We start from the raw sequence: 144,179 nt of genomic DNA on the forward strand, positions 1-144,179 counted from the left end.
ATACATACATACATACATACATACATACATACATACATACATACATACATACATACATACATACATACATAGATACATACATACATACATACATAGACAGCGGCGCGGTGTGGAGCGAGTCCAGGCGGAACCGTTTCAATGGATTGAACAACAAACATAACGCGATGCGGAAATGTTCATATTTGACAATACGACGCAGTCAAAGGTAACTCGTATAGTTTTCCTGTGTGAAATTAATATTTAAAATGGAAAACTTGAAACGGGCAGGGAAGTTGTACTCATAAAAGTCTCATATCTCCACTGTCATAGTGAAGTAGAAAATCTTTAAGACCTCAAAAGACTTATTCATAGACAATCTTAGCGCGGGCTTCCGGTGGATGATCAGCGAACTAACGTTTTTCGTATTCATAAACCAGTGTTAGCGATATGATATGATATGAATCCTGTACAAGTAATCAGTCGATAGCCGGGGCTAGTTCAGCACGCTTGTAGCGCAGGCTAGCAAAATGTCTATGAATAGCACCCTAAATGCTTTACATTGCCCTCAAAATGAGGAAAGCTGAGTTTTCTTCCATATGCAATATTATACCAATATCTACATAGGCTCTTGAACATAACATAATTACCAAAATGGGCAGCTAAAATTAGTACCATAAACATTGATTACAGCTGGACTTTCCATCGTATTTTATTTTATGCCATTATGAGTCAGGAATTTTGACGAATGTAATTTGTGAGATAAATTTGTATACAATACTCTATCTTAATTTTTAGTTTCTATTTAGCTTAACGTAGAATTTTAATAGTACAGTACAGTACAATACAGTACACTACAGTACATAAATATAGGCAATACCTATGTGTAATTAGCTAGTTTTTTTTAAATAGGGTTTTACTTTGTCAGACATCGTTTTTTTCTTAATTATTCCTGAGGTATATTCAATCATCTGGATTTCTGCCTGATCCCCAATCAGTCCGGATAATTGAAGTTCTAATCTACTTTATAATCGACGGCGTAAGTTTAGAGAATGCGATATAGCAGCATGCACTCGTAACCTCTTTAGGCTATTCTAGACGGTATTAGCCCAAAGAATTCTAAGCAGCACGCATTCGTAAACTGCTTAAGAAGTGAAAACCAATGTCAACTTGCTAAGTCTACAGGAGGAATGAACACGAAAACAGATCGCACCGTACCCTCGGAGCTGTTGGGACTTCGCTAGCCGCATATTGAAGACAGCCCAGCGCAGTGCAGCAGTGGACAACCTAGCTGAGAAATCTGTAAACGGTAGGATAGAATGAAGTACCGCAGGTTGAACAGAGGGGAGGCTGACAGAGGCCTGGGTCTAGTTGTGCGAGACTCACAGGTTCCTCTGCAGAGTTGGTGTAAGAGCAATCAAATATGGAGCGAATAGTAGACGTTGTAAGAGTATAGCCAACGTAAAAATAATATATGAAAATGAAGCTAGCAGAAGAGATCAAAAGCAAAATATTCAATGAGCTTAATTTTCCTAATGGTAAGTTTTAGAGAAGTTTATAAAATTAATTTTCTACTTATTTTATGTATTTTTATTTATTATTTATTTGTATTTCTTTGTTTGCTTATTATTATTCATTAATTTAAGTAAAAAAGAAACTTATCTGCAAATATTATATATTCGAAATTTATTTTTTTTAATACTTTAATTAAATAATTAAATTAATTATAACGAAGAAAGAATGTAAACATTGAATGTAACTTATTCATAACTTAGTCTTCTTTATTTATGTGAGACAATGAAGAAACAATGCGGAAACTTAGGAATAATTTATTGTGGTAGAAACGCATTATGAAGATAGAAAAAAGAGGAATGACAATGTGGGTACAAGTAGGTCTGTAGTTTGTAAACTTTGAACGTACAGAAATAAATAGAGTTCGTCTTGTCCTATATGAACAACTAGCGAATCTCAAATACTTTTGCTGAACGTCTGGTCTTCTACAATGTTGTGGAGATGGAAGAATATTTAGCCTACGCTGGCGGGAGGAAACTGAGGAAGTGGAGAACAAGGATGCTGATTATCAACATGGGACGAATGGAAGTCCTGTAGTAAAGAAAAAGCAAAAGCTACCTTCCGTATCGAATGTCATCAGAGAGGCTATAGATCATAATATTGGAAAACGATCTCTAGAAAGAGGTGCACTTAGAAAAAAATTTTTCTTCCCAAAATGATGATCCGTTATTTCAATTTTTATTTCGATGTACATTACTATGGAAAGGTCCCTTCTTGCGTCACAACTGAAGATTAGAAAGAAAATGTTCCTTGCAATTTAGAGGAGTTACAACGGAAGTTCCTAAATAATTGGTTCACGTGACCAATCTCTCTCTCTTTCTCTCTCTCTCACTTTTTTCCCTCTTTTTATTTTGTTATTTTACAATCCTTCAGAGATTACGCACTGTCTTTTCGACCTTGCGTGATAAACTTTTAACTCCTGTTTCAAGGTTATTTGAGTTCTGTCGTTCACTCCTTCGGTACTCCTCATTCGACTCGCCCAAATTAAGTGGTGATTTTTGTCATGCGTTTTGCTATTGGCAGTTTCATTTTTAACGGTTTCCATACAGGCCTGGTCGCTTCGACCGTGCGCGACTCATAACCAGTGTTGCCAAGTCAGCGGTTTTGTAGCTAAATCTGGTGTTTTCAGGACTATGGTCAGCTACAGAATTTTACCGACAGCGGCTAGCTATTTAGTTGGCGTTTTTGGATAATTCCGGCAGAGGGAGACGATATTTTTAACCTTTTTTTTATCTGTAAAGTTGTTATAATTGTTTTTGTATGTACTTGCGGACAACAATGTTAGTTAATCATAAACCAGAGTTTAGTATGATATTAATCACACTTTTTCATTGTCCGAGTATAAAATATCAACGTTTTATGTTAACTCGATTTGGTGCAACCACGTCCATTTCCTGCTTCATCCATTGTTGTTGTACATGTATGCCGCATTCGTTGAACTCGTAATCTAATGTAAGCATTGTTTTTGTAAATGAATTATTGTATTTAATCATAAAGAATAGATAGTGAACTGAATTATTATTTTAATTTATGATATATTATGTAATTTATCATTCCACATTATAGTTTATGTAACACAAACATAGGCTTAAAACTTAAAACCAGACTCTTTGTTGGCAGGCACGTCTCCAGCTCAGTATGAAATCAGATTTCGAACCCACTGGTGTGATTGTGAATGTGATTATTTCCGAAGTGTCCACTATATTCTTGATCTACTTTATTGAGATTTGAAGAAATATAGCGTGTAAAACTTCGTACGTACAAAAGTTTGGACATGTGTTGAAAAACCATTATACCTTATGTTGTAAGGTTGGGTGAAAGAAGTTGCCGGTGATAGTTCGAAAGCTCCGTGTAAATGGTGTAAGGTGATATTGAATGCAAGATATTCAGATTTAATTTGCCATGCTGATAGGGATAAACACAAAAAGAGTAGCGGGTGTTTTTTTCTGTTGGTCGGCAACAGTTGCTGAGATACATTGACGGAAAATTAACTTTGTGGAGTGGAAAATAGTTATTTATGGTACTTGTGGGTAAGTGCATCTTTATTGCGCGAGTGGAAAGATTTAAGCACGAGGCGTCAGCTGAGTGCTTAAATTACACGAGCGCAATAAAGATCACGCTCACAAGTGCCGTACGTAATTTTATCCATGACCATAACGAAAAATTACGTTTTATAAAAGAAAATATGTTAAAAATAATTCCTCATATGATCACATATCATGGCATGGATACGTGTCCTAGGTAGGTCATTATGTAGGAGGCCATGATTAGTGAAGAATGGTATATAAGGCGTTGGATAAAAAATAAATTATATAAATTTTAATATATTTTTTTTTTCCTTTTAAACGTGTACTTTCATCATTTTAAAGTTTCAGGGATTATTTAGAAGTGTTCAAGGAACTAATGTGATTAAAATAATTTCACATTTTACTTCTGTATGTGTAAACTTAAGAGGAATATTAAAACGTAATTCATCATCGTGTATATTTAGCTCAGTTGATTAATGCGTGTTGTTATAAAATCCTATAAACCCAATAAACCCAAATAAACCCAACATCGTAGGTTCAAGGGTTCAAGTCTCCTCGCCTCAAAAAGGTAAATTATTACAAGTTTTTTTTAATACATATTAGATATGGATACAATGCACAAATTACGACGTAGTATATAGAGAAAAGAGAAGGAGATTGAGTGCATGTATATTTAAGAAATGGTAAGAAAGAAGTAGAGGTAGTGACATTTAGTAACAAATATATTAACTTCTTGAGTAATAGTTCAATAGAAAAGTTTACGTGTGTGCCCGGGAACTAGGAAAATATTAATGAACTGTGAGATAAAGTTCAAACTGTGAGGTAAAGTCTTTATCTCACTAGTGAAATAAAGTAATGTTGAATGAAAGCCTACTTTACAAACGCAAAAGTATTTAGTAAAGGCATGTTTTTCGTTATGGTCACGGATAAGTGTATCTAACACTACAAGCTTTTGGGCAGAGGTGAGTGTTATTTCAGTTTCCAGAGGATTAGAAATATTATTTTTTTTTTATTTTAAATCTCATTGTGGTTCATTCGATATTTCAGGTTGCAATTTTCAATTATGCATATGTGGTGACCATCTCTTCAAAGAGCTAGCGAAATTGGCATTTCGTTTCCTTATCCTACCATTGTCAGATGCAGAGTTTGAGAAGCTACTCGTATTTAGTCAAATGAAACTTGTGAAAGAAAAGCACAGGAACAGGATGGAAAATCCCATGGTAAATGAAATTTTGATCATTCGAGCAGGAATGAGAAGAATTGAAAAATGTTGTTGCACTTATGTATTGCCCCAAGATGTACTGTACTTAAGGAAATAGATAGCTTAAATTAATAATAATAATAATAATAATAATAATAATAATAATAATAATACTAATAATTTAAAATCATATCTTATCACAAAAATATTTTCATAATAAACACGACACGAGTATGATTTGTTTTGTTTAGGTACAATGGGTGCATATAAGTCGGAAAATGAAAGAGAATCATCTCGTGAGTTGCAAGGCTATACGGTACATCATCCCTACTGTACGAGGATGAAGACGATTTTGCATAGAATGTAGAGGCCCAAAGTAATACACATTTTTCATAATTTAGTGTATATTTATATAAAATTCTCCAATTCCTAAAACTACAGTATATAGTTTGTATTTCAAATTTGACAGTGATGATGTATTAAGAAAAATCTGGAGTTTTTTAATTATAATTTAGCGGTGTTTTTAAGCTTGTGCAGCGGTAAATGGAATTCCGAGTTGGCAACACTACTGACAACGTAAGCCTGTTTAGTTATGACCTTGTGTATAAATTTTGTATAGCTTCTGATATTTGTAATTTTCGTTTATAGAGTACATACATTTATTTCAGTGTACTATTTTATTCGCACTACATGTCTTCTAATATAAATGTGTATGTAGGAAAAGATAGAATAACAAGCTTGAACATGCACTGCTCACCACGTAATAAATGAGTTGCTGAATATAATTTAGTAAGGTTTTTGCCTGCTGTAAAACCAGTAGCTGGAAAGTACCTTTTACTGACGCTATCACTCATTAAATCGTTAACTTCACTAATCAAAGAATTTAAAAAATGCGACCAAATTACAGTTGTCCTAGAGATGCGCACAATACTGCGAGAATTGAAATAAAAATGAAGCTTTCACAGATCTTCTCTATATCCTGCAGTACTGAGAGCAGCTCATCTGAACCTGTTTGTGCTTTGATCTAGTGACCATGGATAGGCATGCCTAATTTCAGAAACTGTATGAATGTGTCAAGACTTAAATTTCTGATCACAGACCTAAAATTTAACGATTCAAATATTCGGCAAGAGCGCAGAATAGTTGACAAGCTGCTCCAATTCGATCCCTTTTCGCACAAATTGTACAGATGTTCTCTCATAATTTTACGTTAGTGAGTATGTCACGATCGACGAGTTGTTGCATTTCTTTAGAGGAAAGTGCACTTTGAGACAATAAAGACAAACCCGGCAAGATACGGGATAAACGTATTCTCTCTTGGATATGGGAACACCTTTTATACTCTGAAGATGGAAGTCTACGCTTGTAAGCAGCCAGCTGAGCCGTATCAAGTTGATACCTCTCCCAAAATTATAGTGAACAGGCTGGTGCAGCCAATCAGTGGATCCAGGAGAAACGTCACCACAGACAAATGGTTCAATTTGGTGCCCCTTGCATACGGTCATCTATCAACTGAGGACCGTTTTTGCAAAACTTGCTAACTGCAAGATTTGCAAAATTGATATTTTTATGGATTCCTTAACATAAGGCAGGTCTCTACATGATGTTCAAAGCGTCTTAGTAAAATTGGGTTATTTCTCTTCATTGTAATGTGTCAAAGTGTGATCGTTTTTTTCAAAACTTGCTTTCTGCTATATGTGAGATATACAGAAAAAATTGCTTACTGTAGTGTTTTGTCTGTCATGTAAAATTTAGTTTTTTTTTTCAGCAAGTTTTGCAAAAACGATCCTCAATTCGGTAAGTTAACGTTGGTTTGAATTATGCGAAAAAATAAAAAGGAGGTGCCTCCTTCACTTTGATAAAGCTACTATGTGGTAAACAGCAAAATGTTTGGTTTCAAAAAAGAAAAATCCCTACTGCTCTACTATCCGAAAAAGAAGGTGGTATTGCTCCTGTCCACAATGTACCACACCGATGACATTAATCCAGACTCTGGAGAGTCTAAAAAGGCTTACATGCTGATGTTTCGTAACTCAACAAAAGGAGGAATGGACAGGGTGAATGAGTAGGTGCTCAGTAGTAAAGACCAGTAACCGCCGGCCTCTATGTTCTTCACGCTACTGAACAGTAGCGATCAATAGTTTCATTAAACTGAAACACAATCTTGGTCAGTTTGATATGATTCCATGGAAATTCCTACAAACCCTCAGCAAAGATTTGTGCAGAAAGTATCTACTTGAAAGACATCAACTTGCGAATCTGCCATGTCAACTGAAGAGAAATACTAGACAAATTACTGAAACTGTAGAAGAAAGAAAATCACAAGAAAAGGAGGGTCCAGGAAGGTGTCAGCTCTGCGACTGGAAAAGAAATTGTAAGTCCAAGAACAGATATAGTGTGTGTCGCCGCTATATATGTAAAGAACATACGCAGTCAACATGCACTGCTTGTGCTAATTCTGAAGAAAGTTCCGGTAGTGATGAGGTCGTGTAACATGTGTAAGATTTGTGAGATATACCCTCTTTTTCATATACACAATCTAAAGATTACGATACACGATTTGACCATTTTATTTATTTTTCTTTTTATTTAGTTATTTGAATTTTTTCACATTAATAATTATTGTAATGAAGGGCCGTATTCATAGACATTTTTAGCGCTGGCTTTCGGTGGATTATCAGCGTTTTTCGCATTCATAAACCAATGTTAGCGATAGGATATGATTTGAAATCTGTACAATTAACCAGTGTATAGCCGGGGCTAGCTTAGTACGCTCGTAGCGCGTGCTGCGAAATGTCTATGATTAGCACCCGAACAGATTAAAGTATATGTACTCATTTAAATAAAAAAAATTGTTTTGCATAATTTTCTCTGTAAAATTTTTATAAAATTGATTATGGTACCAGAAAGAGATTGAAGTGGACAGATTCCTTGAAATCGTGTCTAAATTCATTATAAAATTATTATGTTTATAATGTTGACATACAAATTGAAACATGATAGCTCGTGCAGTTTTGAGATAGAGCTACACGTTTTTACTGATTTATAGCTAAAACTATTCTTTTGTGCCTCGCGTAGAGCTATTTTTTATATCTTTATTTGCATCAATTTAATATTACCATATATATAAATTATACAAATTTTTATATTTCATGAATCATGTAAAAAATGCACAGACAATTATCAACAATATTAATGTTAATTTACTCATTGTCAGGCACTAGGGGATATTTCAAGCTTCAAAATGACACCAATATCTTCTTGGTATCACCATACTTGGCTGAGATATCGTGTTTAAAAGAATTAAATATTCTAAAATTACTATATACAGGAAATGAACCACAAACTTTCAGGGCCTAGTAGCCTCCATCATCATATGTCATCCCTTAAGCAACTTCATATCGTTCCTGCCTCTCAAATACCTCCTCCTTGTTTTAACTTCAGGTGATGTTTGTTTCTTTTTTTACGTTTTTTCCTTATTTTCCATTGATGCAACAATTTCTGGTGTTTCTCCCAGGGTTTACGCTCATTCTCCTCAGAATTTCAATTTCTACTTGTGGACTCTTATTGAAATGACGTACAACATTACTGACACACAAATTTGCAGTTTTATAACTAACTGTAAAATACTATAAATTACTTCAATACGTAAAAACGTGTTTTGAATCTAGTGATCATGCCCTGATATCTATGCATCTATTTTGAGACTAGAAAGAAGTTTATTTTACAAGCAATGCTGGATGAGGGGATTGACAACTACCAGAATCACTGCAAAAGTAATCCATAACATTTACAGTATTTAAAAATAATTATATTTTTATCCTACAGTTTTGCTATTTTCGCAGAATGTAGATACATCCTTCAGGAAAAATATGTCACTTTTCCGTATAATCACCGTCCGTTTCAACTGCCTTACGCCACCTTGGAACGAGGGCCTGTATACTTGCACGATAAACGTCTGGACCAACACGTCTGTGCCACTCTGCAGTAGCGTGCACGAGGGAGTCGTCATCTTCAAACTTCGTTCCTTCAGTTTAGCAAAGAGATGGTAATCGCGTGGTGCCATATCAGGACTGTAAGGCGGAGGAAATTGCATGGTTCCAGATCATGTTTCAGTGTTGTCAATCCAAGTTTTCTGATCTGGTCTGTGGATATGTGACTGACATGTGGCCATGCGTTGTCGTCCATTAGCAGAGAATTCTGCTTCTCCCGATGTGGTCGAGCATGACTCAGTCGAGCTTGAAGTTCCTTGAGAGTTGCCACATACACATCAGAATTAAAGGTGGTTCCGTGTGGCATACTGTCCACAAGAAAGAGTCCTTTTGAATCGAAAAACCTAGTAGCCATATCATTTCCTGTGAAAGGCGCAGATTTGAATTTTTTTCTTTGATGAATTTGCATGATGCCACTCCATTGTCTGCCTCTTTATCTCCGATCAAAATCGTGGAGCCATGTTTCATCTCCTGTCACAATTCTTGCAAGAAATTCATCTCCACCATTCTCATACTGGTCCAAAAGTTCGTTGCTTCTTTGAACATCATTGGAATCCACCTGGCACAAATCTTTTTTAACACCAAATGATTCAATATTCTGCACGCATTTGCTTCTTCTATTCTAACTTGGGGTGACAATTCTTTCACTGTTACGCGTTTGTCAGACACAACCATGTTGTTAAAGCGCTGTACTTTGTCAGATCTTCGTGCAGTTCAGTGTCTTCAGTTGCGAGGAGTATCCCGAATATTGACGTGGCCTGTTTCACATAATAATCTGCTTGCCCACCGAATAACCGTACGACGATCGACAGCTGCATCTCCATACACGCTTTTCAACCTCTTGTGAATATTCCCACTGCCTCGTTCTCACAGCACAGGAACTCGATAACAGCACGTTGCTTCTGACGAATGTCAAGTACAGCAGCCAACTTGAAGGAGTGCCATCATGGCGCTACTCATGGGAACGACTCAAATTAGATTTGAATGCAAGGAGGAAGTATGTATCTATGACTTCTGTAACTGCAAACATTTAGATTGAAAAATAAATTTAAAAAAATTGTTGTGCATTCCTTTTGGGGTGACCTTCGTAGAAGTGACCATGGCTGATGACGCAGAATTTTGGAAAATGGGACTTATCTGAAAAACCATAAGCCTTAAATCGAAAATTCTTATATCAATTTAAAGGGGAGAAAATTCTCTATTAACATAGTTATAGTTTGAATTTTTTTTTTGCGTACATATACCTTAACACTGAAATAATGTTTTTATAGGCCTAAGTTTTGACGAATAAACGTTTTTGAAAAATGCCAATCTCATTACATTTCTGGCGCACGGTAGATTAGATCGTGTGCTATCCATTACATAACTTTTACGCGCGCGACCTCTCAAGGGTCGTTTGCTTCTTTGTGCTATAATTTATACTACGTTTTGGCTATTCAACTTTTTAAGTCTTGTAACCCGCATGTTTTTTTTTACTAGTTTATAACTGTATATTCTATCTCAAGTTAATTCGTTATCATCTATTCTTCTGTGCTCATTAAGTATTCCATGTGTCTCTTATTGGTATAATACATATAATCGCTGAGTTTATGTGGAGAAGTTTATGACTTACAAATTATATATATTCCTCTTATATAATGTAACTGATCTCGATTATTTGTAATTTTCTACTTTATTTGATACATTCTCTAAGATATCTTCTTTTGTTTGTATTGTATTCTATTTAAGTATTTCATGTAGGCCTATAAGTTTCTTATTATTCAAACCTGGCTGAGTGCAAGAGAAGGGCTTATGGCCTTAGCTCTGCAAAACAAACTACTACCACCACCACCACCACCACCACCACCTCCACCATCACCACCACCACCACCACTACTACTACTAAAGAGGAGAGGAAATCGTTCCTGAGGGAAGTTCTTGTAGAAGAGAGACAGATTCTCGGAAAGAAATTTTTTTTCAGCATGCATGAAACTCGATAAGCTCGAGTTGATATTTACCCGACACTTTGTTCATCTTTCTAAGGGAGACAGAAATAATATCCTTCTCCAGGCAACCAGGGTCCGTCGGGCCCTGGCGCTAATAATTTTGTGAATAAAATTAAAGGTATAATTTCTACCTACTTGAAATTTCATGACTTTGTTAATTTCTGTGTTTTTTATATTTAGGGAGAAGGAAAATATTGTAGTATTTTGCACAAATGTTCTAGAACACTTTTACTTCTTTACAGTCTTAACCGGGCAAGCAGGTTCTATTGGACGATAGTACATTTTATTGGTTTTTCTCACTTCGTAACGAGGTTTCACTCTTTCAAACCATTCAGTGGTAATATGAAGGCAATGGAATGTTGGAAAAATTATTTCCGAAGCTTAACAACAATGACATTAAAAAATGGACCAATTATGCATTAGAGTAAATATAAATAAGTTAGTGTGAGGTAATGCTAGCCATAATACGGTATAGTTTATAATAGAAAGAGTGACTGAATCTCTCACCTTTACTTTATTTTTATATGGGAATAATTATTATGGAAAAGCTGAATAAAGTCAAAGAAACAAATTTACGGTCTTTAGATGTTACAGTATATTTGAATGCATCTTAGTTATGATTATTATGGAAAAGCTGAATAAAGTCAAAGAAACAAATTTACGGTCTTTAGATGTTACAGTATATTTGAATGCATCTTAGTTATGAAGTTCTATTGAAGAGTAGTAATTAGGTCAAATATTCTGACAGACTCAGCGTAAGTATTTGTGTGAAGAATTCATTCACGATTTGCTTGGAGAACCTGATCTAAGAAAAGACGATTCTAGCTACGAGCCAGACGATAACGCCGATAACAGCATATCTGATCATCAGAGTGAAGCATCAGAAGTTACTAATCATCATTTTGAGCCACAATATGACCCTGAAACCCCTGATGATGAGGATCTATCAATGAGAAAAGCAGTTATCACCAATCTGATCCACAAGAGGTTAGTGTGGAGCATCTAGAACTAGGATATGGGTAAAGCATTCATTCAAACTGCTAATTTCTTTGGTGAAGACGGCACCACGTGGAACTATCAGCCTTTTCCGACAGGCCGAGCTAGGGCTCACAATAATATCAAAGGGTCAATAAATAAAGTCACTCTTTCACCAGGGAAATCTATTGATGCCCTCAATCTTTATACTGATTCAGTTATAAGTGACATAGACACATAATCAAGAGGCTAAACGGTTGTATTTAGAAAGAAATGTTGCACACCCATGAAAGTGTTGTAAGGACACTGAATTGCGTCCATTTGTCGGTCTACTAGTTACTTCAGGACACCTCAAACCAAATTACACTAATTATGACATTCCATGGAGCAGCTTGAATGGTGTTCCAGTATTTAGAGCGACCATGGGTCTCAAGAGATTCAAATCTTTGCTAGCGTTTACTTGCTTTGATGACAAAACAACAAGATTCATTTGCCGTGAGAAGGATAATTTTGCCCTGGTTATAGACAGATGTCTGGGAAAATGTGAATTCGAATTTTATAAAAATATTAGGCCTATATTCCTTGTAACGGTTGATGTGCAACTTACTCCATTTCGTGGTAGATGTCTTTTTAAGGAATACATGCTATCAAAACCTGACAAATATGGCATGAAAGTATGGTGGGCTTGTGACTCCAAAACGTTTTATCCCCTAAATGGTCTGCCATACACCGGACGAGAAAACTGTGTAAATGCTCATTCAAAATGAAAATTAAACGTAACGTAAGCGTTAACTTTAGAATGTAAACGTTACGGTAAAATCAAGAAGTCATTCACAATGGGGACATAAACATAACCGCAAACATACTTGGTAATAACCATGGAAACATAACAACGTCGCCATTTCCTCGTATTCTGTCGTATAATTCAGCGCTCCACGATTATGTTCTGTTTGCAAATCACGTAAGTATAAGCATGAAAGTTTGGAGTTTGCAAACTTCCATGTTAACGTCTTACGGTTATTTTTATGTCAGTGTTTATGTAAATCATTGTGAATGATCCCATTTGGTAGCCTGGCTGCAAACATCATTGTTTATGTTAGGGTTATGTTTAATTTGCATTGAGAATGGGCCTTAAGGTTACACTCTGGAGTAGGTCGAAGGGTTGTAGAAACACTGTCTTATCAAAGAACAAAGAAAAATGTAACTTGCAATAACTACTTTACTGACAAAGAACTCGCTGAGGATCTCCTCAGTATAGGTCTCACCTTAGTTGGAACAGTACACAAAACATATTTATATTCATCTCTCCTGAGTTTCAGCCAAATAAAAGACGGCCAGAGTGTTCATCTATCTTCGGATTTACAAAATATGTAACATTGCTTTCAATGTACCAAAACCAAATAAGGCAGTTGTTCTTTCTGCAATGCACCACACAAACCATTTCGGAAGAAGAAAACAAACCACAAATTATTCTTCACTGTAATAGAAAAAAAGCAGATTTTCACACACTCGATCATTAGTGAATGCATATGTGTGCAAGAGACGTACAAATCGCTAGCCATTTGCATTTTTATGAATCTTTTAGATGCATGTGGAATTGCTGCATTTGTTGTGTGGATGAGCCTTCATCCTTCGTGGAATCTTGGAAAACAGAACAATAGGAGGTTGTTCCTCGTAGATGTTGCTGAAAGTCTCATGCAACCTCAAATTGAAAGAAGACATAGAGTAGGACTTCAGAAAAAAACTGTAATGACTATTAATCCTTTCATGCCAAGAGCTAGTAGGCCACTCCATCAACTGCGCCCCAAACACAGGAGAGCACGAAAAGGTGTCATATGTACCAGTACGAAAAAATTCGCAAACAAAAGCAAAGCTGTGACAATTGTGGCCAATCTGTGTGTAATGAGCACTGTGAAGTGACCCGTGTGTGTAAAAACTGTAAGAATGATGATGAGTGATGACGTAAGTGTGAGATTGATGACATGTGAGTGTGTGAGAGTAATGTCGTGTGAGAGTGATGACGTGTGAGTGTGACAGTGTTGATGCGAGAGTGTCGGCGATAACGTGTGAGCGTGTGAGAGTGATGACGTGTGAGTGTGTGAGAGTAATGACGTGTAGGAGTGTGTGTGTGTGTGCTGGAAATGAGAAAATCTAAAAATTTGTGTAAATGTGTGTGAGTCTTACGACGAAAGAAAAAACTGTAGATTATACACTAAATATGTTTCTTTCATCGCATGAAGAAACTACTAAAATGATATCATTTATGTATATTATAATGGATACTTTGGTCACTATAATAATATCATTATTAAAGAAGAGTAATAGTGTGTACAATAAATTGATTTTCTTCTGTCAATGTATTAAAATTGCATGTGGTTCCGACGGACCCTCCTTGCCCAACAGCGTTACAAAAGTAGGTTGCTCGGAGAAAGGTTAAAATCGATCTCGAAAAGAGCCAGATCACTAAACGTCCGCTGAAACACGTATTTTATTTTAGACAGCAGCACAATGTAGTCATCCAACGTCAATATAATGTTATGTTCCCCATTTTCATCCCTTAACAAGGAATGGAGATTCGGAAAGTGGATTAAGTTTCTTTTTTGCGGTTATTTAACCCAGAGATAAAATTTTCGCTGACAAAATCAAGAACTTGGTCGTAGATGTCGACTATTAGTTTGTTTTTACTCTACAGAACTGTGTTCAAAGCAAATAAATGGGCAGTTAGGTTTTCGAGAAAGGCGAGATTTTGAACCCATGCTACATTGTCCAGTTCGCTTACGTGCTTTCGTTTAGAGTCTATCAAAGATTGTATTTCAGTTCGAAGGCTGAAAAATCGCTTTAATACAGTAAAATTCCTGGCAACCGGTACCCAAATAACTGGAAATACCGGAACAACGGCACTTTTGGCTGGGCCAAGAAAAATGTTTAAATCTGTCACACTGACACAGTCTGGGCCGTCAGTTTTGACACGTTAGAAAGTTCGCACGAACTTACATTTTCAGTGATTATTCGAACCTAAAATTATTGTAATATTTGTGTTGTATGATGTATTTTAATATGGGAAATCCACATCGCTTTTATGTTTATTTAATAATGTTCGGCCATTCAGTGTTGCAATATTAGGAAGTTCGCACGAACTTTTGTTTTCAGTGAATATTCGAACTTGAAATTAGTGTAGTATTTTTTATGTGATGTGTTTTAATAAAGAAAATCCACACAGCTTTCATGTTTATTTAATTATGTTCAGACCGTCAGTGTTACCACATTAAGAAGTTAGCACGAAATTACGTTTTCAGTGAATATTTGAACCTGAAATTAGTGCAGTATTTGTGTTATGTGATGTGTTTGAATAAAGAAAATCCACACAGCTTTCATGTTTATTTAATTATGTTCAGACCGTCAGTGTTACCACATTAGGAAGTTCGCACGAAATTACGTTTTCAGTGAATATTCAAACATAAAATTACCGTAGGCTATTATTTTTGTTGTGTGATGTGTTCTCATCCACACAGTTTTTGTTTATTTAATTATGTTTGGGCTGTCAGTGTTGCCAAATTAGGAAGATCGCACGAACTTAAATTTTCAGTGAATATTCAAACCTAAAATTAATGTATTGATTGTGTTGTGTGGTGTGTTTTTGTAAGGAAACTCCACACAGTTTTTATGATTACTCAGTTATCAGCAAGCGATAGAGAATAAGCTTCACATGGCTGCAGTTTCAACATTTGGCACCGTGAAATACGAACTTTTTTTAGGCCTATACGCCGATAATTTTTTCAATTATCAGGCAAAATCTCGTATCCGGAATTATCCTGGTCCCTTTAGTGTCGAATAAGAAAGTTTCTACTATATTTTTCCACGGCTAAACCACCCAACTTCACAATGACGAGGAATGACAGAATAATCACAATCCAAATTCTACAACAAAGCTTTGAATTTCCGGTGCGTCGTGGCTTGAGAATGCACAAACTTGATCGTCTTCTCAACTACGTCGATAACATTTACCAGTTATTTATAATTACGAGTGAGGGGAATGGAGGAGAAATTGCTGCAACTTAGAACTGCGCTCTGCACTCTGGTCTGCAGCATGCGACATAGTGGCATGCACTCAGATGTATAAAAGTTTGCAAGTGCGAAAGGCTACAAGAAAGGTAGGAATCATTCATATGTGAATTTAAGGTAAACGAGTGTCACAATGTTAAAAGTGAAGTGTGATATGAAAGACGTGGTATGACACATGTTATGCTTTAACACAAATCATACTAGTATGTGAGATAATACGATATAGGATGTGAAAAATGTGCCATCTTATGTAATGTACTAAGTATTACAAGGAAGTCATTTCATTTTTTCCTTGAGGTTGGAGCAAGTGTTTTAGGAGAGACTTTATAGGGTATTCGCATGAGGTACTCTGTCATTATTTACTCTAAAATAAACTATTTTCAATGCCGTTAAGATATGCATCGACTCTAGAAATGTCAGATTTCTTCCAAATTTTACTACATAATGTTTTGTCTCATGTGGAGGCTCGTTTCTACTAATTTAAAAAATATACAATTTGTACAAATTATATCAATAATTTCATAATTATTTGGACATTCATAAAATAATCGCACTACAGGGGAGACTCTGCTAATTCCGCAATATTAAGAAGAAAATCTATCATATTTTTATCAAATGTTTATTGAAAAATATAATCTAGGTATGTATACATGGAAGAAACCCTTCATTACCAAATGAGATAAATAGACCTATTAAAATGCAAATATATTTGGTTGTACCTAAATTAAAATTTAAAAAGAACAACTCGAATAATTCCGCAACAGTGCAAATAAATGCGCATTAGGACTTGGCTAATTTCGCAGTCGTACATAATTATGAAATACATTGTGAAAGTAACATAAAAGGAACAATTTATATGTAACAATGCTCACTTTCTTCACAGCTGTGTAGCAAAATACGAAAACAGCAAAATTTCGATGTCTCACTGTATTGCCGACAGAGATGTAGACCAATATCCTTGATTTTTTCTATAGCACTGCAGAGGATATGCCTCCTGTTGACAGTCTCTCAAAACTTACGTTCACGCTAATGTAAAGTCGCAGTAAAATCATATATGCACTACTGCGGAATTACCCGTACTGCGGAATTAACTGAGTTTCCCCTACATTCTACACCTTTCGCCATCTACAGTGTCTGTTTCTATTTCACATTTTACGACATTTATTATCCTTCCCACGGACCAAAAGTAGACTGCCAGTTGGGCAAAGGACTTCATTTAGTAACAAATCAAATCTTAAACTTGTTGCTATGTTATAAACCAGGGACGTCACGGCGGCTGGCTTGCGTGCTCTCTTGAATCCGTTCATGAAATCTACTTTTTGTCCGTGGGAAAAATGAAATTCTATTAATATTCATACACATCAATTTTTTTTATCGAATTAACCTCAGACTACAATTCAATAATGAAAGTAATTGGGTAGATAAGCTGTAAAAAAATGCATGAATGTTGCTATCTTAGCTTCTGAGGAAAAAGTGAATTTCTAACTTCCCAAAAAATGAACAAAAGAGTAAACATTAGAAAATCTTACACTAAAAAAAAAAATAAAATATCAAACTTGTTTGGGAAAGTTACAAGAAAGTAAATGAATAGTCTTCAACAATGCGGCCATCTTAAGAACCAAATATTCAGCTACAAAACACGCCAAACCTCAATCTTTTCTACCAAATACGTGTTTTTTTTTTAAACATAGCTGTATTTTTATGCAACAGTGCAAGAGGAGAGAAAAAAATAGTTCGACTTATAAGACATATTTATGCAATTAAAAATACTTACAATTAGGATTTTTAATAAATAGCGTATCAAATTACGTAGAAAAATTTTTAATATCTATTGGGACAAAAAAAATAATTTTGATATTTTTGTCAAAATTTGACCTCTTTTTTCACCTGAAACCCAGGAGGGTCAATTGTCCTCTCACTCCGTCTAAATGACGTCTATGAATAGGTGTACTCGTAAGAAACATTCATTAGTATTGCCGTCAAGTCGAAAATATCGTGTCTTATAAGGTAAAGTACCCAAATAAGAGACACTTTTTAACTGCTTGTAAATGACGATGGGAATAGAAATTTTTAATCTGAACCATTGAAATACATACAACATTTCGTCTATTTTTAGAATTAACAATACAAATTTAAGTCAGTTTTTATTATTATTTTAAATTATCAAGAGAAGTTACACTGGGAAATAATGAAGTTTTGGAAAGATGTTCCAAATAAGAGATACGTGTGTTATTGAAGTTTATTTTTGAACATGGACAAAAATTATTATCATTGGGTGAAAATTGAAGCAATATATAACATTGTTAAATCATGTAAATACTTTAATAAATTCAGGAACATTTTAAAATTGAAGGGGATAATGCAACAGTGGTCTAACTCCTCTCGACAGAAATTCCGTTCTTTATTTGTAATTTTTCCAAGTCAAATAAGATGGATTACGAAAATAACACAAAGTCGGTCAAATCGGACATGAATGTACTAATCTAACTTAGGCTACTATTGCTAATGTTAATATTTTTCAAGAGAAAGAAAAAAAGATAGAATATTAAACTTCTGTCTCCATGTTTTAATTTTAAGTTGATTGCATTTATTTTGTGACCCATCTGTTTGACACAATTCTTATTTCGCTGTATTGACCAAGTTGGACAAATAAAAAGGTCTTCACCAGTCCTGCAGTCTTCGTGTGCCCAACGACGATATTTTGAACACTGAGTCTATTTCTCCTCCCTGGGCTCTGGTGTCCTCTGAAAAAAATCCAGCACAAAACAAGCACTCTCCAACATCATAATTTTCTCCATATTCCGAGTCACTAGAGTTAATTAATTGCATTTCCACATCGGATTCTTCATCACTGGACGAACTCAAGCAGTGCTCCTTTGACTGAGTATTTCTGTGGTTTTTGTTGTTTTTCGAACAACATCTTGCGAGCTCCATCTTTTCTTCGTTTTTCCTTATCTTACTCTCTCTCATTTGTTTCTGATAAAGAGTTGATATTATGACAGCTCCTTTTCCTGCACTGGATACTTTACATGCGACTCCCACTGGTTGGAGCTTGCGGCTCTTGAAGTGGTCGTTGCTGCTGCTGCTACTTCTGTAACTGTAATATAACTAAAGTCACCATTTCTGGCGCGTGAAATAAGTTATCTTTGCTACAGTCTGTGGGCATGAAAGCTGACAACTGTGATTGGCAGATTGTTGACGTCACATCTCTTTAGGAGATGGTACCACTCTCAGCCGAAGTGGTAACAGATGCCACTGACTAGACAGTGTACTCAAGGACACATCCCAGAAACGCAAATTGCGAGTGTCTTGCCTTTGACGCAGTCAGTGGGCAATAAGACTGACAACTGTGATTGGAAGATTGCTTAAGTGACGTGTTGGGTGTTACCGTTCTCAGCTATACTGGCAACAAGTGCTCACTGACTGGCTTTTTACTCAAGGACAAGCGCCACAAACACTGGCACTGGCTATAGTGGTGATATTTACACAGGTCCAACGAAATTTTCGAAACCAAGAATCAAAATTAAAAATAATAATTTTAATAATTACACAAGATTTTTATTTGAAATATATAGAGAATATTTCGCGAATTACGCACTAATGTTATGATCTTTAAGTATGGTAAATATTGTCGGACTGTCCAATTTTAATTGATTTCAGCTATTGATATTTTTGTCATGTCAATGAATAATTAATTTTAGACATTAATAATGAAAACTTAATAATTTGAATTAGTAAATTTTGCAATGAATAATTGAGGATAATGGATAATTAATGATTGACCTAATTCGTAATTAATTTTAATTAATAGTTCAGTTAATCTTTCATTGGTTCTTATTTTGTTAATGGTAGACAACCTGGCACGATTAGAACCATTAACGCCTTTCGTAAACTCTCAAAGGTGAGCATCATATTAGCACCAAATAAGGGTTCAAATAAGAGATACTATCCCTTAATGGGGCCCTAGGTATCTCTTTTAGGGAACGGAATAAATAAAAATGAAATAGCTACCTGAGGTCATAAATTCTTATCTTCCTTATTACTAATCTACCTTATTATACGCAACATTTTGCCAGCAATTTTATAAAATTAATAATAAATTTGTTGTAGCTTAAATTAACTACTGTTCACTTCCTCAACAAAAACCACCAAAAAGGTCAAAATGTGAAAAATTACTTTGCTTGATCTCAGCTTCGTTCCTTACTTTCAACTGGGGTTAGACAAAGGACACAATGATTTAGAAGCACAAATATTGATTTCACAAAATTGCCGAGAGATAGCAATTTATACCAGAGAAATTAACAATGTATCTCTTATTAGGGCCCTGTCTCTTATTTGGGTACTTTACCTTATCGTAGACCTCAGAATTTATATTTTATGCCTATTTTTTCCCGAAGGAATAAATAAATACCAATGACGTAGTTGTACGTTTCATGAAAGTTATACAACCTGGCAGAGTTTAATTTTGCCTAAAATGTCTATTTTACCCATTTGTACCTGTTTGTGTTTTTTGACCCTAAAATTGCCTAAATTAAATATTTACGGAGACCTTCAGGTTTCTTTAATTTCCCGAAAAAATACGAAGTGAATGGTGTCAGAGGTGAAAAATTTTGGTATTATGGTCAAAAATTCCGACTTCGTGATGTTTTTTCCTTAATATATACTTTGCACTTCGAAAAATATCTCCAGAAAATATCATTTGTCTATGACACCTGGAACAATTATTGTTTTTCGTCGTTATTTTTAAAATCCTGTATCACGCAAACATGACAGCCCAGCTACGCCCAGGAATTTAAATCTGTAATCAGTTTCTGAAACATGTCTATCTCCTCTATTTGGAATACACAATGTTGGTGTTACCTCTGCTGTGAACTTACCGTTGCCAACTTTTAATAGTTCGTCATACTTTCCAAATAGATATCACCTATTTTCTATAGTCGCTTGTTGGTTGTGTTTAGAAATTTATTTTCCTTGGAGTGTGTCCAGAGTTTTATATAAATACACTAGGTATCATTTTGTTATTCATGCGATGTGTTGTTTACAAATTGAATTGGTTTATGTTGTGTGTTTACGATCATTTTTGCATAGTGTTTTATTTACACCGAAACATTTTATGTAGCCCTAAATATAGTGATAAGTATGATAATGTGACGAAGATATAAGCTGGAAATGCTGACAAAAAAGAGATAGACTATCATATAAAGCTGGGCACTTCTAATAGGACACGTTCAGTGAAAATGGGGTATTTGTTATAGAATTATCATACAAAATTTTAAACGTGCTTTTCCTTGGTTATAATAGTTAGATAATTTTGTCACATCCAAAGTGTACCTTCTCCCACAACGTGAGAGCTAGGACTTTGAAATTTTTACAAAATGTTCTCTAAAATGTATTTCTTAAAATGACCGATGAAATTTTTTGTTAGGTTGAACTTCATAAAAAAATATACAAAGTAAAATGCTGACCATTTTTTTTAATGTTTACCATTTTGTGTTTCAAATTATTTTTCTCGAGTACTGAAAAAAAAACAATCAAAATTCCATCAGAAATTTGATTCACGGCATATTAAAGAATAAAAATAAAAGCACTAGAGCATAAGTTAATATTAATTTCTGTGCGAGAAGACAAATTTCACTTCTGTTGCATTTTTTTTAACATAGCAAAAAATTATATCTCAAAAGTTATTTGAGATATTGTGATCAAACTTATCACAGATAATTTTAGTGTAACATAGACTGCCTGTGCAAAAAATTGGGTTTCTAGCATGTATAGTTTGGAAAATCACAATTTTCACTTCTTCCCCCCTTAAATTGAAGCTCAGATTTTTTAAATAAAATATTAATTTTTTAAAAAAGAAAGCCAATCTTTGACATAAGGGGTGTGTTAAAAAATATCGAGCTTTTGGTCTACAAAAATACAGTTATTCATCCACAATACATTTCTTCACTCATAAGTCCACTGGCAGGGACTGACCATTACTTCGGGCGGTATAAAATTCACGCATGCGTATGTATGTCCCCTACACAACTCCACCGAAGGACGTCTACCGTACTTCATTTGTTTACACGGGAAAAATTAAAGTTGAATATTTTTTCAACACACCTCGTATATTAAATTTGGTAGATGTAAATACTTGATATATTTAAAGTTATGTTAATATTTTTTTATAACTGTTGACTTTAATGTTTCCCTAAATACAAAATATGTAACACTTATTGTTAGAAATGAACACATCTGGCCTAGATGAACCTTTACGTTCCGAATCATTCATTGTATTATTGCCATTGACGGGCTGTCGGGCAGCGGAAATTACTGACCTTTCCTTTGTTATTTTTTCGAACCGTCCAAGAGGTGCAGCTGTACACAAAGGAGCTAAGTTAATACATATTTATAAGGCAAATTGTATTGTTAAATATTACGCGTTAGAACACCATAAAGATGAATATGAAGGTATTCGTATTATTAATTTTATTCTGAATTTTCCATCATTGAATGGCCAACAATCCTAGGTTGAATATTAGAAAAATTTATACATAAACAGAAATTTAAATTTAAGTATAATTCGAGAACGGAATGCAGATTTTGTCATATTCAAATGAGAAAATAGCATTTTACACGTATATGTAGAACCAAAAACAGCTACAAACTTAGCTCCTAATGAATCTAATTTACGCTATTGTGAGTTTATATGTTTGTAAAGTTCTTTCCTTCTGAGGGATGAACACTGATCATGCAATTGAGAATCACATTTCAGGTCTATCACTTCCATTTGAAAGTCTGAGTCAGAAAGTTTAACATTCCTATTGACACTGCGTCTTGACAAGGAAATGCGTTCAAACATTTACGTTTATCAGGACACACACTATCTGAAGCCTTAATTAACCATTTTTTAAACAAACGTGCTATCTCATATGCAATGTCATAGCTTGCGTCCAATACAGGATTGAAAGTAGATTTTTCTTCCGACTCCATATTAAAATCTTCCACCAGATTCATATTTTTTTTTTTCCTGTCGTCAACTGAAATATAAAATAAGCCTGTGTATAAAATGTACATATTATCTTTCAAAACCAATAATTATGCATGGCTTTGTAGTGCTTTCGTGCGCTGTACGCTTTTATATTTTGTAACTGTTTTTTTTATAATACGCACAATGCATTTTATCATCTTTAAATATCATGCAATAAGCATTCTCCCATTCCTTTCGAAACATTCGAAGCATTCTTTTACCAGAAACGTCCATTTCGAACCCATACATTAACCACAGACTGTATTACAGATATTCAGGAGAGATAAACAAACTGCGTTCAGCGCTCTGTAAGAGAGGAGTGGGGATACCTGTCATGCTGCTCTTGGCCCTGAGTGGAACGAATGCCCTTGGCTGCTCTGGCATGCTCTGCAATTGTTTCCTTTGGGTGCCTCTTGCCTCACTAGCACATTTAAAATTCTTGACCTACAAACTATTGAAATTTCGTTGATATTCCCTAAAATACCTTTGTATCACTTTCTCTGCCTCATTCCACATGGCTGTTACAATATACTACATCTTAATATATTCATCGTCATTTGATATTCTCGTGCTTAAACTTCTAAAATGTCTGTAATTTATGGACTTGGTGTTATTCTTTTTAATTCACAACCAAGTATTCCAGAGAACTGTTGAAACTGATTCCACACATAATTTATAAATTTGTCTCTGCTTTATGGCTATGCATTCCGAATTATTCAATTAATTTCCTCATTTGACGCTTGGCAAAAACGATTTGTAACGCCCATCAGTATCGCCATGTTGCAGTGCATATTGCATTGAATCTCAGTTACGCATGTTGAATGAACATGGAAAGATAGAGCTGATAACATCCAAAATGGTAAAAGTGAACCAGAAGTTGTGATAATTTTCCAAAAAAATCACGGTAGTGCTTTGTAATTTGTTTACATCTGAAGCATTATTCGCTCATTGGTTGAAAGTAGGATGGCGTAATGTAAGTGAAAAAAAAAATGAACGAAAATAGTCGCTTGACGACCTTCATCCTCGCCGGTGAAGGTATTATGCTCTCATTAAAAGAAATTAGGATGACGTCAAGTGGAAAAAAAAAAGACTGAACATACTCACTAGAGGACCTTCACCATATCCAATTAAAATGAGGGAATGCAATTCTGACGCAAATGTCTGAGCGAAAAGAATAGGCTTATATTATGCAAAAGAGTCTCGTAGTCAAGAAGGGAAGCAGCAATAATGAATATATAGTTATGAGCCAAGATCCTTAGGTTTTGGCCAATGCTATTTATTAGTACAAAACTTGGATAATATTCCAAAACATTTACACGCTGGAACAAATTACAATAATATCTAAAACCCAAAAGGCATTACTTCTATCCCAATCTTTAAGTTATTTAAACTTTATCAGCTATCGGAGCAATCCGTTTGCAATCATACGTTTTTAGCAATAATTTCAAATACCACATATTTATACATTGAGTTTCGAGTTTGCTTCGTCTTTCATGGATTTCGACGCAGGAAGCATTAATTGTATCCCAACCCCTGAGATATTTAAATTTTATCATCTTTCGGACCCAATCTGTTTGAAATCATACGCTTCAGTATTAATTTCAATCACCACATTTTTATACAGAGAAATTATTTTATTTTTATTTCATTTTTCATTGTACCTCAGTTCTTTAATGTACTTCACTCCCGCCCCTCTACTAGTAAACTACCAACCTTCCTCCACACAGAACAAAGGACGCTTATGCAGTCAAAGTCGCCTTACGGTCATAGTAAACAGTACTGAGTTAGTGAGCATAGTACGTTCCAGAAATACGTTCCCATTTTCCAGTTACGAAATAGCTTTCAATATTGAATCATATTTTCCCACAGGTACTGTCTTCCGTTTCCCTACGTCGCATCCCGGTTTCTCCCACCCACTTATGCTCGCCCCTCTGTAAAGGCTAGTGGCTGGGTTGTCTTAGCTCTTTTCAGAAAACATTAATTTCTGTTAGGAATTGCACGTCTACGTAATATTATACAATTGTTTAAAATGAATTAAATAAAAGGGCCTCGTTAAGTAATAAACTGTCACATGATTTCCCCCCTTTCTATGACCCTGCGACGTAACCACTTGGACGGACAGTAGATAGCATGTCTGAGTAATTTTATTTTTTCGGGTCGAGCAGAATTGAAGATTAAATTTGCAGTACGTAAGGTACTCTTTTATAGAATAGGTACAGAATTATTTCAACATGAGTTACTAGTACGAAAGACGAAACTGGTAAACCTAATTGGAATTAGGTACAACAGTCTATAGTGCGATAATATCCACAAAATAATTGAAGCCTGTATTGAAATGAACGGCCACCATTTTCAAATATTTGTTTAAATATCCATATTATGATTATTTCTGAATTTTACTTCATTCTCCATACGGTATGCTAATGTAACATAGACAGTATAATATACACTGCATAGGTTAATGAATACGCCCAAATGGATAGCTCAGTTCGTGATCATTTATTTTAATACAGTACTGTAATTAGATTAAACAAAAACCTAATGAAAATTATCAAACTCAAAATCTCGATATATACTAGTTTACGTAAATGGATGAACTAATTTTCTTCTCTCCTATACCTAGTAAAGTGATTTTTTTTTTTTTTTTTTTTTTTGTATTTTACGCAGTATCATTGAATTGCAGTCGTGGAAGAGGGTAGCAAACGGTGTTTCCAGTTCTCAACCGTTAATCCAAAGGTATAGCCAGGTTAATATTAGAAGTTGTAGTAAAAATAATATGATGTCCCTGTACATTGAGTTCCGAGTTTGCTTCATCTTTCATGGATTTAGTACTCCTTGGATCTCTAGGGAGAACTATACTATTATGTAAAGGTTATTGTAGGTTAGGGTGAGCAAGTGCTTCGTTGGGCAATTACGTGAACTGGAAAACACACATTGAATATATTATTCATAGATTGAGCTCTGCCTGTTATGGAATAAAATATTTATCTTCTATTGACGACATAAGTACACTTTGAATATAATACTTTGCACACTTTTATTCTTTAATGAAATATGGATTAGTATTATTTGACGAGTCTTCTGATGTTGAGAGTATGTTTATTTTGCAAAATAATGCCGCTAGGATTATTGCAGGTGTGCATAAAACGATGTCATGTAAAAGTATTTTCCAAGATTTGGAAATACACTGCTCTGTCGAATTAGTAGATTGAGTTTGAGTGTAAAGAAAGCAAAGAACAATACAACGCGGTCTGTTGTAACGAGAATCTAAGCCCCCGAATAGGCCTACCGAGAAGGAATCATGTCGCAAAACGTTCACGTCTGAGTATTTGTGACAATGTAAATATTATTTAACACCTAGAAAATGATGCAAATATTTTAAGGATATTGCTGTAGAATTTAAGGTAATATTTATTTATTTATTTATTCACACATTTACTCACTCATTTATTTATTTATTTATTTATTCTCTCATTCACTCACTGACTCACATACTCATCACTCATTTATTTATTTATCTATTTATTTATTTATTTTTATTTATTTATTTATTTATTTATTATTGCATTTATGGTTACATACAGGCCTATTCTATGAAACCAAACTAATTAGTATTAACGTTATATCAGATTCGCTTTTTATAGTGAATTAACAACTTTTAGCCACCGGCATAGCTCAGGCGGCTATGCTACTTTCCTACTGATCTTGAGTTGCGCTCGGTCGCGGGTTCGATTCCCGTTTGGGATAATTACTTGGTTGTGTTTTTTCCAAGATTTTTCCCAACAGTAAAGCAAATGTCAAGTAATCTATGGGGAATCCTCGGCCTCACTCGTTATCACCAATACAATCGACGCTAATTAACCTCGTGGTTGATACAGCATTGTTAAATAACCAAGTAAAAAAAGAACTCTTAAATACCCATTCCCGTATGATCGATATTTCCCTATACATAATATTCCTCGACTTTCATGCTCTACCGATTTCCGATTGCAGCGGACTTGCGCCACGTGTTATATTTGATTTTGTGGACATTGAATTTCTCCTATATCGATGGAGCAGTGTACAGAATTTACCTTATGTGACTCTTCTTTTCCGGTTTATTTTTATGTTAAAACAATATAGCACTCATCATTTTAATACAAAACACATATTCATATACCTTCTGTTAATCTCAGCTGTTATGAAAACGGAGTACATTATTGATGTTTTACAGTCATCACTGCACTGTATGCTGTCTTAAAGCTTTGAGTAGGCAAGAGAAAACTTCAAAAAAAAAAAAAAAAAAAAAAAAAAATTAACGACATTTCTACATTCACATCTCTTATACTCTAATTCTTAAATTATAATTTGTCTGACCTTGTAAATTGAATTAATCTGTTTATATTTTATATAACTTTCGATTTCTTCCACAACTTCAAATTACATTGCTAATCTTGGATCTATGGAATACAATAAATGAAATTAAAAAGTGAAATGAAAATTCAAAGCCTTAGGAAGTCTTATATTTCCGGCAAAATAATATATCTATGTCTTACATGATATCATTAACCTAATGAAGTTAATATTTATATTTCACCTGTAAATTGAATGACCAGCCATCCAATTTTCAATTTTCACTTCACCATCTCTTCTGATATACCAATGATGGGCTCTCACAAGCAAACATTCCCATGGGGGCAGATAAAATATTTATTTTTTTTTCTTAAAAATGTTAATAATGTCAAAACGAGTCATTATACAAATGTTGTCCTGTCGACCGCAACTACGAGGCTGTCCAGAATGTAATTTTCCTTCGAACAGTAGTAAGGAGGTGATGGTCACGTGACAGGCTCCACAGGCTCCCGTGCGTTTGGGCAAAGGAGGGTTGAGGGGAAAGAGGCGTGGTTGGAGGGATGAGGGGAAGAGGCAGGGCTGGCCTGAGATTGGTTGAAACAAGAGAGAGGAATTCAATTTTGATTGGTGTGTAATAGGGACGCGTCTCAAATGTGATTGGTTAAAGTGTGGGTGGAAGTGGATTTGCGAATGACGAATGGAGACGGAGGATGAAGGAATGTTGAATTGGAGTGGGGTTTGCAAAATTCGACTGCTAGTTAGAGGAGAGGCTTTGGTTTCCCCTAGTAACCAGCTTTGAAACAATTGTGTCAAAGTGAAAGCGTGTTACGTAAGTGCCAAGGTAAATCTCTCGACACATGCGAAACATGACAACGTATACAACACCTCGACACGTGTCGTGTGCGACCTTGTCCATTGTATTCTGAGAACGTTTCCCCGGCCAGTTGAAAATAAAGTTCTGTTGTGAAATATGTAAGTTTAAAGTGAAAACTTCCTACATAAGTACCAAGGTAAATCCCTCGACATGTGTGACACATGACAAGGTAAACAATACCTCGACACGTGTTGTGTGCGACCTTGTCCATTGTATTGTGAGAACGTTTCCCCGGCAGTTGAAAATAATGTTCTATAAGAGTTTTTAATACGCGGTCGATGTAGCCCTCTGCGTGAGAAGTGGGTCATACATGTCGGAAGTGCAAACTATGTCTCGAATACTTACGCAGTCGGTTTAGCCATTTGTGTGATCGACAATATGATATTGAGTGCACGTGGCTGTCTGGAGCAAGCAACCCGTTCACCGTAATTGAAAGAGAAAGTTGGAAGTAAAACAATGCATAAAATGGAATTGAAGAGGCTGGAAAGGTGAGTAGAAATGAATAAAATTACTCAAATATATGGAGAACACTCAATTCTCACTTCAACAAGTACCTATGATTATTACAGTAGAAGTGAATAACATGTACAACATAATAATAATGGAGAATACACTAAGGAAGTAAAATCTTTTGCTTTACTTCTTTCACAAAATTTAATAATAATTGTTAGTGTGTTAGAAATATATGTACTTTTTTAATTTAGATAATGAGGTGTGGATGATGATTTGACATAATGACACAAGTCTCAGAAATATAAGTGTAATAACTAACGCTTGCCTGCGAGAGAGAGCAGCGGTTATTCCTGACGTGGATAGACACATGAGGAAATATGTAATAAGTTTAAGGTCAGAAAAGACGCAAGCCTCTTTGCCACAGGCGTTTGTTCGAGACACGCGGCACACAATATGTTAACGCACATAATTATAATCAATTGCACGAATTCATGTGCAACAGAGCCGGCATTGTGTATTTATCAATGTGCTCAGTCTTGTTACATCTATCTCTTCAATCTCCACAATTAATAATAATAATAATAATAATAATAATAATAATAATAATAATAATAATAATAATATGTACAAATATGTGCACTATTTTAATTTAGTTAATGAGGTGTGGATGAATGGTTTAACATAATGCCACATGTCTCGGTTAATGAATAATATTCCCTGTTTGTTGTGCAAGGACGCCTTAAATAGATGGAGTCACTTTCGTAATACGCTGTTTTTTACAGTGATGAGTAGAAACAGACATACCCCATTTCTTTCAATTACTTCCGTCTTCGGACTACGAAGAGTAATACAACCGTCAATCATGAAACATGTCCCTTTTCAGATTTACAGCATTTGTTTAAATCTTTGAAAATTCCTTCTGTAATTTTTTCAGAGTGACGTAAGCCCATTTGCCACCAATCAGAGAATTAGATTTGGGAAGGTTGTGGGTCGATGACCCTTTTCTGAAACTGAAAAATCATGAAATAGCCTAAACATGGCACTTTTCGGATTTATAGCAATGTCAGTCAGAGTGACATAAGCCCTTTTACCCCGCCCACCAGAGAATTAGAATTGGAAAGGATGTGGGTGGATGAACCTTTTCTGAAACTGATACTATCCAAGTAATTAAGTATTCTGAAGAAACTAGTTCGATTAATTAACATGTGTGTCAGTGAAACGTACAGCAGGTTGAAGATTACCTCTTCTTAAACGAAATCCTAGAACCAGTGATTTCAACAATAAAGAAAATAATGAAATGACAAGTTCTTTCATTAAATCAATTTCCTAAAATCAGTGATGCCAAGAACATGAAATAGCGATCTCCTCCATTAAATCCGTTTCCTAAAAGACTATTCAACTGGAAGAGCTTAATCATTTCTGGTAAACAGTCTGGACCTGATGCACTATCTTCCAGACGAATGTATTCATTGTAATGCTTTGGGGGAATAACACCATTTTACACAGGATCATCAATTTCTTGTACAACTGAGTAGTAAATGACAAGAAGTGCTGATAAGTATGACTAGATTGCAGGTTGTGTCTAATGTACCTTTTCATACTCAACGCTATGGAATCCTCACCTGCAAAAGTATGAGACAGGTTGACTTTTATGACAACAATTCCAGATTCAAAGAATACCAATATGTCGAAAATCGTATCCATGCAACAGTATGTTGAAAATGGTATACTTGTGACATTGGCATAAATGTCTAAAATCGTATTCCTGTGACATATATGCAACAACATGTCGAAAATCGTATTCTTGTGACATATATATGACATATATGCAACAAGTTGTCGACTGGCCGGGGAAACGTTCTCACAATACAATGGACAAGGTTGCACACAACACGTGTCGAGGTGTTGTTTACCTTGTCATTTGCCCTGCCGAGGTCAATGTGTTACGCCACGATTTCACTTTCACATTTGTAACTAGATAGATTACTAACAATTGAACTCGACGCGTGTCCAGGAATTTACCTTGGCGCTTACATAATCAGCTTTCACTTTCACACACTTGTTTCAAGGCTGATTACTAGGGGAAACCTAAACTCCTCCCGCTCCCTAGCGGTCGGATTTTGCAAGCCCCACTCCAATTCAATATCCCCCCGTGCTCATTCACCAATCGCTTCCCCATACAACTTGCAAAATCCCTTCCACATTCATTCACCAATCGAATTTGAGACACGCCCCTATCATGCACCAATGACAATTGAGATTCCCTCTCTTGCTTCAACGACTCACAGGCCAGACCCGCCCTTTCCCCTCAACCCTTCTTTGGCCACGCCCATGGGAGCCTGGAAGCCTATGACGTAAGCTTCATTTCTTTAATACTTATATTCTTATTGTGATGTGATTCTTGTAATGTACTCCAATAGCTAATTGTAATTAGCTCTTATCTATTGCAATATCTTGTGTTCATCGCATCTATTGCTATATAGCCCTGCTTTCAAAGTATAATAAGTAAGGTGTTTACAATATTTAAAATGCGTACTGCCGAGCAATTAAGCCGATTAAGGTGATTGTCGATTAATGCTGATAACGAGAAATTGCATCATAGCTTCTGTCTCCGTTTATGATTGTCTCAGATGAGGAATTGCTATTTTAGTATAGGTCACGGATTGCAGTGTTTCAAAATTATAGTGGTAGTCGGTGTAACTTTAGATGACAATACAATTCTCGTAAATAGTGATATCTGTCCGCTACTTTCGCCAGTGACAACGATCGGTACTGAGATGTGCATATTCACTGTACCACAGCAATAGCTGAACTTACTACTGTCACAACCATGCATTGTACTGATGTCATGAACCAGTGTGTGACATCCGTCTGAACCTCTCTGTTGATCCCACGATATGACAAATGTGTCGAATCTGGTGATGAATATGTAGAAAAATAGCGCGACAATTGCTGTATCTGATCCAATAAATCTTCCCATGTAATTTTCTTTCTGTAAACGGTCCGAAGGAAAATTACTTTTTGGACAGCCTCGTAATTGCGGTCGAGTGGCCGAAATTTGTATAATCACTTGTTTCGACATTATTAACACGGTGAAAGATAAATAATTTAACTTTTTTATCTGCCCCCATGAGAATATTTGCTTGTGAGAGCCCATCATTGGTATATTAAAAGAGAAGGTAAAGTGAGAATTGAACAATGGATGGCTGGTCATTCAATTTACTGGTAAAATTTAAATAGAAAGCTTCATTAGATCTAAGAGAGCGATAATCAGAACACTGCACCCTCGGGCTAGCCTCTCTTACCCGCGTTCAAGACACTGCACTAGCGCCCATTCGCCGCTCCTGGCGGGTATGCTGTCTCTATATCTCTTGTGTACGACGGAGCATATTACCTTACCCTCCATGCACGCTACCCATTTCAGCGAGTACTGACGATCACCGGTCTAATATGTCATGTAGGACGTAGACACATTTCTGGGCCTGAAATATAAGACTACCTAAAGCTTTGAACTTTCATTTCATTTTTTAATTTAATTTATTGTTTTCCATAAATACAACTTCAGAAATGTAATTTTAAGTTATGGAAAATATCGAAAGTTGTAAAAAAAATATATAAATAGCTCACCACTGTATTTTTTTATATTTGTCTACAGGATTCAACGAAAATTGACTTGTTACAATTGAAACAAGTGATAATATAATAAATAGAAGCATAGTGACTTAGTCACGTACCCTCAGTGCGTATAGCATAATAAAGTCATATTTTGTAAAAGCTCAGAGTATTCTATTAGGAAACTATATTAAGTTGCACAATCTTAATTTTTAAGTTATAATTTCTCAGTTTCTCACTCTAAAAAACGAATCGCGTGTTATGCAAAAGGAAATTTTGAGAAATTGATGAAACTTATAACTAGACCGCGGGAGTGCGAGCCCTAATACGGCGATTGCAGTTGAATATGCAGACGGGTATAGAGTATGACGTGAGTCTCTCTCGCCTTTCGCCGTACTGTTCTGTGCATCGAACCCGAAACATTCAGATAGTGTTTAGCTGTCATACTGAAGAGTTGCGTGTGTGAAATGACGCATATTACAATGCCTAAAACAACTCGTTCACGAAGTGCAATACTAAATAATTTAGTGGAACAATTAGGACGCGATACATTTAGGCTATTATAGAAGGAGAAAGTGTTGTATGTGCCGTGTGTAATATCAGATTATTACGAACTAAGAAGTACTATTTTGAAAGACACTGTAATACTAAAACAACCAAGGAAAATGTTGAACGCAATTCAAACAAAAACCAATTGAGTTCAAATAGTGGGTCACAATTAAATATAGTTGTATGTAACCTGATATACACAAACATTTCATTCAGAACTTTGGACAATCCCCACTTTAGATCATTTCTAGTAAAATACACAAAACAGTATAATCTAGAAGCAACAATACGTAAAGAATATTTACCAATTTCGTACCAGAATACGATTGCCAAAATTCGAGAAAGCTTGAACGATCAGAAAATATATGGGTTTCAGTTGATGAGTCTACAGACGTCAGTGGTAGATATGTGGCAAATGTGGTGGTCGGTATACTTTCCGAGATCTGTATAGGGAAGAAATTTGTGCTAACTTCAGAGAAACTGGAAAAGGTAAACCATGCATCTATTATCCAAGTTTTTTATAAGGCTGTGCGCCTTTTGTGGCCAGAAAGGATTAAATATAATAATGTACTTCTTTTTGTCACTGATGCAGCTCCATATATTATTAAGGCAGCAAAACAACTTAAAGATCAGTATTCCAGCATGGTGCATTTAACTTGTCTGGCGCACGGACTGCAAAATTCCGTCGACATAGCATCAATTAGATAAGTACGAAACGTATGATTATTGTATGTATGCAATTCATAGTACGCAAGACTGTACTTCTGAAGCCTGCTCAGTGAGTTGCTTACCTGAGAGTTCAGTACACTCGCCACGGAACGCTGCAGTCATACTTAACGTGACGGTAATGGGCCCGCACTCCCGCGGTTTACTTATAACATTTCACAAATACAGGCATGACTCTAAGTTCTTGGTAATTAATTTATGTAATTAATAGGTGAAAAGATTACAGGATAAAGTGAAGTTCTAAAGTTAACCTGTCTCATGACGTGTTAATTGATAAAAGATCATACTGAAAAAAGGTCTATAGAAATGAAAAGTCGACCTCGGAGATGTAATTAAAAATTATATGTCTAACATTATTTTGTAAAAGAGCATTTCACAGAAATGATGTCTCTGTATTACAGATAATTTTAAAGAAATCTTCTGCTGCATTAGATGATGGAGCCTACAACACTGCTTCTGGCCGTTGCTGTGTGCTTGGTAGTCTTGCTTCTATTTCGACGAGACCCAGAAAAGATGCGCATAAAAGAAATGATGGATAAACTTCCTGGTCCACCAAGTTACCCTATCCTAGGAACTATGCTACCATATATATTTCTGCCACCAGAAGGTGCGTGTGAATATTATTAAATAATGATTATTGTAGTGATGATAGCAACACTGACAATAATAGTAACTTGCAATGACACCAACGGAAATAATTTGTGCAGGGTTGCCAGATTGAGTGATATTTCGCCGTTTGGACTATATAAATAGAATTTTGCGGCCTATTTTTAAAGAATTGCGACTATTGCCTTTGGACGACTTTTTCCTGGAGTTTTTCGAAATTTGGGTGACATAGAAAAACTATTTAAATTTACTTTATTCTTAGTAATTAAAAAAAACCTACTCTGTATAATTCAAATTATTATTGTTGTTATTAGTAATATTATTATTTTATTTATGTTTATTTTTCTCGTTTTATTTTCCTCAAAAATGTTAAATGCTGCTGTATTTAGAATAATTTTATTCTTCTCTTCAAAGCCAGGTCAGTTGGATAATCGCAGTATTACCACAGTCTAGTATATACAGTCACGAAGCTTGAGTTATTGAAGGTACTAGGAACAATAAACTGTGCCGGTACTATTTCGCATTGTCTGTGATGAAGCGATAATAATAATAATAGTGGTTAGCAATTCTCTATGGATGCATAATCCCTACGTATTGAGCTTCGTGACTGTATATACGTGGTACAGTCATTAAGTTCTGACACTGACGCCTGAAGGTTAGGCACCCACAAGAATCTCGATGTCTCAGAAGATGCCGCGTGATACGGCGTACACTTAAACAGATCGACATCCTCCCTCAATATAGTCGCCGTTGGCCGCTATGTACGTCTGCCAACGTTGGTGTAGCTACTGTAATCACCGTTGAAAGATGTTGGCAGGAAGATGCCGTACGACTTCTCTTGTGGCAGTCATGACCTTTTCGGCCGCATAAAAATTACGCCCACGTAGGATTGATTTCATGAGGGGAAAGAGAAAAAAATCGCATGGTGCGAGATCAGGTGAGTACGGAGGGTGTGGCAAAACAGCGACCTGTTGCCTTGGACAAGGATGGAGCGATGTGAAGGTGCGTTGTCGTGTAGCAACAGCCAATTCTTCCTATGCCAAAGCTCAAGACGCTTACGACGAATTGAATTGCGTAAACGGCCAAGAATCTCTTTGTAGAGGAACTTGTCTAGAGTTGCACCTTGTGGGATGAATTCTATGTGAACAATTCCATTTGAGTAAAAAAAAACTGTTAAAGCATCATCTTGCCTTTTGACCTGTCTTGTTGCGGATTTTTCTGTTGTGGAAATAAAGGCGTTTTCCAGGTGGCTGGTTGTCGCTTCAGTTGCGGATCGTAAAGGAAACACCATGTTTCGTCTCCAGTTATGATCGGTTATAGCAGTTTCGCCTAATTTCTGACAGAACGTGACGTTTGCCCGTTGCTCAAACTGCAACATACTCGAGTTCGCCACCGGCGTGGCTCAGTCGGTTAAGGCGCTTGCCTGCCGGTCTGAAGTTGCGTTCGGGCGCGGGTTCGATTCCCGCTTGGGCTGATTACCTGGTTGGATTTTTTCCGAGGTTTTCCCCAATCGTAATGAGAATGCAAGGTAATCTATGGCGAATCCTCGGCCTCATCCCGCCAAATATCATCTCATTATCACCAATCTCATCGACGCTAAATAACCTCGTAGTTGATACAGCGTCGTTAAATAACCAAATAAAATAAAAAAAAATACTCGAGTTCCGACGCGCGCATTCAAATCACCGTCACAATAAAGACCGTAGTTCTGCTTACACGATATGCACGTAACTGTATGATGCTGGGATGAGAGACTAACTCACAAGGTACCATATCACGGCGCCACCTATCCGTTCTAGTGCACCACACCGCCATTATGCCCTCAGTCTCAGAACTTAATGAATGTACCACGTACTACACTGTGGTAGCATTTCATTTTTGGCGTTGCAGGACGTTTATAATTTTCATTAAATTCCATGGCAGTAACTAATTAATATACTTAAGCCTAATAAACTGTGAGCAACTGACACTTGTATGCACAATGTTATGATTCAATTACTACAACTGGAATAATAAATCTTGATGTTATGTTTAATTCAATAACGAAAAATAGTTGAAAACGGGCGTTTCTTAAAATCACTGCCTGCTGGATCATATGCTGTGGTTCTTACACTGCCTGCTTAATCGGCGCTTATGTGCGAGTAATGAAAAAAGTTATTTTACCGCTAAATGGCAGGTTATGCCCAACGCTATTAACATTATTAGTATATGCAAAGTACCCTAAAATAACTTTTGTTAGGACATCCTTCAGTACCGGTACCAAAAGAGACAAGTGCGTAGGGAAACGAAGGCCCAGGGTGTCCGGATCCTTCTGCAGTACTTAATATGTAATAATATCAATACTGAACTTAAAATTTAATTTTTTTCTAAGCGATACTGCATGTAAGCGCAAGTTTTAATTAACGGTTTGCATCATATATATATATAATTTAAACAAGTATGCTTGCTTTAGGCGTTTACTAAAATAATTTTTGCAATAAATTAACGTAATAAAAATAAAGTCTGAAACTGGTATAAAAAATTTCAACAAGTTTAAACATATTTCCGAAGAAATACATATATGCTTCCAGTAACCCATCTAAGAGAATATTGCTAATCACGACTTGAATTAACGACAGTACGGTGGTAACTTCCTGCTTGTAAAATAGACATTTCTTCAAATCCATAGAAATGTTATACGGACAACAGGCCTACTGTTTTATTAAGTTCAGTATTGCCACAAAGTAATCACCATAATTATAAATAAAAAGGCTCATTCGAAGTGTGATAAATTATGCGCTCATTTAAAAATAAATCCAACCCCCCCTGAGAAGAAATACTGCGAAAAATAATGCAAACAGATAATTTACCTAGTAATTTTGGAAATTTTAAGTTATAATTCAATGTGTTTTACGAGATATTGTATTGTGACCCTTTCCCCTTCTTGTTGCTTAAGGTTATGGATGACAGATAAGTTACACTTAAAATGAGAAGAAATTACCTTAATTAAGATCTTAACAGGACAAACTCACACCATTGTAAATATGTTATAGTTAACATTGTTATGTTTATGAAACCTAGTTTTATACCTCCTACAGAAAACAACATTAAATGAAAATTACTTTAACACGAGTATTTCTTACATATAATATATTTTAAATAAAAAAGTAATATAATTAATAAACAAATCACTTGCAGACACTGTAATTACTTCTAAGACTTTAAATAAAAATTATGATTCACTCTGCACACTTAGCAGAGCCAAACTGACGGCAGTTACTTGCTGCGCTCTAGCGTCGAAACTGGACAACAATGCTCCAGGTGAAACTCAATGCTAAGAAGGAGGAATGAGCAGGCATGTACGCAGCCATAAGATGCGATCCAGCAGGCAGTACTTAAAATGAACTGAAAACTCAGTCATTGTTGAAGAGCGAGTTCTCCGCTTTGTTTCAGGCAACTTTACAAACAAAAATACACTATAACAATATTAATGAACCTGCTGAGAACCTTCTGGCAAGTGTTATATTACATTAAGTTAACCTGAAAAGTATAATGCAACATTTTCATATTACATTTAATATTAATAAGCAAATTATGTTATTTTTGTACCATAAATGAAGTATTATATTATAGTTCATGCTACAATGAGTTAAATTATGGTGTGCGTACCGTGGTTATGGTACGGTTAACATCACTGTCACCAAAGGCCAGCCCCACTTATTTGCAACGTGTAAAAAGAATATCGGCTGATAACAAGTGTCTGGCAGAGGCAGTTCTCTACTGCTTATAAAATTCAGAATTTGTTCATTTCCTTGCGACAGTTCTTAGTGGCAAGTTGTGTAGTTAATAGTGCCAGATGTAATTCTTGTAACAATGAGAAAGCGGGGGAAATTTGAGAAGATATACAGGAAACAATAGGAAAGCCTTCCAATATTTAAACGTAACAATACAATTAGTTTATTTAAATTTCCACCGTGAGAAACGTATAACTAAGCTCCGGAGATGACACTGGAAGAAGCAGAAGAAGGTTTTCATGTAATTTCATTGGAGGATGAGCAGTTCTGAAAGAGGTATGCATAATAATAAAATTATAATCACACTTTGAATTATAGTTTATAGATGTACAGGCTTATTCTGTTATAGACCTACAGTATGTAGCCTACTGCGTATTTAATAAATGTATTTCAATAATGTTTAATTATGCATGTATAATAGGACTATATATGTATGCGTGTACTTGTGCGTGTATGCGTGTCCTATATAGACCTCTATGCCACATATCTAGAATATTTTAAAAAATATATGAGGCGTATATTATTGTGTCTTTAGAGCCGGTCATATGAAAGTTCAGAAATTAGCGACATTGGACTACAGCAAAGCTTCAATACGGTGACTTGATATGACAACAATCTGGGTGTAACAATATTAGTGACGTTAGCAATACTAAAGTCTAGTATATAGTCACGAAGCTTGAGGTGATGACAGTACTCAATAAGTAGGGAATATGCAGCCATAGATAGTAGCTAACCACTAGGTTCGCTACTATCGCCTCGTCACATACAATGCAAAATAGTACCGGCACAGTCTATTGTTCCTAGTACCCTTACAACACAATCTTCGTGACTGTATATACTACACTGTGATAATACCTTGTCTTATTGTTGTGATAGACTAACATAAATTATACAATGACAAAGAGTACATTTCATCCATGAATGAACTGATAGGTGACAGTACTGTTCTTGCAATACATAGGTACATTTTCGGCAAAATCTAAAACAACTCGCATTTAAAATGTGCGTGAATAATTATTTAATTGGTGTAACGCATTAAACAGATAAAAGTAACAAAATTTTCACTATAAAATTCATTCCACATATCAGAAGTGAAGAGAAAATGATATCATAATAGACCTATTTTAGGAAGGAATATTTAATACTAACACACATTAATTTATTAGCAGTAAATAGACGACCGAATATCAGAAAATTCTTGAAAATACAAATTGTACCGAGTCTTTGGATTTTGGCCACACGTTATTGACTACAGTAACTTAATTTTTAAAATTAAAAAAACATACCAATAATATTATTTACTTGAGTTAAGAATATGAGCAGATATAAATATTATATACTTATTTGAAGTTCCTTTCCAGGCAGATGGGATATTTTTTTAAAATTAATGATGAAATACAAGCCTTTCTTCAAGTGGTGGTTGGGTCCATTCCCGGGAATCTGTACAAGTCATCCCGATTATATAGAGGTATGTATTTAGTACAGACTGTGAAAATGATTTGAATCTTAACAAAGACCACATTTTTTTGTATTTTACTTGTATAAAGTGTATAATATCCCGAGGGACAAAAAAAAAACCGGACACTTCTATATTTGCTTGTATTTTGTTGCCAATTATTTCGAAATGAAACAAAACCCATTTAAACAAAGTAATGTTTTATTTAGCACCTTATACGACAACATTTGAAAAAAATCTCTGATGAGATAATTTACAAAAAATTAGAAATGGCATATAACTATGGCATCGTTTGGTCTAACTGTTTTTTTTTTCATTTTATGGTGCCTTAAACATTAAAAACTCTTTTTAGTAACGGGTATTACCCCCTCTGGCTTGAATAACTGCATCCATACGTCTTGGCATGCTCTCAATTTGATTAGCAATATCTTCTTGAGGAATAAGAACCCATTCTTCGCCAAGTGCTCACCTCAACTCTTGTAACGATTCTGGTCTCGGTCGTCTATTCTTAACAAGCCGTCCCAGCATGTCCCACACGTGTTCAATTGGGTTCATGTCTGGACTCCTTGCTCGCCATGGAAAAACATGGATTCCCACTTCTTGGAGATAATCTCCGACCGCATGGGCAATATGCGGCCGTGCATTATCATGCATTAAAACAAAATTGTCGCCTACAAATTGGCCAAATGGCACAACATGATCAGCCAAACATTCATTTATATACCTATCAGCTGTTAGTCTTCCATTTTCAGCAAAAACCAACTCTGTACGAGCATCTGTACACACTGCTGCCCAAACCATCACTCCACCACCTCCATACGGCACATTTTTGGAAATTCAACACTGTGAAAATCGTTCTCCCCTCCTTCTTCAAACTCTTTCACGTCCGTCTGGTGAGCACAGATTGAAACGGGACTCATCGGTGAACAGAACACAGCTCCACTGTCCATTTCTCCAATGCCTGTGAACATTTGCAAAACGCAGTCGTTCAACTCAATGCATCCTGAGAAGTCTGGGACCAGTTGCAGGTCTACTTGATACCAGTCCACTTGCTTTCAACCTCCTTCTAACTGTTTAGGCCGAAATTGGGCGTCCATGCATGTTAACAAATTGCTGAGCTACACTAGTAGCTGACAGGTTGCGCTCCCTAAGAACTCTCAACACCATATACCTGTCTTCATTTGGATTTGTAGCTCTTGGACGACCCGAACCTGGTCTTCTGGTATATTCTAGGGTCTCTCTATACCGTTTTATGGCAACATGGGTTGTGCTTCTAGCCATATTCATAACATTTGCAATGTAACGTACGCTGCGTCCATCATCGTAAAGGGCTACAGCTCGAGCCACATCTTCAGGTCGCATCTTGTTTTAAGACAAATGTTACAACCCCAATTAAACTCAGAAAATGTAAAAATAAAGAAATAACGAATGATAAGAATAATGAAGCACAAAATTGTTGAGACAAAATTGTTATAGCTGAGACTCCGAAAACAAAATTGGAATAATTGGTTATAATGGGTTGTTTACAAAACAAAAAACAATCAACAATGTATACACGTCTCCATTACAACAGATGGCTACCATAATATTGTATGAGAAGATAATGTTTTGCAAAATACCAGCAAATATTAAAGTGTCCTGTTTTTTTTGTCCCTGAGTGTATTATTTTAATCAGTTTTTCCTTGAAGAAGACGACAGACAGGAAACAACTTCCAGTCCTTCGTTTAAAGGCGGTGTATCAACTACTAGGTTATTTAGCGTCGATTCAATAGATAATATCGAAATAGTATTTGCCGAGATGAGGCCTAGCATTCGTCTTAGATTACCTGGGATTCTCTTTATAGTTGGGGAAAACCTCAGAAAAAACCTTACCAGGTAACCGGAATAAGCGGAAATGGAACACACGCCCAAACGCAACTACGTATTATGCTGCCTTTTGAGCTATGACGGTGACTGGCATATCTTGCTCATGTTTAGGATAGGTTAGGGTACGTTGGGTTACGTTAGGTTAGATTAGGTTCGGTTATGTTACGTTAGGTTAGGTTAGGTTAGGTTAGCTTAGGTTAGGTAACGGTGCCCAGGAGCGGGTTAGGGACGACTCTTTGCACGTCGGCCATACTCAGGCCTATTTTGCACCCCGAATTTATGGCATGAATAAGGATGAGACTCCTCACCCACTCAGAGCCCCTAAGTTCTTACCACCAAGGTAACCAAGCAGCACAGGATCCATTCCAATGCGCCCTTGGAAGTGCTCTTAAGAAAAGAATCTTGGCAGAGATATTAGGGAAGTCTTGGTACCCAGGGACGGTTGCGGAGTGGACGCCCCCACGCCCGTAAGCGGATGAAGACTTGCGTCTTGCCCTGAATATGTAGATGGAATCAGATGAAGATGAATAATATGAAATCTAAATTATTTTTCTACACGGGAAGGGAATGGAAATGGACCAAAGCAATAAAAATTCCAACCCGGCAGTTTCCTAAGTAATTGTGGAAAACCACGCACAAACCATGTTCGGGTTGGTCTATCCGGGGTTGAAACCGCGGACCTCCCGATTTCGGTGTTCCTGATGCTTAACTTCGGTGTCGTCTTCATTACTATGAAACTTTGAGAATCCTTCATTGAAAGCCGAGGCTTGAAGCAGGTACTTCACTGTATGGGTGTCTTATTTGTAAGAAAGAATGTTTTCTGTCTGTCGTACTTTGATAAAGTATTTCACGCGGAAAAACACACACAAAGAAAATTCATAATTAAACAACCAATATCCGCAGTTATAACTATTCACACGATTCGATGGTCTAGAACTTAGGTCAATGCTATAGGATAAGAAAACGGGAGCATTCATTTGGATGATAATTATGTACCTAATGAAGTACGAGTATACTGTAATTACTGCGAAGAGTGTTTGGGCTATGAATGGAGAATAACAAGTTTTAAATATTATATATGAGATTAATACATATTTAAAAATGTAGACCTATATCAAGGAAGACTGACATACAGTTAAAAAAGAAACAACATTTCAACATATTACGTAATTTCCTGCCTTAATATCCATAATCCAAGCGATGAATTTTCATCTTTCTGGCATGTTTCCCATGTACCTTATATTAGCTATCTTAATTAATTTGTTCTATAATATTATTTATGCCATCCTAGCATTATAAAGAGGTTGTTACTACATCGAATATCGTGCGTAATAGGTATATTATGGCACGCGTGACAGTAATAACAATGACGTATTCGCTAATACGTCTTCGCACCACGTAATAAAGAAATGAAATGCAGGATAGAAGGTAACGTATCATTTATTTCCAATCTTTAACAAGTTTGTATCACTTTTGTAATATCATATAAAACAGTTCCGTGACTGAGAGAAACTACTGTAACTTTTATTCAACAATGATGTGAATTATATTTCAACAACAACCACACACCCGTCAACAATTGGTATTCCACTCAACACTGCAACATAGTAGTCGTTATTGCACTCCACAGAACGACAATGACTATTCATGTGGATTATTGAGAAGAACAACAATGTACTACTGAGCAACTAATTTTCACAGAGCACTATGTACAGAACAAAATTGTCAGTTCTCAGTTCACAGTTTGTTCGCCTTGGCTAGATCTTCTAGCTCACTCAGTCAAGTTCACGGTACATTGAACCCCAGGCCTTCCAGATACAGTTCACTGCACTTCGAACCCAAGACTTCAAGATGCAGTTTCCTGCACATCGAACCCAAGACTTCCGGACGCGTTGCCTTCGCCTGGACGCTACCACAGTTACTCACTCAATTTAATTGCACCTCGAACTGAGATACACTGGATACGTCTCCGCTAACTAGCTCTCTCACAGCTGACAAACTGACTAAAACTGACACACTTGAAGGGTGCTGCGTTATATTTATTAAATCACACGTTCTCGAATCTTCGGTTCGCTTGGCTTTGCGAAACTTCCAGATGTTCCCCCCTGCTCCTTCTGCTCCGCGTCATGTCGCATAATCCCTTGCACTAGATGCGCGCGCAACTTCCCCGACGCGACGGCGCCACAATACATTAACAAAATAAAGGAACATCTGTAACATAAAATTTGATTCCTAAGGTATAACTAAGAGTTTGTTATACCTGCAACGTCATCCATTTCTCTTTATTCAATGGCAATGCCAGACGCATATAATCTATCCAACATATCATCGATGTTTCTGCAATAACTCCTATGTGACATATTTATCGATTATCAGATTTTTGCTCTATTAAATAACTTAAATAGTTATACAGCAAATAATAAAGTCTCCTATATGTAATTAGATTTCTTTCTTTCTAAAATGTAAGAATTCACAATCTCCTATGTACCACTACCATAAAATGAATAAATATGCTTTTTCTTTCTACTGAAAATTGTATATTTTGCATATATAAGTTTTTGCAGGAACAACGACGATATGAAACGAGCATATCAACACTTATGTCACTTATAGATGCCGAATTATTTCATAATTTATTTTCTACAATTTATAATCCTAAGATGCCATAAATTATTGTATCCAACTCGTGGATAACACTGTTCTGCATTTCAAAACTTATTTTCTGTTGTTTTAAATCTGATCGGCGATTCTAAACGGATTTTTTGTGCTGAATTCGAAAATAATCTCCATTTTTCCCCACTACGTCAGGTTTTCAGACAATTAATGAATAACCAGAAATGAAATTTGGCATTGTGAAACGTCATAAAAATTATTTTCAACAAGCATTTTGTGAGAAAAGCTAGGCAACAATTTCTTGTTTGCCACTAATTAATCATTAATTAATATTAATTAATAAATATAAGCACTTTCATAATCATACCTCAATATTGAACTTCAAATTTTCTTCTCTTTGACCTCCTCGCATGTTGTTCAGAGCAGTCCTTTTTAACATCCAGCAATAGGCCGCAATGTTTCCATTATGAAGCAAAACACCTTTAAGACTTTTCTGAGAAGAATCTATGAAGAATCTCCACTTTTTGGAATTATAGTTTATGTTATAAAATTTTAAGACGGCAAGGATGTCTTGGCAATACACTAAACTTTCTTCTTTAGCAAAACAAGGGACAAGTTCCTTCTCACAATGCTTGTACCATGAAAAATATGTATCCTCAGCCAATATTTTCTTTTATTTTAACCTAGAACCTAATAGTTTTGCTGATTCATTAGGCAAATTTAAATCCCTCACTAAATCATTAAGCTCATTTTGATTAAAACATATATCATCGCAAGTATTGTCTAGTTCATAAGTATGATCCACTGGAGATTCAGTTTCATAGCTACTGGATGAAGATGGCACTGTATCTGATTCAGGATTTACCGGAACGGGAATATCAGGACCATGAGGTACGGGCCGAATGGTAGAGGGAATGTTAGGATATAGAATATCTTTATTGTTTTTAGCAGTATATCCAGTTACCTTAACTACAAAAAAATAATCGTCTCCATGATTTGTAGGTTCCCTCCAAATCATAGGGATACCAAAGGACAATGATTTCCTTTTTCCACTTTCCCAACTCCTCAACTCTTCAACTCAACTACGACACACTTTATGGGGACACCAGTATTTGTCCTGGCCTCTTAACTTAATGCCAAAATATTGAAAGTAAGTATTCTTTACAAAAGCTGTTGCATTCTGTCTCTGTTTTACCAACGTTTATGACCCACATATATAGCAAAACAAATTTGGATCATTTACAAAACCACATTTCGACATTTATATGAAACAACACTATTAAGTTGTACTCTCGCAGAAAAATGAGAACTCACACACTTCACTTTGCACGACAACCAACAAGACAAAACTGAACCTCTAATTTTAAAACAACATTTAAAAGGGGATAGGTTTATTATCTCAGTAAGGAAATCTGTAGCCTCATAAGCTGGATTGCACTTCCATAAATAAATATATATACGGGGATCATCTGTCATTTCTCTAATTCATTGTTATTTTTAATAGCAATCTCTAAGAGTAAATATTTCCTTCATAATTTTTATGACCTGAGACACTAAACATTTCAACTTCCTCTTTATAGATAACGTTAGTTGCAGATAGATAAAAATCTCCAAGAATAAACAACGGATGTCTTAACCTCAGTTCATTTTAAGGTGGAGGATACAATTTTGTACATCCCTCATGGGCGGATATAGTTAGTAGATTTTAATAAATATCAAATACAAACATAATCAAATATATTATGTCACTTTTAAGTAATAAAGTTTAAATTATAAGCTGTCGTGCCTTTTTAACAAATGAAAAGCACACTGTAATATCACTGGTATATTATGAAAAATATTGAAAACATAAAATTTTGAATTGTAAACAATTCTGACGTGGTACGCGAAAACGGAATTCAGTTTTCCAATCAGTGTGAAATTGTGGTTCAGGAGCGCCCATTTATTTCAAAACAACAAAATCCATGCAGAACGGTGTAATCTTATTATGACATTCGTGAAAATTGTCGCACGAAAAATTGTGAGTGCGACAAATAGTCACTCATGCCATAATCATTAAGATTATCCACTTGTTCCATAAGTACAATAATTATTGTCAATCTGTTGTAATATATTATTATATTCTTATTATATTCAGCTATATTTTTATTAATTGAGTTAAGTTTTATGCTCTCTACATTTATTTCTTAACATTTATTTTACGACGTGAACATAGATATACTTTATTATTTATTAGTTGACTATCACAGAACAGGGATGATCTCTCCTTTGTAGGTTTTACAGGTGTGGTGGGATCTGTTTATATGATATCAGATGATTGTATATTGGGTAACAAAAGGAATCAGGACGGAAAGTGACACCATATATTTTGACTTGTTACCTACAGTAAAATCTCTCTCTCTCTCTCTTCAAATAATTCGTATTAATGCTATATCTCAATAAATTTAAACCACTTTATTCAGTCTTATGGCCTTCATCCCTTGTACTTTCATACTCAAAAGCCATGAAGTTAGTGCTTTGCAAATAACAATGATATGAAAGTAATCAATTACGTGAAATGCGAACTATCTCATGTTTATTTCTTCAATTCAGGCACTGCTCAATAACACAAAGATGATAGATAAGGCTATACACTACAAGTTTCTGCACCCTTGGCTGGGAACTGGTCTAATCACTTCTACAGGTAAGGAACACGTCTGTGTAGACATTACTTTGCAGCTTGGCTCCTACATGTTACATTTCAAAGTTTCTCAATAAAATTCTTCAGATATTTAAATTCTAAAACGAAACTAACAAAGAATAATGATATTGATTCTGACTGCAATTAAAAAAAAAACTAATAAAAATTTGATGTGACTTTTACTACGTCTTATTCTTTTGACAAATAAAATGGTACAGAACAACGTGTTTGAATCAATCATGGCTGCGCATCCTACAAGTATTATCACCTACCTAGCATTTGTTCTTTTTATCACTTTCTCAGAATACGTTTCTTTTTTTTTTTTTTGGCAACATTGTACTTTCAATAATTGAATCTTTTAAATTGATTCATGTTCATTCCATCATCTTTAATTATAGCGTTTCTATCATTTATCTTGTTATATTATTTAGATTACGTCACAGGTTCTGCTGTATGAGATTATGTGTAGTCACGTAGGGGAGTTACGCCTAAAATGACGTACTTGGGTAAAATGACATACTATGTGTTTTGTGAAAACACTGTAAGCTGAGTTTAAATTTACAGCTCTACAGTGCACAGAAGCTGGAAACAGTGGTTACATCCAAGTTTTAGCAAGCAAGGCGCTTTGTGGTGAAGCAGGTGCAACTAAAGGAAAAAATGCACGACGTTATATAATATTGTTGCGGTATGTTATGTATTTTTGGTCCTTTTAAGCTTCAGATATTAGTGAAATAATGTTCATGACTGAAAACATGAATATTTCCCTCTATAAAAAGCATTACAATATCCAAATTCATAAAGAGGTTAGGTCGTACTAACACTACTTCTTATTCTTCTTCATTCCGGGTAAAATGACATACCACCTACTTGGCTAAAATGACATACTATGTCATTTTACCCAATGGCATGTTTGTGACTGGAAATGAGAAGCCATATATTATGGGCGATAGCGATTTGCAAAATTGGTGTGAAATTTGTTTACAATGGCTGATTACTGATTACTTCTGTGTAATTATGCATTATATGGTGACTCCAGCCACTTGATGTCTCTTTCTTCGGGCCTTTGAAAACATATGATCAGGCCGTTACAAAGTGGCTGAAGAACCATCCTTGATGGGTGATTACACAGTTTCAAATTGCGGACTTATTTTCTAAAGTCTGTGGAAAAGCTGCAACCATCACCAATGCATTGGATGGATTTTCTTCAACAGAAATTTGTTCACTCAATTCGGACATATTTCCTGATCACTTATTTAGTCTTGCAGCGCCCACAGACAGACCTCTAACGAATGCAGACCCTGCAGACGGGCCAAAGGGTGCAACACAGAAGAGCAGTTCAACAACAAGAAGAAATGCAAGAGAATATATAATAGAACTATCACCACTAACTGCACCAGCAGCGGAAGCGTCACAAAACGAGGCCTTCAGCTCATGTGTCACAGCAAGAGATCTCCCCGATTCCCTCTGGCACTAGACGTGTGGCGGGAAGAAAGAGAACACATGAAGGGTCCCAAATCGAGCATCTCTTTTATTAACCAATTAAAATTAAAGGAAGCTGAAAGAAGAGCTGTAGAAGAAAGGCGTTCAGCAAACAGAGGAAAAACACAGCTTCAGTTTTATCTAAGCAATGGGGACCAAGATGAAGAGAGTGACTTCGATGGTGATGTTGAGAACGATGCACCTTGTCTGTACTGCAATGAATTTTACATCCAATATAAACCAGAAGAAACATGGCTACAGTGCAAGAAATGTTTCTCATGGGCACACAATGAATGTGCAAGTGTATCTAAGAGAACAAACTTTTTTTTGAACTAAGTAAAAATTAACTTACGTGTGTCATTTTACCCTAGTAACGTGGGTAAAAAGACATAGTTTGTCTATTTGCAAACATAACTTTCAGTTAAAGTTTGTCAGTATTTTCCACTTTCTGTTGATCTTAATATACGTGTTAATGTTGTAATATCAGTTATATATAATTGGCCAAAATAAATTTGGTAAGAATATAGATTTTTTCAAGATTTCCTTAAAGTATGTCATTTTAGGCCTAGTTCCCCTATAAGAGTTTGCTTAATGTATATTGATAACTGAAGTGGAATGAAACTGTTTTAATGAAAATGAAACTGAATCAACAAAAACTTCTTGACTAGTAATCGTCCATAGAGTTCAATGAAGATTGTCTACTTGACACAACTGGTAACAAGAGAACAGTTGATCATAACACACTACTGCCATCTAGCGGAATATTTGTAATGACTAGACGGTACAATCACGGCCGACTTGATGCTCGCTTCGCTTCGCTTCTCCTTTACCGACCTTGACAATTCATTTTGATCCCTGTGTTAAAGCTCTAATCGAGAATATATGAAATTCCCGCCAGACGGCACTGACTGCCAAGGTTCACTGAGGAATGTGTGTATTATACGATTATACGTAGTAATACTGTGCTTTTTTCTACTGATATGTGAGTTTATTGTGATATGATTCAAAATGATGTATTATTGTGTACCATTGTGCACTTCGAATAGAAAAAAAAGAGTGGAGCAACAATATCATTCCACGAATTTCCGAGTGACAGGGAAGGATGTTATGTCTCGTGACCAGAATATTGTACGAAATGGAAATATAATAATTGTAGATTTATCCTTCGAAGAGGTGGAAAAATTCAAATAATTTTACTTTATTTTAGTAGGTTATTTTACAACGCTTAATTAACATCTCAGCTTATTTAGCATCTGAATGAGATGAAGGTGATAATGACGATAAAATGAATCCGGGGTCCAACACCGAAAGTTACCCAGCATTCGCTCATAATGGGTTGAGGGAAAACCCGGGAGAAAACCTCAACCAGGTAACTTGCCCCGACCGGGAATCGAACCGGGGCACCTGGTTTCACGGCTAGACGCGCAAACCTTTACTTTACAGGTGTGGACAAAAATTCAAATATCTTGGAGCAACAGTAACAAATATAATCAACAATCGGGATGAAATTAAACGCAGAATAAATATGGGAAATGCCTGTTATTATTCGATTGAGAAGCCTTTGCCATTTAATCTGCTGTAAAATAATCGGAAAGTTAGAATCTATAAAACAGTCATATTACCGGTTGTTCTGTATGGTTGTGAAACTTGGACTCTCACTTTGAGAGAGGAAAAGAGATTAAGGGTGTTTGAGAATAGAGATCTTAGGATATATTTGAGACTAAGAGGGATGAAATTAGAGCAGAAAGGAGGAAGTTACACAACGCAGAACTGCACGAATTGTATTCTTCACCTGACATAATTAGGAATATTATATCCAGACGTTTGAGATGGACAGGGCATGTAGCATGTATGGGCTAATACAGAAATGCATATAGCGTTTTAGTTGGGAGGCCAGAGGGAATAAGACCTTTGGGGAGGCCGAGACGTAGATGGGAGGATAATATTAAAATGTATTTGAGGGAGGTGGGATATGATTATAGTGTCTAGATTAATCTTGCACAGGATAGGGACCGATGGCGGGCTTATGTGAGGGCGGCAATGAATCTCCGGGTGAAAATTACTCAACTTAATCAGGTATTGCAAGAGAAGCAAGATGAGATAACGAAAACAACCGAAAAACTCCAACTAATAGAAAGAGATCCGTTACATAAAGAACTAGAAAATATAAGGAAAGAGGTCGATGAAGGCAGTATTCCTGCAAAATTTATTCTAGATCAGCTGCTTAATCATCGAAAGAGAATACCAAACAAGAATATATTAGAAAATTTGTATTCAGAAATTGAGCCGTTATTGTGTAGATGCCCTCTTTTGCAATGCCAATTTATGATGAAGGCGGCCAAAAACGACTTCCTGATATGATTACTGTGAAATTTGTTAGGCCACTTCTAAATAATAGTGCAGCAGCTTTTATTGAAAAGCTTGTTCCTTGGAAGAATGCGGCTTATAATCCACTTAGTCGCAAAATCTTGACACTCTGATTCTTGAATCTGCAATATCAAGTGGAATGTATCAGTGCAGTGAGTGAAATTATAAAACTTAGTACAAGTCATTGTAAATAATTACCCAAGTGATTACTTTGAATCATCGCAGTTCAGCTTAGGGGTGCTAGCCAGTGAATGAACTACAAAATTACGCCTATGTCTTCATGTTACCTAAACTGAACAGGTTACTATGTGTTGCTTTCCCTGCTTTTAAACTCACACTTTTACCATAATTAACAGAACTAAACATAATAATACTTATAATTTTCTTATTTCTAATTTTTAATTGTTATTATTACTCTATAATAATTTATTTTAATTCATATTCAGTATATTTCTTCTGTGGACACCAAACCTTGGTAGACAGCGCCTCGTGGTGGAATTGAGAAATTAACCAATTTTAGAAAATGATTGCTATTGTCAAGGCCGTTTAAAAATGCGAAGAGAGCATCAAGTCGGCCGTGGAACAATAATATGTTTTCATGACAGTTTAGTATTTTAGTAGTACAATTAATATTTTATTCTATTGTAGTATATACTTTATTTCCTATATTCCGATATAATTTCTTCTAATCTTATAATACTGAATTAAATCCAACTCGAGTTTTGATTTTCTCTAAATAAATCAAAACCTCTAGTGAGGTTAATGATGACAAAATCTTTACAATTAGTGAGATTTTCGCATAATTTCTAATTTACCGTAATATAGGGTAAACTGTTCTATTGTTGGCACCCCCTAATTAAAATTTTGATATTAAGGAAATGCAGTAATTGGTAGACCTGCTTCTTACGAATTTCGTTAGCCAGTTACTTAATTATTATTCTGCAATTTAATTTAATAATATCTTGCTCATTATTTAGGGGATATCGCTTGCAGATGGAAGTGTTGTGAAATATCTCTCCTATTCTGGTGATTTCATAACGATAAGTTAAGAGCAGAGAATTTTTTGTACCGGAATAACTATTACTGTAATCGTTTTTAAATTTGTCCGAATAGGTGCAAAACGAGGCCTGGCCTCCTAAGAAGTATGACACATTGTAGATTGACTAACTTGCACTTTTACGTATGGGGATGGGGTGCCAATAAATGATGTGTCAAAACTCGCAGGTTTCAGTTGTTTGCGTGTAGTGCCAATAAACAGGTTTATGAGTGAAATCGTTTTTTTAGTTAAAATATTTTCAAGTTAGTCCTGCTTTTATTATGGATGCTAATAAGAGACCTATTTTTTAAAATTCTCTATCTAATAACTGAGGCGTGTAGTTGCAAAATTAGACACATAACTTTTTTTTTTCGAAAATGAGTTGATGTTATATTTCATATATTCATATGATTCTACAACTGCTATAGCACTGTGTGCTCCAAAGCGAGATACATCACATGGATTTGTATGATGAAATAATAGTATAGGTTGCAAATCCTTGGTTCCTTGCAAACGTTTTTCCTATATACTGAAAAATTTTTCTTCAGTGATTTATCTGATTTTGCAACTAAACGTCTCAATTGGCACTGCTGCCAATAACTGGAAAACGTCGTGCCAACAACTACTGTTAGACCTATGTTTGCCTATATTTTTCCTATCACAGATTGAGTAGTAGCCCTACTGCTAGTTTCTAACCTGAGAATAAAAGCTCACAGTGGACAACATGCACCACATAAAAAAAACGTAGGTACAGTGAAAAAATTTAAAAGAAGCACTGCGAGATATAAAGCATGGAATGTCATTTAAAGCTGCAGCCAAAATATTTGGTGTACCTAGAGGTACTTTGCAATTTCCATGTAACAAATGTTTACGAAAACATCTCGTGGTCCAGCTCCTGTTCTTACCAGTAAAGAGGAAAGCAGTCTCGTTAGGTGAGTTATCAATGCAATTGAGCATACATAAATTTAAACATCAAGGTCTTGAGAAGTTGTGGATCAGTGAAAAATTTTAATTAAAGCATTCGAATTTAATTTCTGATCATTATATTTTGCGGGCAATATTTTTTAAATTATAAACAAGTAATTTTGAAAAATGTATTTCTATGTCAATAATATCTTTATGGGTGGATGTTCGAATGAGCCTGTAAGGGATTTTCAAGGTGTAAAGAAGCTATTCCAACCAGTGTGAAGGAATTTCCTCAAGAAAACGATCGCCCAAATCCTATTAAGGACAATAATTCTGGTGACAAACGGTACAAGTCCTTAAAGAGGCACCGGGAATCCTGAAGGTGTCACTGCGGCAAGTGCATGCGTGAGTCGAGAATTAGGCTAAACTGTTACACAAAGGCTTTTTTATATCGACTAGTAATTAAAAGGTAGAATAACCGGGAGTAAAGATCTTATTTTAAATATTTTGGTTCCTTGAATCTACAGGTGGCTGCATTGTTGCGGCAATATCTGCCAACTTAGAAACTTTGTTTATACCAAATTTGGTATTTCTCCGTATAATGTAATGCTCTTTCCTGTCTGAAAGCTTGACTATAGACGCCATGTTGGCGATGGTATTGCTCTTTCTTTCTAACTAGCATGTTTCAATCGTCTGTCGCGAAGTTCATGCGCAATAAGTAATAAAAATGTTGTTATTGTGTACAATAGCATTCACTGCACGAGAGACAAGGCCAACACTACGTTAGAAAGAGTTTGAAATACGCTCAGGCGCTCAGCACTCACGTGACACTTTTAAAGCATTGAGTTGTTTCTCCTATTTAGTATAGAGCTCACTGCAGCGGAACCCATTCCCCTCCCGATGGGAAAGAGGGCTTATACCTCAGACCGTGGAGGAGATGGGAGAGGGGACTTACACCGCAGATCGTTTGAGGGGGAATGTGTGGGGTGGCTGTTGGCGAGGAATGGTACACGGATTTGGAAGGATGACGGGACTGGTCTTCAGGGTGATAGAAGTTAGGTCGGTTCTGCTTAGGTACGGTCGGTGGGCTTGCAACTCATCCCAGGGGCGCACAATAGACTGTAGGTCGCAGTACACAGGGATGTTCCCCTCCCGTCGTTATAGAGAGAGAAAAAGAAGTAAGTGCCAAATTATGGTTTTCTCTCAAACAGGAGTGTCGTGGTAAAGTATCCTAATTTCATGTCAACAATAAGTAAACTGAGCCCCACTAAGTAAATTGACGGCCATCCACCAAGAGTAACAGTTCTTTCTGGAAAGTCTGTTGTTACCTGGAGGAGAGAGGACTGTGTACATCCCTTACATTATGAGGGCATGATGTTCCCAGCCCTTGGCAAGATACTACAAGAAAATATATTTTAAGGCTATGGATCTGTGAAATTTCTACTTCTACATTTTTAGACCAATTGATCTTGTATTTTAGCACATATTTCTTACAATATAGACATGCAATGCACAATACTTTTACTTTGATATTCCAATAAATTGACTAATAATTATTTTTCTAAAACTGAATTACATTTGTACCAATTTTCAGAGTTCACATAATTTTTTTAAAATTTATATTTAATGTATTCCTGATAGACGTATGTAATATATGACAGACGTTTTAAATGTATTTTCCAAATATTTTTGAGAAAAAAATATTTAATCTTCTAGTTGTTAAAGTTTCAATTTTTTCTTTTTACTTATCGCATACCCAACATATGGTGATTAGAATACTTTCAATAGCAAAGAAAAAACATGTGTCAATTTACTTCACATGCGTTTGTGTACAACTGAGCAAAATTTCACTGAGACTGGAAATAAAATGCGGTCATTGGATGATTTTTCATGTTACAAAATGTTGAAAATTGAAAAATCGAGAAAACGAGTGTGAAAGTACAGCATGTATATGATATTATATCCATATGCTTTCTTCGTATATAGGTCTACCACACACATTTTTCTCCTACATAACAGCGCGAAATAACTATGAAACGAAGGAAAAGTAAAATTAATTAGCTGTCATTCTGACAGGATTTGTTCTTCATTCTGAGTGTTAAGTAAAAGGGCTGCAGCTCCACTCACGCGCTGGTCCCTTTAAATTGGTCCTGAAGGGCTTAAAATTATCATAGTGCCAAAATTACGACAGATTTAGAACAGTGAAACATTATTTTATGTTTTAGAATTAAAAACAAATTTCCATTTTTAATGATTATTTCGTTATTTTCATCCATCCATAGTATTACTATTAAAGCAGCTTGTAAACTTGTCAATAAAGAAATTTTCATAATTCATTATAATGTGCATTAACATAAGTTTCACTTGCAGGCATTACTTGTTTGTGAAGAATATGATCTCCAATGTATTAATAAAAATTTTTCTTTGTGACATTCGCAGGGACAAAATGGCACTCACACAGAAAGTTAATCACACCCTCTTTCCACTTCAAGATACTGGAAAACTTTGTCCCTATATTCGCAAAAAATTGTGATATTCTAGTAAATAAATTAAAGAAAGAAATTGGAAGAGAGGTATTTGACATCTACCCCTACATCTCTGCCTGTACACTGGACATAATTTGCGGTAAGTATAAGGACCTAAGAATAATAATTGAATAAAGCAAATACAATGTTATTAAGGTACAATGCGATTGAGGGAGTTATGAGTCCTATTCGGAGTTCGTTAAAGTACCGAGGTTCACGATCTCAAATCCGAATGAAGACGATAGGATTTTCAAGGAAGTAACGATTCTTACATATTTTTTTATTAGAAAGTAAAGTAATGCTGGGACACCAACGTCATTGATTAGTGTCACCCAAAATAATCCTGAATAAAAAAAAGGCAGACAAATTATTCCTTTTCCTCGCCTAAGTAATCTGCTTCAAGCAGATTCCTCTACGGATAATTCAGCTTGCAGATATTTCTATTCTTGCGATAGGAACATTAAAATCAAATGTTTGCGTTTTTAGAAGGTCATAAATTAAGTAAAGTCTTCAAAATTATCACACGTCCTTGACCTGAATTGAAAATGTTTGGTAATTTGGACGGTATAAAAGCGAATACTGGTACTTTGACTTATATATGAAGATATATTCATCTCCCTAATTCCAAAATGATCTACCCTAATCTAACAGAATATAAATTAATCAAAGCCAACACAATATAATCTGAGCCAAAATGATCGTACAGAAACGAAGCGACATGAATATAGGCCTAGCCCAAAGTGTGTAATCCAAATAAACTCACTTTTACTGTAATAACTCTTATCAATTAATCATATGTAACTATTAACAGTCAAAACTACATAAAAAGTACAACTAAACATAATGTAATACAATGCAATATAATTTAAATAATAAATATTATATTAGGTCCAGCGCCTTGGTGTCGCGGTCTAAGGCATCCCTCCTAGGACTCGCGTTACGAAATGCGCGCTGGTTCGAGTCCACATGGGGGAAGAAATTTTCTGATGAAATTTCTGCCAGTGTATGGGACCGGTGCGCACCATGCATCGTGATGCACTTGGGGAGCTACGATAGGTATATAAATCCGGTTGCGAATACCAGCTATAACGGCTGGGGGGGATTATCGTGCTAACCACACGATACCTCCATTCTGGTTGGATGATCGTCCACCTCTGTTTAGGCATGTGGGCGTGAAGCCAGCAGCCGGCCGGTCGGTCTAGGCCCTTCACGGGCTGTAGCGCCACGGATTATTATATTAGACCTATGTTTAATACTATTCAATATAGCTCATAGCCACCCTAAACCCACTATATCCTGACCTAGTTACCACACGAGTGAAGCTCTATTCGTACAACTTACGAGGTCCCAACCTGTCGTCGGATAGATGACTAAACAAAGCAAACAACAATATAGTTCGATATAGCCCAACTCAAGACGACCTAAGGCAATAGAATTCAATCCAAAACAAACTCAACATCAGACAGGGAATTCAATCCCATCAGTATAATACAACTCAATGCCTTATAATTCGATTCAGTTCCTTATCATCGACCCAACCAAAAAAATTCGATACAACCCAAAATATACCGACCTGGCCCAAAATATTCCAACCTAGCCCAGAATATTCCGTTTCAGATCAAAATATTCCGACCGAGCTCAAAATATTCCAACTCAAAGCACAATCTTACGGATCAACTCACAATATTCCAACTCAACCCACAATATTTCAACTCAACTCAAAATATTTTAACCCAAACCACAATGTTCTGGCACAACTCGAAACTTTTCAACTCAACTCGCAATATTCCAACTCAATCTACAATATTTCAACTCAACCCAAAATATTCTAAACCAAACCACAATGTTCCGGCTTAACGCACAATATTCTAACTCAACCCACAATATTTCAACTTAACCCTAAATATTGTAACTCAAACCACAATGTTCCGGCTCAGCCCATAATATTCGAACTCAAACTACAATATTCCAACTCAACCCAAAATATTCCACCTCAACCCAAAATATTTTAAATTAACCGAGAATATTCCGACTCATCGCATAATATTCCAATCAAACGAAAATATTCCAACTCCAGCCGAAGTATTCCAAATCAACCGAAAATATTCCAACGCAAACAAAAATATTAATACTACTTCGTCGTAATGTCTAGGCTTCTGTCCCATGCAATGCCACACTCTACACGAAGAATTTCACTAGTCTCTTCCTTGTTTCTTTTCCAGTGCTCCTTTTCCTATTAAAAAGTGCTCCTTTCGCTACTAAAAACTTTGTCATTGCTTTCCTCCTTTTGCCTTCCTGGCAGCAACTTATGTCACTGCTCATAATATACACCAAGCATTTGAAATGTTAAAATGATATGTTTTATTTAACGACGCTTGCAACTGCAGAGGTTATATCAGCGTCGCGGGATGTGCCGGAATTTTGTCCGGCAGGAGTTCTTTTATATGCCAGTAAATCTACTGGCATGAGCCTGTCGCATTTAAGCACAATTAAATGCCATCGACCTGGCCAAGGATCGAACCCGCAACCTTGGGCATAGATGGCCAGCGCTATACCAACTTGCCAACCTGGTCGACCCCAAGCATTTGAAGGTGTCCACTTGTTCTACTGGCTGTTTTGAGTTCCCACGTTTACTTTCTTCATTTTTCTTCCGATAACCACGCTCGTTTTATTTTTTGCGTTTTATTTTCTTCCCATACTGCTAACAACACTCGTTTATTATTTTCATTAGCAGGTCATTTAGTTTCATCTCCTCTTCTGTTAACATAAATTCAGGAAATCGTAAGTACTTTATTCTCCTTCCTCCTACTCTCACCCATCCCATATTCTGAAAACAGTTCTTCACTAAATCCTCCAAGCAGATATTTAACCGGGTAGGAAGGCCTAACAAAGGGTAACCTGTTCCTGACACTACTCCACTTCCTTCTGACACTTCTTCTATCCTCTATCTGGCATGATGTTTTACATACAGGTTACTGAAAAATTTCCTCTCTTTCCAATACACACTAATTTTCTTCAGGATCTTCTTCTTCTTTTTCACGATCAGGATTTAGGCAATAAGGTCTGTTTCGACTTTAGAGGGTTATGTCGTTCATCAATTGAGTTTTAGGCCTTCCAATAGGGGAACTGGGCCTAAAATGACATACCTTAAGGAAATCTTGAAAAAAATATGTATTCTTACCAAATTTGTTTTGGCCAGTTATATATAACTGATACTACAATATTACCACATATATTAAGATCAACAGAAAGTGGAAAATACTGACAATCTTTAACTGAAATGTATGTTTGAAAATAGACAAACTATGTCATTTTATCAAAGTTACTATGGTAAAATGACACACGTAAGTTAATTTTTACATAGTTCAAAAAAATGTTTGTTCTCTTAGATACACTTGCACATTCATTGTGTGCCCATGAGAAACATTTCTTGCACTGTAGCCATGTTTCTTCTGGTTTATATTGGCTGTAAAATTCATTGCAGTACAGACAAGGTGCATCGTTCTCAACATCACCATCGAAGTCACTCTCTTCATCTTGGTCCCCAATGCTTAGATAAAACTGAAGCTGTGTTTTTCCTCTGTTTACTGAACGCCTTTTTTCTACAGCTCTTCTTTCAGCTTCCTTTAATTTTAATTGGTTAATAAAAGAGATGCTCGATTTGGGACCCTTCAAGTGTTCGCTCTCTTCCTGCCACAGATCTAGTGCCAGAGGGAATCGGGGAGATCTCTTGCTGTGTCACATGAGCTGAAGGCCTCGTTTTGTGACGCTTCCGCTGCTGGTGCAGTTAGTGGTGATGACTCTATTATATGTTCTTTTGCATTTCTTGTTGTTGAACTGCTCTTCTCTGTTGCATCCCTTGGCCCGTCTGTAGGGACTGCATTCGTTAGAGGTCTGTCTGTGGGCGCTGCAGGGCTAAATAAGTGATGAGGAAATGTGTCCGAATGGAGTGGACAAATTCCTGTTGAAGAAAATCCACCCTATGCATTGGTGATGGTTGCAGCTTTTCCACAGACTTCAGAAAGTAAGTCCGCAATTTGAAACTGTGTAATCACCCATCAAGGATGGTTCTTCAGCCACTTTGTAACGGCCTGATCATATGTTTTCAAAGGCCCGAAGAAAGAGACATCAAGTGGCTGGAGTCACCATATAATGCATAATTACACAGAAGTAATCTGTAATCAGCCAATGTAAACAAATTTGACATCAATATTGCAAATCGCTATCGCCCATAATATATGGCTTCTCATTTCCAGTCACAAACATGCCATTGGGTCAAATGACATAGTATGTCATTTTAGCCAAGTAGGTGGTATGTCATTTTACCCGGAATGAAGAAGAATAAGAAGTAGTGTTAGTACGACCTAACCTCTTTATGAATTTGGATATTGTAATGCTTTTTATAGAGGGAAATATTCATGTTTTCTGTCATGAACATTATTTCACTAATATCTGAAGCTTAAAAGGACCAAAAATACATAACATACCTCAACAATATTATATCGTCGTGCACGTTTTTCCTTTAGTTGCATCTGCTTCACCAAAAAGCGCCTTCGCTTGCTAAAACTTGGATATAACCACTGTTTCCAGCTTCTGTGCACTATAGAGCTGTAAATTTAAACTCAGCTTACAGTGTTTTCACAAAACACATAGTATGTCATTTTACCCAAGTATGTCATTTTAGGCCTAACTCCCCTACTCCTTCGTCATTTCGGCAGATAGATAGTTAAAAGGAGTATTGTTGGTAATCTATATTCTTCCATACTTTGAATGTGTTTGTACCAATTCTGTTTTCATTCTTTCATTCGCTGGACTAAATTGTAAATATTTAATTGTTGTCTTATATCTTCGTCTCTTCCATGTTCTAATAGTGAATAACTTCCCACACTTCTGAGAAATTTCATTTCACTGCTTTCCAGTTTTCTTTCAGCATTTCTGCTTAAAGTCCAGTTCTCGTACCCATAAGTTAAAAGCGGAACGGCTAAAGTTTTGTAAAATTTCATCTGTGATTTTTGCAAAGTTTTAGTTATGAGTGAGCGGCAAATTGTTCCACACTTTCTCTGAAATGTGTTTAGTTTGTGGTCTATATCGTCTTCCTTTATGTATGAGATATTGCAACCTAAGTAACTACTGTAAAGGATGATACTTGTTCTATTGCTTCATTATTATTTATAATTATATATCTTAAATGACCTATGCTTTTAGATTTAGGGCTGGAAATTTTAAGATTATTGATCATCATGCATTTTTGAAGACGATGCGCTGCAATTTATAATTCGTCTTCCGATTCTAATATTAGCACCTGATCGTCCGCAAATAATAAAATATTTAAAACTATATTATTTATGTTAAGTCCACGTGTAAAATCTCATTGCTATTATCCAAAAGCTGAGTCAATATGTATGTTAAAAAGTTCCGGTGATAAAGGGCAGCCTTGTTTCACTTCTTGATTAATTTTACCTTTTCCATTAGTTGCATTCGCAATATATATATACATATACATATTATTATTTTTGTATTTTTGTATGAACTTTGTATTATTTTAATTAAATAATAGGGGTATTGTTTACTATATATTATTTCTCATAATTTATTACGTTAGACCTTGTCAGTTTATTCCAATGCACTCTGTAAGAAGCCTTTTCAAAGTCGACAATTACTACATACGTTTCTTTATTCTTCTCTATTTATCTTTCGCCGATTGTTCGCAGCAGTTCAATTATTGCATCTGTCGTATCGTTTCCCTTCCTGAAGCCAAACTGCTCTTCTTCCAACTGTTTTTCCAGATTAGAATGTAAACGGCGATTCAGTATTCGCAGGAGAATCTTCGCCGAGTCGGATATCAGGCTAATAGTCCTAAACGCATTACATTTGTTGGTATTATTTTTACTCCGTATTGGAAACAACACAGTCTCTGTGAAATTTGTTTCCCATCCGTCTTTCTAATATATTTTGTTGGATAATGATAAAATTTCCTTCTTGTCTTCACTCAAACATTTCAATAATTCGATGGCAATTCCGTCAACTCCTGTTGCTCTCCCATTCTACACATTTCTAAGGGCTAGCTCAACTTCTTACAAAGAATAAAAAATTCTTTTTCTTCTTTTGATGCATATGCTTCATCTTCTATAGTTAAGTCATCTGAACGATTTCCTGTCTCATATAGCTCTTCTACATATTTCGTCCATTTGTTCACTATTTCTTGTTTGTCTATTGTTTAAATACCAATTTCTTCTTCTATCAACAAAATGGAATTGTAGTTCTTATTTGTGAAGTAAAAACATTGTACTTCGCTGTACATTGAGTCATGTATTCCTTTTCTTCTAGATGCTTTATTTCTCCACATATCTCTTTCATCCAATTTTTCTTCCCATTATCAGTTTCTCTTCCTAGTACGTTATTTAGTTTAGTTTCTTCTACTTTCTGTGTTGTTTTTTTTTATTTTATTTCCTTGCGCCACCTTCTCCGACATTTTTCCTTTGATATAAAATATTTTTAATACTCATACTTTCTCCGTAATCTATTTCTATTTTTTTCGGTTGTCTTTATACAGACTTTGGCTGAATCCATTATTCATTACTATGCGTGGATTCTTATTTAGCGGCTATCTCTTCAATTTTTTTTTCAAATCATCCTCTTCCCTCTTCTGTCTTTTTTTCTATTGCCGAATCCTGTATCACCTTTCTCCCTCGTATCTTCTTCAGAAGAATATCTACTTCGCCCGTCAGTTGGACACGATCTATGTAAGTTAATGACAACTCGTTTCCTATAACGTCTTATTTATTTACAAATGGCTTTTAAGAAACCCAGATGTTCATTGCCGCCATCTATCCCTGTCCTGACAAGTTTAATCCAGTCCTTACCATCATATCCCACTTCCCTCAAATCAATTTTATTATTATCCTCCCATCTTCGCATTGGTCTTTTCCCCCTCAGATCTTCCAATTAATGCTCTATATGCATTTATATATTGACCTATGCGTGCTACATGCCCTGTCCAACTCAAACGTCTAGATTTAATGTTCCTCATCATGTTATGTAATGAATACAATCCGTGCAGTTCTGCGTAGGGTAACTTTTTCCATTCTCCTGCAACTTCATCCCCCTTAGCCCCAAATATTTTCCTAAGCACCTTATTCTCGAACCTCTTAACCTCTGTTCCTGTTTCAAAGTGAGAGTCTAAGTCTCTCAACCACACAGAACAACCGAAAATAGCTTATAACTGTTTCATGAATTCTAACATTAAGATTTTTCGGGAGCAGATTGTATGATAAGATATTCTCAACCGAATAATAACAGGCATTTGTCATATTAATTACTCTGCGTTTAATATCCTCTATCATTTATAAAAACTAAATGAGGTTGAAACAAATAGTAAAAATAAAAACATAAGAGATTTATATAAGGGTATAAAGGAATTTAAGAATGGATATCACGCAAGGGTAAACGTGATCAAGGATGAGAATGGTGACTTGCTTGCATACTCTCATTCAATCCTGAATAGATGGAAAAATTATTTTTAGCAAATACTAAATATACATAGACCAAGTAGAAATGATCAAAAGGAAATTGAAATACAAACTGCTGAGATATTTATACCCGAACCCACAATTCCTGAAGTCGAAATTGCGATAGAAAATCTGAAAATTTATGTCTCCATGTGTCGATCAAATTCCACCAGAATTAATACAAGAGGGTGGAAGCGCATTATCTAACGAAATTTATAAGCTTGTACTTGTCATTAGGGAAGAGGAAATTGTACCAGAACAATGGAAGGAGCCCTTAATTGTACCTATAAATTAAAAAGGGAGACAAGACTAACTCTAGTAACTTTCGAGGAATATCACTTTAATTGTCGTCGTACAAAATTTTGTCTCATATTCTTTTGAGAAGATTAACTCCATATGTAGATGAAATTATTGGGGATCATCAGTGTGGTTTTAGGCGTAATAGATCAACTATTGATAAGATATTTTGTATTAGACAGATAATGTAGAAAAATGGGAGTATAAGGGTACAGTGCATCAGTTATTCATAGATTTCAAAAAGGCATATGACTCGGTGAAGAGAGAAGATTTAATGATATTCTTATTGAATTTGGTATTCCCAAGAAACTAGTTCGATTAATTAAAATGTGTCTCAATGAAATGTACATCAGAGTCAGTATAGGTCAGATTCTGTCAGATTCATTTCCAATTAGGAAGTTAGGAAAGTCCAGGATAACAGAGAGGGTTTTGAATTGAACGGGTTACATCAGCTGCTTGTCTATGGTGATGACGCGAATGTGTTAGGAGAAAATCCACAAACGATTAGGATAAACGCGAAAAGTTTACCTGAAGCAAGTAAAGCGATAGGTTTGGAAGTAAATCCCGAAATGACAAAGTATATGATTATAAGTCGTGACGAGAATGTTGTACGAAATGGAAATATAATAATTGGAAATTTATTCTTTGAAGAGGTGGAAAAATTCAAATACCTGGGAGCAGCAATAACAAATATAAATTATACTCGGGAGGAAATTAAACACAGAATATATATGGGAAATGCCTGTTATTATTCGGTTGAGAAGATTTTATCATCCAGTCTGCTGTCAAAAAATCTGAAAGTTAGAACTTATAAAACAGTTATATTACCGGTTGTTCTTTATGGTTGTGAAACTTGGACTCCCACTTTGAGAGAGGAATTTAGGTTAAGGGTGTTTGAGAATAAGGTGCTTAGGAAAATATTTGGGACTAAGAGGGATGAAGTTACAGGAGAATGGAGAAAGTTACACAACACAGAACATCACGCATTGTAGAAGAATCTCCTGACATAATTAGGAACATTAAATCCAGACGTTTGAGATGGACAGAGCATGTAGCACGTACGAGCGAATCCAGAAATGCATATAGAGTGTTAGTTGGGAGGCTGTAATGAAGAAGACCTTTATGGAGGCCGAGACGTAGATTGGAAAATAATATTAAAATGGATTTGGGGGAGGTGGGATATGATGATAGAGACTGGATTAATCATGCACAGGATAGGGACCAATGGCGGGCTTATGTGAGGGCGGCAATGAACCTCCGGGTTCCTTAAAAGCCAGTAAGTAAGTAAGTATACTATTATTTATATTTGTTACTTATCCTCCAAGGTATTTGAATTTTTCCAGCTTTTTAGAGACTAAATTTCCAATTTTTATATTTCCGTTTCCTACTATGTTCTTGTCACGATATATAATCATAAATTTTGTTTTTTCGGGGTTTACTTCCAAACCTACTTGCTTTACTTGCTTCAAGTAAAATTCCCGTGTTTTCCCTTATAGTTTGGAGATATTCTCCTACCCTATTCAAGTTACGCACATAAACAAGCAGCTGATGCAACCCGTTCAATCCAAATACTCCATGTTTTCCTGAACTTTCCTAATGACATATTGTAGAGCAAATATAAGAAGTAAATGTGAGAGTACATCTCCTTGCTTTAGCCTGCAGTGAATTTGAAATCATCAGACAGTACCTAGCCTATATGGACTCTTCTATAAGTTTCACTGGGACACATTTAAATTAATCCAAGTAGTTTCTTGGGGTTACCAAATTCAATAAGAATATTATATAAAACTTCCATTTTAACCGAGTCAAACACCTTCTTGAAATCTATGAATAACTGGTGTACGTATACTAATATTGTGATTTCATAATTCACAGAATCCGCAATGGGAGCGTGTGTAAATGCCCAGAAATACGAAAATTCAGATTATGTTACGGCTGTGAACAAGTAAGTATACAGAAACATCTTATATATTACATTCATTTTTGAGCGTCGTGTTGAGAAGATAATATTTTAATTTACTGTCCTTACAGATTTGAAAAAATACACTGTAAACACATTCCATTTACGTTCGTCCCCTCCATGCTCCTCATTTCTACCAAACTTTACTAAACTTTCTTCAGGGCTGTCTGACGCTCCCCTAACCATAATTCTGCTATCAGCATCTTCAAGGTCAATTATATTATTATACACTTTGGTTTATATACTTTTTCTTTTAGACCTACAGCTTTTAGACACACTGACCTAGGAGCAGTGCGCTATACATATCTGCTTGATTGCAGACGAACTTGAATAAGGGGGTAGTAATCTTGTTCAGTTTGTTTCATGAAATAAATATAACTTATTGCAATTTAAGCTAAGTACAGTAGAGGAGGCAAGACCAGTCCTGTGACGTTACTATGTGCCGTAGCTATATCATCTATGGATATGGAGCGGAAAGATAGGTCTTACAAGCAAACATTCTCATGCGGGCAGATAAAAAAGTTTTTTTTTTCCTTCCATCATGTTAATGATGTCAAAACATGTACTTGTACAAATTTTGGTCGTTCAAGCGCATTTACGAAGGTTGTAAAAAATAATTTCCCTTTTGGCCATTTACAATTTCATGGAAATATTTATGGGAACAGATACAGCAATAAATTATTGAACTATTTTTCAACATATTACCCACACGAATTGAGATATTTGTCATACTGTGGGATACAACTATCCCTGTGTCGTTGAAGTCTGCAGTTTGAATTTGAATCCAATGGAGTCAGCTGTCTGCACGTCTCTGTGGATCCCACGGTATGACATGTCTCAATTGCTGTATTTGTCTCAGTAACTTTTCCCAATTAAATTGTGAGGTTCTCCTGTAAACTACCCCAAGGAAACTTATTTTTAACGGCCCTCGTAATTACGCTCGAGTGGTGCAAAATTTGTGGAATCACTAATTTTGACAGTATTAACTTGGTGGAAAAAGAAAAATTAAATTTTAATGATATTATTATTATTATTATTATTATTATTATTATTATTATTACTGTTGTTTAATAGTTTATTTTAACTGGCCGACCGCAATGATACAAAATTACTGCAGTGCTATAAACAATCCATGATTCATATAATACAATGCAATATAACACCATACGATACAATACATATTTAATATAATAGCTACAATAAGAATTCATTTTTATCATCACAACACATCAATAAAATAATACTAATAATAATAATTATTATTATTATAATAATAACAGTCATACTTAAATATAATTAAATTATTAAGCTCGATCATAATTATATTTATAACTTGAATTTGACTGCGTCCGTAAGAAATCGTTTAGCCTTTCTTTTGAAGTTGTAAGTTATTGTCTGACAGCCCCTAATTTTCTGAAGTAGAGAATTTCAGTCATAGGTGACCGAGACAGTAAAAGAGGATGAATAGTAGGATTTTCTATTTGGAGGAATCGCTAGAATTTGGCTCTCCTGTGACCTGGTGTTTAGATTGTGATTGGAGGATAAATATTGAAACCGGGAACGCAGATAATTTGGAGTAGAAGTGTGGAGAACTCGAAACAAAAGAGACAGCGAATGAAGTGTTCTACGGTTATTGAGTCACAGACAGGATACATATTTGAACGAGGGTGTAATATGGTCAAATTTGCGAGCATTGCTGATGAATCTTACACACATACTGTGCACAAGATGCAGCTTGTTCGAACGTTCAGTTGTCAAATCTGTCAGTATTACGTCGCAATATCAAACAATGGTAATACGAGGGTTTGCACTAAGGTCTCTCTTAATTTTGGCGGAAGGAATTTTCTGAATCCGTATAGCATTCTCTGTTGGATATATCCTTTCTTTGACATTCCCAATTTATTTTTTTTTTAGTGTCTTACTACTTATTATTTTCTGTGATTTTCACTACCAGTCAAGTACTGCTTTGCTTGTTTCGTGTAAATTCTGTGAAGTGATGGCATATGTATATATAATTTCGTCCAGATATTCAGTCATTCCGTAACTAAGGTAAACAATTCAAGTTTTGTACATGTTACTTGCATACGAAGAGGAGCTTTACTATCAAGGAATAACGTATTGCTTATTCGCCTATATTTGTTGAAAGTCAATTGTGTGGAAGAACTTTTACTACTAGAGGCATTAATATTCACTTAGCCCGTAGTCACGATTCTATGAAAGGATCTCTAAATAATATTAATGAAGACATATTACACGTTCCAGATCAGAAGAACGAAGACCCAATGACTTCACACATTAATTATAGCTCTAATATAGAACAAATTATTACCTTATGGGCGATCTGATAATAACGAATCCTCACTATCCAAGATAATTCAACACCATACGAATATGAATGATATTTGCTCTTCCTCTATCACTTCAACTCCTTGCCTGGTTTCAACAGCTCTATGTAAGGCATGTGGCAAATCTTTTTCTCAACGGGGTATCAATCTTCACATTGCCCGATGTCATGAATCTTTGAATCATAATCCAACAATATCGTCTGACATTTCTGTCAATAATTCTCAAGTTTTGATCGATTCAAGTCCTTCTTCCAATAATATTACGGAAGGATTTTTTTCATGCCCTATTCGTCCTTCTACAGATTCCAAGATTTTCAAATCTGCTAGCGGATTAAAGATTCATTGCTCTCGAGTTCATTCTCAATCTTTTATTCCAGATTCTTCTACACCTAATTCTATAGATGATTTTTTCTCTAAACTAAGTACCTACAAGAAAAATGTTAATGTATTACGCCGAATACCTAAAGGCGCTAGATCTTCAGCTGCCAGTCGCTTAAGTCAACAAATTGATTTTAGTTTATCGCACAATACTACTACCTCCTGGCATGATTTATTTCTTTTCGCATATTTAGCTCTTCGAGTTCCTGATCGTTCTGGTAATAAATCTCTAATATCTAAAATCAAAGACAATGTGACAAACTTCCCATCCAATCCTCCTCATGACAGGAATCGTTCATATAAAGGTGATTCTGCTTCTAATCACATCCGTCGTGTAGAACAGAAAGTTTCGGAAGGAGATATCCGTGGCGCTGTTCGCTTCTTATCTTCGGATATGGGAGTTGCAGATCCAACAACTGCTACATATAATGTTTTAAAATCTAAACATCCATCTCATTGTAGACCTTCCTCCTTCCCTGACCTTCCTGATCCTACAGCACCCCGTCTATCAGTCACCAGCGAAGACGTCTTGAAATCTCTACAGAGCTTTCCACAAGGTTCCGCGGCTGGTATCGATCGTTTAAGACCTCAACACCTTAAGGATCTGGTTTCTATTTCTGCAGGTGATTCCGGTAAACGGCTTCTTTCTTCGTTAACCCACCTTTGCAATTTTCTGTTACATGGCGACTTAGATCCTGGGATTTGTCCTGTATTTTACGGAGCTTTCCTTATTGCAATCAATAATAAGGATGGTGGCATCGGCCCTATTGCCATTGGGAACACTTTCCGAAGATTGGTATTCAAAATAGCTTGTGTTAGTGTCAAAGAAGAAATTAGTGCATATTTTAGACCGAATCAATTTGGCTTCGGTTCACCTCAGGGCTGTGAAAGTATTATTCACTCATTGCGCTCATTCATTTCTGCCAATTCTCACTCTGATAAAATCGTTCTTAAGTTAGATTTCAGAAATGCCTTCAATTGTATTGAAAGAGATACCATGTTGGAAGCTGTCAAACTTAAAATTCCACAAATTTTCTCCTATTTCTGGCAATCATACAAACACCCTTCTACTTTATTTTTTGGTTCTGATACAATTATGTCTCAATCAGGTTGCCAACAAGGGGATCAGGCTGGTCCTTTACTTTTTAGTCTAACAATTCATCCCCTTATTAAAGAACTTATTAGTGAACTCGAAATTTTTTACTTAGATGATGGTTGCTGAAGTGGAGCCCCTTCAGATGTTTTGCAAGATCTTAATAAAATCATTCAATATGGTTCAACTATAGGGTTAGAACTTAATCCTGATAAATGTGAAATTTATTTTTGTTCTAAGTTTAATCAAACTGTTTTCTCTTCTTTTCAAAAACTTGCTCCGAGTATTTTACTAATGTCAAAATCCACTTTAATGATTCTTGGATCTCCCGTCTTTTTGGAAGCTGCCGATCACATCGCTGAAGAAAAACTAATTTCTTTGCAATATTTCATCGATCGTTTAAAACTAATACATCCACATATTTCTTGTTATTTCCTTAAAAATTGTTTTCTAATCCCTAAGATGACTTACTTTATGCGTACTACTCCTTTATGGCTTCTTCCAACTTTAATACGTAAAGCTGATGCTCTTTTTCGATCCAGTTTGGAAATGATCCTCAATATAAGTTTTACCGATACTAGTTGGACTCAAGCCTCTCTCCCAATTAAATTTGGTGGTGTGGGCATTCGGAAACTTTCTGACGTTTGTATACCTGCTTTTCTTTCTTCTGCCTTTGGAGTTTTCCGTTGCATCAAATCGCTCTTTCCTTTATACAGTGATGCAGCTGAAATCTGTCATGTGCGTGATGCTCTGACAAGTTGGTATACTTCCTCACAAACCACTCATCCTCCTGCCCATCCTGAATTTCAAAAACAGTGGGACGTTATCTTTTCCCCCCAAAAAATTAGATACACTCCTTTCTTCTTTCACATCCGAACAAGACATTGCACGTCTCCTAGCTATTCAAGAGAGTGAGTCTGGAGCTTGGTTACACGCATTACCTTCTCCTCACATCGGCACCCTAATAGATAGTACAACCTTTAAAATCGCAATAGCTTTACGCCTTGGTTGTAAACTCTGCCAGCCACACCAATCTATTTGCGGGGGAATTGCTGATATTTACGGTCATCATGCACTCAGCTGTGCGAGGAGCAAGGATCGCATTCCCAGACATACATCACTCAATGATATCATTAAAATATGTCTGACTTCTTGTGGCATCCCATCTCTTTTGGAACCACCAGGTATTAGTCGCGAAGATGGTAAACGACCCGATGGTCTGACCTTAATTCCATGGTCTAGAGGAAAATCTTTAATTTGGGACTCCACTTGCGTTGACACTCTAGCTCCATCTCACTTACTGAATACCTCCAGACGCGCAGCATCTGCTGCTGAATTAGCCGTGAAGAAGAAAGTCAATAAATATGCTCATCTTTTAGACAATTATTCTTTGTCCCATTTGCTGTGGAGACCTTCGGTCCTTGGAGTCATGACACTGAAGTTTTGGTATCTCAAATCGGCCAAATTTTGATCTCTATTACTGGTAATCGCCGTTGCACTACTTATTTGCGTCAACGCTTAAGTATTGTTATTCAACGCGGAAATGCAATGAGCGTTTTGGATACTCTTCCAGAGTCCAGCCCTTTGGACGAACTTTTTCTCCTGTAAAATTTATTATCTCTATGTAAATCTTTATATTTAGTGTTTATATATGTGTAATTGTAACGGTGAAAATATTGTTAATCAAATAATTTTTTATTCATTTTTTTTCATAAGTGTATATTATTTTTGGGAGTGTTTTTTGTAAGTAATTTTATGAGGTTGTTATTGATATACTGATAAATTATTTGTAATGATATTTCAATCTTCATAAGGTGTATAATAAATATAGTTGTATATAAAAGTCAAAATTTTAATTAAGCTAAGAATAGAAAATTATGAAAATAAGCCTAAAATAAACTGTAAACAGAAGAAACTATTAACATTTAAATTTTCTTCTAAGTAAATGCCGAGGTTTCTGACGACAAAATGGTATGGAATAGTGGCACTATTTACTGTAATGATTGGGATATATCTGTTGTTCATTATGTTCAGTAGCATTTATGTCCAATTATTACAGCGTGTGATTTGCTAGCATTTGACCTGAGTCCGAACTTATTCGCCCATGTAGAAACATGATTCAAGTCATGATTATGTTTTTTCAATAGCTGCATCAATTTCGTCTGGTCGGGAGTGTATATAAAGTTGTAAGTTACCTACGTAAATGTGATACTTGCAGTAGTGTAAGTTTGTAGTCATGTCATTAAAATAAATAGAGAAAAGCAGTGGTCCACACACTGTACATTGAGGTACTCGTACTTTCCTGTATCGCCAAGAGGAAAACCGATTTTGTACTGAGACGTATTGTTAACGATCATGAAGATAAGATTCCATCCAATTAATGCAGTTGTCAGATAAATATAACGTTCTTAGTCTTGCAAGTAGTAGGTCAAGATCAACTGAGTCGAATGCTTTACTGAAGTCAAGTAGTGTTAATATGGTCACCTCGCCTCTGTAAATTGCTTCTCGCAAGTCTTCAGTCCCTTTATGCCCCTTTGAGAGTATTTGCTTTTTAGTGTGAGACGAACTTTTACGTCTGTAGATTCTCATAATATTAACCAAAAATTAAACAAACTCCCTTTCTGCCAGCTCATTCTTTGCCCTCTCGCCCAATTCACATGCCAGGTCTCGTCTTAAAACTTATACGTCGTATATTTGCAGCTTATAATGAACTTTAGAAACAAATTTATATTAAGGATCGTTTATTTCTTTCAATAGCTTAGTTTATTGATACTAATATTTTAACTTATTTCTAAAAAAAAAAAAAAAACAACAACAAAAAAATACCAAGTGTACATGAAATTCTCAGAATTGCATGTTAGAAACCACTTACATTCGACATAAACATTTTCTTACAATTTTCTCCTTTATTCGCAATTTTCCTACCACATACCTTGCCGTTACTCATTTATTATCATAGATCCAACTATACGCATGGAGAGAGATCTAAACCAAGTTCATCAGGTTGATCAAGAAAAGAGGGCCATTTATGAACCTTGTATTCCCTACCTCAGTGCCAAGTATAACATCCCTCTCTTCAATCGGTCAGTGACAGGTTTATTTTTTGGTCCTCGGAGTTCTTTACCAAACTTTTCATATCATTTTTAAAACAATTATCAATATAATCTTTTGAAATTCAAAAAATCATCTCGCAAATTCTCAAAGATTCCCAGCAGATTATACAATTTCATTTATACCACTCAGAAGGCCTTACTTAAGCACATGCTAATTTTATATAAAATCTTTTATTTATCAATATAATTTTATAGTCATCTTCTAAGATTTTATTTTATAATTGGTAATCAATGGTGCTTAATTATTACACATTATTTTTAAAACAATATTCATATTTAATTAATTATATTTGTTTGCTATTCATTTCGGGATCCTCGTGGTCATCTTTAATTAAGGCCGATGACTTTTTTTTTCTTTCTCTCTCTTGCATGTTTGATTTATAAATAAATATTGCAGTTTGATTTTAATGGCAATTGATATTTTCCAGAATGAAAGCGATCTTATCAGAACGATTGGCAAAACCGTTTCTAGCTTTAGACTTTATTTTCAATTTTACCAAGTGGAGCAAGCTTCAAAAGAAGAGCCTTGATATTATACACGGATTTACTAAGAAGGTAAGATCTTTGAATTGATGGCACTTCGGAAATCAGATTTAAGACGTTTCGAAGGTATTTAACTTTAATTACCTTAAGAACAACAACCGAAGTACCTCATCTCATTGAGTAAAAATACATAATTTTTCTTATATTATAATATTAACTGAGTTAAATATGGTTGTAGGCTATGAAATATTTTAACATGGTGTAGGTATGGAGTTATTTCATACCTTGCAGTGCAAAAACATTGCATGAACATGCAAACATTCGGAGAAGCAGGACATGGTAAACCACTGAAATTCAGATTAATTTAAATGATTTTTTTTTACTTATTCTTATAATGACAATAATTTACCTTTGAAAATTTTCAGCCTAAAATATGTTGTATTAAAAAACAAATAGAAAATGCATTAACAATTTAAACTTTTTATTTTTCTTTCAGGTTATTAGAGAGCGTAAGCAGCAAAGATTGAAAAATATTCAAGAACATTTTCCAGAAGACGACGTATATTTCGGTAATGGAATTTTATTTTGTATTATCCCTTCAACATTTTGTTTAATATGGTTTTAGAGCAGCACTCCAACGAGTTTTTATACTGAAATCTATATCAAGCTGTAGATGAGGAGGAGAGACCTGAAATGTGAACTGTGTGTTTGGGGAAAGAATGAAGTATCAGAAAAAGACTTTGTTTCATGATGATTAATATTATACGAATCTACATACACGGAAGTTCATTGAACACTAAAACCTATATTCCACCTCCATACTCACTGGTGGTACAATCGCGACACATGATGGGATCTCAGGACAGATCTTGTCTCATCTACATTTCAAGGATAAAATAGTAGACGACAAGTTATACAGAGTGATTTAAAAGTTCTGTGGCATAAAGAAACTCCGTTATTAGTGCAGATAAAGAAAAATGTAAAAAGGTGAAAGTTATTGGAATTACATAGTTTTAAATCCAATGTTCTTGAATTTCAACGTAGAATACACCGTTGAGTCTGAAGACTATTACAATATACCCACCAGTCCCAATGCCGAAAAATTAATGTTTTTTCCGCTACTTCTACCGGAGTCTAGATACGTAGTGTATCTGGTAAATTTCGAAATGATGGCGATAATGAGCAGTATTGCCAACACAAGTTCAGTGAAAACAGCCAGACAAGAGTGAAATTCTCCTGAATTCTAGTGCTATCAATGTAAAGAAATTTGCACTGTCAGAAATTAAATAACCGCTAAACTCTGCATGGCAACTATTTTTCTCTGACACATAATACATGCCTAAAATCCAAAACAACTAGCGGAAAAGACACTAATTTGACAGCATTGGGACTGGAGGGTGTGTCGTACTAATTTACAGTCTGAACGGTGTATTCTACATTAAAAATTTAACCACACTAGATTGAATACATATTTCCAACAACTTTTCCCTCTTTCCATTTATCCCTATATGCATTAAAAACGGAGTTTGTCTATGTCACAGGACTTTTGAATCCCCCTGTATAGCTCTCATGTTGGATGGATTTCACGGTGCAATAAATCGGTAACAAATTTCGCTTATACGTCGGCATTCTACGATTTTGAAATTTCAGTAACAATTAGTCCTATAATATACACGCAACGATTTCGTTTGTGGTTTGTATTCTCAGAAAGCAAAAATAATAGTTAGTTATTAAATGTGTTAACCCTCTGATGCATGACCAGTTTTCCCCCCTTCTAATCCATAACAAGAGCCTACGAGGCCAGTACTTACTTCCAATTCAGTATGCCGTGTCAATTTGTTTTGTTATGTTTAATTAAATAAATTATACAAAAGGTAACTAATAATGGAAATAAATTTTACAATGCCAATAATTTTTTTTCACTTAATTACAAATAATATGAACTCGATTTTCAATTTGTAGCCTTGCGAATGAAATATAAACATTCATACATTAAATTTTCTTTTCAGTTTACTTATAACCTGTGGTCAAGATTTTCACTTTTCACAATCACAGCATACTATGGCTATCCTCACTGCACACATTTCTTTTATTTTACTTTTCTGTCTTTATTTACAGGAAATTTGTAACATCTTTTCCCCTTTCCACCTTGGTTCTGTTATTGCGATGACTCAGGAAATCCGATTCCACAGAGAACCATAGCTTCTTTGATACTCTTCTGTAGATATATGATCAGGTTTCTATCTTCTATCTGTGGCATAATTAGTTCTTTGGCTAACTCTTAGAGATATATTCTTCTTTTAGATGACGTCTTATCACAAAATTGTGGATATAAGCTTTTATATATCAGGAATGCATTTACACGTGCTACATCCAACATGTTGGAAAATAATACACATTGCCATCTCTTTGTTTTACGTAGAGTAGTGTAATTTCTCGTCATATGACCTATAATACCACACTCCGTTTAGTCTTGTAATAAATATTAATTTCTGGCTCAGTTTTCAAATCTGATATCACATATTTGTCCTTGTGTTTTGTACTTAGAAAAATTACACTCTTGTTCTTCTTAGGAACATAACTTACAAGAATCAGTTCACCATGAAAACAAAATTCTGATGAACGAACTGGTCTGGATTTATGAGTTTGTATTACTGGTGATATGTCCCTCTTGTCTTTCTTAATAGTGCCGACTAAAGTAAGTCTTTGTGTGAGGAGTTCTTATGTCAGATTAACTGTCCTAAAGTAATTTATTGTCATATGTAATATTCCTTCTAGATTGTTCAATCTGTACTACCATTTGACGTACAACATTTTGAACCAAGATTTTTTCTACTAGCATGCCTATCTTCTCAGTATATATTATTGCATCGAAAAAGTAGGCATTTTTTGCATCACAGATCAAAAAAAAAAAAATTGTTGCATATTTTCCGGGCTTGTTTGACATGTACTGTAGAAATGGGCAGAACCCTCTGAAAGGAACTAGCTGTTCCTCTACAGTCATGCACTCACTAGGCATATACTTCTTCTTGCAGTTCTCGATGAAAGCTCTATACATAACGACAGGCTGTCAAACGATCTGTTTGAAGTCTTGCATCCCTCGTCCTCTTATACCAAACGCAATATCTTTCGAATTGCCTCAAAAGTGTTTACTGATATGAATGCTCTGTATTGGGGATTGCTAACATAAGAACAAAATAATTCTGGTATTGCTATGCCAGAATTCTTCTCTGCATCAGAAAACACAAACATTCCAAAATACTTGCAAATCTTGTTGACATACGTTATTTTATTTTATTATTTTTTTTTGCAGCACAGTTTCTGAAATAATCTCTGGAGACAAGAAGAGTATTAAGGAATCTTTCTTATTACTAGTATTTACACCTCTGACAGAGCCATAGGTAAATATTATGTCCTTGCTTGGTGTTTGTAAACTAGGAGGTGGATCACTTGACCATATTACTTCAGTTTTGGAAATATAACTATCGCTAAGATTAGCGTGCATACGTCTTTGTGTTTCAACAACTGTGCATTGTGAATCTACAGATACATTTATGGAATTATCTGGTGCTATTTCTTCTGATGGCTCATTGCAGGACTCATTAGAAGATACTGAAGAATTAGGTCCGTAATCAGGATCGCTCATTATAGAAGGTAATGCCAGAAATTCTGAAAGTTTCATGTCAATTTCTCCCTCTTCGCTCGTTTAGTCTTCTTTGTCAAATATATAAGGAATTTCCTGATCACGTACCAGGAAAGGATGTGGTTTCTCAGGAATAGCAAAGACAAAAGCTACTGAACATTTTCCCTGCCTGCATTAAGTTACTTTCTTTCACAAGTAAGCTGACTTACTAATCTATTCTATGTAATAATAATAATAATAATAATAATAACAATAATATAGTAATACTTACGTTTGTTAAGTTTTCCACTCATTTTACAGTGTAATTTGCTTCATTCCCGAGGACACCCAGATGAACAAACAGTGTGAGAAGAAGTTTTTGAAGAACTATTATTTAAATGTAGGCCTGTGTAAATAATCATTTACGAAAGTTTATAACTTTCTCAGAAGTTAATAATTTATATGGGCCTCAAAGACCCATGCTATGTAACAACAGGGTACTGGTAAAAGAACTAACACATTTATTTACAGCCTTGACAAAATGTCACTTCAGCTATTAAAATATCATAATTATATTTGTCGACTTGTCACAAGAAGGCAACCGATCAGTGTGCACAATTACAAAGTTATAGTTGTTTGATTTCGTTACCGAGCCTTTCACACCCATGTTACGCATCAAAGGACGGTCGTGAAAAGCGATTTTGGCCCGAGGGATATTATAGGAAGAAGACGCAAGTTTATCATGCCAAGGAAATTTTGCATAGATTAAAAGTACTACAATATTAGAAACTTTAAACTTTAATTATATTCCTAACAGGCAATAAGAGAAATAATACAAGTGTTGTCATTGAACAAAATTAAAAAAAAAAAATGAGAGAAAAAATTTATCATCACTTAGTACATGGTGTCTAATTACCTGTGTTCAGAGCACTACACAACTAGCAACACATTTATTTTTAAGAGTAACGTCTCCATTTTACTCCACAGTATACTGAACCTTACTGCAAATGATTTGATTGTAGTATTTGCCCTGAATGCAAGCGGTTGGAAACCAATGACGTACAATTAACAAGTCATTAATCTGAAATTTCCTCTAATTCCTACGAATTACAAAAATGAAGTTATCCTGAATATTTTCAATGTCACAACACTCTTCAAGAGCTCAATGTTTACATTCATGGCACATGATCGTATAATTTTCTTTCTAGATAAAGAAGAAATACTCGTTTAAACCGCCCTTCATTTTGGACACCTGGAGCTGGAAGCACTTTCTTCATGCAGTACTGAAGAGTAGCCCTCACAATGTTGCATTTTTTTTATGCAGAATTAAAGCTCTTATTATCTGTCTAATCTTTTCATATAGCCTTACGTAAGATCTCTTTATCATACTTGTCCACCGTTTCTCGTGTAATTCCTCACCATTTTATTATGATTTATAAAAACCGTCTGAAAATAATAAAGAAAAATAATAATTGTAAAATACGGGTTTAATTCTCAATACAGGATTGCCTTACTATTCTATAACAATAATTGAGTACGGGGCAAGTTCTGCAGTGGTGATAAACTTGCTCCTAGTGAACAATTTTTCGAAAATAAATTGTGTCCTGTCGTAGAGGTTAGACACAAGTATGCGTACGGAACAATAATGTAGCTAAGAACTGCTTTTATCACTAAAATAATTTATTAAAATGTGGTATTTAATATTCAGAAAAAATCTCGTAAAGAAAATAGTTTATTTACATGAAATAGTGCGAAAACAGAAAATCTCTTGTAAAACTTTCTGTCACCAGAGAAGATTGCTAAGACTACACGTACCTACACTCGCACAGGGATATCATAAATTCATTCTGTGAATTTAAGCTGATGATGAAGTTTCTCCCCTATGATGAAATTGCCTCTTCCTCCATTTCATACTGAGGTGGCCATAAACACCAGTTACGGACGTAAGGGGTTTGATGGGATAAAGTTCTATTTTTTTCTATTTTCACGTTAAAGACATCGTTTTTTGTACACATACCCTATTGACATCAGTAATCATATGTTTAAATGTCAGATTTATGGGTTCAGTAATTTATTACTTAAATTCCATAAAACAGTTAAGTGATTGATTGCACATTTTTTCTTGTCCCCAAGTTTAAGCATCACGTCTGAATATTATTTCTTAAATATCTTTAATCTCTTTATAAAGTGTCTATATTGTCACATTTTTAGTTTTACCTTTTGAAAATAGAAAAATAAATAAACATATTCATATTCAAGTTTATAAAATGCTTAGAGTCCAAACAAATATATTTATATTCAATTTTCTTTTTAAACTGACCACATAAAATTGTTAAGAGTACCTTAAAGAGCATGCAATTAACATTTAAGCTTCATAGTGTTAAATTTGTAGAATCTTTAGCAACATAAACACAGGAAAATGAGCAAAAAATGCACGGGAAAATTAGTTTAAAAGTTTGATTGCATTTAAAACTTCATTAGAGCATCTTTACAAAGCTGGCGTGATTAATGATACGACCGCCTTGCGATTCTAAAACTTCGTAGACGTGTAAAATAGACATCACAGCTTTATTTTCTACAAAAAATATGCAACGACATTAAACAGGAATGCAAATCAATAATATTCATATTTTCTGATTAATATTAATTGTGTAAATAGTTAAAGAATAATTAAGCTGTGAAAGCAGTGACGACGAGCTAATGTCCAGAATTCGCCTGATATTGCGGATGTCGCGAAAAGCGCGGCTCTTATTGCTGTTTAAATCAAAAGAAATTTACAAGAAAAAATAAATAAATAAGTAAAAAATAAACATTAGGAACTATATATTCTTGATTTTGTGGAAAAGTAAAAGAAGAAAATATTTACTGTAAGTACACCGAATTCATAATATTGGTCTACTTTTGTGTAATATTGACATCAAGAAAAGCATCTTCCTAATAGTCATATTGTCAAATTTTTCGAAGATAAATTCAACACTTTCAATCAATAATAATATTGAAATAAATGAATCTTCAAGATTAATATCAAATTTAAATATAAAAAAGAATCGTTATAAATATAAGAAGTCTAAAATATCCGATAGATATCAGATCAACAAGTTTTAACTAGAAACTCCTGTTCAATTACATTTAATAAATAAAGTTGCATTGATATTTGGCGGTGCTGGACCATACCGACGAAGAGAACTACCTAAATTCTAAACAGTCGACACTGAAGGCATGCAGTTATCTTTAGTTATATATTCACTACTCTTAACAATAAATGCAGGTCATCAAATATTCTTGAGGTGTAGACCTATGTAGAAATTGTGCTGCATTACACCCAGAAAGTGTAATCACAAGATCTTATCTTAAATTACAGCACAGAAATGGAAAATGTTCAAGACAACACGTTAATAAAAACACATTTGGCAAGTTACACAGTACAACAATTAAATTCTGACATCCGTAATTTAGAACAATTACAATCCTTTCAAACCCACAAAACAATAAAATGATGTTAGTATCTTCATATCACCTGACAGTGTTGAGCTATTGGCAATTATTCTATAGCAGCAATGATTGTTCTTGTGAGATGAGATGGACGCTATGTCTCTCAATCCAGACAACTTTCCCATTCTTTCTAGCAGATTTATTACTCTTAGGGGCCGTTAAGCTCCCATAAACTTCCAAGCAAACAGTATTTGCTGGTATAACATGACTTTGTCTTGATTCCAAAATCACCTGAAAAATGTATCATGGAGGAAGAAACGACATCCCTTTGCTCACTTTCTTCTCCTAATTATGTACCTTCAAGCCATGATTCTGATTTTATTGAATAAAGGACCTCATTTGATACCAATAGTTAATTATATTACATTACCATATGCAGATTATTCTAGCCAACTCTGAAGACAACTCACAAAGAGCAGTAAATATATTTTTAAGGTAGTAAAAAGATACCAAAATAATGGTTTTCGAAGGAGAAAACCACATAAGATGTGAAATCGTTATTAATAACAATAGTATTGAAAAAGTGAGTGCATTCAATTAATTCGTTTGCTACCTCTCTTACATAAATTCCAGAGATGTAGACATCAAACTAGCCAATTTTCAACACGTTTTAGGTATAATAAAGTCGACATTATTAAAGAAGTCCGCCCGGAGACAATTTTAAAATTTAATGATTTATTTGCCAATTCCAAACTTATTACGGCTCACAATCATGGACTTTAACATTGGCACAACTTCAAAGAATCGAAGCCGCAGGAATAAAACTGCTGAGATCTTTGACAGAATATACTCTATATGATCACAAAAGAAAATCGATATGAGGAAGGAATTAACACAATCTTCATCACCGATACCATATCAACATACCGAAACAACTTGTATGAACATGTAGGCTATCACGGATGCACAACTAGAAGCTACTTCAAAGGCTATTTCACTGCAATCCTTGCACAAGGAGTTACCTTGAACGATCAAAAAGGAGTTTGCGACCAACGTTGAACGTGAAGCGAATTAGGTAAAAGGCCTAATCCAAGACACTGAATGATGATCTAAATTAAATGATCTTGAGAGTGATTTGAAATTAACTAAAACTCATGCTGAGATACAATCTTCTAAGTTTCATGGATGGAACCTTTTGCAACCTGGCACTTCGTAGAAATCGGGAATACAATCTGTCGTCATTATTCACAGAAAGTGAAGGATTAGCTGACTGTAATGATGATATTGGTACAGCGCTCTTTATGAACTCGTCTAAATTAAGTTCAGGAGCCGTGATTTTGTATAATGGAAATGTTTATCCTTCAAATTCAAAACATGAATGACAAATTTGTTAAGATCTTAAAGTCATTGCTATGTTAACAGAGATGAAGCTAGAGTTAATAAAGTTTTGCTGTTTTCTCTGTGAGTGGAACAGTCGGGATAAGCACAGCTATTATTGAATCAGGGAATGATCTCCGAAAGAATGTATGGTATTAGGAAAGAAAATTGTGAAAACTTTCACTTGTTGATGTGGCTAAATCTCCTTTGTCATTATTACGTAAAATAATGAGTTTAAGAAAGTACTTCGTGAAGGCAATGAACAAGTCAGAAAGGTAAATACTCGTAAAGAGAATAACTTCCAAGGTGATTTAGAATAAACTGAAGGAAGATACGTAGTTTTACAAGCATACAAATCCGCAAACGCGTTGAAAATGTTGTTCTGTAGAGGATTCTCGTTTCAGTTGAAAAATAGCTTGCTTTACCTTTAAAACGTTATATACGCAAAATTTTCTGGAAGACTACAGAGCAAACAATTATAGAGATTCGGTGGAAGATATGACGAGAGATTATAAATTGTTGGGATGCAATAGTTCCCTTATATTCAGTTTTTTAATTTACATCTGGATTTCTTTCCATCAAACTTTGGTCCCGTCAGCGATCAGCATGGAAAAAGGATCCACCAAGGCATATTCAAAATGGAAAAGAATACGAAGGCTGGCTCAATACCTGCTGCTGACAAATTAAGAGTATGAATCTTCAAATTAAAGTGTGTTATTGAATTCATATTACATTCTTAACCGTAATTACATAATCTGAATACGATGGTCCATTTCTAAAATACAATCATTTCTACGATAAACTGCAGTCTGCAATAGTTTGAGTTGTTTCAGGATATATCATTATTTATTTTTTTGTCCCATTTTGTGACTCCTGCAGTGCATCTGTGCATCTCATTAATTTCACCTCTGCAGCGGTTACTATTGAGGAGTCAGGTATATTTATAGTCCAAGCCTCGCATCCGTACGATAAAACTGATCGGACAAGAGTTTTATATACAGTATTCTCATTCTTGTATTCCTCTGAACTAATGATAGTTTCTAAACTGTATTTATTATGCAAAATATTTTGATAAATGTAGTAATTTTATTTTGTATATCAAGATCATGTGTAAATGATAACGAATATCCAGGGTAGTTAATATTGTTCCCTTTTTTTCATAATTTTTTACTGAGGCACATTTTGCTGGATCTATATATTTTCCTTCAAATGCAAACACTTTGGTTTTGCCATATGACATATTCATAACACAATTTCTGGTTACTTTCTCTAAATAATTTAGCATTATTTGGAGGCCAGCTTCAGAATGAGCAAATAATACTCTGTTATCTCATTATAACATAGTGTCTGTATTGAGTCTATGTGTAATTGATACATTGCCATGAGATACCTGTCCCCATTCTCTAATTATGTTATTAATGTAAATTATGAATAACAAAGATGATAGTCCACAACCTTGTTGGGCTCCTTATTTAACTCGTTTTCAGACTGAGACTTGTTTACTTTAACAGATATTAAATTGTTTCTGCTTAAGTTAGATAATATGCTGTTAATAATTTGTTTAGTAGAATTGTAGGTAATTTTTCTCTTTTAACGCTACCAAATGCCATAAAGTGATCTATTAATGCAATATATATATATAAATTCTCTATGTTTTTCGATTATAATTTCAAGAGTGAAGAAGCGAAATCTTCGGACTCATGGAAGGCTTTAATTATTTAATTAATGTACATACGTGTCTATATGTTATGATATGATTACAAGTGTATATTTGTTGTTCAATTTGTTATAATTAGTTTAAATAAATAACATTAATATACTCTATGTAAAATAGGGGTTATAAACATGGAATATATATATACTACTACTAATAGCTTGCACCTTATGTAATACTATATAATATAGTACTCGCTTTTGGTTCCCCAGGACAAAAGAAGCGTATAGCTTTCTTGGACATGTTGCTGGATGTATCTGAGGATGGTAACAAAATGACAGACGAAGAGATACAGGAAGAAGTGGACACTTTCATGTTCGGGGTAAGATTTACCCGATGGATTAGCATTCGGAAAATATTGTATTTAGTTTTCATTATTTTATTTTATGATACAATGGACATTATTGAATAAGTGATCAGCGAAGGTGCAGCATTACATAAATACGCTGAGTGAACAATTAATTTATGGTTATGAATGCGAAAGCTTAATTTAGCAGGACTAACAGGATCCTGTAAAAATCTTCACAAGTGTTCCGATTTCTGAATTAGTTTCTAAAACATAATAATATCCCAGTTTATTGAATGAAAACGTATTATGTTACGTCATTAAAATTTATCTTGAATTAACCCACATTTAATGCTATAGTGACAGACGTGATTCACTTGGATTATTACAAAAACAAAGTAATGAACAAAATGATGAAGGAAAATAATAATTTAAACTTATGTTAAAAAGACAATAATGTGAGAAAGAAATTCAATAGGTTGTTAATAATTGAAATGTGCTTACTTTGAGACTCTTGTCTGTATATAATTGACATTTTGATTAAGACTTCATAGATATTGACAAAACAAGAACAATTCTGAATCACAGCATTGTTTCTCTCTTCACAGGGTCATGATACAATAACAGCTACAATTAGCACTTCCCTCTATCTGTTAGGTCTGCATCCTGAAATACAGGTAAGATATCCTGGTAGCTTCCACTAGAAAAGTTTATTCTCTTAATTTGTTTTTCAAAGTCATAAATAAACTCTCATATATAGCGACAACTCCGATTAAGGTTCTGACTGATATTTACATTTATTATTATCAAGCAGTGACTCTCACGTGGCTATATGCGTCAGAGGAAAAATTACTGTTGGTATATACATTTAGAGGCTGCTTATGTAATTTAAAGTTAAAAATTAATAAACTCCGTTAATATTTACCCTCTTTAAATAATTGACACACTTGTGCACTAAAAATTTAATTTTTTATGTCCTAAGTCATTTTAACGCCGTCTAAATTTGCATAGACTAGTCTCCGAGGAATACATGCAGACGCGTGTAAATTTTCATACGCTAGGTTCTTGAGGATACATTCAGAGACTTTGAAGTAGGAATTATATATTGTCATTTAATTAAATATACAAAAATGTGTCAATTTATCAGTTATTTGAAGGGTTCAGAACCATAGTGGGCTAAGCGGCATTTAATAAAACCGTAGAAAACAAGGGTTAAAATGAAGTTATTACCACAATTCAATAGAAAAATATAGCAAGTAATATAAAGTACACACATTAAAACTAAATTATATATCAATTTTCATTAAACTATGGTATTCACTTAAATTTAATCCTTACTTTCTCCGTTTTTAATAAATGGCGCTTGGCCCACTATGGCTCCGAAACTTTCAATTGTAATTTGTAACCATTTGATTCATATCCATCAATCTGTTTCTGTATTTTATTAAACTTGACATAGTATTGAACAAGTAACTGATATTTTAATAAATTTTAATTGCTAAATTAATCGACATATACACCTATCAAATACAGTGAAACTTGTGTAATTCGAATCTGAAGGGCATAAGAAAAAATTCGAATTATGGAAAAATCCGAATTAAAAAAATGGTACTGCAGAAGGCAAACTACAGGTGTACTCCATGTACCCTATGTATTACTATAACATTTCAAGACAACAGGGTATTATAATACAAGAAAAAATAGTGCTGTATAAAGATAGGCCTATTACATAAATACAGTACGGTACAGTAATTAGTAAACATTTATGCACAACACATACAGAAGTTAAAAAACATACCTTACTAGGCCTTTGTTAAGTAGGATGTGATTTTAGTCTGCTTCTTTTTATTGATTTGTTGGGTTACTGTAAAGTACTCCAGTTTGTTTAATACATCAAACAGAGAACCATGCACATTTTGGCGTCCCTCAATGAATCTTCTTAGCTCTCGGAAGTGAAAGATTGCCTCAGTTGATGTCGGCAGAGGGGTTTCGGGAAGTTCAGATTGGTTTTCTTCTTCTTCGTCTGAGGATGCATTTTTGGCCTTCTTGTTGTATACTTCAGCCTAGATGTCTTCATCCGTAAGCTACCCACGAACAGCCAGACTGTAATCGAAGGATACAAAAGTCTCGTATGGTAAATCGTGGCCCACATCTTCCCAGTACTCAACAGAAGGTGTGATGTCCTCGCTGTCTTGCTGCGGTTGAGATTCATCGCGTTGATATACAAATCCGGTTTTCCGGAAGCAGTTGGCAACAGTGTCACATGTAACTTTTTGTCAGGCATTTTGAATCATACGGCAAGCGTCTAGAAGGTCTATTTTTACCATTTCTTCAGTATCGATGTCTGACAGAATTTTCTGGACCACAAGTCCCCGGCAAAAATGCTTCAGGTTTCGAATTACGCCTTGGTCCATCGGTTGAACTACTGACGTCATATTTGGCGGGAAAAATTAAACCTTCACATTTTGAAGCAATGGAATGTTGTTATGCGCTGTGCAAATGTCAATGAACAACAATACCGTTCTATTTTGTCTGTGGAATTTTTTTGTCCAATTTAAGTAGCCATTTTGCGAAGAACTCACCCGTCATCCATGCCTTTTTATTGGCTTCGTATTCCACTGGCTTGGTTCTCACAGTTTTAAAGCAGCGAGGATTAGCAGATTTTCCGATCACTAGCAAAGGAAGTTTCTCTGAATCATCCATGTTAGCTCCTACTAAAATTGTAATACGCTCTTTACTATGTTTCCCGGCACTACACTTTTCACCCCTGAACGCAAATGTCTTATCCGGAGTACACTTGAAAAATAACCCGGTCTCATCGACATTAAAAATGTCTTTTGCGTCTTTCTCTGCAATAATTTTCAACAGCTTTCTTTTCCAATCATCAGCTGCTTCCACATTAACCTGTGCACTTTCTCCGCAAACTAATTTGAAATAAATGCCATTTCTTTCATTGAACCCATCAAGCCAGCCAGTACTGGCCTTAAAATCACTTTTCCCCAATTTAGAGGCAAACTCTTCAGTTTTCGCCCTAATTAGTGTACCACTATGAGGAAAGGTTTTGTTACGCGCTTGCGTAAACCATTTCAATACGCTCTCGTCAATGTCCGGATATTCTGGTCCTCTCACTCGTTTCCTCTCTCCTCCTCCATGCACACGCCAACTGTTAAATATCTCATCCTTATTTTTTAAATAAGTCGATAATGTATTCGGAGGAATGCCAAATTCCTTCGCAATCACATTTTTTTTTCTTCACGCCCTTTTCCACTTCCTTTATCACTTCAATTTTCTGCGCTAATGTGAGTGTTTTGTATTCACCTCGCGGCATTATGAAAATTCGGAACTAAACAACACACTAGATCTTCACAGAACAGACAACTTCATACAGTTACAGTTAGACCTTAACGCTCGACAAGATGCGGTGTAGGCCAGTCTATTGCAAGGGGGGTTTCGGAGTTTATGAAAAGCAATGCACAGTGACCGTTTTAACTGAGTACGGTAACTGTACTTTCGAGGTGAATGACAATCCAAGGGTTGTCAACCCGGCTCCAACCCCTATGGTCAGGAAAATTTGTTACAGTACTCGCTCGTTCCGCCTTTGCCACATTTCACTGTAAAACTCATGTCCATTCTGGATCTTTTCCTTCGATTTGAACAAAATTATGTTCGAATAAAAGACGATATTTATGCATTGTTTCCATAGGAAATTCAAGGGGACAAAGGAAAACTTCCAAATAAAGGATAATTGAAATTAAAAACGTTAGAATTACACAAGTTTCACTGTAAAATGCAAAATTTATATCATTGGTGTAACTTACTGTAATCTACATGTCATTAAAATAATTGCAATTATGTTTATAACATTAGAAAATAATAATTATTCAATATATTTTCATATCAAGCACTTTCTACAACAATCCTACAACTAAACTTAAATTCTCTAGAGTAAATGAATGAGAGTCAACAAGCTCAAGACTTAGTGTGGTGGAGCATGAAGCATTCAATGTGCAAGGCAACGTTGCATTTTGTTCAAATGTGTGTTACGGCTTTGTGTCAGCGTGCGCATCTTCTTTGAGTACGACTTTACCTGGCCAGTGTTCCTTACCGTCAAATCGTACTTCAGAAAGAACACCAGAACTATGCTGAGGATTCACAATTCTGGGTCGTGACACTATTCGTGCTGCAAGCAAGGGCATAATTATTCTTCTTAAAAATCCAAGTATAGGTATCCCGCGTTCAACATTCCTGTACAGAAGCCATCCATTCACTACTGCAGCGTTAAGACAGAATCGGACAACGGGCCAATACCACTTTTTAGACTAATACAGTAGGCACTCCTGAATTGGTCAAATAAGTCCACACTTCCCATACCCATTGATCAAACTCAGCTGAAGTATATTTACTCTGTTTTTGGAAGATGTACTATATCTTGAACATTTGGTGAGTCCTGCAACAAGACTGTCAGTTCTATTGTTAGCCATGGTTACTTGACTGTTATCATTCCAACGCACGAGAGTGATGTTGCTGACTGGATGTTGTAGAGAATCAAAGGGACCCCTGGCAGATTTCTTGAAATCTTATAGCGGTGCGTTTTGAGTCCTATCTACTCTTATTGTACCAGTCACATTGATTTATTTCCTAATCATGTCTTCCAGTATGGAACTGAATTTAAATAAGTGTCAATAAACACGTGACTTTGAGATGGCACTAATCCTTCGACCATTTGCTTCGTAATAGAACTCCCCAGAGACTTATCTGTATCTCTTTCTTCGCGGGCATTGTACAGTTCGAAGCGAACGCAGTATCCATTGGTTTATTCAGATACCAGAACTTAACCCTCCTACTACCATGGGACAATTGTGACCCCAGGCATTAAACAAATCGTTCGTATCTCCTTCTAAAATAGTTTATATTTATTTTTCTCTTTTTGATTTTTATTTGTTTTTGGTTAACGACACTTCTGTAAAAAATTCTCGTCTACCATTTTCAGTTTCTGAAATATTGATTTAATTACACTTTGTACCGCGTAGTCAGCATTGACCCCAAAACAAATTTTGTGTGGTTTATAATTTATTGCGGACAAACCACTGGTAATTAACTCTTATGTTACCTAGAGGCAGATTATGACACTCTTTAGTCCAGTTCTTAATTTTTTCGGCAAGATTTCACTAATACTTCAGCAACTAACTGCCTTTGTTTTGCGGACTGAGCGAATACACTACGGCTGCTGTACATCTAATTCTGCCCGATCATGAAGTATGAAAATTTTGTTAGAACAAAATGCTGCGATTGTGATGCTACGTTGCTGACGAACGATGACCAGAAAAAATTTTGATGACAATGGGGATGTTGACGCTATCGAAAGTCTTGAAGACGGTGATGTTTCGAGTAGTTATTGTCCAACAAGAATCGAGGCCTCGTCTGACGGTGAGGATGAAAATGTTGAATGCTTTGTCCAATATATTTACAAGTCATGATCACTGGCGTAGCTCAGGCGGTAGCGAGTTTTTCTGCTGATCCGGAGTTGCGCTCGGGGGTCGGTTCGATTCGAGCCTGCGCTGATAACCTGGTTGGGTTCTTTCTGAGATTTTCTCCAAACCTAAGGCGGATATCAGGTAATCTATGACGAATTCTCTGTCTCATCTCGCCAAATATCAGGCCGCTAACACCAGATTTATCGACGCTAGATACTCCAGTGGTTTAATAATTACAAGGGAAAAATTGTTCCGGGGCCAGGTATCGAACCCGGGACCTTTGGCTAAACGGACCAACGTTCTACCAACTGAACTACTCAGGAACTCTATTGAGTCAGGTCTGGTAGAGTTCCTGGGCGATATATATGATTTATATTACAGTAATATAAGCTGAGTTGGTAGAGCATTGGTGCGTTTAGCCAAAGTTCCCGGGTTCGTTACCCAGCCCCGGAACAATTTTTCCCTTGAAATTATTCAAATCACCTTCACAGGATGCTATATCTGAAAGCTACGTTTGCATGATACACGTCACTGTTTGTTAACAGAAAACCACAAGAAGTCACACAGAGTTTGTGTGCACTCAATGTTGGTTGCTTGACGTTTGTCAGCCCACTTTGAGGTCTGTTGATATAAAGAGAGATATTGAGTCGGCGTCTAGTAGAGTTCCTGGGTAAATTAGTTGGTAGACCGTTGGTGCGTTTAGCCAAAGGTCCCGGGTTCGATACCCGGCTCCGGAACAGTTTTTCCCTTGAAATTATTCAAATCAGCTTCACAGGGAGCTATACCTGAGAGCTAGATTTGCAACCCAGTAGTTGATGCAGCATCGTTAAATAGCCTAGTACAAAAAAGTTAGTCATACCCTTATCCTGTATAATACAATAAAATAGAGTAAAGCCTTCCAGGTTATCAATGCTAGCGCGTGTCCCTATTACTAGGTGCTCTAGGGTTCAATTGCAAATTTTTGACTGGAATAATAATTATTATGAAGGATAAAATCGGAAGATTAGTACTTTTATCGGGGCACTTCGGTTGACTGAAAACTTTCAAGCAGGTGCTCAAGTTGTGCAAAGATTACATGTCAAGAGAATTAATTGATGTTCAAACAATATAGTAATTGATTGGAGAAGTCCTTCGAAGAACACATGAAAATTGTTTGAAAGAATGTGTTACCTCTCTACACATCAGTATCAACTGTATAAAAATGTTAATATTGTAGTTAAAAAAATATTTTATGAATAAATTGTGATGAAAACACTGGCTGAAGACTAATTTTGTTCACAAATGTCGGTATTGAAAATGTAGGCCTAAGTTTTTTTTTTTCGATTTTTTTAAGACGGGGTCAGTGTCACAAAAATGTCTGGTAGTACAAGGGTTGAACCCAAATCTAATAGCTTTTCCTATGATAAATTGTTTTAGATAGTGTTGTCCGTAATATGATTACATGCCTCATCAAAGGAATAAACACTAGGCAGGAGTTTAGCATATTCCCCTCACACTGCTTACTGACGCATTTAAGCAAAGTCTATATTTTGTGGATACTGCCAGCAAGTGTATTTTCACAATTATCACTGAAATACATGTACTTCGATATAGACAAAATCCTGTCCCTTAACATTCAATTAGATATAGCAGCATTGCTGACGTCACTCCGTGTTTCCCAATACATTTTTCTGTTTTGCATTTTAGCATATCCTGAGAGCAATAAGATGCCTAGCATCTTATACATTTCGTCAATATCAACAGTGTAACTGTTGTCTCCATAATTGTACTGTGTATATTTTTTGCGTTCTTTGCAGATAACACTTAAGAACTGTGGTTTTCAGAATAACTGAAATACTTGCAAAGGCTGCATGCCATTTCCAATAATTTTTCAAGAATTTCCGGGGGATTATCACTTGAATATTTCATTTTGAATTTGGTATCTTCGGCTGTCTCTGGTTTTAATGTTATACTATCCCAATGCTACTCCGTAACTCTCTTTTCTTTCTTCGAATAAGCAACACTATCACAAGATTTTCTACTTGTTGCATTGGCTGAATGGGCTTCAGGTGTTGTAACGGCTGTGTCTTCTAGTGGTGCATTAAGTTCCAAAATATTTTTTCCTTTTCATGTGTATTGATCCGAACCAGATCGTACTGAAACATATTATCCTGCAGTAGGTCAGGATGTCAATTACCTTACGTCTTTAATTGTTAATCCATATAGCCTTTAGAATCCAAGGGAAGGATATGCCGATCAAATTGATCTTCCATGTTTGTATCGAGAATTGTGCCTTTTCCTATTTGTCCGATATCAATTAAAGTTAAACTATAAAGTTTAATTAAGATTGGTTGAATGGAAAATGAGTGGCTTCATACATGCAGGTAGAGAGAGAAACAGATAGACGAATAACGTGGCACTAAAAAGTTCTCTGAAGGATTGCCAACTATCCTAAGACGAAAAACATAAATATTTTGATAGAGACAATCCCCCCAGGTCATTTAAAAGGAACTGTATGGGGAATAAAGGAGAAGTCGAGAGATGTCGAGATACCCCCAAGACACAATGTCGAAATCTCCCTGAGTTACACCTCCATTCAAAAGACGACAGCACACCCCAAACAAAGTTGTTTGAGGGTCATCACTTTGGCGCATTTACTTACCTGTTAAATGTATAATTATCCAACAATTTGTACATCTACTAGAACTGGTTTATATTTAACTGATTTTGCATAAATTTGATGTTGGTATTCATTCTGGTCACTATCCTTGTGATACTTGTTGATCCTTGAGGTCTTCAGCAACAGGCACTGCAAAAATCCAAATTTAAAGCTCCATGCAAAAATATTTTTGTAATTTCAAATAGTTTATACGGGATCTAATATCGGAGTGATATTTATGTTAAATACATTATATTATAGACTATGTCTTTTCAGTGGTTAATTCAGGGGAAAGAAATGTGTACAAAGCAGGTTCTAATTTCTCGAAAATTAGATTCCCTTCGCTTTCTTTGTGTGACATGGGACAGTTTGGATCACAGAATATTCCAAAAAAACTTATTCAGCGATAGTAGTAGTAGCAGCAGTAGTAGTAGTAGTAGTAGTAGTAGTAGTAGTAGTAGTAGTAGTAGTAGTAGTAGTAGTAGTAGTAGTAGTAGTAGTAGTAGTAGTAGTAGTAAGGGAAACCCGGGCAAAGCGGATAAGCTAAAAATAAACAATGCCACAGGCTATATTTTTGTGCTCCCGAACTAAAAACTTCATGACGTTGATTGTGACACATGTTGTTCAACATATCTAAAAAAACAGCAATTCGCTTCCCATACCTACGGACAGTGATATGATTTGACAAAGAAAATATAATTAATTATTCGTTTTGCCTGGGTACCCGTGCAAAGCGAATAATTAACCCGGGCAAAGTAAATATCAGTATAACATTTTCACATTTCTATTTAATTTTTATTCACTGATAATAAAATTAAATCAACACATAAGCACGATGTTAATGAGTCATATTAGACTAAAAGAAATGTTATTACAGCCCTAACAGCACGTTAGATTAGTACAAAATAAAAATTTGAACTAGTCGACGTTTCACTGGCACTGAAGACTTCTTATGTATTCTTCTGCCTTTGCTCCTGCCCATAAGTTACTTCTCTTCCAACGTTTTTAATCGGTATAGATGTAAGATCTTCAGAGCGCTGATATTTTCTTCGTTTACCTCGTATCTTTCGAGCATCCACTTTTGGTACTGGTCTAATTCAAAAGAAGTGACTTGTGTTCTCCTGCTGACGATGTTGAGAGTTTTGGTGTAACCGGAACTGTAAATCTGAGTGTAATTTATATATTTACTATTTCTTCATTCTCTGAAGATGCCGACATCACAGAGATGGTTGATTCTGAGTGAGCATTAACCGTTTCTTCAGCCGCTGAAGAAACTGGCACCGCAGAATTTGTTAAATCTGAGCTGATTTCAGTCTCAAGTGGGCGATCAGTAAGTTCATCTGGAGCACAATCTTCATCAACAAACACATTATGGTTGTATGGCCAGATAGCAGAACCACTGATTGGAAGATTGTATTTCATCAAGTGCATTTTTCATGGCTTGTTCAGACCAATTGGCTTATTCCGTCTTCCGTTTGAAAAATTAAACTATCTAAGAACACACTACGACCTTTTCAAGTAAAAATTAAAATCAGTGTTGCTGATTTGTAATTTAATGTACCGAAGTACATATGATATTTCCATGCAGATATTCTGCGTCATCATACGATGAAAGAGTAATGGAATGGAGAAAATTTCTCTCCGGCGCCGGGATTTGAACCCGGGTTTTCAGCTCTATGTGCTGATGCTTTATCCACCAAGCCACACCGGAGGGAAGCCAAGAGTTGGGACTTAAAACTGAGACGATTCTGTCCGACGCCGGGGTGGTATCCGGTGTGGCTTAGTGGATAAAGCATCAGCACGCAGAGCTGAAAACCCGGGTTCAAATCCTGGCACCGGAGAGAATTTGTTCTCCGTTCCATTACTCTTTCATCGTATGATGACGCAGAATATCTGTATGGAAATATCATATGTACTTCGGTACATTAAATAATATATATGATATGCGTAAATCACTTGTGATTTAAGACGGCGCTTATTCCGTCGGATCCCGGCCAACTAGTCACTCATAACGAGTGCACCTCAGCACATGTGTGGACTTCAGTCCTTCGTTCATTAACATATATGACTAGAGGGAAGCCAAGAGTTGGAACTTAAAACTGAGACGATTCTGTCCGACGCCGGGGTGGTATCCGGTGTGGCTTAGTGGATAAAGCAACAGCACGTAGAGCTGAAAACCCGGGTTCAAATCCCGGCGCAGGAGAGAATTTTTCTCCGTTCCATTACTCTTTCATCGTATTAATTAGTGTGACTTAATGCCTCCACTATGTAAAATGATCTAACACGCTTTATTACAATAGACAAATACATACAAAAATACAGCTAACACTTGTGTAGTCAAACAAAGGTGGCAGGGCAAAGTGTATAAGTTATCCGCTTCGCCCTATTCTCTTTGCCCACAGACGCCATTTCGCTTTTCATTTAAGGTTATACAATCATAAACGTCAATAATCTTCTTCGTAAGTACAACACTTTATAATAATAATATATAATAAAGAATTTCTGCAGCGTTGTATGTTGTGCTTATGTTTATCGTACATGGAAATATTTTAAGCAAACAGTCAAGTTTCTTCAAACGCACGCTGACTCCTCTCACTAGCTAGAATGACGACAAGTCAGTTCCAGCAGCAAAATCTGGTTGCGATTCTTCCCCAACATAGCAGAAAAAGCTACCAGTTGGCGTTTGAAACAAATAGACATTATTCTCTTTGCCCGGGTTATTCGTTTTGCCCGGGTCTCCACTAGTAATAGTAGTAGTGGTAGTGGTAGTGGTAGTGGTAGTAGTAGTAGTAGTAGTAGTAGTAGTAGTAGTAGTAGTAGTAGTAGTAGTAGTAGTAGTAGTAGCAGTAGCCTAGTAATAGTAGTAGTAGTACTTGATTCAACATGGTTTTATCTGCTGAGAAGTTCGAGAGACACTGATGACGACACTACACCCGATTCGAAACGGTGCCTTTTGTCAATAACGTATTATTACCTTTTTAAATTTTTTAAATAATTTTAAAGTTTACATTTTTAAGAAAGATTTATCCTTTTACAGTAAGTTATTTTGAACAGCAAAGAGAAATAAAAATACTCGTTTTTCATACAATATATTGTATGGATTGTACGGCCGAAAGCCGCATCTGACCCCATATTCCATAAGACTCTATCATGGGCATCTTCCATGGACAGGTTTCGGGAGTTTAGCGTGCTTAGTTGCTTCAATTAATTTTCTTCGTTCACGCCATTTACTCCTCTTCGCAATTGTTGTCAATCCATATTCTCATTGGCAACGAGTTAGCTGGCATCCTTAATAATTGACCGTACCATTTCAAGCTACGGTTCTATAATATACTGTCTGTGGCCGTTTCATCTGCGTCCTCAATTGGAGGGTTCAGAGCAACAGTGGACCAAGCGTCATATATTAAAAACGGAGAAAACAAGGATTAAAATTAAGTTATTACCATATATCAAATAATATAAAGTATGCACATTAAAAGTAAATGATATGTCAGTATTCATTAAAGTATTATATTTACTTCACTTTAACCCTTGCTTTCTCCGTTTTTAAAAAATGGCGCTTGGCCCAATATGGCTCTGAACCCTTAACTCATTATAACGCCATTATTATTTTGTATTTAATACAAAATAGCTTGATAAAATATATTTTCTTCTGTCTCATGTGTGTTCTTACAAACTGATATTTTCCAGGACAGAGCATACGAGGAACTTAAGGGAATATTTAAGGAATCTGACCATTCTCCAACTGTCAAGGATTTGAAGAACATGAAGTATTTGCATATGGTGATCAAAGAAGCAATGAGATTATATCCAAGTGCCCCGTTACTCGCAAGAATGCTTACGCAAGACCTTCAACTAGGTAATCTTCTATCTGACCAATGTATACCACTGTATAAATATTGTAAGTATTTAATCAAATCTATTTTCAATTAAATCTGTAGGACTGAAAGTTCTTCAATTTCATTTTAATTGTAGAAGAGACTTCACTTGATGCGATGATAAGTTGAGAGGAATTAGCCGTGAATAGGGCCTAATTTGTTTTAGTCATTTACTTAATGACGCCATATAAAGTACTTGGTTATTTAGCGTCGATGGGATTGGTAATAGTGAGACGGCATTTGGCGAGATGAGGTTGAGGATCCGCCATAGATTACCTGACATTCGCCTTACGATTGGGGAAAATCTCGAAATAAACCAATCAGGTGATCAGCCCAAGCGAGAATCGAACCTATGTACGAGTGCAACTTCAAACTGGGATGCAAGCGCCTCAGCCGACTGAGCTACGCCGGTGGCTTGCATTTTTTAAATTTGCTTAAAGCGCGTTCTTTTCTGAAGAATTTTGTATAACTGTAACTTCTGGTATTTTCCGAAAATTTTGTATTCAATAAATATGCCTATTCAAATCGTTGCACTATAATAATCAATGCTATATATTTAACTTTAATTTTTTTTTTCCCAGACTTACATTTGCTAAGTTCCAATACACTTTGCAGAAAATATATTTTAGTTTGACATGACATTTTCAGGTTGCCTTACCCGATAAATAATGATGTTACTGTAACATATTAATCTATTCAATTACATTTAAATTTTTCTGACATATTTCGTTACCGGAGAGAAAATGTAAGGTTTGATATTATCAAAAAATTCAACTGTGGTCCAAGGTCATAATATTAGAAGTAACCCTATTCTTTCTGGCAAGACTGTCTTCTACTTCTTCTAAGTGTATGCGATTAAACTTTCCTTGAAATATGAAGTGTAAAAAAGAGAAAATATACAAATGATGTACGTACAGTTGTCAAATGTAAAAGTGGCCGCTCTCTAAAAGCAAAGTTCCCTTGGGGTATCTTCGCTGCGATTCGGAGACAGCCGATGTTACATGTTGTTGGACCACGTTCCCTGATATCTATAGTTACAATTAAAGTGTTTCATGTGTTACTTTATAGCGTAATGGTAGCGTTCCGCCCTTGTATTCGTGAGGTCCTGATTTCGAACACAACCTAGTGTTTTCATGTTCCTATTTGTTTTGTATTTAAGAGAGAGAGAAATTATACAGAATTGCTCCTTTCTTTTTTATGATTATTTTAGTAATTGACATCAGGTCCATGAATGTATTATGCCATGATTTTATGATTATATATTATGATATTATGGCTGCAAATGGAAGGAAAAAAAAATTTATTCTCAACAGAATATCTTTCGTGGCATAAACAAAACAAACCTACAAACTTACTGGCGTCTGTCTTAGAACATTCAAACAATTAAGCGATCAAAAACAAAACAAAAAGCCACGATTCAATATTTAGTCTATCTTCCCCAGGTCTCGATCACATCTTGCAGTACTGTGGGCATGGAATCCACTATTCTTTTCAAATAGCGACTCTTCTCAACCACGACATTCCAGGTATCCTGGACATATATAAGTGTTCTGCCCATGGGTAGGTCTTTCATTGCAAACCCAGCATTCTCCAATCTTTCACATTTTCTGCCTTCCTCTTAGTCCCCGCAAATGATCGACATATCTTAATGTCGTCTATTATTTGATATCCTCTTCTGCCCCCCGGACTCTTCTCCCGTTCACCATTCCTTCCAGTGCATCCTTCAGTAGGCAGTTTCTTCTCAACTAGTGACCCAATCAATTCCTTTTTCTCTTTCTACTCAGTTTCAGCATCATTCTTTCTTCACCCACTTTTTCCAACATAACTTCATTTCTTCCATGTATTATGGGTCCCTATCACCACGGCATGGCGCGTCCTCAGTTTGCGGATAGAGGAGACGGCCTCCAGATATGGAGGGTAGCTGCGAATATATTGAATAAGCAGTCGTGGACAGCCGATAAGGGGTGGTCCTCCAGCTTGGGGCTTGGGCGAAGGGCTAACAACCCATCACCGTAACAAACACAGCTTGTTACGAATCCCTACAATAAGCCTCGGAATAGGACTGATTCTCTGGCACGACCACAGCAAAGGAATAAGGTTTTGAGATTTGGCACTTGGAACGTAACTATTCTTTATAGAACAGGAGGGGTAACATTAGTAGCAAAAGAACTAGCTAGATATAGAATAGACTTCGTGGGAGTACAAGAGGTTAGGTTAGATGGGAATGGCATATCACAAATAGGAGATTACTTATTATATTATGGGGAAGGAAACAATAATCACCAATTAGGAACAGGATTCTTTGTTCATAAAAGAATAAAATCAGCAGTAAAAAAGGTCGAATTTATCAGTGACAGGTTATCATATTTAGTACTTAAGAGTAGATGGTGTTACATCATAGTTATAAATGCTCACGCCGCTACAGAAGAGAAAGACGATCATATAAAGGATAGCTTCTATGAGGAAGTGGAACATACTTTTGATCAGTTACCTAGATATCACATGAAAGTTTTATTGGGGGATTTCAACGCTAAAGTAGGACAGGAGGATATTTTTAGACCAACTATTGGAAAAGAGAGACTACACGTAACTAGTAGTGACAATGGAGATAGATTAGTCAACTTTGCCACATCGAAAAATTTAATTGTCAAAAGTACAACATTCCCCCATAAGGATATACATAAATATACTTGGACTTCTCCAGATGGATTGACACACAACCAAATAGATCACATCTTGATAGACAAAAGAAGACATACTACTATAGTAGACATTCGAACTTTCAGGGGGTGCAGACTGTAATTCTGACCATTATTTGGTAATTGGAGAATTAAGAGAAAGACTATCAGTAGCCAAGCGAGGAGCAACAAGCTAATATTAGTAGATTCAATATTTTGAAATTAATGGACGAGGAAAGTAAGCAATGTTATCAGGTTGAAATTTCAAATAGGTTTGCTGCTTTAGCAACTGCTGACGAAGCTGAGGAAGAGTTAGATGTTAATAGCATGTGGAACAATATCCGAGATAATATCAAAATTTCAGCTGAGCAGGGCATAGGTTATCATGAAACTAAGAAAAAAAACCGTGGTTTGATGAAGATTGTTGCATTGCAGTAGAAAGAAGGAAACAGGCAGAATTGAAATTCTTACAGGATCCAGTTGAGGAGAAGAGAGATAATTATTTCAATGAAAGACGGGAAGCAAGTCGTACACTTAGGAATAAAAAGAGAGGTTACTTGAAGGAAAAACAGAATGAGGTAGAAACAAATAGTAAGAATAAAAACATTCGAGATTTATATAAGGGTATAAATGAATTTAAGAACGGATATCAGCCAAGGGTAAACGTGATCAAGGACGAGAAATGGTGACTTGCTTGCAGACTCTCCATCAGTCCTAAACAGATGGAAAAACTATTTTGCGCAACTGCTAAATGTACATAGGCCAAATAGAAATGATCGGGACGAAATTCAAATACAAACTGCTGAGCCATTTATACCCGAACCCACGCTTTGAAAAGTCGAAATTGCGATAGAAAATCTGAAAAAGTACAAGTCTCCAGGTATCGATCAAATTCCAGCAGAATTAATACAAGAGGGTGGAAGTGCTTTATATAGCGAAATTTATAAACTTGTACTTGCTATTTGGGAAAAGGAAATTGTACCAGAACAATGGAAGGAGTCCATAATTGTACCTATTTTTAAAAAGGGGGACAAAACCAACTGTGGTAACTTTCGAGGAATATCACTTTGTTGACGTCGTACAAAATTTTGTCCAATATTCTTTTGAGAAGATTAACTGCGTACGTAGATGAAATTATTGGGGATCATCAGTGCGGTTTTAGGCGTAATAGATCGACTATTGATCAGATATGATTTTTTGTATTCGACAAATAATGGAGAAAAAATGGGAGTATAAGGGTACAGTTCATCAGTTATTCAGAGATTTCAAAAAGGCATATGACTCGGTTAAGAGGGAAGTATTATATGATATTCTTATTATTTGGTATTCCCAAGAAACTAATTCGATTAATTAAAATGTGTCTCAGTGAAACATACAGCAGAGTTCGTATAGGTCAGTTTCTATCTGATGCTTTTCCAATTCACTGCGGACTAAAATAGGGAGATGCACTGTCACCTTTACTTTTTAACTTCGCTTTAGAATATGCCATTAGGAAAGTTCAGGATAACAGGCAGGGTTTGGAATTGAACGCGTTACATCAGCTTCTTGTCTATACGGATGACGTGAATATGTTAGGAGAAAATCCACAATCGATTAGGGAAAACACGGAAATTTTACTTGAACCAAATAAAGCGATCGGTTTGGAAGTAAATCCCGAAAAGACAAAGTATAAGATTATGTCTCGTGACCAGAATATTATACGAAATGGAAATATGAAAATTGCAGATTTATCCTTCGAAGGGGTGGAAAAATTCAAATATCTTGGAGCAACAGTAACAAATATAAATGACACTCGGGAGGAAATTAAACACAGAATAAATATGGGAAATGCGTGTTATTATTTGGTTGAGAAGCTTTTATCATCTAGTCAGCTGTCAAAAAATCTGAAAGTTAGAATTTATAAAACAGTTATATTACCGGTTGTTCTTTATGGTTGTGAAACTTGGACTCTCACTCTGAGAGAGGAACATGGGTTAAGGATGTTTGAGAATAAGGTGCTTAGGAAAATATTTGGGGCTAAGCGGGATAAAGTTAAAAGAGAATGGAGAAAGTTATACAACGCAGAACTGCAGGCATTGTATTCTTCACCTGACATAATTAGGAACATTAAATCCAGACGTATGAGATAGGCAGGGCATGTAGCACGTATGGGCGAATCCAGAAATGCATATAGAGTGTTAGTTGGGAGACCGGAGGGAAAAAGACATTTAGGGAGGCCAAGACGTAGATGGGAGGATAATATTAAAATGGATTTGAAGGAGGTGGGCTATGATGATACAGACTGGACTAATCTTGCACGGGATAGGGACCGATGGCGGGCTTATGTGACGGCGGCAATGAACCTTCGGATTCCTTAAAAGCCATTTGTAAGTAAGTATGTAAGTAAGGAAGTAACTTCATTTCTTATTCTGTCTATCCACTTCACACGTTCCATTCTTCTGCACATCCAAATTACAATTGTTTCTATCCTTTTCTCTTCATTTCGTCGTAATGTCCACGCTTCTTCCCCATACAATGCCACACTCCACACAAAGCACTTCACTAGTCTCTTCCTTAGTTCTTTCTCCAGAGGTCCGCAGAAGATGCTCCTTTTTCTCTTAAAAGCTTCCTCTGCTTATGTTTGAAATTTTTCTTCGGAAGGATAAATGTGGATACTTTCCTTTGCTATCCGCACACCGCTGTCTCTTTCGCATCTTTATCGATCCCAGGGGGCCCAAGCGAGGAGGTGAGAAGAGTGGATGTGACTAATTGGGCCCTCCGGACTTCTTCCAAAATTTCCAGCAAGGATTAAATATTAGTTCTATCAGGATTGTTGACCCGATTACAGACCGGGAAATCCCAATTAGCCTTTTCCCCCCAAATCTTGAACGAGCTTCTACAAATCACAAGAAAATCTTGCAGATGGGGATGGGCCAATTTTTCCGCAAATGTTTCTATATTTGTGCCCTCATGCCTCAGTCGAAGAACGTCGGAATTTAGATGTCAACGTCTCAGGCTCAATTCCTCGTCACTCCTTTTCATTTTATTCTTTTTCAAAATAATTTAATTAAATGTAATAATGTAAAAAGAAAAAAAGGAACACCGGTATTATGCAACTGTATTGTTCCAAACCTAATATTAAATGTATGTGAGTTATATCGCTAAAGAACGATAATAGAATATAAATGATAAATATCGGTTTGTTTAATTAATATAAAATATTGTACACAATATAATTAATCATACAATAAAATAACCTCTTTTACAAAGAAAAATGGTTATTTATATTATAATAATTACTTATAAAAACTATAGATTATTTACATCGCGAAAAAACAATAACAGAATTAAATAACTTGATTATTATTTATAAAGCTAAAGAACGAAAACAGAATATAAATGATATCTTAAATATTATTTATATCACTCAAGAACGAAAACAGAAAACAAATGATAATTTGAGTATTACTTATATCGCTAAAGGACGATAACAGAATAGAAATGATAACTTGAATATTATTTACATTGCTAGAGAACGATAACAGAACACAAATGCTAACTTGAATATAATTTATATCGGTAAAGATGTGTTACAAAATACAAATGATTATTTGAATATTATTTTCATTGCTAAAGAACGGTAACTGAATATAACAAATTACAGTACACCTAAAATATTATCCATATCGCTAAAAGAACGATAAATAATAATAATGGAATATAAATGATAATTTGAACATTATTTATTTATTAAAATCAAATCAAATCTTGAACAAAGCCCGAACTCACAAACTTCGAATTATTAAACTAACACTACCGCTGGTCTAAAAGACACAGATGTGGAATAATTCTATAGTTCTGGAACTGCTTCCACAAGCACATGCATCGTGTAACAATGCCGTGACCCGAAGTGAACTAGAAAATATTCGCCTTTCACGAGTGCGGCCACATATTTTTTTGACAACTGTACATGTACTGTAATTAATTAATTATTAATGAAAACTTAAGTTTTTTTTTCAAGATTTAAAGCAATGTATTAGAACTTCTAATACATATTTAAAAATAAGAATGAGGATGTGATAAGAAAAAGTGATATAGTTTTGAATTTTAGATCCTAAGATATGACAAAGAAAATGTAGCCGTATTTTGATATCTTTCGCGTGGCTTAACAATCAATCGCCTAAATATTTAAACTGTTACAATAGAACTTCTCATTTCAGGAACACATACTGGTATCGCCTGCTCTCCTGGTAATAGCTAATTAAGTCATGTATGCCATACATATGCTCCTGCGTATCGCCATTCGGTCTCTTGTACTAAGTCCTGACCAAATTTCGGACAACTTGAATCGCAGGTACAAACCAGTTGTGACACAGCCTTCCACCGCTAGCAGGAACAAGCAGTATTCGTTGTTAATCAATGACAGCAGGTAGCATGCGATGTCGCAATGTTGGGTTACATGCATTTTTGAAGCTTTTATGCAATAACTAGAGAGCGGAATTTTAGGTTCTAAAAAGTGGCATTTTAGGCGTCTGAAATAAGCTCTTAAACTCCTTTATTTAGAACTAGCCGTACCCGTGCGCTTCGCTGCACCCGTTAGAAATAAATATATAGTAATTACATAATTAAAATTGGACATTTGATCCAGAGAACATTCGTGTTTGATAGAAGGATAAATCGTTTAATATGTTACTTAATTTAAATTGTATTCAAATAATTAAAATGCGATCATTTTGATCCAGAGAGGACTCATTTGGTACAATGACAATTTCTTTAACATGTTTCTTAATTTGTATTACATGCAACCATAGTTTAAAGATCATTGACATCATTTAGATTTAATGTGTATACTTTATTTTACTTGCTATATGTTTCCATTGACTTATGGTAATAACTTCATTTTAACCCTTGTTTTCTATGTATTCAGTAAATGGCGCTTGACCCACTGTGGTTCTGAAACCTGCAAATACCTTAAATAACTTATATTATATTATATTATATTATATTATATTATATTATATTATATTATATTATATTATATTATATTATATAAAAAGTGTGTTGATAACGTATGTACTCCGATAAGTAAGTTTTTTATTTGTTATGGGGGCTCTTGAATCCCAGGAGGAACAACTTTTACAACAGCGCAACATAATCGGCTTGGCTCATTACCCAATTTTTTAGCATTGCATTTAATGTATATGAATTTTAATACGATTCAATTGAGCATAGTTAAAATTCGGACTATAAAATAATGGAATGCTAACATACTATGACTGCGTACTAAATCAATACACTCTCGTTGTTCGTTAATTCTCTAAGATTAGAATGAATGTGTACATAAACATTATTTTAAGAAATACAGGAAACGAATACACAGAATATCCTATTATGTTTTCTGAGCACAAGAAGCTATTATAATCTTACCTGTCCTCAATTCACTCAAAAGTTACTGTAATAACATTATAGCATTATGTCCATCTAGAGAAACTACACTTTCCAATGGTGAAATAATAATTAATTATACAAATCGGTTAATTTAGCTTCCGATATTACTTCATACAAACACAGAAACATTCTTTGTAGGCTATGTTTCATAGCTTTAGATTGTTGTTGTCCAAGGCCCCTTATAGACGAAATATTTTTTTTTTATTTCATTACTCGGTCTTAGATGGAGGTTATTTTATTTTAAAACTCATTTATCTCAATAAATATACGTCCTATCAAAATTTTTCAAAGAATAAAACTTATCGGAAATGAATTTGAAGAAACTTTTGTTATGTAACATTTTTCACAAAAATCAATAACAAGTAAGATATTTCGATTTATTTAATTGAGGCCCCCTTATAACCCCCCTTTTAAATAATGTATTTTCAATACCATATAGCCTAAAATCTAAGTTACAACGAGCTTAATTTATATTCTAATTTGCATCGAAATCCGTTCAGCCATTATCGCGTGAAAAGGTAACAAACATCCAGACAGACAGACATACAAACGAAAATTTCAAAAAAGCGATTTTCGGTTTCAGGGTGGTTAATTATGTATGTTACGACCAATTATTTTTTGAAAATCGAAAATTACCAGAAAAATTTCGGCTACAGATTTATTAGTAGTATAGATATACTAAAGATGCTATTAATTGGTCCAACAGAATATCTGTACAGATTGCTATGCACTTAACTGCGGAATCCCGGCCATTAGTCACTCAGCTGAGTGCGGTCCTTGTATAATGGCAGTTGACTTGAAATATAAACGTCAACGTGTATGCCCAACTTGGAGTCAGGCCACAAAAGGGAAACATTCTAGAAGGAGAGTTCGGTCCGGTGCGGTGGATTGAATTCGGCGTAGCTCAGTGGACAGAGCGCTTGATACGTAAAACCAATGACCCGAGTTCGATCCCCGGCCCCGGAGCGAATTTTTCTCCTCAAATATTAATCCTTTATTTAGGCTCTATAAAATAAAAAAATATATGCCTTTTTGTTTGTCACAAAATGTCACTAATATAAGATTCAGCATTTATTTAATGCAAAATTCTTGGATTAATAGAAACTTCCACACATTTCACATCTTACAAGGGTACACATGCACACACAAAATGAAGACATTCTGTCTTTAAGTTAGTGTGTTTCATTCACCGATCACATTTCCATAGTTTGCTTCACAATAGATGATCAGCAACTATTGTGTCGCTCACTGCTGTACTTACAAACGGTGAGAAAAAAAGGAAGCGGTTGTTATCTGTCTTGGAATGTAAGAGAATGCTTATTCGGATACCACTCTGCGAGTTTGTGTTAAATTGCTGACGGACAGGGGAAAATATAATAATAATAATAATAATAATAATAATAATAATAATAATAATAATAATAATAGTAATAATAAACGGTTTGTTGTAATTGAAAGCAGTTTGAAACCTGTCTTTGATCAGGTGCCGATCTTAAAGAATCTATCATCTAATATAGCAGTACATGCATACAGTGAACTGAAGGACGTAGTTAAAAATAGTCCTGGACTTTCAGTTCTAGAAGGTTTGCTGTCGTTACGTGAAGATCATAGTGATTTTGTGGATGGAGCACTCCAAGTTATATGGGATACAGTTTGTAATGTTGACTGTGAAAGTTTTTTTTTTTTTTTTTTTTTTTTTTTTTCCTTCACAGTTCTCGTATGTGCCAATAAATAGAAGAAGAAATCTTACAATGACAAACTTGGATCTGTTGTGTGTGTATAACTTTGAATGTTAAATAATGCTAAATATCTTAGAATTGTCGTCCAATTAAAACTTTGAATATATTATTGTCAATTATCTTAAGAAACATAATAATTTAATAAAACAGGGTGAAAATTTCAGGTTTATTCAAGAAATTTTCGTTTACACTCAAGAATTTTTATCCCTTTTTAACCAAGAATTTTAGCCTTTTTTATTTCAAGAATTTTGACTGAATCTAGTTATATCACAGAATAAATTTTATATTATCTCATTATTATTATTATTATTATTATTATTATTATTATTATTTCTTACTAATGTTTATTATTGTCTCACTAACATTACTTATCTAACTTTCATTATTTACTTTTACTTTCATTGTTCACTTTCATGTTGTTTTACGATCTAAATTTTAATGTGATTACTACTGTTAGCAGCCACCGGCGTGGCTCAGTCGGTTAAGGCGCTTGCCTGCCGGTCTGAAGTTGCGTCCGGGCGCGAGTTCGATCCCAGCTTGGGCTGATTACGTGGTTGGGTTTTTTCCGAGGTTTTCCCCAACCGTAATGTGAATGCAAGGTAATCTATGGCGAATCCTCGGCCTCATGACGCCAAATATCATCTCGCTATCATCAATCTCATCGACGCTAAATAACCTAGTAGTTGATACAGCGTCGTTAAATAACCAACTAAAATAAAAAAAAAAAAACAATTTTATTCAATTAGAATTAGAGTCTGGCTGGGCGGAAAAGAAGGCCTACTGGCATTAGCTCTGCCACATTAAATAAGTAAATAAATAAATAAATAAATAAATAAACATAAGTAAATGAATAAATAAATAAATAAATAAATATGGTTGTTATTGTAGTAATGAGCCAAAGTGTGCCTAAGTGTACGGAGCTTTCCCGGATCCAGCCCTCAAAAAACTAAGACCATCCAAACTATAACAACACCCACTGTCGTAGTTCAGGCGATACATGCGTGTGCCTTGAGCTACAGTGGAGCGTGGGTTTAGTTCCCGCTTGCGCTCATGACCTGGATCGGTTCTTCACAGTTTTCCCTAACTTTAAAGTGAAAGTCAGGAAAACTCATTGAGAATCCTCGGCCTTATCTCACCAATTCTAACTTGCTATCGGCAAAACTATTGATGAAGAATCGGTAAAACGGAGAAAATTTTTTCCGGGACCGGGACTCTAACCCGGATTTCCTGCTTTATGTGCTGCCGCTTTATCTATTAAGCCACACCGGATCCAAGTTCTGATGCCGGATTGAACCCTCTTATTATAAGTTCTACCTACTGTATTCCTCTTTGTTGGCCTACCCTCGTGTACCGTGTCACAATTTGTGTGAGAGTAGACGCAATGTCTAACCACAAGTACAGAGGTACGAGTGACTAAGTGGCCGTCTTGAATCACGAAGTAATTACTTACGCTTTATCGTAGTACATATGGAGTTTCCGCCCAATCATTCTGCGTTTCCATAATTCGTTACCTCAGAACAACAGTGGGATACATTGCAAAAATCATATTTTAAATAATGAGGGTAAAAATTGCTATTAAACATCGAGTGCAATGTGTAAACAAACTTTTGATTTAATATGAAGCTAAAATAACAAGAAACTTTGTTTACACATCGTACTCGATGTTCAATTGCAATTTTATCCTCATTATTTAAAACATGATTTTTGCAAGATATCCCACTGTTGTTCTGAGGTAATGAAATGGTTAAGCATCAGTAGAATGGGAAGTAATTCTCTCCTGCACCGGTAATCGGAAAAGAAAACTATTGATGCTAAATAACCAAGCAGTGGTTACAGCGATATTAAACAACTAATAACTATAATAACATTTTACTAGAGGTGTTGAAAAATTACAGTAAATGAATTTGCGTCAAATAAAAAGCAAAAAGTCTAAATATACATGTATTCACTGCTACAATTTCTATTGGCGGGAGGGGGGCAACTGAGTTAAGAATAACGACAAACTATTATACAATATGTTTTGTAAATTGTACAGTACAATTTTTACAACGAATTTAAAAGTAGAAAATTTTTTGAAATACACTTCATAATTCCGTCCGTATTTTGTTTTACAAGGAAAACTCAAAAAGTAATAATGAATTATCATAACGATTTTTCCCCCGTAAGTTCCACTCGAAATAAAGAATTCCATATAAATTTGTACATTCGGAAAAGACCTAGTCTTCGAGATAAGATTTTTCAAAATAATCGCTCGACACATATATGTTCATATCTCTACTGCCATCGTGAACAAGAAAATCTTTAAGACCCCAAATGTTTATACATTGGCCTCAAAATCAGGGAAGATTATGAAAACTCACCTCTTCAAGCGGCTTAAAGAATTACATTTTCCATTATATCAATGATCATAGCATTCTTCTTGTAGGCTCGTGGAGTAGTTACCGAGACTGACAGGCTATAGAAAGAATAATTCCAGAAGCTATAACGTTGAACGTGATCAAGGCTTCTAAACTTATCATGGTTGCATTAGTAGCGCGCCAAAGCTCAAATGCTTCAAAGCAGTATCTCGTGTTTTTTTTTTTGTTTATGTTGTTTTGAATGCATTATCCCAGGTCAATTTTCTTTTATTTCAGTAGGTTATTTTACGACGCTTTATCAACAGCTTAGGTTATTTAGCGTCTGAATGAGATGGTGATAATGGCGGTGAAATGAGTCCGGGGTCCAACACCGAAAGTTACCCAGCATTTGCTCATATTGGGTTGAGGGAAAACGGCTAGACTCGCTAACCGTTACTCCACAGGTGTGGACATGCCAGGTCAAAGTTGTGCTGTTGCGGTATGCAACAATTTGTCTTTCTTTACTATGCCTAATATGTATGAATGAGAAACAAATGGGTAATTGCGTCCAAAAGACAGGATAAATTCAAGTCTGATACAAGCACAGTATGCTCTGGTCATTTCAAAGATGATGATTTTGTTCCTCATTTTTAAGCAGCTTTAATGAAAATAAAGCTGAAACGACCGGGAATGTTAAAGCCTACTAGATAAGTTTAAATAAATCACGTAGGCCTATATAAGTAGAATACTTTAATACCAGCTCTGCATAATAATTAGATTAGGTTCATCTATGTTAACCTTCAAATTATTTTCTTTCTTTTGTAATCTTTGCTGGGTCATACATTACTTGCAATTAACAAAATATTCATGCTACTTATACTAACAGTCGCATACTAAAAGGTGGAGGATTAGCGACCAACAGCAGTAATGATTTTTCACTATACTGTAATTCTCATTATATTGATTTTATATTACCGATTTATATCATATTGTCCTAATGGCATATTCTATGGGTTAACCATAAAGTCTCCAGTGACAATTCATTGTTGAGTTATAATGATTATTGCAAATGAACATGTGGTTGACATTTAATTACCGATACATGCTCCTTTTTCCAAACTTTAGAATGAGGTAATAAAAAACATTCAATGATAGAATTTTTATAAACACAAGACTAGAAATTAGCAGACGAAAACGAACGGCAGACATTGGGAGTTCGTCTACTCCCAATGTCTGCCGTTCGTTTTCGTCTGCTAATTTCTAGTCTTGTGTTTATAAAAATTCTTAAAAATTGTTAAGACATACAGAAAAATAATGCAGTGACAAGTGTTAAGTGCAGTTTTTATATACACATAAACACATTCAACGTATTTATATTTTGCCATGATACGTACACAATTGGTTTATACCCATTGTAATGTTTTTATTTCAGGCTTCATGACGTACGCTGATGTCGCTATCAATTTGAAAATAAAGGAGCAATGAGCATGGACTCTTCGCGCATCATCAGCCAATTAGTCATTTGTTTGGCTAATGAAAAATGAGAGAACCTATTGAGTGTACAGAAGCCTTGGAACGTGTTAACAATTCCAAAGCACACACTTCCGATTGTTCAGTCTCTTGACGTGTATGGCTTTAGGCCTTGGAAAAACCTCATTTCGAAGTTCTCTGTTGTGTTTTGTTACTTGGCACGAATATTATATTGCATCAGAGAAATAGTGTGATAAAATTGTAGTTCTCAACACATAATCAATTGTCATCTCCTAAATATTTGAAAAAGTTTAAATGTTGCTGGTAACAACTAACCTGATAAATTCGTCATTCCGGTAGAATTCTGTTTTCACGTTGATGTACGGAACTGCTCTAAAGCTGACTGCGAGAAACTTATTTTTCTTAAATTTTCGTGGTGTAAAATTCCACTGAATTTTCAGCATTTTTACAATGATTTCCACTGATGTGGTCAGAACACTGTGTAATTTCAAGTACGCTTGCAATTTCTTATCATTTCTTCATAGACTATACTGTAGTAAATTTCATGAACATTATGTATTTGATATGTCATTCCCATTACTTATATAAAGAGAGTTTGACAGCATCGTACGGAATGCAGGCAGATGAGGTTATTTTATTGCCCAAGATGTCTAACACATAGCACTGTTTGCATTACCCGTTATAGCTCTGGATTGAAAATTTTGAGAAAAAACAGCCATAGCTCGAAAACTAGGCTTTCTACTGATGTAGAAATCGCTGTGAAAATCCATTATCTCTTGGTAAGCCTTCTTTTTCAGTAAATTTAATACACTATTACAAATGTTCATTACTGTCGTGCCTTGCTTGTTACAGGATCCCACACTGTTCCAGCTGGTGTCACTGCATGCGTACCAATATTCGCCATACATCGAGATCCTGATATATTCCCCAATCCCACACAATTTCATCCTGACAACTTTTTACCGGAGAGGGTAGTCAACAGACATCCTTACGCGTATATTCCCTTCAGTGCTGGCCCAAGAAACTGCATCGGCCAGAAGTTCGCCATGCTGGAAGTGAAAATGGTGTTGTCCAGTATTCTACGTAGTTATGAAGTGCGCTCTGCCGACAAGAGTGAGGATTTAGTTCTTGTATTGGAAATCGTATTCAGGTCAAAAAACGGGTTTAGAATAACTTTAAGTCCAAGAGGTAGGGAATAGGACAAATAAATACATTTCGCTGATCAAATTCATATAATTCATATCTTCTTTACTGTGTCAATATGAGGAAATTAGCTCGTTGACCAGTTTCGAAGTGATATTCTTCACTGTCCGAAGACTACATTTCCACTTCAATAAAGTAGAAGACTTTGAAGTCTACATTCAGTGAAAACATCTAACAATTTCTGCAAGAGTTAGCCATTTACACAAATGAATGTAATGAAAAGCTTAAAAATGTAAAACAAAATAGTAGACTAAGGAATGATACGTTGGAATGAAATTATTGTTTCACGAGTGGTTGTTAATTTCTGTATTTCATAATCACTCTTATGCCATAATACCTTATCAACAGAGCTAGGAAGTTCGTACCAAAGCAGTAATTGCAGTTGAGTACAGCGAGGAGTACCCGTATCACCCGCGCCTTGATCTGTTGCCGCTCGCTACAGTTGAAACACAGTATGTTCATAAACAACGAATAGTGAAATTCTGTGGAGCTGTGTAGAGTCGTGAATAGTTTGAAAAATGTTGTTGAACAAAGTGAGCTATTCTGTTGTTATTGTATTATTTACGTAATGTAAATATTATGCACGATTCCAAAAAAGTAAACTCATCTGTTGTTAAATAATTATGCAATCAGGATTGTGTAACAATTTTATTTTTTTTCTCGAGTATTCTTCGTTAAATGTTGACGTCTCGTTTGGTATGCATTCAGTTGCGTTATAGTCGAAGTTCAACATAGGAATTACGATAGGCCTGCGAACTTCTTAGCTACCATTACAGTACAATAGAAACGATTTTTTTTTAACAATTATGGGTTTAATATTTTGTGCCACATACGAGACAAACTATTAGATTCATAAAGTTGTTGTTCACCTGTTGATAGTAATAAATATTGTATCATATTTCAGATTTTCTCCAGTAATATCATGTGACGTAGAACGAATATTTTCAGATTAGGGTTACAAATGGACCTATTGGTTTTTTTTCCTAAACCTAAAAAGAGCATTTATTTTGATAAAATGAAAATGTTCATTGTTATTTGTCATAATGAGGATGTAATCATAATTGTATACTTTTTGTGTTATTTTATATGTATGGGTAAATTATTTTAGATTGGGAGTTACGAACTTTATAATTACAAATTATTATTTTTTATATTATTTTGTTGTTCTAAGCCTGTGGACGATTGGCGCACATGCTTGGTTACCACCCGGCTGTACATGTTAGTTGTTCTGTGCCGCTGAAACCGAGAGACGCTCTATTACTTTTCTCTCGGTAGAGATATAATCCAAGCTCACACAACTTAACAGTTTTGATACCAACTTCATAGCTCTATTTATCACTTACTTGCGTTACCAGTGAGTAAGCATGCGTACATACATATATAAATACACACATACATACATACATACATAGGGAGAGTCGGGTAATATCGGACATCGGGTAATATCGGGTTTCTTTCATCTACCACACGATGATAGTACCTGATTGACATGGTTACGTTCCTGTGATGTCGCATAGAGAAACGTAACCATGTCATTCAGGTATTACCATATGGTGGTAGATGAAAGAAACGCACTGTCCGATACTACCCGTCTCTCCCCTACATACATACATACATACATACATACATACATACATACATACATACATACATACACACAGTCGGGCTGGATAGTGCAGTCGGTATAGCGCTGGCCTTCTGTGCTCGAGGTTGTTGGTTCGATCCCGGCCCAGTTCGATGGCATTTAATTGTGCTTAAATGATAGGGGCTCATGTCAGTAGATTTACTGGCATGTAAAAGAACCCCTGTGGGACAAAATCCCGGCACACCGGCGACGCAGATATAAACTCGGCAGTTGCGAGCGTCATTAATTAACCATAATTCAATTTCAAAGACATACATACATACATACATACATACATACATACATACATACATACATACATACATACATACATACATACATACATACATACATACATACATACATACATACATACATACATACATACATACATACACAGAGAGTGGCGCGGTTCGGAGCGAGTCGAGACGGAACTGTGTCAAGGGATTGAACAACGAACATAACGTGATGCAGAAAGGTTCATATTTAACAATACGGCGCAGTTAAAGATAACTCGCGTAGTTTTCCTCTGTGAAATTAATATTTAAAATGGAAAACTTGAAACGGGCGGGTGAGTTGTTCTAATATAACTCTCATTTCTCTACTGTCATAGTGAAGTAGAAAATCTTTAAGATCCCTAATGTTTATACATTGCCCTCAAAATCAGGAAAGCTGAGGTTCCTTCCATATTCATTATTATACCAATATCTACTTAGGATCTTGAACATTAAATAATTACCACTAAGGGCAGCTACAATTAGTACCTTATGCATTCATTACAGCTGGACTTTCCATCTTATTCCACTTTGTACCATTATCAGTCAGGCACTTCGCCAATGTAACTTGTGAAATAAGTTTGTATACAATACTCTATCTTAATTTTTAGATTTTATTTAGTTTAACGTAAAATTTTAATTGTACAGTACAGTACATAGCTGTAGGCAATACCTATGTGTAATTAGTTAGTTTTTTTTTTCAATAAAAATTGGGTTTTTACTTTGTCTGACATTGTTTTTCTTAATTATTCCTGAGCTATATTCAATCATTTGGATTTTTGCCCGATCCCCAATTAGTTCGGATAATTGGGGTTTTAATGTACTTCATTATCGACGGCGTAAGTTTAGAGAATGCGATATAACAGCACGCACTCGTAACCTGTTTATGCTAGTCTCGACGATATAAACCCAAAGAATGCTAAGCTGCACGCATTCGTAAACTGCTTAAGAAGTGAAAACCAATGTCGACTTGATAAACCTACAGGAGGGATGGGCACAAAAACAGATCGCACCGTACCCTCGGAGCTGTTGGGACTTCGCCAGCCGCATTTTGAAGACAGCCCAGCGCAGTGCAGCAGTGGAAAACCTAGCTGAGAAATCTGTAAACGGTAGGATAGAATATGGCACCGAAGGTTGGACAGAGGGAAGGCTGACAGAGGCCTGGGTCTATTTGTGCGAGGCTCACAGGTTCCTCTGCACAGTTGGTGTAAAAGCAATCAAGTATGGAGCGATTAGTAGACATAAGAGAGTACATAACGTTATAAGACACCGCTCATGAAGATTATACGAATGAAAATGGAGCTAACAGGAGGGATATAAAGCAAAATGGCCAGTGAACTTAATTTTTCTAATTGTAAGTTCTAAAGAAATTTATAAAATGAATTTTCTACTTACTTTGTGTCTTTCTTTATTATATATTTTTATTTGTTTGTTTGCTTATTAATTATTCATTAATTTAATTATAAAAGAAAGTTATCTGCAAATATGATATATTCGAAATGTATCTTTATTATCGATAGATTAATTGAATAATTAAATTAATTATAACGAAGAAAGAATATAATAATTGAATGTAACTTTTTCATAAATTAGTCTTCTTTATCTATGTGACACTACGAAGTAACAAGGCGGAAACTTAGGAATAATTTATTGTCGTAGAAACAAATTATGAAGATAGAAAAAGAGTGGCAATGTCGGTATAAGTAGGTCTGTAGTTTGTAAACTTCGAACGTACCAGAAATAAATAGTGTTCGTCTTGTCCTATATACTGGCGAATCTCAGATACTTTTGATGAACGTCTGGTCTACAACAATGTTGTGGAGATGGAAGAATATTTAGCCTACCCAGGCGGGAGGAAACTGAGGAAGTGGAGAACAAGGATGCTGATGATCAACATGGGACGAATGGAAGTCCTGTAGTAAAGAAAAAGCAAAAGCTACCTTCCGTATAGGATGTCATCAGAGAGGCTATGGATCATAATATTAGAAACGATCTCTAGAAAGAGGTGCACCTAGAAAAAAATTTTGCTTCCCAAAATGATGATCCGTTATTTCAATTTTTAAGCCGATGTATATTACTATGAAAAGGTTCCTTCTTGCGTCATAACTGAAGATCAAAAAGAAAATTTACCTTGCAATTTTGGAGGAGTTACAACGGAAGTTTCTAAATAATTGGTTCACGTGACAAATCTCTCTCTCTCTCTCTCTCTCTCTCTCTCTCTCTCTCTCTCTCTCTCTCTCACACACACACACACACACACAATTTTTTCCCTCTTTTTATTTTGATATTTTTACAATCCTTCAGAGATCACGCACTGTCTTTTCGACCGTGCGTGATAAAATTTTAACTCCTGTTTCAAGGTTATTTAAGTTCTGTCGTTCACTCCTTCGGTACTCCTCATTCGACTCGCCCAAAATAAGTGGTGATTGTTGTCATGCGTTTTCCTATTGGCAGTTTCATTTTTAACGGTTTCCATACAGGCCTGCTCGCTTCCACCGTGCGCGACTCATAACCAGTGTGGCCAAGTCAGCGGTTTTGTAGCTAAATCTGATGTTTTCAGGACTATGGTCAGCTACAGAATTTTACCGTCAGCGGCTAGCTATTTATTTGGCGTTTTTTGATGATTCCGGCAGAGGGAGACGAAATTTGTAAGCTTTTTTTTTTCTGTAAAGATGTTATAATTATTTTTATATTTACTTGCGGACAACAATGTTATTTAATCATAAACCAGAGTTTAGTATGTTATTATCACAGTTTTTCATTGTACGAGTATAAAATATCAACGTTTTATGTTACCTCGATTTGGTGTAACCACGTCCATTGTTGTTGTACAACTAATATATGCCGCATTCGTTGAACTCCTAATCTAATGTATGCATTGTTTTTGTAAATAAATTGATGTATTTAATCATAAAGAATAGATAATGAACTGAATTATTATTTTAATTTATGACATATTATTTAATTTATCATTCCACATTATAGTTTATGTAACACAGACATAGGCTTAAACTTTAAAACCAGATTCATTGTTGGCAGGCACGTCTCCAGCTCAGTGTGAAATCAGATTTCGAACCGACTGGTGTGATTGTGAATGTGATTGTTTCCGAAGTGTCCAGTATATTCTTCTACTTTATTCAATTTTGAAGAAATATAGCGTGTAAAATTTCGTAGGTACAAAAGTTTAGAGATATCTTGAAAAAACATTATGTGTTGTAAGATTGGGTGAAAGAAGTTGCCGGTGATAGTTCGAAAGCTCCGTGTAAATGGTGTAAGGTGATATTGAATGCAAGATATTCAGATTTAATTGGCCAAGCTGATAGGGATAAACACAAAAAGAGTAGCGAGAGTTTTTTCTGTTGGTCGGCAACAGTTGCTGAGATACAGTGACGGAAAATTAACTTTGTGGATTGTCTATTTAGCTCAGTTGATTAACGATTGTTATAAAATCCTATAAACCTAAATCCATAGAAAACCAACTTCGCAGGTGCAAGTCTCCTCGCCTCCTAAAAGGTAAATTATTACAAGTTAAAAAAAAAATACATATTAGATATGGATACAATGCACAAATTACAACCTAGTAGATAGAAAAGAGAAGGAAATTGAGAGTATGTATATTTAAGAAATGGTAATAAAGAAGTAGAGGTAGTGGCATCTAGTAACTAATATATTAACTTCTTGAGTAATAGTTCAATGGAAAAGTGTACGTGTGTGTCCGGGTACTAGGAAAATACTAATGAACAGTAAGATAAAGTTCAAACTGTGAGGGCATCTACACAGTAACGTCTCAATTTCTGAATACAAATTTTCTAATATATTCTTGTATGGTATTCTCTTTCGATGATTAAGCAGCTGATCTAGAATAAATTTTGCATGAATACTGCCTTCATCGGCCTCTTTCCTTACATTTTCCAGTTCTTTATGTAATGGATCTCTTTCTATTAGTTGGAGTTTTTCGGTTGTTTTCGTTATCTCAAATTGCTTCTCTTGCAACACAGGATTAAGTTGAGCAATTTTCACCCGGAGATTCATTGCCGACCTCACATAAGCACGCCATCGGTCCCTATCCTGTGCAAGATTAACCCAGTCACTATAACCATATCCCACCTTCCTCAAATACATTTTAATATTATCCTCCCATCTACGTCTCGGCCTCTCCAAAGGTCTTATTCCCTCTGGCCTCCCAACTAAAACGCTATATGCATTTCTGTATTCGCCCATGCATGCTACATGCCCTGTCCATCTCAAACGTCTCGATATAATGTTCCTGTCGACCTGGTTGGCGAGTTGGTATAGCGCTGGCCTTCTATGCCCAAGATTGCGGGTTCGATCCCGGGCCCGGTCGATGGCATTTAAGTGTGCTTAAATGCGACAGGCTCATGTCAGTAGATTTACTGGCATGTAAAAGAACTCCTGCGGGACAAAATTCCGGCACATCCGGCGACGCTGATATAACCTCTGCAGTTGCGAGCGTCGTTAAAATAAAAACATAACATAATATAATGTTCCTAATTATGTCAAGTGAAGAATACAATTCGTGCAGTTCTGAGTTGTGTAACTTCCTCCATTCGCCTCTAATTTCATCCCTCTTGGTCCCAAATATTTCCTAAGAACCCTGTTCTCAAACACCCTTAATCTCTGTTCCTCTCTCAAAGTGAGAGTCCAAGTTTCACAACAATACAGAACAACCGGTAATATAAATGTTTTATAGATTTTAACTTTCCGATTATTTTACAGCAGATTAGATGGCAAAAGCTTCTCAATCGAATAATAACAGGCATTTCCCATATATATTCTGCGTTTAATTTCATCCCGATTGTTGATTATATTTGTTACTGTTGCTCCAAGATATTTGCATTTTTGTCCACACCTGTAGAGTAAAGGTTTGCGCGTCTAGCCGTGAAACCAGGTGCCCCGGTTCGATTCCCGGTCGGGGCAAGTTACCTGGTTGAGGTTTTCTCCCGGGTTTTCCCTCAACCCATTATGAGCGAATGCTGGGTAACTTTCGGTGTTGGACCCCGGATTCATTTCACCGCCATTATCACCTTCATCTCATTCAGACGCTAAATAACCTAAGATGTTAATTAAGCGTTGTAAAATAACCTACTAAAATAAAGGAAAAATATTTGAATTTTTTAACCTCTTCGAAGGATAAATCTACAATTTTTATATTTCCATTTCGTACAATATTCTGGTCACGAGACATAATCATCTTTTCCTATCACTCGGAAATTCGTGGAATGACATTGTTCCTCCACTTTTTTTTCTATTCCAAGTGCACAATTGTACACAATAATACGTCATTTTAAATCATATCACAATAAACTCACATATCAGTAGAAAGCAGCACAATATTACTACGTATAATCATATAATACACACATTCCTCAGTGAACCTTGGCAGTCAGTGCCATCTGGAGGGAATTTCATATATTCTCGATTACAGCTTTAACACAGGGATCAAAATGAATTGTCATGGCCGGTAAAGGAGGAGCGAAGCGAAGCGAGCATCAAGTCGGCCGTGATTGTACCGTCTTAGTCATTACAAATATTCGAGAATGCCACCCTGACATCCGTGGAAATCTTCTATGCATCTGTCGACTGACCGCGAACTGTCTCGTAACTATGGTTTGGTTATATAAGGAGAGACGCAAGTTAGTAGCAGTAGGGTTGTTAAAGTCAGTGGACAGCAAGCCAGCCAGTCTTGTGTAGCAGTGAAGCCAGCTTTGAGACCGAAGTTCGACATGAGTTGTGTCCGTAACTGTGGAGCCGGAAGTCCTGAGTTCGAGTGCAGTGGACCGTAGATAGGGGACCTGAGTTCGAAGTTCAGAGGATTGTCTCTGAAGGTCTGGGGTTCGAGATACTGTGAACTCGAGTGACTGAGCTTGAAGAGCAAGCCAAGGCAAACGAACTGTGAACTGAAAACTGACAGTTCTGTTTTGTAATTAGTGCTTTGTGAACATTAGTTAAAATTAACAGTTCATTGTTGTTCTCAATAATCCAAGTAAATTGTCATTGTCGTCTGTGGAGTGCAATAACGAATACTGTGTTACTGTGTGGAGAGCAAATCCCATTGTTGACGGGAGCAGAATTAAATTGTAGAAAGTAATTATTATTGTTGCTTTGAATAAAAGTTACATTTTCGAATTGGAATAAATTTACAATACATTAAACAAACTCTTATACGTGATTACACATAACCTCATACAGCAGAACCTATGATGTAACCTAAATAATATAACCAGATAAATGATAGAAACGCTTTAATTAAAGATGATGGAATGAACATGAATCAATTTAAAAGATTCAATTATTGAAAGTACAATGTTGCAAAAAAAAAAAAAAAAAGAAAAAAAGAAAAAGAAACATATGCTAAGAAAGTGATAAATAGAACAAATGCTAGCTAGGTGATAATACTTGTAGGATAAGCAGCCATGATTGATTGAAACACGTCGTTCTGTACCATTTTATTTTTCAAAAGAATAAGACGTAGTAAAAGTGTTATAGTCACATCAAATTTTTGTTAGTTTTTTAATTGCAGGCAGAATCAATATCATTATTCTTTGTTAGTTCCGTTTCAGAATTAAAATATCTGAAGAATTTTATTGAGAAACTTTGAAATATAACATGAAGGACCCCAACTGCAAAGTAATGTCTGCCTTATCTATCATCTTTGTGTTATTGAGCAGTGCCTGAATTGAAGAAATAAACCTGAGAAAGTTCGCATTTCACATAATTGATTACTTTCATATCATTGTTATTTCAAAAGCACTAACTTCAGGGCGCTAGAGTATGAAAGTACAAGGGAAGAAGGCCATAAGACTGAATAAAAAGGTTTAAATTTATTGATATATACATAGCATTAATACGAATTATTTGAAGAGTGAGAGAGAGAGAGAGACAGAGAGATTTTACTGTAGGTATCAACTGTAATTCAAGTCAAAATATATGGTGTCACTTTTCATCCTCATCCCTTTTGTTACTCAATATACAATCACCTGATATCATATAAACAGATCACACCTATTAAACCTACAAAGGAGAGATCATCCCTGTTCTGTGATAGTCAACTAATAAATAATAAAGTAGGTCCATGTTCACATCGTAATATAAATGTTAAGAAATAAATGTAGAGAGCATAAAAATTAACTCCATAAAAATATAACTGAATATAATAAGAATATAATAATATAATATAACAGACTGACAATAGTTACTTATGGAACAAGTGGATAATATTGATGATTATGGCATGAGTGACTATTTGTCGCACTCACAATCTTTCGTGCGACAATTTTCACGAATGTCATAATAAGATTATCCACGAGTTGGATACAATAATTTATGGCATCTTAGCATTATAAATTGTAGGAAATAAATTATGAAATAATTCGGCATCTATAGCTGACATAAGTGTTGATATGCTCGTTTCATATCGTCGTTGTTCCTGCAAAAACTTCTATGTGCAAAATATACAATTTTCAGTAGAAAAGAAAAGCATAAATTTATTCAATGGTAGTGGTACATAGCAGATTGTGAATTCTTATATTTTAGAAAGAAAGAAATCTAATTTCATATAGGAGAATTTATTATTTGCTGTATAACTGTTTAAGTTATTTAATAGAGCAAAAATCTGATAATCGATAAAAATGTTACATAGGAGTTATTGCAGAAACATCGATGATATGTTGTATCGATTATACGAGCCTGGCATTGGCATTGAATAAAGAGAAATGGATGACGTTGCAGGTGTGACAAACTCTTAGTTATACCTTAGCAATCAAATTTTATGTTACAAATGTTCCTTTTTTTTGTTAATGTATTGTGGCGCCATGTTGGAAGAACTGGTCGTGTCGGGGAAGTTGCGCGCGCATCTAGTGCGAGGGATGGTGCGACGTGACGCGGAGCAGAAGGAGCAGGGGGGAACATCTGGAAGTTTCGCAAAGCCACGCGAACCGAAGATTCGAGAACGTGTAATTTAATAAATAAAGCGCAGCATCCTTCAAGTATGTCACTTTTAGTCAGTTTGTCAGCTGTGAGAGAGCTAGTTAGCGGAGACGTATCCAGTGGATCTGAGTTCGAGGTGCAATTAACTTGAGTAACTGTGGTAGCGTCCATACGAAGGAAACGCGTCCGGAAGTCCTGGGTTCGATGTGCAGGAAACCGCATCTTGAAGTCTTGGGTTCTAAGTGCAGTGAACTGTATCTGGAAGGCCTGGGGTTCGATGTACTGTGAACTTGACTGAGTGAGCTAGAAGATCTAGCCAAGGCGAACAAACTGTTAACTGAGAACTGATAGTTTTGTTTTGTACATAGTGCTTTGTGAGAATTAGTTGAGATCAGGAGTACATTGATGTTCTTCTCAATAATCCCCATGAATAGTCATTGTCGTTCTGTTTTTGAACAGCAGGTGCTTAGTGACAATCTCATGCAACAAGGATCGCGATATCTGCGGATAATGGCTGCTCAGCTCCGTAATCGTGAAGCGACGGTTCTCCATGATGCACTGCCGCACCATCTCAACACGATCATCATTGATGAGGGACGATCCCCCACTGCGCTTTTCATCATGGACACTTTGACGACCTTCGAAAAGTTACCTACACCAGCGACGCACCATCTGCTTACTCATGATGTTTGAGACGGTTCCACGTAGGTAGTTAGATATTATTTGTTTGATTATTGTTTTTTTATACATAGGTGTAGTTTTGTAGGCTCGCATATTTTTCTTGATATAATGTTCTACAGTATTGATATTATATATTATAGATTTGGCTAGTAGAAGGAAAGTTACAGAACGCTAGATGTTTCAGCAGCTAGGCGAGGATAGAAGAATACATAACGGGGTGAGAGTGCGAAATTCTATTGTGACAGTCAGACTTCCGACGCCGATGAAGCGATGCGTGTATTATTGTATTGTGAGTAGATGGACTCAGTTGAACTGGTGTACGCGTCAGTAAGGTAGTAGCGACGAGGCTTTGTCTTACAAGGGGGAGTTTCGGTGTTTCTGAGAACTATTAAAATGACATTAGTAAATGTTGGGAATTCACTTCGACATACATTTTCGAGGAGCGCGTCTATGATGACGTTGGTATCATCATAGCCAATTAGAATTCATAGACAGGTCACGTGATTTAGATGTAGAGGGGCGATTTGAGGATAGTTAGTTGTAATGAGGAGAGAGCAGAGAGACTCATCGGATAGAACTCGTGCGGCGAAGACGCATTCTGAGAGAAGAGTCCGCGAAACATTGTAGTAAAATACTTAGGTGAGATATTCGACGCGGCGAGGAGGTATTTCAAGTGATAGTTTTGTCAGCGAATACATTGATAGAGTATACAGTAAAGAGTCAGACGCTAGTGCATCGTAATATAGGGTAAATTTTGGTAATTTCGTGATAATTTCATGAATATTAATTTAAAATGCAAATGTGAATATATCCTTATTCCCATTTTTTTTCTAAAGACGATAACTTGCTGTACATATTTGGAGACATAAAAGATTGGACACGTTCTTGAACAAATGCCAAAAACCACTTTTACAACTTGCGCTAAAAGGTTGGTTATTTCGTGATAACCTTGGTAATTTGTGATATTACATTGATGATTTCGTGAGAGGTAGAAGAATTGTGGAAAAATTATTAAAGGCAAATGCAATTCTCATTTATTGTTACAAGACTTCAAACATAGTAATTCCGTCTAATATTCATAACAAGAAAACATAGAAATACATATCAACACATAATAAGAATGGAATCAAAGTAAAATTTGAAATTAAAAAGGGATCTTCTTTGCCCTGAAAGGGTCAACACTTTTATTACGAACTTTACTATAGCCTATATTGCTAGGGTAACTCCAAAAGTAATGCATAACGTTTGTTTAAAAATTATATTTTTATCCTACAGCTTTGCTATTTTCACAGAATGTAGATGCATCCTTAAGGAACAAAATGTCACTTTTCCACATAATCCCCGTCCCTTTAAACTGCCTTACTTAACCTAGGAACGAGGGCCTGTAGACCAGCACGGTAAAAGTCTGGACCAACACGTCTGAGGCACTCTTTAGCAGCGTGCACAAGGGAGTCATCTTCTAACTTCGTTCCGCGAAGGGATCCTTCAGTTTACCAAAGAGATGGTAATCGCACGGTGCCAGGTCAGGACTGTAAGGCGGATGTTTCAGTGTTATCTATCCGAATTTTCTGATCTGGTCTGGGGTCTTGTGACTGACATATGGCTGTGCGTTATCGTGCAATAGCAGAACATCCTGCTTCTCCCGATGTCGTCGAATACGACTGAGTCGAGCTTGAAGTTTCTTGAGAATTGCCACATATGCGTCAGAATTAATGGTGATTCCATGTGGCATGATGTCCACAAGCAAGAGTCCATCTGAATTGAAAAACACAGTAGCCATAACTTTTCCTGCCGAAGATACACTTTTGAATTTATATTTCTTTGGTGAATTTGCATGATGCCACTCCATTGTCTGCCTCTGTCTCCTGTCCAAAATGGTGGAGCCATGTTTCATCTTCTGTCACAATTCTTGCAAGTAAATCATCTAGCACTTATCATTGGCACTTAGCATGATAAAAAATCAAAAAGAAGCTTCACTGAACCCATTGCGTCCCCCTTTTCATTTTTGTTATCACATATTATTTTCAGATTTCTAAAATTCGTATTGTTATATGATTTTTAAAATAGTATAAAATGTAACGCTTAATTCTCAAACAGCTAAGATTTCTATCAGTAAAGCTAAGCCTATATGGCGACTACAGCTGAATCTATAATTCCAAAAACATTTCATAAAACTTCATTAAGATATAATAAATCATTGTATCAAATATCATATGCTTACCTTTAGTAATAAGCCGGTAATGTAATTACAAAAGTCCACAAAATTTGTACGCCTGAGACGTCGACGGTAACTTGCTCTCTCCAAACATAAAAGCTCACTGAAGCAGCTACAATAGTCACACAAAGCGTAGCTGTATATTTCTGGAAACCGGACAACATATGCAATCCCTTGGCGGAAATTTGAATCTCGTAACGTCATTGGTTAGTTCTCAAAAGAGCAAAGAAAAAGTATCACGAAATAACCACTGCCACGAAATTACCAATGTTTACCCTATAGAAGAGTTTTAGTCTACGTAAATACAGTATATAAGTTCTGAACTTAGAATATTTTCAGAGGATTTAAGCAACGTCGTACAGATCGTGTTGAACTTGTAGGTTCCATAACAGCCGCAGCCATCGATATACGCTCTTGATTGTCAGTGAATTGCCTGACTATACTATTCTTTTATCGTTATCAAAAACCCTTATCGAAATCGATCATCACCCATTTCAATAACTCGACGGATTATTATCAGTATTATAAATCGTTGAGTAGTATAAACACTTTAACTCGACGACTACCTTCTATGCAGTGAAATTAAACTACACACTTGGACATGCGTTCTGCTAGAACTAATTTAAAAGCGAAGAATAATAAACGTTCTCATTGAGATTGGTTACTACAAACTGAAAGTGTGTTCGGATACATCATTTCGTTCACCGAGTTACATCTCCCAAACCCCGTGTCCCAACCGTTTCCAGCTAACCTCGGAAGCTCAACTCTACCAAAGTAAATTCGAGGGGGCTGGCGCCCATACTAAATAACATTTTTACCGATTGAAAACAAGTTGCCACCTCGAATTACTTGTCTGGCTTCATCGGGGCTGGCAGCCGGAGCAACAGAGAGGCAGAGAACTTCGAATGCTGGAGTGTGACCGCTACGGCCCCGATCCGGGGCGACTTACGCAACTGCAGCAACCAGGAGAGTGGCACGGCTCATGTTCGGCCCATAGACCTGACAGAGCTGCCGATGAATTTCAATGGCGCAATGATTTGTGCATTAAAGGACTTTATCACCGACCGAACTTCACAGAGAGCGGGAGAAGGAATAGGAGCTTCCATTTCGGACCACTGCTGCCACGCTACTGGCACCAGGCGGGACCTGTCCGGCTGGCATATGATTGATACGTCATAGATCTGTTACGCATGCGCAATTGACACGGCTAATTACGTTTACTTTCAAGGGGGAAAAATCGGGAAACTTACTTTCTGGATACGACTCGTATATCATTAGGTATATATCATCCAGATGAATGCTCCCGTTTTCTTATCCGATAGCACTGACCTAAGTTTTAGTCCATCGAATCGTGTGAATAGTTATAACTGCGGATATTGGAAGTTTACCTATGAATTTTCTTTGTGTGTTTTTCCGCGTGAAATACTTTATCAAAGCACGCCAGACGGAAAACTTTCTTCCTTAGAAATAAGAAACCCATACAGTGAAGTACCTGCTTCAAGACTCGGCTTTCAATGAAGGATTCTCAAAGTTTCATAGTAATGAAGACGACACCAAAGTTAAGCATGAGCAACACCGAATTCGAAAGGTCCGCGGTTTGAACCCCGGATCGACCAACCCGAACATGGTTTGTGCGTGGTTTTCCACAATTACTTAGGCAACTGCCGGGTTGGAATTTTCATTGTTTTCGTCCATTTCCATTCCCTTCCCGTGTAGAAAAATAATTTAGATTTCATATCATTCATCTTCTTCATCTCATTCCATAGACATATTCAGGTCAAGACGCATGTCTTCATCCGCTTACGGGGGTGGGGCGTCCTCTCCGCAACCGTCCCTGGTACCAAGACTTCCGCAATATCTCTGCCAAGATTCATTTCTTAAGAGCACTTCCAAGGGCGCATTGGAGTGGATCCTTTGCTGGTAGGTTACCTTGGTGGTAAGAACTTAAGGGCTCTGAGTGGGTGAGGAGTCTCATCCTTATTCATGCCATAAATTCGGGGTGCAAAATAGGCTTGAGTGTGGCCGACGTGCAAAGAGTCGTCCCTAACCCGCTCCTGGGCACCGTTACATAACCTAAGCTAACTTAACTTAACCTAACCTAACCTAACCCAACGTACCCTAACCTAAGCATGAGCAAGATATGCCAGTCACCGTCATAGCTCAAAAGGCAGCATAATACGTAGATGCGTTTGGGCGTGTGTTCCATTTCCGCTCAGGCTGGTTACCTGGTTAGGTTATATCTGAGGTTTTCCCCAACTATAAAGAGAATCTCAGGTAATCTAAGACGAATGCTAGGCCTCATCTCGGCAAATACCATCTCGATATGACCTATTGAATCGACGATAAATAACCTAGTAGTTGATACACCGCCTTTAACGAAGGACTGGAAGTTGTTTCCTGTCTGTCGTCTGGTTCAGGGAAACTCTCATGAAAATAATATTATACAATTTATACAAGTAAAATACAAAAAATGTGGTCTTTGTTAAGGTTCAAATCATTTTCACAGTCTGTACTAAGTACATATCTCTACATAATCGAGATGACTTGTACAGATTCCCGAGAATGGACCCAACCACCACTTGAAGAAAGGCTTGTATTTTATCATTTATTTAAAAAACATATCCCATCTGCCTGGAAAGGAACTTCAAATAAGTATGTAATATTTATATCTGCTCATATTCTAAAATCAAATAATAATATTTTTGGTAGGTTTTTTTAATTTTAAAAATTAAGTTACTGTGGTCAATAACATGTGGCCAAAACCCAAACACTCGGTACAATTCGTATTTTTCAAGAATTTTCTGATATTCGGTCGTCTATATACTGGTAATAAATTAATGTGTGATAGTATTAAATATTCCTTCCTAAAAGAGGTATATTATGATATCATTATCTGTTCACTTCTGATATGTGGAATGAATTTTATAGTGAACATTTTGTTACTTTTATCAGTTTCATGCGTTACACAAATGAAATCATTCTTCACGCACATTTTAAATGCTAGTTGTTTTAGATTTTGCCGAAAATGTACCTATCTATTGTAACAACAGTCACCTATCACTTCATTCATGGATGAAATGTACTCTTTGTCATTGCATAATTTATGTTAGTCTATCACAACAATAAGACAAGGTATTATCACAGCGTAGTATATACAGTCACGAAGCTTGTGTTGTGAGGGTACCAGGAACAGTAGACTGTGCTGGTACTATTTCGCATTGTATGTGACAAGGCGATAGTAGCGAACCTAGTGGTTAGCTACTATCTATGGATGCATATTCCCTACTTATTGAGCTTCGTGACTGTATACTGTATATTAGACTCTGGTGTTACATTAATTACTGCACACTATTTTTTCATATGAGTAATGTGTGAAATAACACGGAATTTTTTTGTTTCTCTGTGTATTCAAAATATATGAACTGGTAAAACAAACTTTGTTATCAGAAATTGAATTCTTAAAAATATGTTAAATAGGCCGTATTTCTGAATTGCTTGCATATTTCATTATCAATTCTTTTTTTTTTTTCAGGACCATTCAATTTGTTGGTTCCACTACGTCTGACTAGCACAAGCATATGTGCTTTGTTATTATTGTTTTAGTATTTGCCACAGTCTAGTGTATACGGTCACGAAGCACAATACGTAGGGAATAAGCATCCATAGATAGTTGCTAATCACTAGGATCGCTACTATCGCCTCATCACAGACAATGCGAAATAGTACCGGCACAGTCTATTGTTCCTAGTACTGTCATCACCTCAAGCTTCGTGACTATATACTAGACTTTAGTATTACTATCGTCACTAATATTGTTACACCCAGATTGTTGTTAGGTCAAGTCACCGTATTGAAGCTTTGCTGTAGCCGAATGTCGCTAATTTCTGAACTTTCATATGACCGCCTCTAATTACATAATAATATAGGCCTCATATATTTGTTAAAATATTCTAGATTTGTGGCATATAGGTCTATGTAGGACACGCATACACGTACAAGTACACGCATACATATCGATGGCTCAGAACGAGACTGTTACAACTCAAAAAATTCACTTTGTTCGCGTTGCAACAGTTTTCCATTCTCAACAGCAAACATTATTGCTAAAAGCAATGTTCCATTTTGACTTGTTACACTTTCGCATTGCAAATAGCCATGCTTCGAGTTTAGATTTGGCACATCTCATGATAAATTCATACAATAATGATAGCATAACACTGGCTGCATTGTTTAAAACAATTTTATTATTAATTTCGCCTTCACCATCGACGTAGTACTGAAACATTAATCATCGTGAATGTTCTTACACATCATTATTTAATTCACTAAATATTTAATTTTATATCTCTAAGAAAGTTTAATGTTGTGTATATAGTGCATGTAAGAATAATACAGAAACAGAGAAATTAACTGCAAGAAAGTTATAATAGACATATAAAAGAAGAAGCAACATTAAGGGCTGCAAAGACTAAACATATTGAATCAGAAAACAGGATCCAAGCAAAGTTGTGTGCTGCTTTGATCTTGAGGCAGTTTTTCCTTCATCTTGTGATGAGTGTTCCTCGTGATATTTTAAAAGGAAGCTGTCTCACAGTATATGACATCGCAAACAGCCAGGGCCATTGTTATTTTTGGCGTGGGGGCTTGGCCAAAAGAGGTTCAAAAGAGATTAGCACATGCCTCTATAATTTCTTATTTCTTTGCCCAACACAGTAACAAACAAGGTAATTATGTTTTCAGACAATTGTGTTGGGCAAAACAAGAAGAAATTCATTGCCTCATTATTTCTGTATGCATAACTAACCTGTGTTAATGTCATAACACAGAAATTTTTAGTCACAAGTCATACCTAGAATGAGAATGACTCTATGCATTCTACTGTTGAAGGAGGGGAGAGTTATTAAAGAAGGACTTACATTACTGCCAACGCAATGGGTACCAGTACTGAAATTGCCCAAGAAAAACGGCAATATATACAAAGTCAATAAACTAGATACACCAGATATCTTAGATTTGAAAGACTTTAACACAACAAATGGGAAATAATTTTTTCAGAAAAAAAATGGTGATAATATAAACTAGTCTACTATGAAAATCGTGGAAGTCAGAAAACAGGATCCTTTCGCCATCTTCTATAAGCACTCCTATGAACAAAATTATTTCGAAAAAATAAGTGGTCGACAAAGACGGAAGGGCAAGTCTTCTCTAGCAATACGAAAGCCAGTATTTTCTTCGCCTCCAGGGATAGAAGTGGGAGTAAAATTTGCTTGATCTGTGTAAAAGTTTGAAAGTTTCCAATGGTGTTGAAGAAAATAATGCTACATTTGAATAACAACCAAACATGTTTTTTTTACTACATGTTGATGTTTAGTCGACTGTTCAAAGACAGGTTTGAACCTCATAGGCCTAAGTTACACCAATAAGGCATCACTCTTGAGTCAACTAGGCTACATGACGCAATTTATTTCTTATTATTGTTGTAGTCATCCTGGTTGGAGTAATCTATTTATTATTGTATTGTAGTAGTCATCCCCATATCAACCAGTATCATTTTGTGTTTCTAAATCTACAATTGACATATTTTTCCATTGTAATATCTAAATTTATTACAGAGTGATGTAAAGAAAAACCTGTTGCAAGTAATAATATATTATGGAATATTGTTATACCTGAGAAATTTTGTCACAATATTTTCATGCGAAACTGTTACAACTCAAAAAAAAGCCACACAAAAGTTACATAAAACAAATAACGACAAAATTAATATTCCAATAAACTTCTATATTAATAATAATTCTATATACCAATTTTCATTGTTGGGCTATTATTCTCTGATTTACCATATAGAATGGAAAACTTTAAATGGCTCTACTGAAAAATCTTTATTTTTCAGTTGTAACAGTCTCGTTCTGAGCCATCGATATATAGTCCTACATGCATAATTAAACATTATTCAAATACATTTATTAAATATAGGCTACATACTGTAGGTCTATAGCAGAATAAGCCTATACATCTATAAACTATAATTCAAAGTGAGATTTTAATTTTATTATTATGCACACCTCTATTAGGACTGCTATTCCTCCAATGAAATTACATGAAAACCTTCTTCTGCTTCTTCCAGTGTCATCTCCGGAGCTTAGTTATACGTTTCTCACGGTGGAAATTTAAATAAACTGGTTGTATTGCTACCTTTAAATATTGGAAGACTTTCCTATTGTTTCCTGTATACCTTCTCAAATTTCCCCCGCTTTCCCATTGTTACAAGAATTACATCTGGCACTATTAACTACACAACTTGTCACTAAGAACTGTCGCAAGGAAATGAACAAAGTCTGAATTCTATAAGCAGTTAAGAACTGCCTCTGCCAGACACTTGTTATCAGCCGATATTCTTTTTACACGTTGCAAATAAGTGGGGCTGGCCTTTGGTGACAGTGATGTTAACCGTACCATAACCATGGTACGCACACCATAATTTAACTCATTGTAGCATGAACTATAATATAATACTTCATTTATGGTACAAAAATAACATAATTTGCTTATTAATATTACATTTAATATGAAAATGTTGCATTATACTTTTCAGGTTAACTTAATGTAATATAACACTTGCCAGAAGGTTCTCAGCAGGTTCATTAATATTGTTATAGTGTATTTTTTTTTTTGTAAAGTTGCCTGAAACAAAGCGGAGAACTCGCTCTTCAACAATGACTCAGTTTTTAGTTCATTTCAAGTACTGCCTGCTGGATCGCATCTTATAGCTGCGTTCATGCCTGCTCATTCCTCCTTCTTAGCATTGAGTTTCACGTGGAGCATTGTTGTCCAGTTTCGACGCTAGAGCGCAGCAAGTAACTGCCGCTGGTTTCGCTGTGCTAAGTGTGCAGAGTGAATATAATTTTTATTTGAAGTCTTAGAAGTAATTACAGTGTCTGCAAGTGATTTGTTTATTAATTATATTACTTTTTTATTTAAAATATATTATATATAAGAAATACTCGTGTTAAAGTAATTTTCATTTAATGTTGTTATCTGTAGGAGATATAAAACTTGGTTTCATAAACATAACAATATTAACTATAACATATTTACAATGGTGTGAAGTTTTTCCTGTTCAGATCTTAATGAAGCTAATTTCTTCTCATTTTAAGTGTAATTTATCTGTCATCCATAACCTTAAGCAACAAGAAGGGGAAAGGATCAGAATACAATATCTCGTAAAACACATCGAATTATAACTTAAGGTTTGCAAAAGCATGAGATTTATCTGTTTGCAGTATTTCACGCAGTATTTCTTGTCGGGGGGGGGGGGGAGCGCATAATTTAAAACACTTCGGATGAGCCTTTTTATTTATAATTATGGTGATTAATTTGTGGCAATACTGAACTTAATATAACAGTAGGCCTATTGCCCGTATAACATTTCTATGGATTTGAAGAAATGTCTATTTTACAAGCAGGAAGTTACCACCGTACTGTCGTTAATTCAAGTCGTGATTTCCAATAATCTCTCACCTGGGTTACTGGAAGCATATATGTATTTCTTCGTAAATATGTTTAAACTTGTTGAAATTATTTATACCAGTTTCAGACTTTCATTTATTACGTTAACTTATTGTAAAACTAATTTTAGTAAACGCCTAAAGCAAGCATACTTGTATAAATTGTATTTATATGATGCAAACCCGTTTAATAAAACTTGTGTTTAGCTGCAGTATCGCTTAGAAAAAAATTAAGTTTTAAGTTCAGTATTGATATTTTACATATTAAGCACTGCAGAAGGATCCGGACACCCTGGGCCATCCTTTCCATAAGCACTTGTCTCTTCTGTTACTGAAGGATGTCCTAACAAAAGTAATTTTAGGATATTTTTCACATACTAATAATGTTAATAGCGGTGGGCATTACCTGCCACCTAGCGGCAAAATAACTTTTTTCATTACTTTCACATAAGCGCCGATCGAGCAGGCAGTGTAAGAACCACAGCATGCGATCCAGCAGACAGTGATTTTAAGAAACGCCCGTTTTCAATTATTTTTCGTTATTGAATTAAACATAACATCAAGAATTATTATGCCAGTTGTGGTAATTGAATCATAATATTGTGCATACAAGTGTCAGTTGCTCACAGTTTATTAGGCTTAAGTACATTAATTAACCCTCCTAGTACCAATGGAGTCAATATGACCCCAGTAGCTCTTTTTAAAGAAGAATCTCCGCCATTTTTAAAACTATAATTTTCAAAATTTATGACTTTATCCTTTTGAGTCAACTGTATCCAATGATGTTTCATTCATTTTTATATTTTCAATACATTAAAAAATATTCATTTTTTCTTCACTGAGTACCATTGGGGTCTATATGACCCCATTAAAAATTGGCTTTTTTCTTTGAATGTAACATTATGAAACTAGAAATGCTGACCGTTACTTTGAACACCTGTTACACGGAACACGTGCAACAATGAAATATTATTTCTTACCCATTGTTAAGGTTTGTTGCCTAAGTTTTTATTAGTGTTTGCCTCAGTGTGATGTAAAATTACATGATGATGAGTGCAAGATATTTGACTATTCCCCATTTCAGTTTGGTTGAGAGGCTTTCCCCTCTACTCACACTCTCTACCGTCAGTGAAGGGGAAGGTGCTACAGTCCGTCGTAAAAACGTTCGAACTAATTGACTTACAACACAAAGTGTCAAAATCTATATTTCGAAAGTCTATACCAAGAAGTCAATTCTATTTTTATTACTGTCTATTTCAATAATTTGCATATTAAAATATTTAATGAGTTCAATATACGACAGTTACTTGTAACGTAAGAAGAAATAAATACTAAAACAGGCGTACAACTGACATATTAAATTTAAGTATTTCGATCTTAATAAGCATAGGTCTACTGAACCAGTAGTAATGCGTTTCTACGTTCAGCTACACAAATTATAGTACTATGCAGTGAATTTAAGTGGAATTATGAATAATAACATTATAATACAACGCCTGTATTATGACATGCATTATAATAAAATTAGAACTAGAAATATTTTTATAGACTTTCATAATCTGTTTTGTGCGGAAATCAAGAATTAATTTAAATGAACATACCTCTTTACGTCTTATCTTATCACTATTATCACTATTATCTTCATCACCGTTCACCGCAGCTAATATTTTGTCTAAAGTTGGCAGTTCTTGACGAAAAAAGAATTGGTGAACTTTAAATCTTATTGCTGATTTTGTGAATTCGTCGAGTTTTTGTAATAGTGGAACAGTTTTGCGAAATTCCACCGGACTCTTTAATTTATTGTCATTCATCTTCGCCTCTCTTCTGATGCGATAAACACTTGCTTTTCCCACTCCCGTCAGTTTCCCCGTCATCTCAGCCACCTTTTCTAAACTGTAAGTTGGATTTTCAGCACATAACGTTTGAAATAAATTCAACACACATCTCTGCTGACCACTTCGCATTGGTTTACCTTTTTTATGTTTTATAACACTGCTGGAAGCCATAATGTTGGTTAAATAATTTACAAACTACGATAAAATACGGTCCTAATCCTAAATAAAAAAAAACTATGTACTTATATAAGAAATTAACACTATACTATGTACACCATTTCCTATACCGATATTCACAAAACACTACGAAGTAAACTGTAAGGACGAAACAAATCTCAAACCACTCAGGGCACAAGATAAATGTTTTCTCCACCGCTAGTTGCTGCACTGCGACATACACACTGGGACAGTCTGCACTGTGTCGCTCCCCAACATTCAAACCAACATTCGTTAATTTTATTAGTAGCCAGTTGAAAATATTATAACAATGACACTAAAATATACTGAAACAAGTCATTGTCAAACATCTGTATGGCTGCATTTTATATCCCCTAGTGTACTTTAGTAAATATTTTATTTTGTTCTGTGTACAGCGTAGGGGGTGCAGGTATAAGAAGTAACAGCTACTGCTCGGTCGCTAACGGTATCTGAGGAATAGGGAGGGGGAAAAGAATGTCTTCGCGCCCTCTCAACTTGCAAGAAATGCCGTGTAGTTCAGAAATGGGCGTAATTGTGAATGAAGAAGATAATGAGGAACATGAATATAATGAAGAAAAATCTGATGACGATGGAGAGATTGATGCTGTTATAACAGAAGACTGTCAATCGGCTGAAAATTCTGATGATGATGATGATGATGATGATGATGATGATGATGATGATGATGATGATGATTTAGAAACTACTGTTCCTGAAATTTCTAACATCTCAAATTTGAATGTTTTCAAGTAAGTATATTTCACCTACCAATTATTTATTACATCAAAAAACAGCAGCAATAATAATAGATGTTCCGCACCATGGCGTCGTGGTCTAAGGCATTCTGCCTAGGACTCGCGTTACGGAATGCGCGCTGGTTCCAATCCTCATGGGGAAAGAAATTTTGTCATGAAATTTCGTCCAGTGTATGGGACCAGTGCCCACCCAGCATCTTGATGCACTTGGGGAGCTACAATAGGTACCGAAAATCCGGTTTCGCAAACCAGCTCTAACGCTGGAGGGATCATCGTGCTAACCATACGATAACTCCATTCTGGTTGGATGATCGTCCACCTCTGCTTCGGCATGTGAACGTGAGGCCAGCAGCCGGCTAGTCGGTCTTGGCCCTTCATGGGCTCTATCGCCACGGATTTACTTTACTTTTTATAATAATAGATAATCACTAAGTAAATATCTGGAATAGTAATACTGTTGTTTTGAGATCCAGAAATGGAAACGAAGTATGGAATAAAAGTCCTGTTAGATTGCATCAAGGGAGGCAGCCAGCACGAAACGTAATGAAGACGGCTCCAGGTCCAACGCGGCATAGTCTGAGAAATGTAAACACTGTGCAGTCAGCTTTTGAATTATTTATGAAGCCCAGCATTTTGCAGAATATTTTCAAGTGGACCAACAAAGAAGGTAACGTTACTTACGGTAACAAATTGATAGATCTTGATAGAGAAGAATTTGAGTGCTTTCTTGGCCTCCTTATACTCGCAGGAGTGTACAAAGGTCACAATGAGGGCATAGTGAATTTATGAAACATAGAGCATGGCCGACCTATTTTCAATAGCTCTATGACTAGGAACCGTTTTACCGAAATATCACGCTGTCTTCGGTTCGATGACGCCCAACAGCGGCGACAGAATCGTAGCCCTGATAAATTGGCTCCTATACATGATGCGTATGAACCACATGAGAATATTACAGTTGATGAACAACTGGCAACTTTCAGGGGCAGGTGTCCTTTTCGGCAGTATATCCTCTCAAAGCCCGGAAAATGGCATCAAAGTATGGGCTGCTTGTGATAGAACTAATTACTATGTTACAAACCTACAAGTGTACACAGGAAGGGACGAAGACCAGCCTACAGAATCGAATCAGGGAAAAAGAGTAGTATTGGACTTAACACAAAATTTACCCCTGAGTGGTAGAAACATCACAACAGATAATTTCTTCACAAGTTTGGACCTGGCAAAGGAATTAGAAAGAAAACAGATGACTCTGTTAGGAACAATAAGAAAGAATCGCCGTGAACTACCCGCAGAATTTGTCATAGCAAAGGGAAGGAAGGCAGCTTCAAGTCTCTTCGGATTCCAGGAATCCGCTACGATAGTTTCCTATTGCCCAAAAAAGGGTCAGGTAGTGACTCCGCTGAGCACTATGCATTTCAAAGAGGAAATAGCTGAAGATGAAAAAGAAAAACCTATTATGGTACTAGACTATAACGCAACAAAGTCAGGTGTAGACACAATGGACAAATTAGTCAGGACATACACTACAAAACGTATGACAAGGAGGTGGCCCATGGTTATTTTTAATAATAACTTATTTTGGATATTAGTGCGCTCAATGCGTTCATAATTTGGATGGAGTTAAATCCTGACTGGAAGAAAAAACCAACTACAGAAGAAGAGAATTTCTTCTTGAGCTGGGAACATCTTTAGTATAGAAGAACAGAAGTAGGCGCACCAAAGTTCCTCCTGCTCGTATTTCAACACAAGTGCAAAATGGGGCAAAACGTGGACGATGCCACTTATGTGAACATTCTGTGGACAGAAAGCCTCCAGAAAAGTGCATAAAATGTTCATTTTTCGTCTGTAAATAACATTCCGAGTTGTTTTGGTTAAAATGTAAGGACGCATAAGATGAAGGCGGAGGAATGGCAAAGTGTAAAAGGTAAAAATGTTTATATACATAGCTGTTCTGTTTTCAAGGTAAACATGTATGTTTTTATGCCAGTTCATTAAAACAATTGCATTACTACCGATGTATCTTATGTAAATTACTTGGGGTCTATGTGACCCCAGCGGTACTCAGTGTAAAAAAATAAACCTGGTAGTAGAAGGGTTAATTACTGCCATGGAATTTAGTGGAAACTATAAACGTCTCGCAACACCAAAAATGAAATGCTACCACAGTGTAGTATATACAGTCACGAAGCACAATACGAAGGGAATATGCATCCATAGATTTTCTAACCACTAGGATCGTTATTATCGCCTCATCACAGACAATGTGAAATAGTATCGGCACAGTTTATTGTTCCTAATACCTTCAATAATTCAAGTTTCGTGACTGTATATGCTAGACTGTGGTAATACTGCGATTATCCAACTGACCTGGCTGAGAAGTGAAGAATAAAATTATCCTAACTACAACAGCATTTAACATTTGTTAGGAAAACAAAACGAGAAAAATAAACATAAAATAGTAATATTACTAATAACAACAATAATCATTTGAATTATACAGAGTAGGCTATGTTTTTAATTACTAAGAATAAAGTAAAATTAAATAGTTTTTCTATGTCGCCCAAATTTCTAAAAATTCCAGGAAAAAGTCGTCCAAATGGCGATAGTCGCAATTCTTTAAAAATAGGCCGCAAAATTCTATTTATATAGTCTAAACGGCGAAATATCACTCAATCTGGCAACCCTGCACAAATTATTTCCATTGGTGTCATTGCAAGTTACTATTATTGTCAGTGTTGCTATCATCGCTACAATAATCATTATTTAATAATAGTCACATGCACCTTCCGGTGGTAGAAATATAAATGGCAGCGTAGTTCCTAGGATAGGGTAACTCGATGGACCAGGTAGTTTATCCATCATTTCTTTTAAGCGCATCTTTTCTGGGTCTCCTCGAAATAGAATCAAGACTACCAAGCACACAGCAACGGCCAGAAGCAGTGTTGTAGGCTCCATCATCAAATGCAGCAGAAGATTCCTTTAAAATTATCTGTAATACAGAGACATCATTTCTGTGAAATGCTCTTTTACAAAATAATTTTAGAGTTAGCATTCCTTTCTACATATAATTTTTAATTACATCTCCTACGTCGACTTTTCATTTCTATAGACCTGCATTCAGTATGATCTTTTATTAATTAGCACGTCATGAGACAGGTTAACTATAGAACTTCACTTTATCCTGTAATCTTTTTACTTACTAATTACATTAATTAATCACCAAGAACTTAGAGTTATGCCTGTATTTATAAAATGTTATAAGTTTCATAAATTTCTCAAAATTTCCTTTTGCAGTATCATAATTTTATTTACATTTCACCAGTAAATTCAATGACCAGCCATCCATTGTTCAATTCTCACTTTACCTCCTCTTTTAATATACCAATGTTGGGCTCTCACAAGCAAACATTCTCATGGGGGCAGATAAAGAAGTTAATTTATTTTTCTTTCACTGTGTTAATAATGTCAAAACAAGTGATTATACAAATTTTGACCACTCGACCGTAATTAGAGGCTGTCCAGAAAGCAATTTTCCTTCGGACCGTTTACAGAAAGAAAACACAATTTCATGGGAAGATTTATTGGAACAGACTCAACAATTGTTGCGCTATTTCTCAACATATTCCTACCAAATTCGACACGTTTGTCATATCGTTAGATCAACAGAGAGGTGCAGACGGTTGTCACACACTGGTTCACGACATCAGTGCAATGTGACAGTAGTAAGTTCAGGTAATGCTCAGGTACAGTGAATATGCAGCTCTCAGTACCGATCGTTGTCATTGGCGAAAGTAGCGGACAGATAACACTATTTACGAGAAATGTATTGGCGGCACTTCCATTCTCGAGAAATCTGTCTGCTAACGTTACACCAACTGCCACTGTAATTTTGAGACACTGCAATTCGTGACTCATTCTAAAATATCAATTCCTCCTCTGAGACAATCATAAACGGAGACAGAAGCTATGATGCAATTTCTCATTATCTGCATTCATCGACAATCACCTTAATCGGCTTAATCGCTCGGCAGTACGCACTTTGAATATTGTAAACACATTATTTATTGTACTTTGAAAGCAGGGCTATAGGCTATAGCAATAGATACGATGAACACAAGATATTGCAATAGATAAGAGCTAATTACAATTAACTATTGGAACACATTACAAGAATCATATCACAATAAGAATATATAATATTGTAAAATGAAATAAACTGAAATATAAGTAGTAGTTTATACTAAAAGAGGCGGTGGTATCAATATAACAACGTTGTTATTGTATCGGTAATAGTCTATTATATTGGTACCCAGTGCAGGACAGCATGTGATATGTGTGCTGAGTCAATAGTCGTGCTATAGTCGCGACGCTGTTATTCCCGTCGTGACTTCTCCTCTTTGCTTACGTCTTAGGAAGCGAAGGCTCTATAACAGGAATGAGACGATATTAGCTCCCAATCACGGTAGAAGAGCTCGACCTTGATCACGGGCGCATAGCGCATCCACTTATTGGCGTCGTAACGTAGACAACAGGGATGTACAATACATGCATATGCAGCGAATAAAGGCAGCAATTATTACAATAACTTGCGTTAGTAATTTATGGCTATATAATAGAGCTAATTACTAAGTTATTTAATATAAATGTACATATATAAACAAATCTCAAACGGAAAGGTTTTTAGGAAGAAAAAGAGAAATTGGAAAAGTTAATTGTATGCAAACCATTTTATTGTTAAAAGCAATTATTTATTATGTAAATACTTCGCTTCATTGGTTAGGAGAAACTAATAGGGTTTACCTGCTCGACGTGAGATCTCTAAGTGCTTTTGAGTATTTGTTGATAAAATAATAATGGCAATATTGATTGAAATAGAGTATATTGATTATGTGATTGTGAAAATGTCCTTACTCTCCCGTCGTGATTATGTAATGAATTTTCTTAGAGTGATTTGTGAGATGCACGTAACACGAAAAAAAGAAATTGATTAAATTAAGATAGTGAGAGCTATCGTACATTTTGGGGACAATCATTTAAGGGGATATGTATGTATTTTAAAACTTTCAGTCCACACCTGTGGAGTAACGGTCAGCGCGTCTGGTCGCGAAACCATGTGGCCCAGGTTCGAATCCCGGTCGGGGCAAGTTACCTGGTTGAGGTTTTCTTCCGGAGTTTTCCCTCAACCCAATACGATCAAATGCTGGGTAACTTTCGGTGCTGGAACCCGCTGGCATTATCACCTTCATTTCATTCAGACGCTAAATAACCTAGATGTTGATACAGCGTCGTAAAATAACCCAATAAAATGAAATAAAAAATTAAAACATCCACAATTTCGGCCAAAATTTGTGAAATTTAAACTATATAAACAGATCTATAATAATATCACCTGTACAAAATTTGGTGCAATTAGGCCTAATAGTGAATAATTTCGAGGGAAAAATTGTTCCGGAGCCGGGTATCGAACCCGGGACCTTTGGTTTAACGTACGTTAAAGGTCCCGGGTTCGATACCCGGCTCCGGAACAATTTTTCCCTCGAAATTATTCAACTCAACTTTACAGGGAGTTATACCTGAAATCTTGATTTGCAGGTCTAATAGTGTTGAAATTATATTTTTAAGTACATTTTATATTGACGTTTCTAAAAAAGCTCCTTGCATCATAGTTTTCAAAATGTTTAATTCATATTTGATAAAAATCCTGAAAATAGTTATTGGAATAAAAGTGAATTAGCATTTTGAGCTTGGTAATAGTGTAAGTTAAAGTGCAATCAAAGATAAAATATTATTTCTAAATAAAAGTAAATATCCAGAAAAAAGCAACAAATAAAACATCAGCAATACAATCCACACCTGTGGAGTAACGGCTAGCGCGTCTGGCCGCTAAACCAGGTGACTCGGGTTCGATTCCCAGTAGGGGCAAGTTACCTGGTTGGGGTTTTTTCCGGGGTTTTCTCTCAACCCAATATGAGCAAATACTGGGTAACTTTCGGTGCTGGACTCTGGACTCATTTCGCCGGCATTATCACCTTTATCTCATTCAGACGCTAAATAACCTAAGATGGTGATAAAGCGTCGTAAAATAACCTACTAAAATAAAAATCAACAATACATTTAAAATAAAGAAATAAAAGGAATCTAGATACTATCTGCTGACCCAAATGTAAATTAATTTAGCTTCGATGTCAATTTGGAAATTAATTTATTTCTCTCTTCTCCTGAGTAATGCCTATATTTTTTTTTTTCATGTTGCGGCTCATAATGGCGTTTTATGTTGCTTTTTTTGCAAATGAAATTTTTTTTGCACAACAAACACTGGACTTCATTACCATGTTCGAAGCATAAATATTGTGTCTTCCACTCTTCCTCGAAAGCTTTAAGCCATAGATGGGCATCGTGCCTCACTGACCTTCACAGAGCTTATCGCTCAGAATGACATCATCTTCACAGTCCTCGTTCCTCCCTCACGTAGCTCCTAGGCGTGGGCAGTTGCCATATAAGTTTCATAATCAATATCAGTAGTGGCATAATGGCATTATCAAAACAGTGTGTACGCGTTAGAAAACGATTATTTCATGAGAAATGGGAGGAAGAGTTTTTTTTGTTGTTTAGAAGGGGAGAACATACGATGTATGTTAGGCTCGAAAATCCTATTAGCCATTAATAAATTTAATATACAACGACATTACTCATTATGTCATAAAGAGCATGCTGAATTAGGGGGTAAGAGAAATTAAATGTTATTTTTCGTACTATTCCGAAGAAAATGTATGATCTTAACATGTGCATAGTATACTAAATACGACATTTGGGCTATACCTTAAACACGCTGCATTAAAAGTTACAAGGAATTAAATGTTGTTTGTACGTATTATTTCCAAAAGAAATTTATTTAAAAAAAAAAAAGAAAATATCAAATGTGCGTAGAAAACGAAATATGATTTTCTGAAATTATTTTAGGTCGAGAACGTGCAAATCTATTAAGTAATCTTGATAAACGCCAGAATATTCAAGAAAATAAAAGTAGACAACGTGATGGAATGCTATTCAATGATTGAGAAATAGTAAAGAGGTTTATGATTAAAGCTGCCGAATTAATTTGCCAATTGAATAAAAGTTTTCGAGTCTCTTACGTTAAACAAGCGCTTTCCTAATAATTCGCCAATGACCGCCTTAGCGATTACGATAAGGTAACGCAGATCACATCAGTTTATATTTAACATCCTACTCTGCAGTCTCCTCTCCTAGTAAACAAACTATTTCAAATCGAGTGCCTTACGTAACCGAAAATTGTGCCCATGTATGCTTTAAGCGCTTCCGTTCCGTCATGATGAGCTGTGTTCTAAGATCTGTACATCCTTTGCAATGTTTACAGGTAAAAGAGCTTCGCGCGCGCGCAGCGAGCATAAAATAGCTCTCGCCCGTTTGTATCCATCGGAAGACTGCTCTATTAAGTCTAGGTATGTAGTATCGTTTGCCATTTTTATTCTTTCGTTGCCGAGCTACCAGACGAGGAATCTATTTGCCGCACCGTTAAACATTATCATGTCGTAGCTCCTATGATATTAAATCAAACGCACTGTAATTTAGTAAATAATTGAGCGGCAAATAACGTCCTCGTCTGCTTTCTGCGAACGCCAACGAAAGAGCCAAAATGCGGGCTATTATATTAAGTATGTTTAGTGCCTTAGGAAATGCATAACGTTATCAGAAGCGAATCACAAGACGCACATGTTTAAATGTAGCCGACCTGCAACGTGATTGGCTGCCGGAAGTAACAGCGAAGGGACTATGATAACACTTTGATGTGGAATATACATGCCTTTCCGATTGCTCCGCACATATAGATGTCAGCAAACGACAGCGCGCTCACTAGACAGCGACAAAAAAATTTCAGACAAGTTAATACGGCAATGACCCAACGCCCTTCAAGAGCAGTCTCTGTTGGTGGGGGGGGGGAACTTGTTTTGTCACGTCACTCAGTGTTGTCTATAGTTCTGGTCATTCAGGTTTCGGAAAGCAGACGTTGCAGCGTAATGAATTACTGTAGGCCTATAGAAATTTTTTCACTGACAAGCAACATTCTCATGGGGATTCCCCACCGAAACTGAGACATTTGTCATGAGATCAATTTTTGTTTCCTGTGTCGTAGAAGTCAGCTCCGTTGATCCCACGATATGAGAGATGTCTCGAATCTGGTGGGGAATAAGTTGAAAAATAGCGCAACAATTGCTGTATCTGATCCAATAAACGTTTCCGTGAAATTGTGTTTTCTTTCTGTAAAAGTTCCGAAGGAAAATTACTTTCTGGACAGCCTCGTAATTGCGGCCGAGTGGCCAAAACTTGTATAATGACTCGTTTTGACATTATTAACATTGTGAAGGAAAAAAAAAATAACTTTTTATTTGCCCCCATGAGAATATTTGCTTGTGAGAACCCATCATTAGTATACAGAAGAGATAGTAAAGTGAAAATTGAACAGTGGATGGCTGGTCATTCAATTTACAGGTGAAATATAAATATTATCTGCATTAGGTTTATGATATCATGTAAGACGTAGATAAATTTCTTTGCCTGAAATATATGACTCCCTAAAGCTTTGAATTTTCATTTCACTTTTTAATTTCATTTATTGTATTCCATAGATCCAACATTAGCATTGTAATTTTAAGTTGTGGAAGAAATCGAAAGTTATAAAAAATATAAACAGATTAATTCAATTTACAAGGTCAAACAATTCATAATTTCAGCATTTGAATATAAGATACATGAATGCAGAAATGTCGTTAATTGTTTCTTTGAAACTTTTCTCTTGCCTACTCAAAGCTTCAAGACAGCATCCAGTGCATTGATGACTGTAAAACATCAATAATGTAGGTACTCCGTTTTCATAACAGCTGAGATTAACAGAAGGTACAGTATTTAGTAAAGGCATGTTTTTCGTTATGGTCATGGATAAATGTCTCTAAAACTACAAGCTTCTGGGCAGAGGTGAGTGTTATTTCAGTTTCCAGAGGATTAGAAATTTTTTTTAACATCTCCTTGTGGTTCATTCCATATTTTAGGTTGCAATTTTCAATTATGCGTACGTCGTGATCATCCCTTCAAAGAGCTAGCTAAATTGGCATTTCGTTTCCTTATCCTACCATTGTCAGATGCAGAGTTTGAGAAGCTACTCGTATTTAGTCAAATGAATCTTGTGAAAGGTAAGCATAGGAACAGGATGGAAAATCCCATGGTAAATGCAATTTTGATCATTCATGCAGGAATGAGAAGAATTGAAATATGTTGTTGCACTTATGTATTGCCCCAAGATGTACTGTACTTAAGGAAATAGGTAACTTAAATTAATAATAATAATAATAATAATAATAATAATAATAATAATAATGATTTAAAAAAACCATATCTTATCACAAAAATATATTCAAGATCAACACAAAAAGAGTATGATTTCTCTTGTTTAGGTACAATGGGTGCATATAAGTCGGATAATGAAAGAGAACATCTCGTGAGTTGCAGGGCTGTAAGATACATCATCCCTACTGTACGAGGATGAAGACGATTTTGCATAGAATGTAGAGCCCCAAAGTAATACACATTTTACCATAATTTAGTGTATATTTATATAAAATTCTCCAATTCCTAAAACTATATAGTTTGAATTTCAAATTTGAAAGTGATGCTTAAAGAAAAATTTTTGAGTTTTTTAACTACAATTTAGCAGTTTTTTTAAGCTTGTGCAGCAGTAAATGGAATTCCGAGTTGGCAACACTGCTCATAACGTAAGCCTGTTTAGTTATGACCTTGTGTATAAATTTTGTATTGCTTCTGAAATTTGTAACTTTTCGTTTATAGAACGCATACATTTATTTCAGTGTACTATGTTATTCGCACTACATGTCTTCTAATATAAATGTGTATATAGGAAAAGATGGAGTAACAAGCTGGAATATGCACTGCTCACCACATAACAGACGAGTTGCTGAATATAATTTAGTAATGTTTTTGCCTGCTGTAAAACCAGTAGATGCAAAGCACCTTTTACTGACGCTATCATTCATGAAATCGTTAACTTCACTAATCAAAGAATGTAAGAAATGCGACCAAATTACAGTTGTTCTTAGAGATGCGCACAATACTGCGAGAATTGAAATAAAATTGAAGCTTTCACAGATCTCGTCTATACGGCTGGAGTACTGAGAGCAGCTCATCTGAACCTGTTTGTGCTTTGGTCTAATGACCAAGGACAGGCATGCCTAATTTCAGAAACTGTATGAATGTGTGAAGATTTAAGTTTCTGATCACAACCCTAAGACTCAATGATTCAATTATTCGGCAAGAGCGCAGAATAGTTGACAAGCTGCTCCAATTCGATCCCTTTTCGCACAAATTGATCAGAAGTTCTCTCATAATTTTACGTTAGTGATTATGTCACGAACGACGAGATGTTGCATTTTGTTTTAGGGGAAAGTGCACTTTGAGACAATTTATAAAGACAAACCCGGGAAGATATGGGATAAACGTATTATCTCTTGCATATGCGAACACCTTTTAAACTCTGAAGATGGAAGTCTACGCTTTTAAGCAGCCAGCTGAGCCTTATCAAGTTATACCTCTGCGAAAAGTACCTCTGTTGCAGCCAATTAGTGGATCCAGGAGAAACGTCACCACAGACAAGTGGTTCAAATCGGTGTCCTTGCATATGGTCATCTATCAATTGAGGACCGTTTTTGCAAAACTTGCTAACTGCAAAATTTGCAAAATTGATATTTTTAAGGATTCGTTAATATAAGGCAGGCCTCTACATTATGTTCAAAGCGTCTTAGTAAAATAGGGTTGTTTCTCTTCACTGTAGTGTGTCAAATTGTGATCGTTTCTTCAAAACTTGCTTTCTGCTATATGTGAGATATACCGCAAAACTTGCTTACTGTAGTGTTTTGTCTCTCATGTATAATTTAGTTTTTTTAAGTTAGCAAGTTTTGCAAAAACTGTCGTTAATTCGTAATTTAACGTTGGTTTGAATTATGCGAAAAAATAAAAAGAGCTGCCTCCTTCACTTTGACAAAGCTACTATGTGGAAAACAGCAGTATGTTTGGCTTCATCAAAGAAAAATCTCTACTGTTTTACTATCCGAAAAAGGAGGTGGTATTGCTCCTGTCCACAATGTACCACACCGATGACCATTAACCTAGATCTGGAGAGTCTAAAAAGCCTTACATGTTGACGTTTCATAACTCAACAAAAGGAGGAATGGACATGGTGAATCAGTACGTGCTCGGTAGTAAGGACCAGTAACCGCTGGCCTCTAACTATATTCTTCACGGTAATGAACAGAAGGAATCAGTAGTTTTATTATATTGAAACACAATCTTGGTCAATTTGATATGATTCCATGGAAATTCCTACAAACACTCAGCAAAGATTTCTGCAGAAAGTATCTACTTGAAAGACATCAACTTGCGAATCTGCCATGTCAACGAAGAGAAATATTAGACAAATTACTGAAACTGTAGAAGAAAGAAAATCACCTGCATCCGAAGAAAAGGAGGGTCCAGGAAGGTGTCAGCTCTGCGACTGGAAAAGAAATTGTAAGTTCGAGAACAGATGTAGTGTGTGTCGCCGCTATATATTTAAAGAACATACGCAGTCAACATGCATTGCTTGTGCTAATTCTGAAGAAAGTGCCGGTAGTGATGAAGTTGTGTAATATGTGTAAGATTTGTGAGATGTACGCTCTTTTCCATATACACAATCTAAAGATTACGATACACGATTTGACCATTTTATTTATTTTTCTTTTTATTTAGTTCTTTGAATTCTTTCACATCAACAATTATTGTAATGAAGGGCCTTACTCATAAACATTTTTAGCGCGGGCTTTCGGTGGATGATCAGCGTTTTTCGTATTCATAAACCAATGTTAGCGATAGGAAATGATTTGAAATCTGTATAATTAACCAGTGGATAGCCGGGGCTAGCTAGTACGCTCGCAGCGCGTGCTGCGAAATGA

General features: G+C 35.7%; 1 protein-coding gene across 8 annotated transcripts; it reads left to right on the forward strand.

The window, feature by feature from the left end:
• The first annotated feature begins 15,756 nt into the window (after nt 1-15,756).
• Nucleotides 15,757-111,751, forward strand: LOC138698298 (cytochrome P450 4C1-like). Of its 8 annotated transcripts, none has more exons than XM_069824101.1 (12): nt 15,757-15,879; nt 33,747-33,952; nt 39,086-39,192; nt 46,252-46,342; nt 54,567-54,752; nt 64,333-64,402; nt 71,775-71,901; nt 72,326-72,398; nt 82,187-82,296; nt 82,869-82,937; nt 94,063-94,231; nt 108,774-111,751. In XM_069824101.1, the coding sequence occupies exons 2-12, from the start codon at nt 33,778-33,780 to the stop codon at nt 109,118-109,120; spliced, it is 1,524 nt and encodes a 507-aa protein (XP_069680202.1). In that variant the 5' UTR covers nt 15,757-15,879; nt 33,747-33,777; the 3' UTR covers nt 109,121-111,751. The 8 variants fall into 8 exon arrangements, with proteins under 8 accessions (XP_069680202.1, XP_069680209.1, XP_069680204.1 ...); XM_069824108.1 differs by having other exon boundaries at nt 94,063-94,273; nt 108,774-108,911; XM_069824102.1 differs by having other exon boundaries at nt 15,848-15,907.
• The last annotated feature ends 32,428 nt before the right edge of the window (nt 111,752-144,179 follow it).

The sequence above is a fragment of the Periplaneta americana genome, chromosome 4 (genome assembly GCF_040183065.1).
Source record: "Periplaneta americana isolate PAMFEO1 chromosome 4, P.americana_PAMFEO1_priV1, whole genome shotgun sequence".
Lineage (NCBI taxonomy): Eukaryota > Metazoa > Arthropoda > Insecta > Blattodea > Blattidae > Periplaneta > Periplaneta americana.

What these genes read in the sequence shown, in the direction of transcription:
- LOC138698298 (XM_069824101.1), top strand. Translation starts at nt 33,778, where the DNA reads ATGATGGAGCCTACAACACTGCTTCTGGCCGTTGCTGTGTGCTTGGTA. An exon ending in TGGTCTAATCACTTCTACAG is followed by an intron (nt 46,343 to 54,566) that starts GTAAGGAACACG and finishes TGACATTCGCAG; the next exon opens with GGACAAAATGGCACTCACAC. An exon ending in TATGTTACGGCTGTGAACAA is followed by an intron (nt 64,403 to 71,774) that starts GTAAGTATACAG and finishes GATATTTTCCAG; the next exon opens with AATGAAAGCGATCTTATCAG.